Consider the following 144,179-nt stretch of genomic DNA (forward strand, 5'->3'; position numbering starts at 1 on the left):
ATAATATTCTGAAATTACTTTCAAAATAAGGAGCTGAAGGTCTTGAATGAAACATACAATATATGCAATTCTCTAGTCACTTTTGGCATAGCCAAAATGTTTGTTGTCAATTGTAATAGCATGATACTGTTGTATAAGAACAGGCCACCAAAGGTGGATGGTGCCATAAAACAGAAGAAAGAGAGTACATCCAGATTACATAGAGGATAATTTATTTGAGGGAGGACAGATTGTAAACAATAGCATGATAGAAGGTGACCATAAGACAGACATGTGTCCAGGTTAAGAGCCAGGAAAAAAAAAGTTTATAAAATACTTGCCCTTTAGTTGGCTGGATTGAACATGGACATTTCAAGAAATATTACCAATAATAGAAGATATTTCAGTTTTCAGAGAAGAGACAATGCAGTTATCAGACAGGAGTAGAAGGCTATCTTAATAATGTTGTTTATCCACTGGGCTTGGGATATCCCTCATGTTTACTTGAAGAATAATATGGCAGTTCCTTCAAAAAAGGCCACAATCCTGTCAGACTGAATTCTCACATTCCATATCCTTGCAGCTGCTCTTAAAATCCGATGTTCTCCCTGCCCATGATATTGTCTGAGATCGTATGTGGTCTTTAACATGTTGAAATGTCATCAGACGGTTTTTCTGACTTACAGATAGAGCTCATAGCAGCAATAGAAGTGCAAGCTTGAAGACTCAAAAGATGATTATACAGATGACAAAACACGTAAGCTTCATAACTTTGTGCACGAAGGTGATTCCACTTTAGCAAAGACTTACTTCAAAAGAGTCCAAATGAAAGATCGGGAAAAACCTCTTTAGGAAAACCTATGTATGAAAAAATTAATGTTTATTAGTTACTAAAAATGGCAAATCTGCACTGTCCAACAAGACAATACTGGTAACATGCTGCTTATTCCTGCTAAGCCACACTGTCAGAGATGGATAAGGCAAAGACACGGAGGACAGGCTTCCGTGAACATGTCCATGTTTATTCACAAGTATATGCATAATAAAGGAGCAATAAAACAGGTGTAACCAATTCTGGGGAACACTGACCGTAGAGCAGAACGGACACTGGAGCCAATATGACTATCCAATCAGCTTGAGTGTCACATAGCTTCCCAGGTGTGCTTAATGAGCCTGGGTTGCATCCCGGAGTTCTTTACCTGATTAGCAGAAGGTGGGGGTGGGGAGAAATGTGCCTGGGCTCAAGCAACTGCTGAGATTGCCCACAGTAACATATCTGTTAGACATCATGTCAGCAGGAGTGGCTTGGAGCTGTTGTGGTTAGGCATTCTGTACATGTTGGCCAACACAATGAGCCCACCAGTGATTCCTAAACCTAATAGCAAAATGCTGTGTCATACCCAGAGGCTGACTGTAGTGCCCCAAGGTATTTTGTGTAGCTACTCAAGAAATAAGGCATGAATACCAGCTGAGAGTCAAATAAACACAGCAGGGACTAAATTAGGCAGTCCAAGGACTCCTCATACTGTGATAAGAAATAATCTGATCCACCTGGGGACGTGAACCATTTGAGTCCTCTCTGCTGGGCTTGACATTTATGGTGTCCAAGCAGAAACATACACTGTCTGTGTAGCAACTCTGGGAGCACATGACCTGAATGAACAACGTGCACATGATTAGTATTTAGATTTGGAGCCAAATCAAAACCACGATGAAGTGTCACCTTTTCCCAGTTGGCAAGGCACTTATACAGAAATCAGCAAACAATCAATTCTGGCAAGGATGTAGGGAAAGATGTACCCTAATCAACTGTTGGTGGGAATGTAACTGGCGCAACCATTGTGGAAGATAGTATGGAGATGCCTCAGAAATCTGAATATAGACCTACCATATGACCCAACAAACCCACTTCTGAGAATTTACCTCATAGAAAAGAAATCAGCATATGAAAGAGTAATCTGTATTCCCATGGTCAATGAACTCAAGTCATAATAGTAAAGATATGGAATCAACCTAGACATCCATCAACTGATGAATGTATAAAGAAATTCTGATTATATATATATATATATGTATGTATGCATGTGTATACACACACACGCACACTATGAAATAATGTTCGGTGGATATAAGAAATGAAATCCTGTCTTTTGCAACAAAATGGGTGCAACTGGAAATGTTTATACTTAGTTAAATAAGCCAGGTCCTAAAAGAAGATACCATACGTTTTTCCTGATCTTTGGTTACTAATTGAGTATGTAAAATGTGTGTATTGGAGTGAAATTGACATTTTGAGACTTGATGATGATCACTTACAGTCCTTGTCTCTACCATTGAGGAACAGTGGTTTTTTTCTTCATATTACCTGTTGAAGTCTTTACTTAGAGTAGCATTAATCTTAAGAGTAAAGAAAAATGGAAATATATCTTTGTGAAAATTCAGAGTGGGAATAGGAGAGGGAGGAGAAAGAAGGCTGGAAGGATGGGCAGAATAGGGTCAGGTGGGAAGTATCACTATGTTCCTAAATCTGTATATATGAAATACATGAAATTTGTATATCTTAAATAAAATGCTTAGAAATTTGAGTCATGAAGACATAGAAAACCTAAACAGACCAGTGACCAAGGCAGAGACTGAACCAGTAATCAAGACCCTCCTGACAAAGAAAAACCCAGGACTAATGGCCTCACTGTTGAATTCTATCAGACTTTTAAAGAACTAACTCCAATTCTTCTCAAGATATTTAAAACAATAGAAAAGGAGGGCATCCTTCCAAACTCTTTCTGTGAAGGCAGCATCACTTACTTATAAAACCAGAAAATGCTACAATGAAAGAGAACTATAGATCAATATCACTGATGAACATAGATGCAAAATATTAGCTAATAGATTCCAGAAATACATCAGAAAGATTGTTCACCTGGGCCAAGTGAGATTTATCCCTGGTATCCAGAGATGCTTCAATATTTGCAAATAAATAAATGTGATACATCACATTAACAAATTGAGGAATAAAAGCCATTTCATTATTTCAGTAGATGTAAAGAAAGCATTTGATAAAATACAATATCCTTTTATGATAAAAACTTTAAGCAGTGTATCTAGGCACATTTATTAATACAAGGCAATTTATGACAAATCCACAGCCAGCCTCTTAACGAATGGGAAAAATTGGAAGCTTTTCCATTGAGTTCCAGAACTAAACAAGGATGCCCACTCTCACCATTGCTATTCAATATAGTCCTAAGAAGTTTTAGCCAGAGCCATTAGACAAGAAAAAGAAATTACAGGGATACAAATGGGAAAGGAGAAAGTCAAATTATCCATATTCATAAATGTCATGATTCTATATCAGGTGAACCAAAAGACTACACTAAGAGACTATTGGAACTCATAAAAGTGTTTGGTAAAGATGCAGGATATAAAATTACACAGAAAATTCAATATCTTTTAAATACAAAGACAATGCCATGGCTCTATGGTTTAGAAAAAATTTATAAGATCAATCCCATTCACAGTAGTTACAAAAAGTATTAAATACCTTGGTATAAATTTAACCAAGGCCGGCACCGCGGCTCACTAGGCTAATCCTCCGCCTTGCGGCATCAGCACACCGGGTTCTAGTCCCGGTCGGGGCGCTGGATTCTGTGCCGGTTGCCCTTCTTCCAGGCCAGTTCTCTGCTGTGGCCTGGGAGTGCAGTGGAGGATGGCCCAAGTGAAAAAAAAAAAAGAAAAATAAAGCAGGAGGGACCACAATGCCATATTTCAAGACATACTGCAAGGCAACTATAATCAAAGTAGTCTGGCAATCACACAAGAACAGACATGCACATCAATGGAACAGGATGGAAACTCCAGAAATCAATCTACACATCTACAGCCAACTTAATTTTGGCAAAGCAGCTAAAATCAATCCCTGAAGAAAGGCCAGTCTCTTCAACAAATAGTGCTGGGAAAACTGGGTCTCCATATGCAAAATATGAAACAAGACCCCTACCTCACACCTAATACAAACATCAACTCAAAATTAATCAATTTCAAAATCTATCTCCTGATACCATAAATTTACAAACATTTGGAAAACTCTGCAAGACATCAGCATATGCAAATACTTCTTGAAATATCCACAGCAGCACAGGAAATCAAAGCCCAAATTGATAAATGGGATTACATCAAGCTGAGAAGCTTATACACTGCAAAAGAAATACAGCAAACTGAAGAGACAACTGACAGAATGGAAGTAAATATTTTCAAACTATGCAATTGATAAAGAGTTAATATCCAGTTTCTATAAAGAGCTCAAGAAATTCAACAACAAACAATCCAGTTGAGAAATGAGCAAAGAGCTTGAACATGCATTTTTCAAGAGAGGAAACTGATATGGAATCAACCCCAATGTCCTTTAACTGATGACTTCAGGAAAAAATTATGGTATACATTATGGAGTACTACTCAACTGCAAAAAAATGAAATTCAGTCTTTTACAAAAAAAAATGGATGGAACTGGAAATCATTTTTCTTAGTGAAATAAACCAGTCTCCAAAACACAGATATTATGTTTACCTGATCTGAGGTAGGTAAAAAGTACCTAAAAGGTAATGTATTGGAGTGAAATGCCATTTTGAAATTCGATAGTTATTTACAACCCTTTTCTCTTGTTTTCTTTGTACTTTGTATAGGGTTAACCTTATGTTCATTAAGTAAACTAAAAATAGATCTTTGTAAAAATTAAGAGTGGGAATAGGAGAGGGAGGAGAAAGAAGGATTTGAGCATGATAGGAGAGATGGTAGGGTATGGGAAACATCATTATATTCATAAATTTGTACATATGAAATACTTGAAATTTGTATAACTTAAATTAAATAAAAAAGAAAGTTAGTTAGTTGGTAGAGTTTTTGATGTGTTGTCATAGCTTATTTCCCCTCACCTCATAAAGCATGGTGATCATCCAAACACAAAAAATTAACAAATGATAGTGAGGATGTGGAAAAAATGGTACTCTAGGACACTGTTTGTGGGAATGTAAATTAATAAAATAATTATGGAAGACAGTATGGGATTCCTCAGAAATCTGAAAATAGATCTAACATATGACCCAATCATTCCACTCTTGGTAATTTACCCAAAGGAAATGAAATCAATATATGAAGCAGTTATCTGTACACCCATGCTTATTGGAGCTCAATTCACAATAGCTCAGATAAAAGCTCAACCCAGATATCCATCAACTTATGCCTGGACAAAGATACTTTGCTATTTGTACAGAATGGAATACTATTCACCATAAAAAGAATGAAATTCTGTGATTCACAATAAAATGGATTGAATTGGAAACCATTATGCTTACCAAAATAAGCCAGTCCAAAAAAGTCAAGTAGCATATATTTTCCTTGATTTGTGGTAAATACTACACAGAGCACAAAGTGTAATATACTTGATAGAGATTGACATTTTAAAAATTTGATTATTGTTCATAGTTCTTATCTACACTCCTGAGTGGTTTTTTTACTTTCTTATTGAATTCTTTATTTAATGAAGGGTTAAGCTTGTGATTATAAAGTAAATTGAAAGTATTTCATTGTAAAAATTGGAAGAAAAATAAGAATTGGAGGAGGAGGTGGGAAGCTAGGATGGGAAGTATCAAGATGTTCTTAAAAATGTATATACAAGGGGCAGGCACTGTGGCATAGTGGCTTTATCCATGCTGAAATCCCATATGGGTACAGGTTCAAGTCCCAGGGCTGCTCTACTTCCAATCCAGCTCTCTGCTATGGCCTGGGAAAACAGTAGAAGATGGTCTAAGTTCTTATTCCCCTGCACCTGTGTAAGAGGCCTGAAAGAAGCTCCTGGCTAAGGATTGGCCCAGATCCTGCTGTTGCAACAATCTGGGGAGTGAACCAGCGGATGAAAGACCTCTCTGTGTCTGCCTCTGACTCTCTGTAACTCTGCCTTTCAAATAAATAAAATAAACAAACCTTAAAAAATGTTAAATGAAATACATGAAATTTGCTTTTTTATAAACAAATAGATAATAAATAATCTGAAGATGTCAATATTAACATTTATAATATTCTGTCTATATATTAATTACTGCAAAACAGAAAATCTGATATTTCCCTTTTTGGGTCTGGCGTATTTTACTAAGGCTAGTGATCTCCAGATGCATCCATTTGGTTGCACACATCAGAATTTCACTCTTTTTTTATGGCTCATATTTCATCATGAATATATACCATATTTTTATTTAGTTTTCAGTTGACAGATATATAGGTTATTTGTATATCTTAGATACTGTGAATTGAGCTTCTGTAAATATGCGAATACAGGTAACTTTTTCTTTTTCTTTCTTTTTTTTTTTTTTTTTTTGACAGGCAGAGTGGACAGTGAGAGAGACAGAGAGAAAGGTCTTCCTTTGCCGTTGGTTCACCCTCCAATGGCCGCCGCGGCAGGCGCGCTGTGGCCGGTGCACCACGCTGATCCGATGTCAGGAGCCAGGAGCCAGGTGCTTCTCCTGGTCTCCCATGGGGTGCAGGGCCCAAGCACCTGGGCCATCCTCCACTGCACTCCCTGGCCACAGCAGAGGGCTGGCCTGGAAGAGGGGCAACCGGGACAGAATCCGGCGCCCCGACCAGGACTAGAACCCGGTGTGCCGGCGCCGCTAGGCGGAGGATTAGCCTAGTGAGCCGCGGTGCCGGCCCCAGGTAACTTTTTCATATGCTGACTTTTTTTTCTTTGAGTATATTAAGTGGGACAGCTGGGTTATATGGTCGATCTATTTTTCATTTTCTTGGGAATCTTCATACTTTATTCCATAATGGTTGTACCTGTTTACATTCCTTCCAACAGTGGGTGAAGTACTTTTTCTACACATTCTCAACAGTATTTGTTATCATTTGATTTTTGGATGATAGCCATCTGATTGGGATGACGTCATACCTCACTGCACATTTCATTTACATTTCCTGGTTGGCTTGATATCCTGAGCATATTTTCATGTGACTCTGAAAGGGCCTGGATTTAAAGCAAACCCTACCTCTCCCACTTCAGTATTTCTTAAAATTTGATATTGTGTTTTCTATGGCTTTGTTTTTATTTTTTAAGAATACTTTGGCTACTTGGGGTCACTTGCGTTTCCATATGATTTTTAGGATCTTTTTTATATCTCAGAAGAATTTTCTTAGTATTTTTACTGAGACTGCGTTGAATTTGAAATTGGTTTAGCTATTAAGCAGTTTTTGATGATATTAAATCTTCTAATCAATAACCATGGGAGATTTTTTTTACATTTTTTGAGTTATTTCTTTCAATAATGTTTTGTATTTTTCATTGTAGAGAGCTTTCACATCCTTGGCTAAATTTACCTGAAAACACATTTTTATTTATTTATTTATTTTTTGACAGGCAGAGTTAGACAGTGAGAAAGAGAGAGACAGAGAGAAAGGTCTTCCTTTTTCTGTTGGTTCACCACCAAGTGGCTGCTATGGCTGGCGCGTTGCGGCCGGCACGCTGCTCTGCTCTGAAGCCAGGAGCCAGGTGCTTCCTCCTGGTCTCCCGTGCAGGTGCAGGGCCCAAGGACCTGGGCCATCCTCCATTGCACTCCCGGGCCACAGCAGAGAGCTGGACTGGAAGAGGAGCAACCGGGACAGAATCCGGCACCCCAGCTGGGACTAGAACCTGGGGTGCCGGTGCCACAGGCAAAGGATTATATATATTTTTAAAGATTTATTTTATTTATTTGAAAGACAGAGCTACAAAGAGAGGTAGATACAGAGCAAGAGGTCTTCCATCTGCTGGTTTACTCCCCATTTGGCTGTAATGACCGGAGCTGCACCGATCCGAAGCCAGGAGCCAGGAGCCAGGAGCTTCTTCCGGGTCTCCCATGTGGGTGCAGGGGCCCAAGCATTTGACCCATCTTCTACTACTTTCCCAGGCCATAGCAGAGAGCTGGATTGGAAGTGGAGCAAACAGAACTAGAATTGGCGCCCATATGGGATGCCGGCACTGCAGGCAGAGGATTAACCTACAGCACCACAGCACCAGCCCCAACCTGAAAGTATGTATCATTTTTCTAGCTATTGTGAAGACTGATCTTGCAAGTACTTTTTAACCAAGAACAATGTTGATATGCACGAATGATATTGATTTTTGGTGTTGAGTTTATATTGTGCAACTTTGCTCCATTCTTTATGAGTTATAATAATCTCTTAGTTAGTTTTTGGGATACCCTGTTTACAGAATGAAGCCACCTACAGACATAATTTGACTTCCTCCTTTCCAATTTGTATCCCTTTCATTTAGTTTTGTTGTCTAATGGCTCTGGATAAAACTTTCAGAAATATGTTGATCAGCAACGCTTAGAGTGCACATCCTTATCTGGTTCCAGATCTTAATGGAAATGCATCTAATTCTCCCCATTTTGTATGATGCTAGCCATGCATTTGTCATATAGTGCTTTGATTGGGTTGAGGTATGTTCTTTCTAAACCTAATTTGCTTAAGATTTTTTTTAAGGAAAGGATGTTGTATTTTAAGAAATTTGTTTTCTGCATCTATTGAGATAATCATATGCTTTTGTTCAATTAGTTAATGTGATGAATCATGTTTGCTAATTTATATTAAGTGAACCATCCCTGTATCACTGCAATAAATCCCACTTGGTCCAGATGGATGATGTTTATTTATTTATTTATTTATTTATTTTTATTTTTTGACAGGCAGAGTGGACAGTGAGAGAGAGACAGAGAGAAAGGTCTTCCTTTGCCATTGCTTCACCCTCCAATGGCTGCCGCGACCAGCATGCTGCGGCCAGCGCGCCGCGCTGATCCGATGGCAGGAGCCAGGTACTTATCCTGGTCTCCCATGAGGTGCAGGGCCCAAGGACTTGGGCCATCTTCCACTGCACTCCCGGGCCACAGCAGAGAGCTGGCCTGGAAGAGGGGCAACCGGGACAGAATCCAGTGCCCCGACCGGGACTAGAACCCGGTGTGCCGGGGCCGCAAGGTGGAGGATTAGCCTAGTGAGCCGCGGCGCCGGCCGATGGATGATGTTTTTGATGTGCTTTTGAATTTGATCAGCTAGTATTTTATTGAGGATTCATTAGGAATGAATGAACAATATTCATTAGGAATATTGTTCTATAGCTCTCTTTTTAATAAAATCTTTTTCTGTTTTGGAGTAAAGAGGTTTCTAAATGAGCTTTGGGCCAAAAGCTAAAAGTTGTTACTTTCCATTAAGTAAAATCTGTCCTGGATACTAAAGGGCATCTTTGGGTAATCATGGGTAGAAGTACAAAATATCAGGCAATGTCCCTAGATACCCCTGAAATAAATTTATTAAATGATAATACCCCGAATCATGCTTCTTTAATGCCTCTACCTTTACCAAATAAGCTAACTCAGTCTTGTTAAATTGTTTATCAAATTTAAACTAGTAGAGAGGACCTCAAAGACTTCACTTTAGATGATCTTGAGGAAGAACGATTTATGGATGGCAGCAACTGTCAGAGAAGGCCAACAAAGGGCAGGAAATTCAGTAGCAATTTTTTTGTAAAACTGTTGTGGTTGTTCCTCTTCATTCTCAGACATCTGTTCAAAATACTGATTTCATTGGTTTAACACAAACTATAATTTTATTTTTTAATATTAATTTATTTATTTGAAAGTCGGAGTTACACAGAGAGAGGAAAGGCAGAAAGAGAGAGGTCTTCCATCCGTTGGTTTACTCCCCAATTGACCGCAATGGCCCGAGCTGTGCCATTCCAAAGCCAGGAGCCAGGAGCTTCTTCTGGGTTTCTCATGTGGATACAGGGGCCCAAGGACATGGGCCATCTTGTACTGATTTTCCAGACCATAGCAGAGAGCTGGTTAGGAAGTGGAGCAGCAGGGTCTCAAACCAGTGCCCATATGGGATTCCGGCACTTCAGGCCAGGGCATTAACCCACTAAGCCACAGTGCCAGCCCCAACAAACTCTAATTTTAGATACTACATATCTACACAGATTCTAAATATACTATCCCAATACAATAAGTTCATGCATCTGTCTGGAGTGAAAAAGGCATTTTTTAGCCATAAAAATTATACTGTAAGACACAGGCAAGACATTGTGAATGTCTTAGATGCATTATATTTGCCTACACAAATAGCTGTCATACATTTTAGAAGACACCAAAATACAAGTCTCTAAAATATAAAGGAAACAGAAAAGCAGATTAAGAATAACAAAAAATCCATACTGTCCAGTATCTTTATTTTCCCAGTCCCAGAGCTTCCTCCACAGCCCAATTACTTCCTTGATGAATGAATGAATGATGACAACCGAACAGGGAGAAAGGCAACAGGGACTCTGGATTTATACAGAGGACAAATTAGTACTCCTTGAAGATTCTTAATGGAAAGCTATAAAAAAATCCATGATACCTTTGACATGGGTAGAGGTACAGCCCTCAGTATGATAAAAATGATCCTTGTTTTCTGTCTCTGGAAAATAGTCATAGAATACAAATCATAGAATATCATATATTTTTACTTTAAAAATACACTTATTAATTTGAAAAGCAGAATTTTCATTGTAAATACAAGTCTCTAAAATATAAAGGAAACAGAAAAGCAGATTAACAAAAAATGAGAGAGAGAGAAAGAGAGAGAGAGAGACAGAGACAGAGAAAGAGAGAGAAATCTTTCATATATCTTTTCACCCCTCATATTTCTGCAATGGCCAGGGCTGAGCCAGGCTGAAGTCAGGGTCTTTGGATTCCATTTTAGTCTCCTATCGGTGTGGCAGGGTCCTAAAGCAGTCTGACCATTTTCGCTGCCTTCCTAGGCATATTGTCAGGGAACTGGAACAGAAGTGGAGCATCTGAGTCTTGAACTGGCACTCATATTCGATACTGGGATTGCAGGTGTCCGCTTACCCACTGTGTCACATACTGTCACCAGAATGTCAGTTCTAAACATGCCATCTGTTTTGGCACTTCTTTCTGTCTCAATTAATGACTACGGTATTTCTAATAATCACTAGATCATCCCTGCCCTAGATGCTATGAAAAATCTTGCAAACGTTACACAACGATGGCTTTGTCCTTAGCATCACCACATAGAACTGGCCCATCTGGCAAAGTCTTTAGAAGGCAAAATGGACAGACACTTCGGCAGTCTTTGCAAGATTTAGCTTCATGCTATATACATATACAAGTTACACAAATATACCTCTGTACCCTTTAACCCACGTGAAAAGATAACCCCATCAGGTAATAATTACAACTCTCAGCTCTGAAACCATTTTTTTAAAAACTTTTATTTAATGAATATAAATTTCCAAAGTACAGCTTATGGATTACAATGACTTCCCCCCACCATAACTTCCCTCCCACCCGCAACCCTCCCCTTTCCCACTCCCTCTCCCCTTCCATTCACATCAAGATTCATTTTCAATTCTCTTTATATACAGAAGATCAGTTTAGTATACATTAAGTAAAGATTTCAACAGTTTGCTCCCACACAGAAACATAAAGTGAAAAATACTGTTTGAGTACTAGTTATAGCATTAAATCTCAATGTACAGCACACTAAGGACAGAGATCCTACATGAGGAGTAAGTGCACAGTGACTCCTGTTGTTGACTTAACAAATTGACACTCTTGTTTATGGCATCAGTAATCACCCTAGGCTCTTGTCATGAGCTGCCAAGGCTATGGAAGCCCCCTGAGTTCACCGACTCTGATCATTTTTAGACAAGGCCATGGTCATAGTGGAAGTTCTCTCCTCCCTTCAGAGAAAGGTACCTCCTTCTTTGATGACCCGTTCTTTCCACTGGGATCTCACTCGCAGAGATCTTTCATTTAGGTTTTTTTTTTTTTCCCCCAGAGTGTCTTGGCTTTCCATGCCTGAAATACTCTCATGGGCTTTTCAGCCAGATCCGCATGCCTTAAGGGCTGATTCTGAGGCCAGAGTGCTGTTTAGGACATCTGCCATTCTATGAGTCTGCTGTGTATCTCACTTCCCATGTTGGATCGTTCTCTCCTTTTTTTATTCTATCAGTTAGTATTTGCAGACACTATTCTTGTTTATGTGATCCCTTTGGTTCTTAGTCCTATCATTATGATCAATTGTGAACCAGAATTGATCACTGGAACTAGTGAGATGGCATTGGTACATGCCACCTTGATGGGATTGAATTGGAATCCCCTGGTATGTTTCTAACTCTACCGTTTGAGGTAAGTCAGCTTGTCAGCTCTGAAACCATTATAACCACAAAGGCATTTGTTTATCTTACTTAAGTGGGTCAGTACATAGTCAATTTCTTAGTTTTACATCACTGGTTCAACAAAAATATTTCAAATTGGTTTGTGACCACTTGACAAAGGGCCTGGGATTCTTTATAATAAATTCTTTCACTATGTGCAGGAGTTGCAGACTTGCTGCTGATGAGAGTGGAGCAAAATTGGTGAATGAAGCTATGCTAGGTGGGAGCATTTTCCTACTGGAGTCCAGTCTTTATTAAAGTGTCAGTGCAGGAATGGACTCTTCTGGGGGGCTAAGGATAATGTTGCTGTTATCTTAGGTGAAGACTTGCCTGTCTGTCTGTCTTCCCATGTGTGAGGGTGAGTAGCTGAGATAGCCACAGTGGGGTTGGATGATGAAACATGGAACACTGAATTCTTTGCTAAACTGGGAACATAATTTGGAGACTACAAAGCCTAACAAAAAATCTGTTGTATTTTCCCTGAGATGATGTATGCATCTTCTCCAGCAAAATTTTGTTAGGAGGTTCTATGATTGAACATGAACGGAGATAAATATGTGGAGTATTGGAAATTGGAAGACCTGCAGAAGCTTTAAATTCCAACTCTTGTTATAAATTTTTAAGGATTGTGGAATTATCAAAATGCTCATGAATCAAGTTTTCATTCTATGCATATGGTGGGTGGATGTTGTTGTCCACTGAAGCATTTCTTTTGGATTCTCAGGCATGGATTGGCAGTGCAAAGACTATTTAACATTATCACATTCAATAAAAATAAATATGGGAAGAGTATTTGAAAAGTAATAGCTACACACTCCTAGGTACATCTCTGAGAGGACAGAAACAAAGAATATGTTCACTCAAGTCTTCTACATGAATGTTCACGGCCTCATTATTTAGACTAGGCAAAAGGTGCAAACAACACAATCACCCTTTATCTGAGAAATGTATAAAAACAAATGGTATATCCATACAGTAGGGTATTATTTGGCTACCAAATGGATGGGAATTTGGATACAAGCCTCACTATGAATGACCTTTAAAAATATATTCATAATGAAGGAAAATGGTCATTGAAGACTCAAGATTGTGTGATTCCAAATAAGGAAATATAGACAGCCAGAAAGCAGGTGTGTGTGACTCCCAGGAACCAGAGGAGGGAAAATGAAGAATGACCACTAACGGCATGAGGATTATTTTTGTGGTGATGAATATTATTTGGACTTACTGCTGCTGAGGTTGCATAAAGTTGTGAGTAGATCAAACCTCACTGAATTGTGCAATTTAAAGTGGTAATTTTTATGCAAGTGAATTATATGTCAGGATTTAAAAACTAATTGGTGAAATTTATCAAAATTTTGCAGAAGAGCCAAACTTTATGTGGGGAGCAACTGGGAGCAACTCGGACTAGACTAAGTTACTGGACTTAAGACTTATTCTATGCATCTGCTCTCGCACAATATGGCACTGGGAGAGGAGTAAAAACAGCTTCTACACAGCTGCCTCCAGTTCAACCAATAAACTGTAGGACCTGCTCCTGATTGGAGGAGAGCAGCGTACTCGGCGTGTGGGTAGCAGAGTTGGGATTGGTGGAAGAGGACTATAAAGGAGGAAAGAGACAACATGCACCAGGAACATCTGAGGAACATCTGAGCAGCCCCTGAGAGAGCCGGCCGGCGGTGTGCCGCTCCCCGCGGAAGTGGGGAAAGTGGCAGGGGGAACCGCCCTTCCACGGAGGTGGAAGGGACGGTAGCCAACCCGGGAAGAACCAGCAGCAAACCCGGGAAGGGCCGAGCAGGCAAAAGAACAGCGTAGGGTCCTGTGTCGTTCCTCCATGAAGAGGGGGAGCGACACTTTAAAACCCAAATGCTACAGAAGCTCAATCAGAAAACCTTAAAGAAATATAAAGAAAAACACATCATAATTAAACTGAAAATTGAAAACAGACAGAAATCTTCAAAACAGTCAGGGAAAAATGATGCATTAACTTTGGGGGAGTGCATCAGAAGTTATAGTCAACTACGAGACGTGGAAACAAGCCTATACTACTGAAGCTAGAAAAAAAAACTGGCACAATGGTGTTTTGGGTTTTTTTTTTTTTTTTGACAGGCAGAGTGGACAGTGAGAGAGAGAGAGAGAGAGAGGAAGGTCTTCCTTTGCCGTTGGTTCACCCTCCAATGGCTGCTGCGGCCAGCGCGCTGCAGCCAGTGCACCACGCTGATCAGATGGCAGGAGCCAGGTACTTATCCTGGTCTCCCATGAGGTGCAGGGCCCAAGCACTTGGGCCATCCTCCACTGCACTCCCTGGCCACAGCAGAGAGCTGGCCTGGAAGAGGGGCAACCAGGACAGAATTCGGCGCCCCTACTGGGACTAGAACCCGGTGTGCAGGCGTCGCAAAGCGGAGGATTAGCCTAGTGAGCTACGGCGCCTGCCACAATGGTTTTTAAGGGAAAGAGAGGGCTAAAAATTGACAATGTCCAACAATACTCATAATAAAAGCTATCATTAGGTTGCAAATAGAAGGAAATTAATTCAACTTGAAAGAATTTATACACAAAAGAGGCAGATTCCATCATATTTGAGTGAAAATTTCCCACCTGACACCAGCAACAAGGTACAGATATCAGCTGTTTCCACTCTTATTCAACATAGGAATTGTAGATACCATAAGAAGATAGAAGAAGAAACTATGCATGTAGAAAGATGGAAAAGCTCTTCATATTCACAACTGCATGATTACTTAGGTGGATAAAATCAAGAGACACATAACCTTCTAGATTAACTGTGAGTTCAACAAGATCACGGAGTACAAGGTCAACACAAGAAACCTAATCCCACTTCTATAGCAGAAAAACAAACATGTACAAACTGAAATTATATCTGAAACCATTTAATACTGCCCAAAATGAAGTGAAATGCATAGGTGTAAACCTACAAAACATGAATAAAATATGTATTTTGAAAAATAAAAAATTCTGATGGAAGAAGCAAAAGATGTAAATAAAGCAAGAGTTGCACTATGTTCGTGGATTGGAAGATTTCACATAATGAGAATGTCATTATTGATCTATTTACTTAATGTAATTCTTATCAAAAATCATACTGTGGCTTTTAGTAGACATATACACATTTATTCTACATTTTATATGGAAATGCACAAGCCCTAGAACACTTGTTTGGGATTTTGACAAAGAATAATTATGTAATGTGTCTGTGAAACCAACTTTGAGAAAGTCATAATAGTGCCTTGCTTACAATCTAAGAATGAGTACAAGATAGGATAAAAAATTTCAGGGAGCTTGTTCAAGAAGGAAAGTGTATCTGTAACAAAGAAGACAGGAGAGCATGAACCCACAATATTCTTTGAGGACTATATTCCAGGTTTCCATCTCTGTTCTTGTTTCCAATGTTAGAGCAGAAGCAAAGGCATTCTAGAGAACATCAAGTAGTTTCTCTTTTGGGAACAAGGATGTCAAACCCTGCATATTTGAAACTGGGTACATCACTCCACCATTAAAATATGTCTCTATCTGCCTTGATCTTAATCAATGCCAACAACAGGTCACTTAGCCTGAACCAAGGTGGACATCCCAGACTATTTGCTATGGACGACTGACCTCATGCAATTATCATAAGTTACCACTTTGAACTCACTAGTCTTCCCTTAATCCACATCCTGTTCTCATTTACAATTTCCACCACACAGCAACCCACACCTTCATTCTGGGAATGAAGGTTTATGGGATGATTTGTTGGTTTCTGATTTTGTTTCCACTTTGCTTTAAGCAATCTACATAAAACTAACATCTCATTTACTTTCTGCCTCGGATTATGTAATGGTCACACTGCATTCTGCATTGTCTTCTGGAAACAGACTGAGTTACTTGGCACTGAACCCAGAGCAATGACCACCCCTGATCTGTCTCCTGCCTGGCCCCTGCTACTTCACACCCCAAAATTTCCAAAGTAGTTTGTGTTCTGTACTGTGCTGTGCATACACCTCCAATCTTCTCCCAAGACAATTCTCACTCTTGTTAAGACTCAACTTAGGGAAAGAACAGGTCATCAAAGAAGGAGGTACCTTTCTCTGAAGGGAGGAGAGAACTTCCACTATGACCATGGCCTTGTCTAAAAATGATCAGAGTCAGTGAACTCAGGGGGCTTCCATAGCCTTGGCAACTCATGACAAGAGCCTAGGGTGATTACTGATGCCATAAACAAGAGTGTCAATTTGTTAAGTCAACAACAGGAGTCACTGTGCACTTACTCCTCATGTAGGATCTCTGTCCTTAATGTGTGGTACATTGTGATTTAATGCTATAACTAGTACTCAAACAGTATTTTTCACTTTATGTTTCTGTGTGGGAGCAAACTGTTGAAATCTTTACTTAATATATGCTAAACTGATCTGTATATAAAGAGAATTGAAAATGAATCTTGATGTGAATGGAATGAGAGAGGGAGTGGGAAAGGGGAGGGTTGCGGGTGGGAGGGAAGTTATGGTGGGGGAAGCCATTGTAATCCATAAGCTGTACTTTGGAAATTTATATTCATTAAATAAAAGTTAAAAAAAAAGACTCAACTTGGGAAGAAATGCTATCCTCCTGGGCTGCCTGGCTCCCCTCCTGGACTCTCACTGTGCTTTGTGGAAATTTAATATAGCATTTATCCATCTCCTAGAAACTTCAACTGCGTGCACAACTGACGCATACGTTTCTAATCAGAAGCGCTGTGTCTGCACATACTGGTCCCTGGATAAGGGCGCGGAAGCGGATGCATCAGGACTTCCTGAGCTCAGGAACACAGAGGCTGGTTCTCCGCCTCCTTTTCTCCCACGTATTTGCGTGTTCTGTGCCAGCAGCATTATTCATCAGAAGTAGAGGGCACCAGTGGAGATAAGCGCTCTGAAGGGCTCTAAGACTGGAGCGCATAACCTTTCAGTGTCTTCACAGGAGGCCTTCCAGATCCCAGCTGCGAGCTGAGGAAGCTGCTGGAGGTGCAGATCGCTGACGCTGGCACTGTGCTCGGTGCATGGATTTATCCCTGACTCCCTTTGCTCAGGGCTAACCTGAGGCCGCCCCACCACGTGGAGTTCCTCAGTGCTACATTTGGGGCTCCTGAAAGGAGGTGGAGCAGCGCGACGTGCAGTCTTCAGTCTCAGCACGATGGGCTCCCTGCGCTTTCTCAGGTGACAGACTGCCGCCTGTCCATTTGCGTGAGCAGGTCCGCAGCCCAGGGACCCTGGCAGGCGCGGCTATTCCTCCAGTCCCTCCTGGATCTGAATGGTCCCCTGTGCTTTCCTGGGAACCTAACCCTCCCCACGTTCTGCTTGTCAGAGTCAGTCTTAATTGCTTAAGACCCTTGGCAAGTTTCCAGCCCAAGACCCTCCCCACCTCCTTTCCTCAGCTCTGCAGGAGACCTGCTCCCTATCTCCACCGTGAACCTCCCCAGGCAGCTCTTCGGCACACCTTGGCCCTGCAGAGCTGAGAGTCCCACCTCTGTGGAATGGGAGGAAATCCAGGGTCACCTGCCCTTGAACGGTCGTGTTTTGCTCCTAGTCCTTGGGAATGAAATGCTCCTTCTTCTCAAGGATCGCCTTTCCTCCTCCACCAGGCCCCGATCTTTTCCCATTGTGTTTCCTGCTGTTTCCAGGGCCGGGCTCAGTCCCAGTTGGACTGTGAGACGGTGAGGAGCCTTGTGGAGCAGGTGTAGCCAAGTCTCCTTCCCTTAGAGTCTGATAAAACAGGATCTACCTTCAGGGGCTCCATCTGAGGCTCTGGCCTCTGCAAGACCAGCAAACAGCTCTATGGGCCTTTCAGTGAGAGCAAGCAGAGACATTCCTTGTGCTTGTGTGCGTTTCTCCCCATAGCCTACATTTCTCCTGGAGCAGAATCCTCGCCATCTTTTTCCTGCCATTTATCTCATCAGGTCTTGCTTTTCACTCAACACCCAGAGAGAATCTTTCATCCCAAACTGCACAGCCACAAGATGCCAGGTTTGCATGAGGGTGCAGGGAGGGTAGCAATCTCTCTTCTCTTGGAGAAAATAATGCATAGCAAAAGGGGCAGAGCATGTCGGCTCACGGGAGCAGCAGTTTCCCCGAGGGCTCAGCACTCTCCGCTCTCCCCCATCCTCTGTCCCTTTCTGTCCTCCGCCGTCCTGTCCCCTCTCCAGGTACAACTGGTCTTATGTGACCCCTCTCGAGCTGAAGAACCGATCTGTGGGACTTGGCACTGGGAGCACAGTGACGGGTCACGCACACTTCACTCTGAACGGTCACAAGTTCCGGATCTTCGGGGGCTCCATCCACTACTTCCGGGTGCCCAGGGAGTACTGGAGGGACCGCTTGCTGAAACTGAAGGCCTGTGGCTTCAACACTGTCACCACGTGAGTGCAGCCCCCACCCTGTTCACTGGAGACCTCTGGGGAGCCAGCACCTGGTGGCTGCAGCCTGGCTCAGAGCCCAGCCGTTGGTTGGGGTCCAGTGTGAGCACTGCCCTTCTGCAGAGTCTTCTTACACCCACCTGTCCTACTCGGATTATGACTATCACTGAGTTCTCAGCCTTTCATTGCTGTATGCTTGAAGGTTTTTAGAGGAGTGAATAAGGTAAATATAGGGGTGCTTCAGAAGGTTTGTGAAAAGTGAGAATAAAACATCTGTAGTTTTGGGGCAAAAAAATTTTTTTGTCCATGCAGTTCTATCCCAGTGTGCCCTTTCTTTGAAGGGTGTAAGTTCTCTCCTTAGGAATTTCTCTAAGAGTTCCTAGATCCCTTAAGAGCATTCAGTGGTATGACATACTGCATTTCTTTAATGAGTGTCTGGAAAATGGAATTAAAATGCAAGTTTACACTTGAACAAAAATTTTTATAAACTATAGTTAATTTTTCAAAATAGTTATTTTTCATAAACTTGTTGAAGACCCCTTATAGACATGGTTTTCAAATTTCTTTCCATGAACCAGGTTTATATTTTAATTATGTTTTCACTAAATTTGTGAAGTCCCCTGTCTGTTCAGACATGCTTACAAATAAATGCACACTTACAAATACAAGTGAGTTTCTAAAATAATTTTTATTTGTGCATATGGAGATGAACAAGCAGATCAATGACAATGCATCAAAAACTAAGCTAAAAGCAGATGGTGTTGCCACATCACTGATGTTTTATGGCTTAAACTAAGGAGCCATGAACCTAAATGGTTAGCAACTTAGGATATTGAAACTCAATGTGTGAAAGCCCTGACGTCCATACATCCAAGCTCTGCCTCATTGTCACACCCCAGGACCTGGTGTCTTCATCTGCTCTTGGGTAGCGTATCAGTTGTGTCAGAAATTGATGTTGGTGATTAGAGATCAAACCTCTAACTTATTTCTGTAAACTGTCCATCACTATGCCTGGAATTCATACTGCTGTGTAGCCAGTACTGGGGGCCAAAACTAGTAGGAACTAGTCTTGATCAAGAGGATTTAAGTGTGAATGGGCATGGAATCAACATTACTGTGTGATAAAGACAAAGACAGCATGCATTGAGCATGGACTGATGGCCAGGCATGTTCAAACCATATTCAGGAACCAGTTAGTCCTAAAACTACCCTGTGGCATGGGCCATTCAATTTCCATTGTGCAAGGGAAGAAACTGGGCACCCGGAGGTTAATAAGCTTGCTCAGGATGGTATGGTATGTGTGTCCTGCATTGCAGCACAGCTGTGGCTGTGGGTCCCACAGCTCACAATGGAACATGGCCAACTCCACTGTGCATTTGCTCAAGACTGGAAATAACAAGAGGAGCAATGGCTCCCATCTGTGCACAGATGACGAGTAAAATAGGAACCACACGCAATGTGAAAGTCACGTTAGAATTAAGAGCAATGGAGTTCCCTTCCTAACGGACCAATTTCTAGAAAAAAATTAAAACTCTGGGAAGCAGGGTTCCATAAAAGTTGATTCAAGGGTGAACCCTGGAAAACCATCTGTCACGGCTGCATTGTTGAAGGTTTTTGTAGCAGGGTATGTGATTCCCTTCATGGGGATAGTGATTCTTAAGATCATAGGAGGGCAGGTCGCTCACCCTCAGTGCACAGGTTCTGCCATTGCCAGAACTCGGAGTCTAATTCTAACATATTAATCACAATAAAGTAATCAGAGCAATTTTACTTGTTCAGTAATCACTCATCTAATATTTATATACAAACAGGAATGCACTATAGTATGGAAAACATTAATGTGCTTTCTCAAGGACACTTTATATTGCAGGATATGTTTTTATGTTTTATGATGACATTAATATTATCTGCAATAAGAAAGGATTTTACGATCAAGCCATGGGATTTTACTAGTTAACAACAGAAAGAAGCAAAGACAGTGCTGAGATTCTCAAACTTAACATATGGAAAAGAAGTAATAGAAAAGTGTTAGCAAAATAACAAAGGAAATATACCATAAACTTTTACATGAAAATTATATTGATCAACTCACGTCCACTAGGTCCGGAAGAGTTTCCTCTGCAATTTTTTCCTGAGCCTTTTCCTGAGGCTACAGTCGAACCCATATACTTTTTTCTATTTTTGTTTGTTCTACTTAATACTTTTGGTCGAATACTGTAATCAATACACAGTTATTCATAAGTGTTGAAACTTAACTGAAAAGTGATTGCTGTTAAATATAAGAGTGGGAATAAGAGAGGGAAGAGATGTGCAATTCGGGACATGCTCAAGCTGACTTGCCCCAAACAATAGTTAGAAACATACCAGGGGATTCCAATTCAATCCCATCAAGGTGGCATGTACCAATGCCATCTCACTAGTCCCAGTGATCAATTCTGGTTCACAATTGATCACAATGATAGGACTAAGAGCCAAAGGGATCACATAAACAAGAATAGTGTCTGCAAATACTAACTGATAGAATAAAAAAAGGAGAGAACGATCCATGATGGGAAGCGAGATACACAGCAGACTCATAGAATGGCAGATGTCCTAAACAGCACTCTGGCCTCAGAATCAGCCCTTAAGGCATGCGGATCTGGCTGAAAAGCCCATGAGAGTATTTCACGCATGGAGAGCCAAGACGCTCTGGAAAAAAAAATGACCTAAATGAAAGGTCACCGCGAGTAAGATTGCAGTGGAAAGAACAGGTCATCAAAGAAGGAGGTACCTTTCTCTGAAGGGAGGAGAGAACTTCTACTTTGACTACGACCTTGTCTAAATATGATCAGAGTCGGTGAACTCAAAAGGCTTCCATAACCTTGGCAACTCATGACAAGAGCCTAGGGAGATTACTGATGCCATAAACAAGAGTGTCAATTTGTTAAGTCAACAACAGGAGTCACTGTGCACTTACTCCTCATGTAAGATCTCTGTCCTTAATGTGTGGTACATTGTGATTTAATGCTATAACTAGTACTCAAAAGGTATTTTACACTTTGTGTTTCTGTGTGGATGCAAACTGTTGAAATCTTTACTTAATATATGCTAAACTGATCTGTATGTAAAGAGAATTGAAAATGAATCTTGATGTGAATGCAATGAGAGAGGGAGTGGGAAAGGGGAGGGTTGCGGGTGGGAGGGAAGTTATGGAGGGAAAAGCCATTGTAATCCATAAGCTGTACTTTGGAAATTTATATTCATTAAATAAAAGTTAAAAAAAAGAAAATTATATTAATCGTATTAATGCTAAAGTTAATTAATGTGCAGACCGCTTTTTTGTTTGCCAATTTGAATTCCTTTGGGTAAATTCCAAGGAGTGGGATGGCTGGGTCGAACAGTAGGGTTATCTTCAGGTTTCTGAGGAATCTCCAGACTGACTTCCATAGTGGCTTGACCAGTTTGCATTCCCACCAACAGTGGGTTAGTGTCCGTATTTCCCCACATCCTCGCCAGCATCTGTTGTTGGTAGATTTCTGTATGTGAGCCATTCTAACCAGGGTGAGGTGAAATCTCATTGTGGTTTTGATTTGCATTTCTCTGATTGCTAGTGACCTTGAACATTTTTTTCATGTGCCTGTTGGCCCTTTGGATTTCCTCTTTTGAAAAATGTCTATTGAGGTCCTTGGCCCATCTCTTAAGTGGGTTGTTTGTTTTGATGTTGTGGAGTTTCTTGATTTCTTTGTAGATTCTGGTTATCAACCCTTAATCAGTTGCATGGTTTGCAAATATATTTTCCCATTCTGTTGGTTGCCTCTTCACTTTCCTGACTGTTTCTTTTGCAGTACAGAAACTTCTCAATTTAATGCAATCCCAAATGTTAATTTTGGCTTTGACTGCCTGTGCTTCTGGGTGTTTTCCAAGAAGTCATTGCCGGTACCTATATCTTGTAGGGTTTTTCCAATGCTCTGTAATAATCTGATGGTGTCAGGTCGTATATTTAAGTCTTTAATCCATGTTGAGTGAATTTTTGTGTAAGGTGAAAGGTAGGGTTCTTGATTCATGCTTCTACATGTGGAAATCCAGTTTTCCCAGCACCATTTATTGAATAGACTGTCCTTACTCCAGGGATTGGTTTTGGATCCTTGATCAAATATGAGTTGGCTATAGATGTTTGGATTGATTTCTGGTGTTTCAATTCTGTTCCATTGGTCTATCCATCTGTTTCTGTACCAGCACCATGCTGTTTTGATTACAACTGCCCTGTAGTATGTCCTGAAATCTGATATTGTGATGCCTCCAGCTTTGTTTTTGTTGTACAAAATTGCTTTAGCTATTCGAGGTCTCCTGTGTCTTCATATGAATTTCAGCATCATTTTTTCCAGATCTGAGAAGGTCTTCAATATCTTGATTGGTATTGCATTGAATCTATAACTTGCTTTTGGGAGAATGGACATTTTGATTATATTGATTCTTCCAATCCATGAGCATGGAAGATTTTTCCATTTCTTGGTATCCTCTTCTATTTCTTTCTTTAAGGTTTTGTAATTTTCATCATAGAGATCCTTAACGTCCTTGGTTAAGTTTATTACAAGGTATTTGATTGTTTTTGTAGCTATTGTGAATGGGATTGATTTTAGAAGTTCTTCCTCAGCCGTGGCATTGCCTGTGTATACAAAGGCTGTTGATTTTTGTGCACTGATTTTATACCCTGCTACTTTGCCAAACTCTTCTATGAGTTCCAATAGTCTCTTAGTAGAGTTCTTTGGGTCCCCTAAATAAAGAATCATGTCATCTGCAAAGAGGGATAGTTTGAGTTCTTCCTTCCCCATTTGTATCCCTTTAATTTCTTTTTCTTGCCTAATAGCTCTGGCTAGAACTTCCAGAACTATATTGAATAGCAGTGGTGAGAGTGGGCATCCCTGTCTGGTACCAGATCTCAGTGGAAATGCTTCCAACTTTTCCCCATTCAATAGGATGTTGGCCGTGGGTTTTCCATAGATTGCTTTGATTGTATTGAGGAATGTTCCTTCCATACCCAGTTTGCTTAGAGTTTTCATCATGAAAGGGTGTTGTATTTTATCAAATGCTTTCTTGGCATCTATTGAGATAATCATATGGTTTTTCTTCTGCAGTCTGTTAATGTGGTGTATCACATTGATTGTCTTGCGCACATTAAACCATCCCTGCATACCAGGGATAAATCCCACTTGGTCTGGGTTGATCATCTTTCTGATGTGTTGTTGCATTCTATTGGCCAGAATTTTTTTGAGGATTTTTGCATCTCTGTTCATCAGGGATATTGGTCTGTAATTCTCTTTCAATGCTGCATCCTTTTCCGGCTTAGGAATCAAGGTGATGCTGGCTTCATAGAAAGAATTTGGGAGGACTCCCTCTTTTTCGATTGTTCTGAATAGTTTGAGAAGAATTTGAGTTAGTTCTTTAAACGTCTGGTAGAATTCAGCAGTGAATCCATCTGGTCCTGGGCTTTTCTTTGTTGGGAGGGCCTTTATTACTGTTTCAATTTCTGTCTCAGTTATGGGTCTGTTTAGGTTTTCGATGTCTTCCTGGTTCAATTTAGGCAGGTTGCATGTGTCCAGGAATCTATCCATTTCTGATAGGTTTCCCTGTTTGCTGGCATACAAGTCCTTGTAGTAATTTCTGATGATTCTTTTTATTTCTGTGGTGTCTGTTGTTACATTTCCTTTTTCATCTCTGATTTTATTGATTTGGGTCTTTTCACTTCTTTTTTTAGTTAGTTGGGCCAATGGGGTGTCAATTTTGTTTATTTTTTCAAAAACCCAGCTCCTCATTTGGCTGATTTTTTGTAATTTTTTTGGATTCAATCCTGTTGATTTCTTCTCTGATTTCAATTATTTCTCTTCTCCTACTAGATTTGGGTCTGGTTTGCTGTAGATTTTCTAGATCCTTGAGGTGAATTGAAAGCTCATCTATTTGGTGCCTTTCCAATTTCTTGATGTAGGCACCTATTGATATAAACTTTCCTCTTAACACTGCTTTTGCTGTATCCCATAAGTTTTGGTATGTTGTGCTGTTATCCTCATTTACTTCCAGAAAATTTTTGATTTCTCTTTTAATCTCTTCTTTGACCCATTGTTCATTCAGGAGCATGTTGTTCAATCTCCATGCGTTTGCATATGCTCTAGGGACTCCTGAGTTGCTAATTTCCAACTTCATTCCTTTATGGTCTGAGAAGCTGCATGGTATGATTCTAATTCTTTTGAATTTGCTGAGACTTGCTTTATGGCCTAGTATGTGGTCAGTCCTAGAGAAGGGTCCATGTACTGCTGAGAAGAATGTAAAATCTTTAGCTGTAGGATTGAAAGTTCTGTGGATATCTGTTAGATCCATTTGGGCTATAGTGTCGTTTAAATCTACTGTCTCCTTGTTGATCTTCTGTCCTGTTGATCTGTCTATTTCTGAGAGTGGGATATTGAAGTCCCCCAGTACGATTGTACTGGGGTCTAAGTCTCCCTTTAAGTCCCTTAACAAATCTTTTAAATAAACCGGTGCCCTGTAGTTAGGTGCATATACATTGATAATTGTTATATCTTCCTGTTGAATTGATCCCTTAATCATTATATAATGTCCCTCTTTGTCTCTCCTAACAGTTATTGTGGTAAAGTTTATGTTGTCCAATATTAAGATGGCTACGCCCACTCTTTTTTCGTTTCTGTTGGCATGGTATATCTTTTTCCAGCCTTTCACTTTCAGTCTGTATGGATCTTTATTGGAAAGATGTGTTTCTTGTAAGCAGCAAATAGATGGGTTTTGTTCCTTAACCCAATCAGCCAATCGGTGTCTTTTAACTGGACAGTTCAGGCCATTAATGTTCAATGTGACTAATGATAAGTGGTAACTTCGCCCTGCCATTTGCCAAAGATAAGTTCTAATATATGCTTTGAATTCCCTGTGATCTTTTGCTGTGAGCTTTCCTTCCTTGGTTTCCTTCCTTTACCTTCTTTCATATTGATGACCGTGTTTCTTTGTTTCTGTGTGTAACACATCTTTGAGCATCTTTTGCAGGGCTGGACGAGTGGCAACAAATTCTTTCAATTTCTGTTTGCTATGGAAAGTCTTTATTTCACCTTCATTCACAAATGATAGCTTTGCAGGATATAATATTCTGGGCTGGCAGTTTTTCTCTCTTAGTACCTGGGCTATATCTCGCCATTCCCTCCTAGCTTGTAGGGTTTCTGATGAGAAGTCAGCTGTGAGTCTGACTGGAGATCCTCTGAGAGTAATCTGACATTTCTCTCTTGCACATTTTAGGATCTTTTCTTTATGTTTCACTGTGGTGAGTTTAATTACAACGTGTCGTGGTGAGGATCTCTTTTGGTCATGTTTATTAGGGGTTCTATGAGCTTCCTGTACTAGGATTTCTCTGTCCTTCTCCAAACCTGGGAAATTTTCTGCTACTATCTCACTAAAAAGGCCTTCTAATCCTTTCTCCCTCTCCATGCCTTCAGGAACTCCTAGAACCCGAATGTTGGGTTTTTTAATAGTATCCTGAAGATTCCGGACAATATGTTTTAGATTTCTAATTTCCTCTTCTTTTCTTTGGTCTGACTGTATCCTTTCCTGTTCTCTGTCTTCTAAGTCCGATATTCTCTCTTCTGCTTCACCCATTCTGTTTTTAAGGCTCTCTAATGTGTTTGTCATTTGATCTATTGAATTCTTCACTTCATTATGATTTCTCGTCACTATCACAGTTTCCTGTTGTACTAGTTTTTTTGTTTCATTTTGATTCCTCCTTAATATTTCATTTTCACGAGAGAGATTTTCTATCTTGTCCATTAAGGATTTCTGTAGTTCAAGAATTTGTTTTTGAGAACTTCTTAATGTTCTTATCAATTTTTTGAGATCTGCTGCTTGCATTTCTTCTCTCTCTTCATCTTCATAATCTTGAATTGGGGTGTCTTTTTCATTTTGGGGTGTCATAGTGACTTCCTTGCTCTTATTACCTCGGTTTTTGCATTTGTTATTTGGCATATTGGAGATATTTGGTTTCTTCACTGTGGTGCTTTTTCTTGTTATACTATGACTCTAGATTAAGTGGACTGTCTGTTTTTGATGGAGCCTTAGAGGCTTGAGATGGGTGTGGCCTGAGAGCTCTGTTTGGTGTGCCCAGGTTAGGCATGGTAGATCTCTTTCTTTCTTTCTTTTTTTTGATTCAAAAGGGAAGTAATTCTGCACAGCTGAACGAAGTTGGAGGTAGTTAGCAGGCAAATGATATACCCACAGGAGCCAGAGATCGGAAGCTCTTTCCCAAGGACCACACAGGGAATCTGTTCTGCCTTCAGTGTGGGCTCAAATTCTCCTTTAGTCTCCCACTGGGTTTCCAAAGTTATGGCATTGTAGCGTCTCTGGAGAGTACTCACATGAATTCATTGAGTTCTCTCCTCCACCGTCTCTTTTTTCACAGTCTCAGTTCAGTAGCACCACAAATTCACTAAGTCCTAATCTCCTGTTAATTCACCCCCCCTCCCAGAGTCAGGTTTTTCTGCTAGGCTCAGGGCTGGTGCAGACCTGAGGTCACTCTGCTTATGACGTATGTCCAAGATGGCACCTGCTCTTTGTCTTGCTCGCCTTTGAGAGGTGAGCGGAGAGAGAGAAAAATAAAGAGGAGCGGCAAGATGGCAGAATAGGAAGGGAGCACACTGATAATCCAGGGAGAGACAGTTTAATAAAAGTGGAGATACTGCAGGTTCAAGGAAGAGTAGGGGAAGAAATTCTTCTGGAACTAGTGATTAACAGTGGACCTGTGTGGAGAGTGTGGGAGCCCACAGTTCGGGACACCAGCGGCAGACTCAACACACCAGCGCTGGAACGCGAGGTGAGCCGAACCTCAATGGCCCGAGACACCGGCAGGCAAGCAGAAAGAGGAGACTAAAGGGAACGACCCTGGGGGGGAAAGTTCACCAGGCTAACTAGAAGAGAGAGAGAGAGAAAAAAAAAGTGACCGATACGGACACGGGTTTCTAAAATGTTTTTTAACAGATTTATTTGTTTTTATTTGAAAGCCAGTTACACAGAGAGAGAACAGGCAGAGAGAGAGAGATTTTCCATCTGATGGTTCACTCCCCAATTGGCCGCAATGGTCAGCGCAGGAGCCAGGAGCTTCTTCCGGGTCTCCCAAGCGGGTGCAGGTGCCCAAGCACTTGGGCCATCTTCTACTGCTTTCCCAGGCCATATCAGAAAGCTGGATAGAAAGTGGAGCAGCCGGGTCTCAAACCAGCATCCACTTGGGATGCCAGTGCTTCAGGCAAGGGCATTAACCTGCTGTGCCACAGCATGGGCCCCAATGCTAAAATGTTTAAGCATTGGCTTTCTGGATTACTTCCACACTGGTAGTTACAGGTAATCCTTACAGTATTGAAATTTTTAAAATAAATCACCACTGATGTCCCCAGGTATTTACACCACAGACTGGAGGTCCTTCAGGACCCCAGAAATGCGGAACTATCCCATTCTTCCTGAATTGCCTCCACCACCCTCTGGTGGCAATGGTTGACTTCAGGCTCACTACAATAAGTAGCTCATCTACTATGCAAATAATTTAATCAAAATTAATTAGAGTTGTGTTGGGTTGTACCACCACATTCATTGTGTTAATTTTTAAATTTACTGTCAAAAGGTATGCTTTTTTTACTTCACAGATATCTCATACATTTTTATTAGCATGTAGTAATTTTATATCAGTATAAAATACTGTGTGATAATACAGGCATATATGCAGCATGTACCAAACAAACTACAGTAATAACATTTCCACCTCCTCATTATTTCCTTATGTCAAGAATTTTCAAGTTGTTCTTGTATTCTTCACAAAATAAAAATGTTGTTGAGAATGGTAGTCCCCTTCCCGTACTCTGAGAACTAATACGTATCCCTCTACCTGACTGTTATCTGTTAATAAACTTCTCTGTTCCAGACACCTTTCCCCTAAACCAGCCTTCCCAACCTCAAGTCATCACTATTCTACATCCAGATGGGTGGATTTTCTCCTGCTTTCCTTTAAGCTGCCATACAATAAACAAAACGTGACATTAGCTTTAATGTGCCTGACTAATTTCACGTAATATGGTGTCCAATTGTACACACTTTGCTGTAGAGGACAGGATTTCATTCTTGATGGTTTAAAAACATCCAATATTGTATATAAATCATATTTTCTTTAGCCATTCATTCATTGATTGGCACCTAGGTTATCTCATATCTTGGTTATTACATATATTGCAACAATAAACATAGGACTTCAGACATTTCATCGATATGCTTATTTTAGTTCCTTTGTTTATGCACCGACAAGTGAGGTAGTCAGGGGTTATAGTATATACAATGAATTTTGGGGGAAAAGGCTGAGGGAGTGTGAGATAATGGGCAGGAGTGAGGTTAGGATGGCATGTATTACTATGCTCCTATATCTGTATATATGAAATTTGTTCACCTTAAAATAAAAAGAAAATTTCACTCAGTAAATATTGACTAGTCAATAAACAAAACAAAATAAATTAACAAAAAATCTCCAGTGGAGTAATATTGGGAGATTTTGACACTTCATATTCAATAAGGAACATATGAGAGTTAGGTAGACTAGAGCTCAGATGGACCTAAAAGACATTTAAAGAACATTCCATCCGACAGCTGCGGAATTCACACTTTTCTCTGACACATGGATATGTTAATAATGCAATTTTATTCCTCATTTCGTTGATGTGATGTATTATGTTTATAAATTTGCAAAGCTTAAACTATTCCAGGATTCCTAGATTAAATCCACTTGGTCATATTGAATGAATTTTTCATAAGTTGTTGGGTTTAATCTTCTGGTATCATATTGAGAATTTTTCCATCCCTGCTCATAGTTATTCATCTGTAGTGTTCTTTTCTTGTTGTGTCTTTGACTTGTTTTGTGATCAAGGTAATGTTGGCCATGTAGGAAGATTTTGGAAAGATTTCTGTCCCTTCAACTTTGTAGGTTACTTCAAAAGGAATTGCCACTAGTTCTTCCTTTAAATTTGGTAGAATCACAGGTGTTTGGCATCGTGGTTAAGATGTTGCTTGCAAAACACAGATCCCATATCTGACAGCTGAGTTCAAGTCCCTACTGTATTTATCATTCTACTTTCCTGTTAGTGCACAACCTGGAAGACAGCAGATGGTTGCTCAGGTGGTTAGGACCCTGGCATCCATGAAGGAATTTAATATTTGAATTCTGTTTTTTGGCTTGAGCCTGGCCCAATTCTGGCTGTTGTGGGCATTTGGGAAGTGATGCACATGATGGAATTTCTTGTCTGTCTAATTCTTTACTTCTGCCTTTGAAATAAAACAAACAAATAAATATTTTTTTGCCTTTTATTCAGGTTTTATTTTTTTAACTTTTATTTAATGAATATAAATTTCTGAAGTACAGCTTATGGATTACAGTGGCTTTTCCCTCCATAACTTCCCTCTCACCCACATCCCTCCCATCTCCCACTCTCTCTCCCATTCCATTCACATCAAGATTCATTTTCAATTCTCTTTATATACAGAAGATCCATTTAGTATATATTAAGTAAAGATTTCAACAGTTTGCACCCACACAGAAACACAAAGTGTAAAATACTGCTTGAGTACTAGTTATAGCATTAAATCACAATGTACCGCACATTAAGGACAGAGATCCTACATGAGGAGTAAGTGCACAGTGACTCCTTAACAAATTGACACTCTTGTTTATGGCATCAGTAATCACCCTCATAAATAAATATTTTTAAAAAACATTGGTAAAAGTTAGCAGCAAACATATCTAGTCCAAGGATAATCTTTGAGTACCTATTCAATCCCACAACTCCTTCTTCTTTTGCTCCAGTTGTCTATCTTCAGGGCTTAATTATGGAAAATTATATCTATCCCAGAAACTTGCCTACCATCCTAGATATTCAAATTCATTGCCATATAGAGCTGATAACAGCTCCTAGTGATCCTTTGTATTTCTGTGGTATCATTGTAGTGTGTCCTTTTTCATCTCTGACTTTATTTAAGCCCTCTTATCTTTTTAGTTAGTTGATAATGTAAGACATCATTTTATTTGTCACTTAAAAGACTCAAATATTCATTTCATTGAAACTTTGTGTTATTTTTTAATTTATATTTCACTCATTGATATTTTTATTTTTATTGTTTCATTCCCTCTTCTAACTTGAGTTTTTTATTCCTTAAAATAAATTATTAGATTTTTTATTCAGTATCTTTTTATTTTCAAAAAATACATGTATATTGCTATAAATTTCCTTGTTTGTACTCCTTTCCCTGTGTTCTGTAAGTTTTGGTATGTCACATTTCCATTTTCAGTAGTCTCAAGGAATACTTAAATTTCTGCTTTTGATTTCTTTAGTCCTCTAATGTTTATTCCGAAACATGTTGCTCAGTCTCCATATAATTATAAAGTTTCCAGAGAGCTTCTGTGCAGTTGATGTAGTTTTTCCATTGTGGCTATATGTCATAGCTTAATAATATTATAGACTTTGTTGAGACTTGTTCTGTGGTCGAATGTGATCTATCAGAGAAGATATTCCATATGCTGCAAAAAAAGAATGTGTATTCTGAGCTGTTGGATGGCTTATTCTTTAAATGTCTTTTAGGTCCAGCTGTTCTCTGGAGTAGTTTAAATTTCAGATTTCTGTGTGAATGTTCTGTTCCTTGATGAAAATGAGGTGTAAAAATCTCACCATATTACTGTACTGGAAATTTTCTGTTTATTTATTTATTTTTCATTAGTCAGTATTTACTGACTGAAATTATTATTTTTTATTTTCTTAATTTTTAAGGTGAACAGATTTCATATATACAGATGTAGGAGCATAGTAATACATCCCACCCTAACCTCACTCCCACCCATTTTCCCACAATTCCTTACCCTTCCTTTCTCATTCTTTCCTTTAATTTTTACAATGATCTACTTTCAGGCTATTTTATACTCATAACATTAACCTTACACTAAGTAAATTTCAACAAATAGTAAGAAGAAAAAACACTGTTATTCAACAGTAGTACAGGCAGGGTTTTAACAATAATCAAATCTGAAAATATCAATTTCACATATATATTACATTATTTTTATATTCTATTTGTTACCACAGCTCATGGAAAATTTATCATATTTGTCCTTCTGAAACTAGCTTATTTCAATAAGTATAATGGTTTCTAATTGCATGAAGTTTGTTGAAAAAGACAAAATTTCATTCTTTTTTTACAGATGAATAGTATTCCATAGTGTGTATATACCACACTTTCTTTTTTTTTAACTTTTATTTAATGAATATAAATTTCCAAAGTGCAGCTTATGCATTACAATGGCTTTTCCCCCCATAACTTCCCTCCAACCTGCAACTCTCCCATCTCCCGCTCTCTCTCCCATTCCATTCACATAAAGATTCATTTTCAATTATCTTTATATACAGAAGATCAGTTTAGCATATATTAAGTAAAGATTTCAACAGTTTGCACCCACACAGAAACACTTGAGTACTAGTTATAGCATTAAATCACAATGTACCACACATTAAGGACAGAGATCCACATGGGGAGTAAGTACACAGTGACTCCTGTTATTGACTTAACAATTTGACACTCTTGTTTATAGCGTCATTAATCACCCTAGGCTCTTGTCATGAGCTGCCAAGGCTATGGAGGCCTTTTGTGTTTGCTGGCTCTCATCTTTGTTAGACAAGGTCATCAAAGTGGAAGTTCTCTCCTCCCTTCAGAGAAAGGTACCTCCTTCTTTGATGACCTGTTCTTTCCCCTGGGATCTCATTCGCAGATCTTTCATCTAGTTTTTTGTTTTGTTTTGTTTTGTTTTGCTTTGTCTTGGCTTTCCATGCCTAGAATACTCTCATGGGCTCTTCAGCCAGATCTGAATGCCTTAAGGGCTGATTCTGAGGCCAGAGTGCTGTTTAGGGCATCTGCCATTCTATGAGTCTGCTGTGTATCCCACTTCTCATGTTGGATCGTTCTCTCCTTTTTAATTATGAGTTGGTATTAGCAGACACTAGTCTTTTTTATGTGATCCCCTTGACTCTTATTCCTATCATTATGATCAATTGTGAACTGAAATTGATAACTTGGACTAGTGAGATGGCATTGGTACATGCCACCTTGATGGGATTGAATTGGAATCCCCTGGAATGTTTCTAACCCCCATTTGGGGCAAGTCCGATTGAGCATGTCCCAAATTCTACATCTCCTCCCTCTCTTATTCCCACTCTTATATTTAACAGAGATCACTTTTCAGTTAAATTTAAACACATAAGAATAATTGTGTATTAATTACAGAGTTCAACCAATAGTATTAAGTAGAACAAAAATATACTAAAAGGGATAAAGTATTAAATTGTACATCAACAGTCAGGACAAGAGCTGATCTAGTCACTGTTTCTCAAAGTGTCCATTTCACTTCAACAGGTTTCCTTTTTGGTGCTCGGTTAGTTGTCACCGATCAGGGAGAACATATGATATTTATCCCTTTGGGACTGGCTTAATTCACTCAACATGATGTTTTCCAGATTCCTCCATTTTGTTGCAAATGACCAGATTTCATTGTTTTTGACTGCTGTATAGTATTCTATAGAGTACATGTCCCATAATTTCTTTATGCAGTCTACCATTGATGGGCATTTAGGTTGGTTCCAGGTCTTAGCTATTGTGAATTGAGCTGCAATAAACAGTAAGATGCAGACCGCTTTTTTTGTTTGCCAATTTAATTTCCTTTGGGTAAATTCCAAGGAGTGGGATGGCTAGGTTGTATGGTAGGGCTATATTCAGGTTTCTGAGGAATCTCCAGATGGACTTCCATAGTGGCTTAACCAGTTTGCATTCCCGCCAACAGTGGGTTAGTGTCCCTTTTTCCCCACATCCTCGCCAGCATCTGTTGTTGGTAGATTTCTGAATGTGAGCCATTCTAACCGGGGTGAGGTGAAACCTCATTGTGGTTTTGATTTGTATTTCCCTGATTGCTAGTGATCTTTCATGTGTCTGTTGGCCCTTTGGACTTCCTCTTTTGAAAAATGTCTGTTGAGGTCCTTGTCCCATCTCCTAAGTGGATTGTTTATTTTGATGTTGTGGAGTTTCTTGATCTCTTTGTAGATTCTGGTTATTAACCCTTTATCTGTTGCATAGTTCGCAAATATTTTTCCCATTCTATCAGTTGCCTCTTCACTCTCCTGACTGTTTCTTTTGCAGTACAGAAATTTCTCAATTTGATGCAATCCCAATAGTTAATTTTGGCTTTGACTGCCTGTGTATATACCACATTTTCTTTATCCAGTCACCAGTCAATGGGCATCTGGGTTAATTCCATATCTTAGCTATTGTGAGTTGAGCTACAGTAAACATGAAGATACAGATAACACTTTCATGTGCTGATTTCTTTTTGTTTGGGTAAATTCCCAGGGGGTGATATTGCCTAGTCATATGGCATATTTATTGTCAGCTTTCTGAGGTATCTCCCTACTGTCTTCCACAATGGCTGCATTAGTTTATATTCCCACCAAGAGCGGATTAGTATACCTGTTTTCCCACATCCTCACCATCATTTAGTGTTTGTTGATCTCTGTATGAGAGTCATTCTAACAGGGATGAAATTAAACCTCATTGTGGTTTTGATTTGCATTTCCCTAATGGCTAGTGATCCTGAGCATTTTTTTAAAGATTTAATTATCTATTTGAAGGGCAGAATTACATAGAGAGAGAGAGGTCCTCCATCCACTTGATAATTCTGCAAATGGCTGCAATGGCCAGAGCTTTGCTGATCCAAAGCAAGGAGTCTGGAGCTTCTTCCGGTCTACCACTTGGTTCCAGGGGCCCAAGGACTTGAGCCATTCTCTACTGATTTCCTAGGACGTAGCAGAGAGCTACATCAGAAGTGGAGCAGCCAAGATGAGGACTGGTGCCCATATTGGATACTTGCACTGCAGGCTGTGGCTTTTCCCACTATGCCACAGCGCTGGCCCCCTGAGCATTTTTTCATGTGACTGTTGGCCCTTTGAATTTCCTCTGTTGAAAAATGCTCAAGTCCTTTTGTTCATTTCTTAACTGATTTGTTTGTTTTGTTGTTGTTGAGTTTCTTGAGCTCTTTATAGATTTTGGATATTAATCTTCTATCAGTTTCATAGTTGGCAAATATTTTCTCCCATTCTGTTTGTTACCTCTAAACTTTGCTAAGTGTTTCCTTTGCAGGGCAGAATCTTCATAGACTGCTGTAATCCCATTTGTCTATTTTTTCTTTTATTCCCTGTGCTTCTGGGTTCTTTTCAAAGAAGTCTGTACCTATGTCAATGTCTTGCAGAGTTTCTCTAATGTTCTCCACTAGTAATTTCATGATACCAGGTAATAGATTTAGATTCTTTATTCATTTTGAGTTTATTTCTGTATATGAGGTAAGGTAGGGCTCTTGTTTCATACTTCTGCATGTAGAGATCTGATTTTCCCATCACAATTTGTTGAAGAAACTATCCCTTCTCTAGGGATTGATTTTAGCTCTTTGGATAAATAGTCCATAGTGTATATTAGCTCTATTGCTTCTTTGTTGATTTTTCTGTCCACTTGATCTGTCAGTTGATGAAAGTGCAGTGTTGAATTCCCCTTTACTCTTGTATTAGAGTGTATGTCTTCCTTTAGATACATTAACATTTTTTTAATTAGCCAGGCACTGTGGTATTGGATGCATATACATTTAGTATAATTCCATCTTCCTGTTTCATTGAACCCTTATTCATTACATAATGCTCTTCTTTTTCTTTTCTCCATTAGAGTTTATCTCTCACTTAATTCTTTTTCTTTTTTTTTTTTTTTGACAGGTAGAGTTAGATAGTGAGAGAGAGAGAGAGAGAGAAAGGTCTTCCTTCCATTGGTTCACCCCACCCCCGATATGGCCGCTACAGCCGGCACGCTGCACTGATCCGAAGCCAGGAGCCAGGTGCTTCCTCCTGGTCTCCCATGCGGGTGCAGGGCCCAAGGACCTGGGCCATCCTCCACTGCCTTCCCAGGCCACAGCAGAGAGCTGGACTGGAAGAGGAGCAACTGGGACAGAACCGGCACCCAACCGCAACTAGAACCCGGAGTGCCGGTGCCGCATGTAAAGGATTAGCCTAGTGAGCTGCCGCACCGGCCTCTTACTTAATTCTAATGTTTGTTTTGAAAGATGAAGTTCACCAACATTAGGTTCATACACATTCACATTTTTCATGTATTATTGTTGAATTGATCCCTTGATCATCAGGTGAGGACCATCTTTGTGCTTTTTTATGCATTGTGTCTTAATATCTATTTTATCATATAGATAATTGCTTCTACTTGCTTTTTCCTCAATTTTGTGTTATATCTTTCTGCATCCCTTTCTTTTATGTGTGAGTCTTTACTACAGTGAAATAAATTTCATGTTGGCAGCATGTGATTGGGTCTTGCTTTCAATCCATTTTCTATACTTTTTAATTGGTGGATTTAGTCAAATCACGTTTATTATTCATTCATAATCTCTTAATCCTATCATTTTGCTGAACCTTCTTCTGTTTATTTTTAATATTTTGCTTTGTTTCTAGTGTGATTTACCTTCATATGTTTTTATGAAAGTTGATATTTTCTAGTGCTAATGTATGAAAGAATATCTTAAATATTTTATGAAAAGCTGGTGTGGTGGGGATGAATATTTCAGCTGTTGCATGTCTTAGTGTTTAATTTTCCTGTACTTTTGAAGGATAACTTCTCTGGGTAAAGTATTCTTGGATTGCAGTCATGTTCCTTCAGAAGCTAATATAACATTCCATTCTCTCCTGACCTGAAAATTTCTATGAAAATCTGCAGATCATCAAATAGGAATGCTCTACAAAGTGACCTAGGACCTTGCTAATACAAAGTTTAGAATACTCTTTTGAGAGTTTGCTTACAATGCATTATGGTGCGGCTTTTATTGGATCATGTCTATTTGGGGTCCAGTAAGTCTCCTGCAATTGGATGTCTCGAGCTCATGTTCCCACCTCTACCCCACCATGGCCAGAGTCCTGATTGCTGTGGTCGGAAGCTTGGAGGTGGTGGTGATGATAATCATCCCTTGCCTTCTTCGTTAATGAAGGCTGAGGCCATGTCTGATGCTTGGTTTCCCTGTAGCAGGAATGGTGCAGGATTTCAAGGTTATAGTCTGGAGTTTATTGTCTTTTCCTCACCCAGGGAAAGAGTGTCTCTACACTGAATTGCCTGAAGCTGGGAGAGGGATGATGGAACTTCTTCTTTTACTTCCTGTTTTCCATTGTGTCATTTCTTATTAATATACCAAAATTGACGCTGTAGTCTCCTGCATGGCTTCTGTGGCTGTTGTGGCAAAGGCTTGCTGTGTGAGTTGCTATTGTTGCCACTAGGAGAGATGGCCCGATAATCTTACTCAGTCATCAGTTTTCTCTGCCTCCTTGTTAGAGATTTTAGTTTAGTTGGAGGTTCTGTATCATCTGAATTTTGTCTCTTCCAGTAACTAGCTGGATTGCTTTGTTAATCACCTTCGTATTTGGCGTTCTAATTCTCAACTTCTGAGTTCTGTGTAATTTGCATTATTCTGCTTTGTTTGCTTCCTCCTCTTCTTCCTGCAGTGCCTCATCTAATGCAGCCGTCTTCTCTTCATGCTCTTCCTACATGTTTGTTCTCTTCCTATCTGCCCCCTCTTTCTCCTCTAGGCTTCTTATCTTCTAAGTCAAATATTTAGATTAATTTATTTCCTCGTCTTTCTGTTTTCTAATATATGCCTTCAAAGATATGAATGTGCCAGTAATTATTGCTGTGATCATTGTCCCACTGAATTTGCTACATCATGCTTTGAATATCAGTTTCAAACATTTCATCCATGTTGAGATACTTTATTTGGCTATTCTGATAAAGGGGGAATGTTTTGTTTTATGTATCTCAATTTTATTATCACTCTGAAAAAATAATTTATTTGAGAAGGGAAGAGAGAGAGAGAAAGAGAGAGAGAGAGAGAGAATATGAATCTTCCACTTCCATGTTTGTTGCTGAAAACCAAAATCAGCCAGAGGTAGGGCAGCCTGAACTCAGAACTCAACTTGGGTCTCCCATGTTGGGGACAAGAACCCAAGTACTTGAGTCATCAACAGCACTCTCCCTGGGTGCACATTAGCAGGAAGCTGAATTGGAATTGGAGTCCAATATGGGATGCTGGCATCTCAAGCAGCAACTTAGCCTCTGTGTCAGCCACTTACCTGTAAAGCCAGTTGCACATAGAATTTAACATAATTTGTTCATTCTATTCCCTCAATATAGAGTCCAGGTTTTTCTGTGTGTATTTAAACTCTGATGCAAACCAACTCCTCCTTCATTCTTGAAAAATTCTTCAAATCAGTCCTACTATAATGCAACACATGCATCCTCAAAAATCTTTGTGGTGCACAAAATTCCATAATGCTTATTGGAAATATGTTACTAGAGAAATGATCCTCAGAATCTGTTAAGTAAAAAACAGAAAACACTTCCATTTTACTCTATACCCTCAGCCTATGTGGGTGGACATGGGTAATCAGTCTTCTTAAGGTCCAGGATACTGTATTGTATCTCTTTACTTGTTCATATTTTTATTAATTCTGAGCAACAATTGTACACATGTGGACTATTCTAATTGCGTTTTTCCTTGTCCATGTATTTTGAGTAGATGTGATAAAGAATGAGGCAGTGAGCAGGAGAATTCATACAAAAATCCAATAAATCTAGAACCATAGTACTACAATTGGGTAATAGAGGACTAAATTATTGAAGATTTAACTGTTTTTCAGATAGAGGTTTAATTCCATTGGTAATTGCTGCTGATTGCATAGTACTATCCAGTTTTTAGGTTGTGTTTGGGGTTGACCTGCCAATCTATAAAGAAATAAATACATAAAATTCTTAGGCTTCTTTTTTCTTATGTCTTGCAGCTACATTCCCTGGAACCTTCACGAGCCAAAAAGAGGCGAATTTGACTTTTCCGGAAACCTGGACCTGAAGTATGTGGTGCTGATGGCCCTGGGGCTAGAGGAGGAGGCCAAGAGGTGGCTCCATGGGGCAGATGGGGAGCACTAGGCATGCCCTGCCTCTGTGTTGAGAGCCTTGCTCTCAGTACCCAGCATAGGATGCTCCCCTATCTTTACCTGTTCCCCCAGACGTCAGGGTCAATAGCTTCTGGGGTTCCTTCTGCACTGCAGACCAGAGGGGCCAATAACCAAGGGCCAATAAGGTGTGACCAACTGCTGCAATGAGCTCCACTCCCTTGGGAGGGGGCAGTGATGCCCTCTAGATTAGCAAGGCCATTGAGTCAAGATTACTGAAGTAACTCCCCACACTGGGCCTGATGCTCTTCCTCCTCACGACCCCGTGGTGCTATCTAGATATTCCCGAGGCTGGTAAGCAGTGGAAACCTAGCTGTCAGGATCTCGGGGCTCTGTCTTGAGTAAGGACACCCTACTCTGCTAGGGATCGGGCTGAGTTTTCTCTCACTTGTGTCCCTGGAAGAGAGAAAATGGGGAAGAGGCAGGCAGCTGCATCACCTGGCTCCCTCCTGTCCAGGTTCTATGCTCAATCATGGTGCTGAGTAGTTCTACCATCCTAGGGCCTTTGTGCGGATGGCAGAAGTGATTGGCCTATGGGTGATTCTGCGTCCAGGCCCCTACATCTGTGGTGAGATTGACCTTGGAGGCTTACCTAGGTAAGTTTGGTTCTGACACTAGGGTTGTGGATTAGTAAACTATTTTTCTTTCTCAAAAGCAAAATTTCACCCTAATTATAATGAGAACAGACTTCACCGATCAAGTACATGTGTCCAGCACTGGGTCATGGGGTTTAGGTGCAGTCTGTAGCAAGGGGTATGTGCCATTTTCATCCCCATTGCAAAGAAGGGAGTGGAGATGGTTGCCCCAGTTCACGAGTCTCAGGCCTTCCCAGGCTATGAGGGTGGAGGAGGGGCAGGTGATCTTTCATCTTTTCTCCCCACAGGCAGGTTGTACGTCCACCTTTGCTACTCTATTGCAGAGAGAAGAAAAGACCTAGAAGTTTTTAGCTTGCATGGAACAGTGTAATCACTCTGCTTTTTATTCTGTTGTTGCCATCTCCTCCACCCACTGATCCTCAGTCCATTCGCTTCTCACTTTCCTAGACTTGTTTGCTCATCTTTGTTGTTGCTTTTAAGCCCAGACTCCTGAAGATTGGATGAGATTTTGAGAATCCTGCTCTCTGACCTCTGCTATTGATGGGACTCCTGTTTTCACCTATACCTGTGCCTCCAATGAGGAGTTGTTATCCTCAGGCTCACAAAAAGTTTTGCTTTTCTATATGATTGGCAGCTTCTCCCATCCAGCTCAGGAGGAGAGAGCATTGGGGCCCGAGGGAGCTGGGAAGTTTAGGGAAGAGACCATTCCCTGTGCTGGTCAGCTGGGGAGCAGGCACTTCTCCAGTGACCAGGCGGGGAAGGGTTTGTGACTTATAGCACCCACCCAGCACTTTAAACCTTAGGTCTTAGGAGAAACATGACCCTGTCCACAAAGAACAGACACTGTACTCATGAAAATTGTTCTCAACATGCTGAAAAGAGAAGAAAAGAGCACTCAATGTATGAGAGAAAAAGCTTAGGAGACTTGGTTTATGCAGGCTCACGCCCTCAAGACAAATGAATCTCAGAGCTCTTCTGGGGTCATCAGAGGCTTTGTAGCTGCAGGGGATGGTTTCCTGTAAATCCTTCAGGCTGAGAGTAGTTGAAGATCAAGCTGTGTGTCACTGAAGGACCCTGAGTACAGCAGAATTCTGGGTGTGACCTGGATTCAGAGGTGATAGCTGATAAGGGGGCTCTGAGAAGGCACTGGGGGCCATGCTATGTGGCCACATGCACCTGTCTCCTCCTTCCTGTCTCTGCACTGAGCCTGCCCCTCCTACCTCCAGTTGGCTACTGCAGGACCGCAAGTCCCGACTGAGGACAACAGACAAAGGCTTTACTGAAGCAGTGGACAGGTATTTTGATCAGCTGGTTCCCAGAATGGCTCCTCTCCAGGTAAGGCCCAGGAGATGTTTCCTTCTCTCCCTCACTGTAGGGAACTAACTTGTTCTGGCCAAACCAAAAATAGGCCACATCCAGCGCAGGTGCTACATGAAGCTGACATTCCTGAACATTTAGATACTGCACCATCAGCTTTCGGTCAGCAGTTTTGATGTGCCCTCTCCTGTGGGTTTTCCCCAAGGGTGAATAAATGTTCTTGATGATGGAGATCACTCAAATGGAAGGCTCACATCACAGAGGACAGGAACTGCACCTAGTGTTGTCCCGGAGGCTGGCTCGCACTTCATATTCGCAAATGTGGTGAAACACATCAGACCTGGCTTCACTCTAATGTCACCTTTGTTGTTTCACAGTTAGCACAAAACTAACTGTAAGCTAACAGCTAGTAAACACCCTCAGAAGGCAGCAAACACTTGGTGGTGAAAGTCAGGTCTGCCTTCCCACCTGAGTAAAAGCCATGAATTTGTGCAGGACACAAAGAACTTGCTTAGACACTGCTGCACTGTGCAGGAAATTTCTAATACATATAGAATCAAGTTATAGATCTATATGCACAACACTGAGGATGATAATGTCTACAATGGTTCAGACTCTGGCTGTTGCTGGCAGGCAGAAGACAGTTCATGGCTTTCAGCAGACAGGGAGGTCCAGGGAATGTTTTCCCCAGAGGGACCTGAAGGTTCTGAAGGCATTAGCCAGGCCAAGCTGTTGGTCCCGATCCCAGTTGGAGAAGTAACAGACAGGAAGAGATGGAATGAGGTAGAAGCCCAGGACATGCCTGGGGTAGAGTGAAGAGGAAATTGCACTAAATGTGGTTTGAGAAGGGACCTTCCAAACACACTCTTTCTCCCCTGTGCCCCCTCCAGAGCCCAATCCTTTTGCTTGAAATAACCTATTGCTTCTGTGGTTGGCAGATTCTCTGTAAGCATTTATATCTGTGGGACTTTGTATTGAGAATGAAAATATCAGGATTTTGCTCCCAAGAGCTCTCTCTGCTGTCAGTGCCCAGAGGCTCCAAGGAGAAGGCGATGCACTGACAGTGGAAGGACTCTAGATGACTAACTCTGCAAAGTGCTTTAAACTGAGCACAGCTCCTCAATGGTGGCAGATAGGTGGCATGATGGTCTACAAGCTTTGCCAACGTGGCTTGAGGAACGATTACGAGTGGCAAAGAACGGGATGTGCATGAACATACCTGGTGACTTTGTAGGAACAGGACGATTGAGTGAACGAATCATGACTGGTGGGGCACATTCTGCAAATCTCTACCGTTTCACACTCTGATGTGCATGAGGACCCTGACTAAGTGTTCTTGATATTGGAGGCCACTCAAATGGAGAGAGAGATCAAGGACTCAGGTCAGGAGCTGTGCCAAGAGCCACGCTCCTGAGCTGGTGGTGAAAGCATTGGGATTCGGCACGTGACTGCATCACCCTATGTGAGAGCAGAGAGGAGGTGTGCCTCTTTAAATAACACATGGTGTCTCGACCCATTTTCTTTGACTACAAAAAAAATCTCTGAGTTCAAGTAATTCCTAGAGAATGACAGATTATTTGACTCTTAGTTCTAGGAAAGTCTCCAAGTATGGCCCCAGCACCTGCTCAGCATCTGGTTATGGAGCTTCTTAATACTGTGAAACCTGGTGGACGTCAAATTGTGAGACATTAGTGCCACCATTTGGACCATTAGTGGTGGCCACCCCATGAACTCATCCATTCGTAATTCACTCCCAATGCTTGCCCTCCTTCTTCTACTACTATTAGACTTGGAAACGGTTTCTAACACACGAATGTTTGGATGTGAATTAAGCTTTCGCAGGTTGGATCATGGGTAGCGTGGGTAAGGAGATGAGTTGTGGATTTGAGAGCTCTAATTCAAGTGATCGTTGGCGTGAGAAAAAGAGGGAGCCTGTGGCAGCTCTTACCCCCACACCACTAGGGATAGCCTGACTTCTGCATCTTGAGTGCCCAAGAGGATAGAGGCCAGATCTTTAGGGAACATGGCTCCACATGTCCACAACAGCAAACTCAGACACTCCAACTTTCAACCTTAGTAGCTTCATTTATCAATGACCATGTGCTTGTCTCTCAGTACCATCAGGGAGGTCCCGTCATTGCATTCCAAGTGGAGAACGAATATGGTGCATATAATAAGGACAAACACTACATGTCTTATATCCTAGAGGTAAGAACACTTGGTGGGTCTCCACATTTGCATGCTTTCTTCTTTAATCTATTTCCTTCTAGCACTTATTTCTGGTTTCTTCCCTCACTGATAAGAACACTGTGCATGATAAGAATATTTAACCTTAAGTTCAATTTCTCTGTGAATTTACAATATCATTAGGACATTCTGGATGTACTTAATTCTATGATGATAGAAAGAATGGAATGGGCTGGCACTGCGGCTCAATAGGCTAATCCTCTGCCTGTGGTGCCGGCACACTGGGTTCTAGTCCCAGTCAGGGCTCCAGTTCTGTCCTGGTTGCCCCTCTTCCAGGCCAGCTCTCTGCTGTGGCCCGGGAGTGCAGTGGAGGATGGCCCAAGTCCTTGGGTCCTGCACCTGCATGGGAGACCAGGAGAAGCACCTGGCTCATGGCTTCGGATCAGCGCAATGCGCCGGCCTCAGTGCACCGGCCACGGCAGCCATTGGAGGGTGAACCAACGGCAAAAGGAAGACCTTTCTCTCTGTCTCTCTCTCTCTCACTGTCCACTCTGCCTGTCAAAAAAAAAAAAAAAGAATGGAATGAAAATATCATTCCTTTCTGCTGGCTATTGCTATGATCCAGCATTCTCATTGAACTTGGGTATTGGTGAATGTACATTTACGGGATATGGTGATCTCTGACTTGATGATGGTGGTTACTAGCTTGTGGCCTTGAGACTTGTAGTCTCCTTTTGTTCTTCCCTAGATTAACATCTCAGATTTGGCAGTAACTACAGCCCTGTCTGTTGTCCTGTCTGATGTTGCAATCCCCTCCCTGTCCCTAAATTCCCACATTCAAGGGCTGAAAGGTTTCAGTCTCAACTGGATCCCTGATCAGTATAATGAACAGGATGAGGGGCGTCATCTGGTCTGACCCATTGGCCTGCCCTGCCACATTAGCTTTGTACACCAGGAGAACTTGAGTGAAAGACCTGGATAGAGTGGGTGTGGATCTCACTAGCTGGGCACACAAGAGGTGGAAAGCACAGGGTGTGGCTCCATGGAGGTGCTGGCTTCTGCCTGGCAGCTGTCCCTTGTGGAACTGGACAAAGTGTTTCTACTTTGCTTATGGCTGACATAGATCCCTCATGCTTTGAATGCAGGTACCATTATTTTTTCCTCAATTAACATTAAAAATTCTTTAATAAAATTTGTAATTTTTTATTTTTTTACTGATATATAACCATTGTGCATATTCCAGTGATGTTCTGTCATACTTTGATACACACATACAATGTGTCATGCTCAAATCAAGATAAACAAATCTTTCTCCTCAAATATGTGTCATTTCTTTATGGTGAACACACTCAAATGCCTGTCTCCTGGCATTTCATTTTTAATTATTACCTTTGTCTATATTACCTTATAATTACCCTTGTCTATAGTCACCTTATTTCACAATAGAAGATCAGAATTTCTTTATCCCAATCATTACTTGGTGTCCATTAATCAGTCTTCCAATTCCCTCCTACACTACTCTCCTCAGTTTCTGGTAACCACCATTCTATCATCAGCTTCTTTGAGATCAATTATGTTAAATTACATACATGAGGGAAATCATGAGATATTTGACTTCCTGTGCCGGATTTATTTCACTAACATGATGCCCTCAGCCACTTGACTGTCTCTTTTGCTGAGATATGCCTCAAGAAAGAGACCGACAGGAAGGACCCTTGGCTCTCTGGCCATCTTTCCAATGAACTTCCAATTAAATACGCATTTCCTTAAGACATGGCAGGTTTCCTTGTTTCCCTGGTCGGGTCCAGGTAAGTTGCAAACACTGCAATGCTGACCTCTGCTCCACAGCCTCAATCTCCCCTTAAAGCACAAAAGGTTTCCTAGATTTCCTCTCCTTCCCTCTCTTTATCTTATAGCCACATTCAGGTGTTTCCTGAAAAACTCTGCTCTATTTTCCCATGGGGATATTAATTATGTGGTATCACATCCCACATTTATCTGTTTTGGCAGCCAACCCCGTGGAACAACACCAGGATGACACAACAAAGTGAGTCTCTCAGCCTCTTAATTTGAAGCATTCAGACTCTGAATTCACTAAAATTTAACTCATTCGCACCACTTGAATCCAGCTGTGTTCACCTCCCAATTTCCTTACTTGCTTATCTTCCCACGGGTGCAAGGAAAGAGGACTCATTTTATTCTTTTTTTCACTTTTTTCTCAAACAGGGCCTGCTAAAAAGAGGGATTGTGGAGCTTCTATTGACGTCTGATTTTCTGGGTCATTCAACAAAAGGCTACGTTAAAGGAGGTACAAGTTTTGAGCTATTTGAATAGAAAGCCAAGGCTTTTCCAGCTGTTGTAAAGTTTGAACAGCCCAAGTGTCTGTGTTATGTCTTTCTCCCATGCCCACGCTAATGGAGTCCATAGACTTGTATTATGGCAGATGAGCATCAGGGTAGTAACTCAAAGTTCCTGCCCAGATTTTGTGGTTTTTCCTCACTGCTGTTTTATGTAACACAGAAAAATGGAGTTCCTCACCCTCAGCACACCCTTCCATCTTTTACAATTCTTGTAAATTTAGGAATTTTGTTTAATGCTGGGCAGAGTTTAGCAACCTGGCAATCCCAATAATATGGGAACCAGAAGATAGGTGAGAAAGGAATCCAGCCTCGGCTGTGATGCTACAGCCCAAGGCTAAATGTAGACATTTTTGAATGAAGTAACAGGAAAATTCAGGATAGAATTGTAAAGTGGCAGTGGTAGTCATAAGAGAAATGAGCAAGATACGAGTGGGCAGGTGGGGCTTCATCCCATCCATGATGGTATTTGTCACATTGCTTCAGTAGACATATCTTTCTCTACAGCATTGGCCACCGTCAATATAAGAAAACCTGGTAGGAAACTTTCAAAAGAGCTGTCTCAATTACAGGTAAGATATCTTAGAGATAAGTTGTTTCCCTCTTCCACAACTTCCATCACCTGTGAATCTTGTGTCAAGACTGTCCCTGACAGCGTTCCAAGCCATTTTTGGAGCGTGTTTGCCTTTTTTTTTTTTTTTTTTTTTTGAGCCTGAGCAAGAAATCTGCCTAGGGATAAAATTATGGAAATGATTGTGAGCAGAATAAAGGTTCAAAGTTGTAAAAACTTGCTGGAGAATCAGTGACAGAAAATGGTCTCTTTGTGAGGACAGAGCTCAGAAATGGATTCCATGTGTTGTGTAACAAGAATAAAGATGTTTTGGCGATGTTGGCTTTTTTCAGCCAAACTGTGAATCATGAGAATGAGAATTGTTTATTAATATAGTTAACAGAGAGGAATCGAGTAGTTTCTACGTTTCTACTTTCCTCTCAGTGGCTGCCCTCATTCAAAAATTCACAGTGGACTAAGCATGGTCCGTGTCATAGGCAGCATATCCTTTCCTCCTGGATTGCCAGGTGCCACTCGAAAGACCAAATGTTGATCATTGTTTTTCACTCCATCTGTTTTATGTTACACAGAAAAATGGAATTTCTCATCCTCAGCACACCCTTCCATCTTTTATAATTCTTGTAAATTTAGGAATTTTGTTTAATGCTGGGCAGAGTTTAACAAACTGGCAATCCCAATAACATGGGAACCAGAAGATAGGTGAGAAAGGAATCCAGCCTCGGCTGCGATGCTACAGCCCAAGGCTAACATGCCTAACCACGGGCCTGCCATAACATCGGAATCCATTGCTGAGTCTTACTAGGCCTGTGGTGACTGCAACCTTGCCTCCATTTCCAGTCACAGTGCCAATGCCCCTCGCTCCAGGCCAGGAGCCTTCCCTCCATTCCTGCACACGTGTGGCCAGTGCCTCTAACTCCTTTGTTCTCTTTTGAGCTTTTCCCACTCCTTCATAAGTTTTAAGCACAGAGAAAATGAAAATTGCTTCTTTTTCCTATCAAAGTCTGCACATTTTCCAACCTAGCAAAAAGAATTCCCCCCAAATTCTGGTTCTGCCACAGGTTTTTTCATGCCTTCATAAATCTTTGTTTTATTTCTTTTTTTTTTTCCTTGTAACTTACTTTTAAGATCTTCATTGAAACTGAATTTACACACTATTGAATTCACCCACTGTAAGAATACAATTCGATCTACAGAGTCCAATATGAGCATCTTCCCCATGTTCCATTGCAGTAATTCTCTCACTGTTAACTTCAACTGTAGGCAACCATTGATACTCTATAAATGTGATCTCCGGGATATGTCCTGTAAATGGAATCATACACTCTCTAGTATTTTGCATCTGTCTTTTTTCTGAAGGATGAGGTGTTTGAGGTCCATGCGTGCTGTAGCATGAATCACTACTTCATCTTTCTTGACTGCGTTTTGGATCATGCTTTCTACCCCTATAAACAAAGAAAGAGCCACCACACCCGACGTCTTAGATCTTGTCTCATGTTGCTCTTCTTTAGTATGTTTACATAGTTATTATAATATATGAATATTTTAAAATTTACTTTTGATTAAAATGTAATGATATATATATACAGTGTACTATGATATGTTTTAGTACATGCATCCTTTGTGTAATTAGTATATTAAAGTAAATAGCATATTCCCTTAAGTATTTATAGCTATTTTTTGGTAAGAACATGGAAAACATTGCTTCTGGCTATTTATAAATGTAAGATGTATCACTTCACTGTGTGGTGGAACATCAGAACTCCATCCTCCTGAATGTAATAGTCTCCCCCTGGTTTAACCTCTTCCCATCCCCCCTTTCTGTCTTCCCTCCTTTGATAACTGCTCATTCGTTCTTCACTTCTATGACATCAGCTTGTTTAGAGTACAGTATGGTTGAGAACATGCAATATTCGCCTCTCCAGGCCTGGCTTATTTCACCTAAAATAAAGTCCTTTAAGTCTATCTATGTTGTTTCAAATGACAGGATTTCACTCTTCTTTGTGAATAGTATTCTTGTGCCTATACCACAGTTTTTGTAGCTTCATTCAACTCTTGCTGTGAAATTAGGTCGATTCCATATTTTGTCTACAGTGAAGAGTGTTGCATTAAATATGTGAGTGCAGATGTCTTGTATACAAATTGATTGAATTTCTTTGGAAACATATCCAGTAGTGGATTTGCTGACTCACAGGCAGTTCTGTTTTTGATTTTTTAACAATGTTAAATTTTTATACCAAATATTTTGGCAACTTATATGAAATACACTTTTATTTCAAAAACAAATTCAGGAAAATCACATGGAAGGAAAAATAATTTTGAAAAGTCTGTATGTAGTTAGTGAAATAAGTTTTTCTTTAAAATCTATGCCCAGAAGTACTAAATAGTTTGGTAAATATTACTAAACAATTTAAGGAGAAATAATGATATCTTGTTTCAGAAAGTAAGTATCAAATGCATTTCAATTCATTTTAAATGAGCAGAACATAACCCTGATATCAAAACTTAATGAATACAAGCAACAAGGCTACAAAAAAATAACTAATAAAGATTTTAAAAAAATCTCTTAACTAAATATATAGCAAATCTAATCCAGAAAAAAACTAAAAATAAAATATAAATCACTAGATTTCTCTTTCCATATTTTTATTTTTTATTTTTAAAGATTATTTATTTATTTATTTGAGAAGTAGAGTTACAGACAGTGAAAGGTAGAGACAGAGAGAAAGGTCTTCTGTCTGCTGCTTCACTCCCTAAATGGCCTCAACGGCCAGAGCTGCACCGATGTGAAGCCAGGAGCCAGGTGCTTCTTCCCAGATTTCCATGTGGGTGCAGAGGCCCAAGGTCTTGGGCCATCTTCTACTGCTTTCCCAGACCACAGCAGAGAGCTGGATCAGAAGAGGAGCAGCCAGGACAAGAACTGGCGCTCATATGGGATGCTGGCGCTTCAGTCAGAGGATTAATCTACTGTGCCATGGCACCAGCCCTATCTTTCCATTTTTTAAAAGATTTATTTATTTATTTGAAAGGCAGAGTTAGAAAGGGGCAGAGAGAGAGAAAGAGAGAGAGAAAAAGAGAGAGAGAGAGAAAGGTCTTCTATCCACAGGTTCATTCCCCAGACGGCTGCAAATGGCCAGAGCTGTCTCAATCCAAAGCCAGGATCCAAAAGCTTCTTCCGGGTCTCTCATGACGGTGCAGGGGCCCAAGGCCTTGGACCAGCTTCTACCGCTTTCCCAGGCCATAGCAGAGAGTTGGATCGGAAGTGGAGCAGCTGGGACTCGAACCTGTGCCCATATGGGATACTGGCACTGCAGACCAAGGCTTTAACCAGCTGCACTACAGTGCCGGCCCTGTTCTCTTTCCATTTAATGCATTCAATATACAGTTGACATTTTAGATATTTTCATGATGGTAGTTATTATCCCGTTGTTTACAACAGAGAACTTCCTCATGCATTTCTGGTAGGCCTGGTCTAGGGTGATGAGTACCTTCAGGTTTTGCTTGCCATAGAAAGCCTGGTTTTATTCCCTCGACTTTGATGGGTATCATTGCTGGCTATGCTGTTAGATGTCAGTTTTCCTCTTTTAGGATTATGAGCATCAGATCCTTCGCTCGGTCTGTAAATCTGCTGAGAAGTGTTTCAATGATCTAACAAAGATTCCCCCTAATTGACAAGTCACATTGCTCTTACTGTTTTGCAGTTCTCTATTTGCTCTGTATTCTTTGACCGTTTGACTAGAATATGTCTTGAAGAGCACCTTTGGGGCTTGAATTTATAAGTAATCTTTTGACCATCCTATACCTGGAAGCTCATATTTTCCCCCATTCCAGCAATTATGTCATTAAGTAAGCTTTTCCCTTCTCCATTCAGAAACTCCCATAATGAGAATTTTTAGCTCCTTGCTGATACCCTAGGTGGTTTCAAGGCATTCTTCATTTTTAAATTTTAAAAAATCTGGTTGGATGATTTCAAAACACCAGTCTTCAAATTCAGAAGTTTTTCTGATGGCTCACCTCTGCTATTGTGGGTTCGTTTATTTAGTTTTTAGTGCCAATATTTTGGACTAATTCTTTCTTCAATTTCTAATTCTTTCAATCTATTTCCTGGTTAATATTATTAAGATATTTGTCTGAATTCTCTTGGGTGTCCCTGATATCCCATAAAATCCTTCTTAAAAATTATTTGTAAAGTAATTCCTTGTTCTCTGTTTCCTTGTGGTCTTCTGATGGAGTTATCGGGTTCCTTTGTAGAAATCATGTTTCACTTATTTTTATGATGGTTTTTGTGGCAGTTCTGGGCAGAGTGCACTTGGCTATGGGAGTGGAGCAATACTCAGTTTCTGCAGATTGTGTGGGCAAGAGACCACTGCCGTAGGCTCAGGGGTTTGTGACATATTGTGCCTGGTGATGTGACAGTGTGTCTTGTCAGTGTCTGAGTCCCACTGGGGAATGGACGCACCAGGATGCCCTCATGGAGCACCTTGCCATGTTTGAGGGTTGCATGAGTAACATTACGGGGCCTCTAGGGGCATATCTGCTCTAGGAGGCCTTCTGCCAAGCTGCTTCCTGGGGCAAAGGGAGGGTTTGTAGAGCTGACTGCTGTCCAAGACATAGATAGTATTTCTGAGAATGGGCTGCTTGGTTTCTTCTCATAAAATGTTTAAAAAAAATTCATTTTATTTGTGAGGGGAAAAGAGAGAGACAGAGATAGATATGTTTAATCTACAGACTCACACCCCAAATCTCTGCAGCATCCATGGCCTCCCTCTGTATCTCCCACGTGGGCAATGGGAAACCAATTATCAGAGCAACCATCACTACCCACCAGGTGCACCTAGGCTCTCAGTTTGTGCAGGTGATGGTTTCATTATAACTTCACTAGAATACATTGACCCACCCAATAGAAAGCTTTTTTATGTTTTACCTCTAATTTATTTTCAGATTTTAAAAGAGAGACAGAGGTTGCTATTTAGCAGAAGGGTTAAGGTATGTCCCATACCAGAGTGCTGAGTTCAAGCCTCATCTTCATTCCTGACTCCAGTTTACTGAGGATGTGCACCATGGGGGCAAACAGGTGGTGGCACAAGTAGTTGGGCCCTTGCTACCCATCTGGGAGATCTGAATTGAACTCCTGTCTCCCAGTTCTACTTGGCCTAGCCACTGGCATCTGTGGAGTGAGCCAGTGGAAGATATCTCTGTTTGTGTCTGTGTCTGGTTTTTCTCTCCTCCTCTGCCTCTCAAATAAATAAATTAAATGCATACATGAATAACATTTCCAAAACAGACACTTTAATTGCGTTTTAAATCACTTTTATTCTTTTTCATTGTTACTTATCATTGATCTAGGTGAATTTGAGTTGCTTCAAGTATATATGAGATGTTCCTATGACACACAGCATGTGACTACTCTGGAATAATAATAGGTCTTAGTGGCACACAGTTGTATGCAGAGAAAAATTCTTGTCTTTACTCAGTTTTTTTCCCGTTATCCATCCTCCCAGGGTTCCTGGCTCTCAGATCCCTCAACATTCTTAATTCTTGTATGTGCTTCAGTAATTCCTTGCTTCCAAACTTCTGATTCATTGAATTATGCAAAACACATGCCTTTTTATCAACTTGTGTGCGTTATGCAATAATTAGAAAAAGAAATTTTTGGTATTGCACTATGGGGCTATACTTCTTCCTGGGAAGAAATCTATGATGTCACAAAACTCTTCAGCAAAGCGCATCATATATTTATATTTTTGAAGCCATTGTTGGACATTTAATCCATTGGTACCTCTTTGTCTTCATTTTGAAGTTTCAAATACCTCTCAGATTTGGGGGAAATATTATGTGTGTGTACATTTCTCATTCCTCATTTTGGCATGAAGGATTTCCAAGATGAAACTATCAAGCCCACCAATAGCAAACCCTGAATTTAACACCATAAGCCCATCTTGCTATTAAACACAAATGGAAAATCACAGAATTTCATTTGTTTAATAAAATTTCCCCAAAAATATTTAAACTATCAATAAAGGAAAAAAGGAGAGCAGGGAATATTGAGTTAATTCTGGAAACAGAGTATGAAATCCAAAAGACTTATTAATATGTACAGAAATATGAATAAATTTTTTCATGCATGAAACAAGAGTGGAATATTGATAAAAAGATAACCATGGAACCAAAAGATCCTTTGAAACTAAAATACAATATTTGAAATTAAAAATTTAATATAAGAGTTGGAAAAAGGGGCCAGTGCTGTGACCTAGCAAGTTAAGCTGCCATGTACAGTGCAAGCATTCATATGGGTTCTGGTTCAAGTCCTGGCTATTCCACTTCTGATCCAGCTTCCTGCTAATGTGCCTGGGAAAGCAGCAGAAGACAAAAAAACAAGTACTTGGGCCTCTGGACCAAAGTGGTAGACCCAGATGAATATCCTGGTTTCTGGCTTCAGCCAAGCCCAGCCCTGGCTGTTGTGTCCATTTGAGGATTGAACCAGCAGATGGAAGACTCTCTCTCTCTCTCTCAAAGAATCCAGGAGAAAGTAAATTATAAATAATGTAAGAATTCCCTTAATATGTCCATTGATGATATTCCTCCAATGCCAGCACAGGAAATGATAAAAAGTCTTGCAACCCAGAGAGAAAATCACCATCCTTACACAAAGAGCAACAGTAAACAGAATCGTATAGGATCGCAAAACACTGACTTAGTAATAGCAAGCAGTGGAACACAGCCTTGAAATGTGATGGTAAACGCATTCTAACTTAGAATTTTTTAACCAGCCCAAATGTTAATCAAATGTATTGATAGACTAAAGATATTTTCTGACATATATTTTCCATGTGCCTTCCTAATGAAAATGTCTGAAGAATGCAGGAAATGAGAACCTAAATGAAGACTGAAGAAGACCGTGTGTTCAGAAACTCTCGTGTCCAGCCCCGAATATTAGGTGCTCAGGCTTAGAGTGTGACCATTGGGATCATGGAAGACTATGAGAATGCACTCTGTTAATGCCTAACTAGTCTCCTAAGAGTAGCTCAGCTGTAATCTTTCAGGATTAATCCACAGTGACAGCTACCCCTTGGGGAAACGTCACCTGTTACCAAGGAAACCTTCATTATTACACAACCTTGGCCATGCTAGACTAGAAGTGAAATGTACGCATCAGGTGGAAAGCATGTGGCTTCTGATAGTTTTGGTAACCATAGGAGAACCTGAAAATAAGTATCTTTATATTTGGGTAAGAGTCAGTATAGACAATTTGAGAAAAGTTTTACTTTGGTATATTAACTCCTAGTTTTAGATAATAAGATATTTGCAATCCAAATGCAACAGAGTGATAGTTAAGAGGATGGATTCTGCAACCAAACTGGCAAGTTCGAATCCCAATGAATTTGGACAGTTTTCCCCAGTGGAGACTCACAGCATCCACCTGCTGCTACCGTTACATAGAACAAGTTCAATCAGTACCCGGCTTAAAATAAAAGATGAATAATTACCAGGTACTTAATTTTTTTACTAATAAAAATTTCTAATCCATAAAGATGTTATGACATGCATGAAATTTTATATACCATGTTGTTTACTAAAAAAATTACAAATAAGATTATGAAATAAAGAAATGAATAGAAACACAATCTCAAAGGACACTTCAACACACATGAGGTATAAGAAAATTGAAGAAATTTATAGAGAAAATGGACCATATATTGACTGAATAGACCATAGGACTACTAGCTAATCATGATGTGCAGACCTGCATTTGAGTGATGGCACTGTGCTCACCACAGTGATCAATGATGATCTCTGATACTCGCTGTCCACGTAAGGATCTACGGGCAGATTTCTTTGCATCCAGAGCTGATTCTTTCAGTGCTGGTCAGGGATAACAGTAGGTTGGAATCATGGGTGCTGCCTTCCATGTACTGCAAGAGGCACATGAAACTGGAAGGACTTGGGAGACCCTGTGGAGTAAAGGAGCCAAAGCTATTGAAAATGGCTTACAACTAATGGGGTGGGGAGTGGAAAATCATGGATCAGAAAGAAAAATCTTTAATCTGGACAAACGTGGAAAGCATGAGATCCTCATGTTCTCACCTGTTGCAATCGGGACTTATGATGTTTCGGTTCAGTTTTTACAGTTATGTTTGATTTTATTTGTTTCCAGGGAAATAAACCCATTCTGGTTATGGAACTCTGGATTGGCTGGTACGACTACTGGGGTGCAGAGAAACACTTTGTTAGAAACACACGTGGTAAGTGTTGAACAGTGCTGCACACCAAGGAACAGTGGTTCTGCATCATGGAGAATTTGCATGGTTGTCTGCTAATTAGCTCATTCAGATGCAAACATTCACTTAATCCTGTTAGGTCCATGCTTTCCGACAGGCCCTGAAGATGCAAAAGTAAATAAGAATTCTGTCATTTCTATCCTGAAAGCAAGCTCATAATTTAATGGATCTGGCAGACCTTTGAAAAGCAATAGTCACTACTTAATTGCACCTTTGGGGGTTTTCTCTGAAGACAAGCAGGGAGCAGTGACAGTGATGATATGACAGACTTGCATGGAAGAAGTGAGGACACAAAGGTTCTCCGTGAAGCTGAAGTTGAAAAGGAAGACAGTGCCTTTCCTGTGTCTTAATCATCTCGAAGTCATCAAGCCTTTCTATAGAGTTGTGATCGAAGGGTAAAAATGATTAGGAGACAACAGTGATTCGCTGGGAGCCTGGACCCTGGAACCAGAGGGGAGGGTGTCTATCCTTGCTTTCTCTGTTCACTTTTTTTTGATGTTAAAAATATATCTGAATTTTAATTTATTTTTTTTTACAATTCAGGTTTCTTTTTTTCTGTTCTTTTTAAAACTTTTATTTAATAAATATAAATTTCCAAAATACAGCTTATGGATTACAATGGCTTTCCCCCCCATAACTTCCCTCCCACCTGCAACCTCCCCTCTCCTGCTCCCTCTCCCCTTCCATTCACATCAAGATTCATTTTCTATTCTCTTTATATACAGAAGATCAGTTTAGTATATATTAAGTAAAGATTTCAATAGTTTGCACCAACACAGAACCATAAGGTGTAAAATACTGTTTCAGTACTAGTTATAGCATTAATTCACATTGAACAACTCATTAAGGACAGAGATCCTACATGAGGAGTAAGTGCACAGTGACTCCTGTTGTTGACTTAACAAATTGACACTCTTGTTTATGGCATCAGTAATCTCCCTAGGCTCTTGTCATGAGTTGCCAAGGCTATGGAAGCCTTTTGAGTTCACTGACTCCAATCTTATTTAGACAAGGTCATAGTCATAGTGGAGGTTCTCTCCTCCCCTCAGAGAAAGATACCTCCTTATTTGATGGCTCATTCTTTCCACTGGGATCTAACTCACAGAGAACTTTCATTTAGGTTATTGCTATTTAGGTTATTGCTATTACCACCAATAGCAACCATGCCAACTACAATCACACCACCACTGCCACTACCACCAGCGAAAGCAACACAATTCCAACTGCAAGAACATCACTACTGCCAATGATAAGGGCGTCATAATAACAAAGACATCAGATACAAAAACACGAATAAGCCAGCGCCGCGGCTCACTAGGCTAATCCTCCACCTTGCGGCACCAGCACACCGGGTTCTAGTCCCGGTCGGGGTGCTGGATTCTGTCCCGGTTGCTCCTCTTCCAGGCCAGCTCTCTGCTGTGGCCAAGGAGTGCAGTGGAGGATGGCCCAACTACTTGGGCCCTGCACCCCATGGGAGACCAGGAGAAGCACCTGGCTCCTGGCTTCGGATCAGCGCGGTGCGCCGGCCGCAGCGCACTGGCCGCGGCGGCCATTGGAGGGTGAACCAACGGCAAAGGAAGACCTTTCTCTCTGTCTCTCTTTCTCTCACTGTCCACTCTGCCTGTCAAAAAAAAAAAAAAAAACATGAATAACAACTACAGGGACAGCTTCAATATCACCACTATCAGCATCAATAAAAACACCACTAAGAATACTGACGTCCATCTCACCACCTTCATCAACAAAAATGCCAACCACAGCAACACCAACACCAGTAACAATAACAATACTACTAATGTCATCAATAACAATAGCACCAAGACCAAGATCACAATCACCGATGCCACCACCAACAACAACAAATGATATCAGCCTCAATAAAACCACTACCAATGCCAGAAACAATAAATATCAGCACCAACCCGATAATAGTTCACAATCAACACAATAATAACAGCAGCTACAATACCAACATAACAAAGCAATAGTTTTCTGATCATTTCTATGTCAGGCATTGTAATATGTTTTTATATATATAATATATATAACATGTTTATAATATATAATATATACAATATATTATATGTATGTGTAATATACATATGTATATGTAATATGTATACATATTATATATTATATACATATAATATACATATTCTATATATAAGCACACACATATATAGCCTCTTCCATTAATTTTCTCATCATTCCTGTGAGTTAGAAGGAATCAGTCCACACATTTAACAAATTAGGAATCAAAAGCCTTGAGAAAGGAAATAGGTCATTTAATGTCATAGTCATAGAAATAGTAGAGAGTGCAGTTAATATTGAATCTACCTCTGACTGAATTTGACACTTCTGCTATTTTTAGACTTTGGTTTTCTATTCTTCATCTATATTTTTATAATTTTAAGTATTTTTGCTTTTATGTTTAAATGAATAGAACAAATTTCGTGTATTACATATAAACAGTTTTAAGAGCATAGTAATACTGTGACCAGTAGAAAGACTTATTATCTGCTAAAACATAGAGGTGAAAAGAGAGTTTTGTGACTAAAGTTTGACAACAGCAAGGTATGGACATTAGCAGTGATTCAAAGTCATTTTTCCCAGAGACAGTCTCCTAGCAGTTGGCAATGGGTTTGTGCAAGACATTTGTACATTTTTTAAAAACGTTAATGAAAATTAAATATTTCAGAAACGTAAGAATCCTTAGCCTGTCATTTAATAATTATCACTAGGCGTCAAAGAATGTCAATCTATGCACAAAAAAGGTTTGCAAGATTGTTGGTATTGTTAGAATGGTTTCATAGAGCAGTTCTGGCAAATTTCTCATTTTCTAGTTAGAATCTTAATGCAGGTATATTGAAAAACATTAGCTGATTTGGGCATGTGCTTCAAATGACAAGAATTCAAATGAGACTTCTCCTATTAATTCTAGTTCTGTGTTCTCACTTTCTTCTTCCACAGACGTTGAACATACTGTGTCTGAATTTATCCAATACAACATATCCTTCAATGCATATATGTTCCACGGAGGGACCAACTTCGGTTTCATGAACGGGGCTGTATACGACAGTGACATACACAAGAGTGTTGTCACTAGCTATGGCAAGTGTTTCCACACCTCCACAGCTCTACTGGGATTGCAATGGTATTGAAAAAACTCTCTGAAAGTATTCTGGAATCCTTGGGTCAAAGTCTATGCCCTGTGCTGAGTGTTGAGCACATCCTTGTCTACACTCTGTTTTCTGTGATGCTCATAATGTCCCATCTGGCTGTCATCGCACTTGAAGGGTGCCATCGCACCTAGGATTTACAGCTCTGCTTCCCTCATTTGTGCACTGCCCCTGGCGTGGACCTCTAAGAGGACACAAAAGGTGATTTTTGTGAGGCAAAGATAGAGCTGTTCAATTCAGATCAAGGGAAGGAAAACACATCCATTAGAGTTAGATAAAAGGACAACCCCAATGTCCTGGTTACTATAGGGTCCCAGGAACGATTGTGGGGTGTTCCTAGATTGGCACGATTTGCCCATCCTCAGCCTGGAATACAATATTCTGAGAGAAGGGAGGTATGCCTTCCTCTGTGTCCCTCTCAGCGGGCCTGCCCCATCCGTGCCCAAGGCAGACACAGGAACTTGTGCAGAGGCTGCATCACCCTTCACAGGACCCTGTGTGTCTTACAGACTATGATGCTGCGCTGACAGAGGCCGGCGATTACACAGAAAAGTATTTCATACTTCGAAAAATCCTTGGATCCATCTCAGGTACTCAGTAACCGTTTAAGTGGAGGGTGGTCCTCCTTATGTAGTGTCTGCATGCTGTGGAAGACCGAGAAAGACAGGAGCTTACTGCTGTTCTAGAGATCAAGGACAAACTGAAGTGTAAATCCTGGGTTTCTCACTTAAAATGTGTGTGGTTCTGAAGCAGCATTTCTAAGCCCTTGGATCTCAGTTGCTTCAATGAAACATGGAAATAGAAAGACACTTGTCTCTTTGATGTTTGTGTTGGCATAGATTATGTAACCTATTTTTAAAGCTCTCAATGCCATGTGTGACATAGTCACCCCTATGTAAGAGAATAAACCACCCTGCCAATTATTGCTTCTTCAAGCAGTGTTACTTAACCATCTACTACATCTAGGAACTAGGAAAGCCTGACAATGACTAAAAGCTCTCTGAGAGCCCTCACTGTGATGGCCCACATTAGCCCTCTGAGGGGTCTGTGTGTCCAGGTTTGTGCGGGTACAACACAACTCACTCATTACTGTCTGTTGCTCGTCACTCTTGGAGAAGCACATGAGTGTTTTAGGACAAGACTCGTGTCACTTGTGGGCTCTGGGATATGCTCAGACATAGCAGGGGTGAGGAGTTAAAGAAGGCAGTGGTTGCTTCAAGCACTTCTCAAGCTGTGACCTGTTTTCATTGCAGAAATTCCCCTGCCGCCGCTACCTGACCCTACTCCTAAATCCGTGTATCCTGATGTGAGTCTGTTCCACTACTTGCCACTGTGGGAAGTCCTACAGTACCTACATGCAGTGAGTACAACTTGGGAATGGGAGTAGGCGTGGTCACTGAGGAACTAGGCAGAAAGAATTGGATTCATGGAGTAGAGATTCCTTCAAATATCTTTGTTTCAGGAAGTGTGAAAACCAGTCCTCTGAGGCCAGCGTGCTGGTGCAGGCAATTTCATCTCTGCCTGCAATGCCATGTTGGAATGTCAGTTTCAGTCCGGGTGGTTCTGGTTCTGACCCAGGTCTCTGCTTACGTGCCTGGGAAAGCAGTGGAAGATGGCCTAGGTGCTTGAACCCCTGCCATGTATGTGGGAGACCAGGATGGAGTTCTGGGCTCCTGGCTTTTGCTGCGCTCAGCCTTGGCCATTTGAGGCTATTCTGGGTTGTGAATCAGAAAGTGAAGATCTCTTTTTCTCTGTTTCTTCCTCTCTGCCTTTCAAATAAATAAAATTAATCTTTTAAAAAACTCCTCTAAATTTTGTCCAAACTTGGAACAATGTTCAAGAAACATCAGCTACTTCTGTGAGAACTGTGAGGGAACTTGAAGAAAAATGTGTAGGAAGGGGGTATCTGGATAGTGGAGAATCCTGCTTCGTGACCCAGAAGAACCTGTCTGGTGGGTGCTGTTGGCTGTGGCTGTGTAATCTATGTGGGATCCGCATAAGGAAAGCCCTGAAATTGCTATTTTTGAGTCAAAGATCCTGAGCATGTGTGTGTTCATGTACCAACAACTAGGCCAAGTCACTGAACTTCTGTGGGTCTCCACTCACACATTAAAATTACACAATCTGTCTTACTTTGAAGAACATGTGAAATCTCCTAAACCAGCTTCTGAAATCAAAATGGTTTCTGTTCTGCTATGAGTCTTTGGATAACATGCAGCGATGAGCACATTGAGATTACTTTCCTGGTGCATAATTCCTTGTCTCAACCTTATACTGTTTTTAAGCTTTATTTCGTCTCTGCCTGCAATGCCATATTGGAATGTCAGTTTCAGTCCAGGTGGTTCTGGTTCTGATCCAGGTCTCTGCTTATGTGCCTGGGAAAGCAGTGGAAGACGGCCTAGGTGCTTGAACCCCTGCCATGTATGTAGGAGACCTTCAGCTTTGTACTCCCATTCACAATTGCCTTGGCTTTTGTTTAATGGGATTATTCTTCCTACTATGGAAAATGACCTTGGGATTTTGATAGAGATTGCATTGAATATATTTATTACTTTGGATAAATGTACATTCTAAGAATATTCATTCTTTAAATTAATGAAAGTGAGATATATTTCTGTTTTTGTCTTTATTTCCATTTAATTTTAGTGTGCGATTTTTATCGAACAGTTTCTTCTGTTTGATTAAATTAATTTCTATATATTTCATTTTTTATTCTGTATCTATTGTATTGCAGAAAGGATTATTATTTTCATTCATTTTTAGATACTTTGTTTTCACTGTATAGAAATCCTCCTGAATTTTTCATTTGGTTTTCATTTAGTGTTTTATCGTCTAACTTCAGCAAATCTGCTAGAAGCTATAATACTTATTTGGTGACATTTCACATTTTTCATATATGAAGCCTTGTCATGTGAAAACAGAAAATTTCACTCCACCTTTCGCAGGTAGTTGCTCTCTGTTTCTGTCTCTGGTCTTTTGTTATGTCTGAGACTTCCAATGCTATATTGAATAATAATGGTGGAAGTGAACTTCAATGGTTTCTTCTTGATCTCAGAGGAACCACTGTTTTCCTCATTCCATAAGATCTTAGTAGCTGGTATGTGGTAATAGCCTTTAGTGGGTAGAGATACATTCATCTTATATCTATTTTTTCAATTCTTTATCATGAAAAGGTAATGAATTGTATCATTTTCTGCATATATTTAGATGATAATATGGTTTAGGTGCTTCATTCTAATGAGGTTGTATTCTGTTTATTATACCATGTGTATTGAAATATCCTTACACACCTAAGATACTTGCTATTGATAATGTAGTATAATATACGATTGGATCTGATTTTTATATTTTAAAAATATTTTATTTGAGAGGTAGAGTTACAGACAGAGAGAGGGAGAGACAGAGAGAAAGGTCTTCCATTCGCTGGTTCACTCTTCACATGGCTACAATGGTCGGAGCTGAGCCAATCCAAATAAGGAGTTAGGAGCTTATTCTCAGTTTCCCATGCGGGTGCACGGCACAAACACTAGGGTCAACTTAAGCTGATTTCCCAGGCCATGCAGAGAGCTTGATCAGAAGTGGAGCAATTGAGACTCAAACTGGTGCTCATAGGGGATTCTGGTGCTGCAGGCAGAGCTTAGCCCACTATGCCTCGGTGCTGGCCCCTGATTTTCTATTTTTTAAAAAAATATATTTATTTACTTACTTGAGAGAGAAGGATGAGGAGAGAGAAATAAAAAAAAAAAAAAACTTCCCATACACTGGTACACTACTCAGTTGCCTGCAATGTCTGGGACTGGGCCAGCCTGAAGGAAGAACCTGCCGTGTCTCCAACATGGTTGGATTGACCGATTACTTCAGTCATATAATGACACCACCCAGGGTGTGCAATTACCAGGAAGCTAGATTTAATAGTGTAGAACTTGAAAACAGGCGATTCAATACAGGATAAAGATACCTCAACCAGCAACTCAACTGCTAATCCAAAAGCCCACTCCATGAGCATTTTTTCTATCATCTGTTCATTAGAAACTTTTTTCTACAGTTTTCTTGTTTTATTTTTGCCTAGTTTTATAAGATAGTATGCAACGATTATAAATGAAACTTGGAAGAATTTCCATCCTTCCAATCCATTGTAATAGTTTAAGAAGAATTGGACTTTGTTTCTCTTTAAAGTTTCTGTGAAGTTCATCAGTGAAGCCATTCAGTTCCGGGTTTTACTTTTTTGGAAGAATTTGTATTAGTGATTCTTGTTATTCATGGCCTCAAGTTTTCCTAGTCTTGTGTTCAACTTTTGTAGTTTGCACATAGCCATAAACATCCATTTCTTCTAGGTTTTTGACTTCACTGGCAGATAGTTGTTCACAACAGTCTATAATAATCTTTTGGTTTCTGTAGGGTCAGTTGATTTAATTTATTTGAGGCTCTTCTTTTTTCTTAGTCTAATAAAAGCTTTGTTGATTTCACTTAACTTTACAAAAAATTCTTCATTTTATTCTTCGAAATTTTTTAGTCTCTATTTCATTCATTTATGTCTTGAAATTTAGTTTTTTTCTCATAGTAATTTTGGGTTTTGTAACTGACACTATGAGAAGCAATGACTTAATCAGCCCTTGTCTTGACTGTTGAGGAATAGCTTATTATTTTATTCTTTTTAGTATTTTCTTTTCCTACTTAATACTTGAACTCTTAACTTAGGTGTTTTAACTTTATTTAGGTGTATAACTATTTAGGTTTTAACTTTATTTAGGTGTTTTAACTTTATCCACTTAAAAATTTATCCCTATTAAAAATAAGAGTGAGAATAAGAGAGGGAGGAGATATACAGTTTGGCACATGTTCCCTTGGATTTACCCCTAAGGGTAAAGCTAGAAAGACTCCAAATCCCATTAAGTTGGAAGGTACCAATGCCATCTTACTAGTTAGTGTGATCAGTTTAAGTTCACAATTGATCATAAAGATAGGATTAAGTGTCAAAGGGATCACATAAATAAGACCAAGTATCTGCTAATAATAATTGATAGAATTAAAAAGGAGAGAACAATCCAACATGGGAAGCAAGACACACAGCAGACTCATAGAATGACAAATGCCGTAAACAGCACTCTGACCTCAGAACTAACCCTTAATGCATTCAGATCTGGCTAAAAAGCCCATGAGAGCATTTCAGGCATGGAAAGCCAAGACACTGTGGCAAAAATACCTACATGAAAGATCTCTGTGAGTGAGATCCCAGCAGAAAGAACAGGCCATCAAAGAAGGAGGTACCTTGCTCTGAAGGGAGAAGAGAACTTCCACTTTGGTTATGGCCTTGTCTAAATAATGTCAGAGTTTGTGGACTCAAGAGGCTTCCATAGCCTTGGAAGATCATGACAAGGGCTCAGGTGATCACTGACATCATAAATAAGAGTGTCATTGTTAGTCAACAATAGAAGTCACTGTGCACTTGCTTTCCATGTAGGATCTCTGTCCTTAATGTGTTGTACTATAAAAATAACAGTAAATCTAGTCTTCAAACAGTACTTTATACTTTGTGTGTCTGTGTGGGTGCAATCTGTTGAAATCTTTACCTAGTAGATAGTAAGTTGATCTTCTGTATATAAAGATGATTAAAATGAATTTTAATGAAGAATGAGATGGGAGAGAGAATAGGAGGTGGGATGATTGGGGGATGGGAGGGCGGTTATAGGGGGAAGAACCACTATAATCCAAAAGTTGTACTTTGGAAATTTATATTTGTTAAATAAAAGCTTTCTATTAAAAAATGGGTTCCATTTGTTCTTTCTCTTTTAGTTCCTTATGCTATTGTCATTTTGAAATCATTTGTTTATTTATGTGTTTATGGTTTAATATCTCTATGTAATGCTTTTGTTGTATCTCATATGTTCTGGTATATGGTACTTTTGCTTTCATTTGTTTCCATACACTTTTGTAGTTCTTTGATGATTTCTTCATTGCCCCATTAATAGTTCAAGAGTATGTTGCATAATTCTCATATATTTGTATAATTTCTGAAATACCTCTTAATCTTTATTTCTAATTTATTCCATGATAGTCATAAAGATGTATGATATGATTTTGATTTTTTTCACATATTCTGAGAATTGTTTTGCAGCCTAATATATGGTATATCTAGAAAATATTCCATATGCTGCTGAGAAAAATGTGAACGCCATAGCTGTTTATATTATATATTATATTATATTATATTATATTATATTATATATTATATAGCTGTTCTATTTAGTCCATTTTGTCTATATCACAGTTTAATGTTTCTTAGGTGATATCTTGTTAGTGATCCCTTCATTGATGACGGAGGAGTGTAGAAATCCTCCATTGTTACTGCATTGGAATCTAACTCTAGTTTAATATAATAGTTTGATACCTAGGCATTGGGCTCATGTCCATTTACAATTGTTATTTCCTCAATTTATCATTATGTAGTGACCTTCTTTGCTTCTTTTCCCAATTTTTCACATAAATATTAATTTGTCTATTATTAACATGCTTACTTCTACTCTCTCATGGTTTTCATGTATGTTTCACCATCTCTTCACATTCATTCTATGTGTGTCTTTACTGGTGAAGTGAATTTCTTGTAGGCAGCATATTGCTGAATCTTCATTTCTTTATCACCTTGGCCACCTATATCTTTAAATTAATGGATTTAATGCATTTGCAATTCAAGGTTGTTTTTGGTAAGTCTACACGTTTATTTTATTTGCCAGTACCAGGATGTTTTGATTATAACTACCCTGTAGTAGGTCTTAAAATCTGTAGTGAGATGCTTCAAACTTTGTTTTTGTTTTTTAGGATTGCTTTAGCTTTTGGGGGTCTCTTGTGTTTCCATGTGATTTTAGCATATTTTTTCTAGATATAGAGAAGAATGTCATTGGTATTTCGATTGGAATCATTTTGAATCTGTAAATTGCTTTTGGTAGCATGGACAATCTGAAAATATTCATTGTTTCAATACATGAGCATGCATGATTTTTCCATTTTTTGTCTTTTTCTATTTCGTTCTTTAGTGTCTTATAATTTTCATCATAGAGATGTTTTACATACTTGGTTAAATTTATTCCAAGGTATTTAATTGTTTTGTAGCTAATGTGAATAGATTTCAACTTAGAAGATCTTCCTTAGCCATGGTATTATCTGTGTATACAATGGCTTTTGATTTTTGTATATTAATTTTATATCCTCCCACTTTACCAAATTCTTTTATGAGTTTCAATAAGTCTCTGAGTGGAGTCTTGGTTCCCCTGTGCATAGAATCAAGTCATCTGGCTGGTGCCATGGCTCACTAGGCTAATCCTCCACCTGTGGCACTGGCACCCCGGGATCTAGTCCCAGTCGGGGCGCCAGATTCTGTCCCGGTTGCTCCTCTTTCAGTCCAGCTCTCTGCTGTGGTCCAGGAAGGCAGTGGAGGATGGCCCAAGTGCTTGGGCCCTGCACCCACATGGGAGACCAGGAGGAAGCGCCTGGCTCCTGGCTTTGGATCGGCGCAGCACTTGCCATAGCATGCCGGCCTTAGCGGCCATTTGGAGGGTGAACCAATGGAAGGGTTACCTTTCTCTCTGTCTCTCTCTCTCTCACTGTCTAACTCTGCCTGTCAAAAAAACAAAAAAAGAATCAAGTCATCTGAAAATAGGGATTTTTTACTTCCTGTTTCCAATGTGTATACCACTGATTTATTTTTCTTGCCCAACAGCTCTGGCTAAGTCTTCCAGGATTATATTGAATAGTAATGTCTGGTTCCAGATCTTAGTGGGAATGATTCCAACTGTTCGCCATTCAATAAGATGATGACTGTGTATTTGTTGAAAATTGCCTTGATTGTCTTGAGGAATATTCCTTCTACACCCAATTTGTTTAAGGTTTCATTGGGAACAAATGTTCCATTTAATCAACTGCTTTATCTGCATCTATTGAACTAATCATATGGTTTTTGTTCTTCAGTTTGTTAATGTGAGGTATCATATTTATTAATTTGTGAATGTTAAACCATCCCCTGCATACCAGGGATAAATCCCACGTGGCCCAGGTGAATGATCTTTCTTGTGTGTGTTTGGATTTGATTAGCTAGCATGTTGTTGAGGATTTTTGCATTTATATTTGTCAAGGATATTGGTCCACAGTTTTCTGTCTCTGTTGTATCTTTTTCTGGTTTAGGAATTAATGTGATGCTGGCTTCACAGAAGGAGTTTGGGAGGATTCACTCCCTTTCAATTGTTTTGAATAGCTCCAGAATATTTGGGAGTAGTTCTTTGAATGCCTGATAGACTTCTGTAGGAAGCCATCCAATCCTGAGCTTTTCTTTGTTGGAAAGGTCTGTATTACTGATTCAATCTCCTTCTTGGTTATTGGTCTGTTTAAGTTTTCTGTGTCTTCTGTTTTTTATTTTAATCTGTTTTAATTTTTTTTTTGACAGGCAGAGTGAACAGTGAGAGAGAGAGAGACAGAGAGAAAGGTCTTCCTTTTCCGTTTGTTCACCCCCACCAATGGCCGCTGCGGCTGGCGCACTGTGACCGGTGTGCTGCAGCCGGCGCACCACGCTGATCCAAAGCCAGGAGCCAGGTGCTTCTCCTGGTCTCCCATGCGGGTGCAGGGCCCAAGCACTTGGGCCATCTTCCACTGCACTCCCAGGCCACAGCAGGAAGCTGGACTGGAAGAAGGGCAACCAGAACAGAATCCGGCACCCCAACAGGGACTAGAACCTGGGGTGCCGGCGCTGCAGGTGGAGGATTAGCCTAATGAGCCGTGGCTCCGGCCTATCTGTTTTAATTTTAAAATGTGCAATAATCTGCATCAACATTTCAAAACAAGATATATAATTGGCAAATATGTGCATAGAAAAATTTTCAACATGTCATGGAGAAGCAAATCAGAAGATTATGAGATAACTCATCCCAGTTATAATTCTTTTATCAAAAACAAGATACAAAATAGCAAATCAGACAGGATGCAATGAAAGGGTAACTGTCATATACTTTTGAAGGTAATGTATATTAGTACAAGTATGGAAAAGTGTATCGATATTTCTCTAGAACTTGAAACAGAACTATCTTAAGATCCAGCAACTCCACTGCTAGGTATTCAGGGTGCTTCAACAAGTTCTTGGAAAATGGAATTAAAAGATAAATTGATTTTGTTGTAAACAGTTTTGAAATCCATGCATTCTTATATATCCCGAAGGGAAAGTAATTAGTATGCCAAAGACCAATGTTTATTACAACACTATTCATTATAGCTAAGAGAATCAATTACCCTAGATTGCCATTAAAAGATGAATGGATAAAGAAGATATAGTATATACATAATGGAACATTATTTAACAAAAAATGAAATCCTACCACTTACAGCAACATGGATAAGCCTCAAGTACACTAAAACTGTAAAATGTGATAAGCCAGGCACAGAAAGATGAATACTGCTTGTACTCACTTACATATGAACAATACATAACAAACAAAAAGCAGCTGATATCACAGAAGTATAAAAAAGGATAGTGGTTACTTAGAGAAATGTGAAAAAGGCTGAAGGGCTGAAGGGATGATAGATAAGAGGCATAGCAGTGAATTTGGATAGGAAGAATATTTTCTAGTGTTCTTTAGCACAGTAAAGTAATATGGTTGGACATAATTAATTCTTCTTTTTTTGAAAATATTTATCTATTTACTTGAGAGGCAGAGTTACAGACAGAGAAAAGGAGGGACAGAGAGAGATATCTTCCATCCACTGGTTTGCTCCCCAAATGGCCACAATGGACGAAGGTATGTCAATCTGAAGCCAGGAACCAGGAGCTTCTTCCAGGTCTCCCATAAGGATGCAGGGGCCCAAGAACTTGAGCTATCTTTCACTGCTTTCCCAGGCCATTAGCAGGGAGCTAGATAGGAAATGGAACATTCAGGACTTGAACTGGTACCCATATGGAATGCTGGCATTGCAGGAAGAAGCTTAAACTACCATAACTCAGTGTCAACCGCAAAATTAATTCTATAATTCAAAATAGCTGAGAGTAGATTTTCAATGTCCCCACCAAATAGAGAAATACTGAAAGTTTTGAAGTGATGTATATTACAATTATCCTAATCCAATCATTATACATTGTACAAAAGTATTGAAGTCTCAGAGGTGGACATTTGGTACAATGGCAAATTGGCATTCCAGATACCCACAACCCATATGAACAGACGTGAGTTCAGATACAGGCACTATTTCTTATTCCAGCTTCCTGCTAATCCATTTCATGTACATTTTTCATGGTATAAATGTTTTCCCAACTTTTTAGGACCCCTTATTTGCACGGATTTCAAAAATTCTTTTGTGTAAAAAAAAAAACCCGATGTCTTTTGACTGCATTCTTATAAATTTTTTATTTTTGAAGTGCCTTTGTATTTATTTATTTTTTACCTTTTAACCTTTTACTTAATATATACAAACTTCACGCTTTTCATAAATACATATTTAGGAACATAGTGATTCTTTTCACCCTCCCACCCTTCTACCTCCTCCCCTTCCTATTCCATTCTTATTTTTTACTAAGAATTATTTTCAATTAACTTTATACAAGTCAGATTTACCCTATACTAAGTAAAGAGTTCAACAAATAGTATGAAAAAAAATACTCCTCAACAGCTGAGACTAGGTCTGTTCGGAATCATTGCACCTCAAAGTGTCAATTTCATTTCTACAGATTACCTTTTAGGTTCACTATTAGTTACACAGTCAGGGAGAACATATGGTATTTGTCCTTTTGGGACTAGCTTATTTCACTAGGTCTAATGTTTTGCAGTTGCATCTGTTTTATTGCAAAAGAATGGATTTCATTTTTTAGCACTGTGTAGTATTCCATGATGTGTACATATCCCATAATTTCTTTATCCAGTCTTCAGTTGAAGGACATTTAGGTTAATTCCGTATCTTAGCTATTTTGAATTGAGCTGCAATGAACATGAGGGTACAGATCACTCTTTCACATGCTGACTTCATTTCCCTTGAGTAAATTTCCAGGTGTGGGATGGCTGGGTCATGTGTTAGTTACATCTAGAGTCAGATTTCTGAGGTATCTCCATACTGTCTTCCACAGTGGCGACACCAATTTGCATTCCCATCAACCGTGGATTAGTTTTGAATCTTCACTTTACTATCTCCTTAGCAGTGCAGAAGTTACCCAGTTTGATGGAATCTCATTTTTCAATTTTGGCTTTGATTGCCTGTGCTTCTGGGGTCTTTTCCAAGAACTCTTTGCCTATGCCAATGTCTTGCAGGGTTTCTCCAGTGTTCTCTAATAATTTTACTGAATCGGATGTATATTTAGGTCTTTGATCCATTTGAGTGGATTTTTGTGTAAGGTGTAGATAGGTGTCTTGCTTCATGCTTCTGTATGTAGATGTTTGTTTTATGGCCCAGCATATAGTCTATTTTAGAGAAAGTTCCATGCACTGCTGAGAAGAATGTATATTCTCCAACTGTGAGATGAAAAGTTCTATATATATCAATTAGGTCCGGTAGGTCCATAATTTCAATAAGCTCTGTTGTTTCTGTATTTATTTTCTGACTATTTGTTTCCATTGATTAAAGTGGGGTGATGAAATGCCTCATTACTATTGTATAGTAGTCTATGTCTCATTTCAGATCCATTGACATTTCTTTTAAATAGCCTGGTGCCCTAGCATTGGGTTAATATGCATTTATTATAGTCACATTTTCCTATTGGATTCATCACTTAATCCTTACATAGTGCCTTTTTTGTCTCTTTTAACATTTTTGTGTTAAAGCCTATTTTGTCTGATATTAATATGGCTACACCTGCTTATTTTGGTTTAATTTATCATGGAATATCTTTTTCCATTCTTTTACTTTCAGTCTGAATGTATTTTTTTGTTGAGGTATTTTTTTAGGGTCTTGCTTTTTAAACCATTCAGCCTGTCTGTATCTTTTAATTCAAGAATTCTAGATCATTTACATTCAAGATTACTGTTAGTAAGTAATGACTTGGCACTGCCATTTTTCCATAAACATTCCTATTGCTTACTTTGGATTTCCTTTGTACTTGCACTGGGAGATTTTCTGTCTTCACATTCTTTCACAATGATGACTATTTTTGTGGATTTATGTATATAATAAATCCGTAAGCATGTTTTTGATGCTGAATGAGTGGTGACAAATTCTTTCAATTTGTGTGTGTTATGGAAGTCTTTTTTCACCTTCATTCATGAATGAGAGCTTTGCAGGATACAGCATTCTGGGTTGACAGTTCTTTTCTCTTAAGACTTGGAATATATCTCACCATTCTCTCCATGCCTGTAGGGTTTCTGTTGGGAAGTGAACTGTGAGTCTAATTGGAGATCCTCTGAACGTAATCTTCACTCACATTTTAGAATCACTTCTTTATGTTTACTGTGGAAAGTTTTACCACAAGGTGTCATGGTGAAGATCTTTTCTAAGTCATGTTTATTAGGAGTTATATGTGCTTCTTGTACTTAGACATCCTTTTCTTTCTCCTAATTCGAGAAGTTTTCTGTAATGATGTCATGGACTAGGCTTTCTAATCCATTTTATCTTTCTACACCTTCAGGAAATCCTAACACACGTATATTGGGTAATTTGATAGTATCCCATAACTTTCCTATTTTTAATTTTTCTAATTTCTTCTTTTTTAACTGAAAAGTTCTCCAAGATTTGTCTTTGTGTTGGATATTCTTTCCTCTGCCTCACCAAGTCTGTTATTAAAGCTAGCCACTATATTTTTTATTTGGCTTGTTGAATTCTTCATTTCTATTATTTCATTTTGAGTTCTTTAAAATCTCAATTTCATGGGAAAAATTTTTATTCACGTCATGTATGGATTTATTTGATTAGTGAATTTGCTTCTCATTGCTTCTGAGTGATCATATGGTTAACCTTTTGAATTCCATTTCAGGAATTTCATCAGTTTCTTCATTTTTGCAATCTTTTTTAAACTTTTATTTAATGAATATAAATTTCCAAAGTACAGCTTATGGATTACAATGGGTCCCCCCCATTAACTTCCCTCCCACCCGCAACCCTCCCTTCCCCCCGCTCCCTCTCCCATTCCCTTCACATCAAGATTCATTTTCAGTTCTCTTTATATACAGAAGATCCATTTAGTATATATTAAGTAAAGATTTCAACAGTTTGCACCCACACAGAAACACAAGTGTAAAGTACTGCTTGAGTACTAGTTATAGCATTACTTCACATTGGACAACACATTAAGGACAGACATCCTACATGGGGAATAAGTGCACAGTGACCCCTGTTGTTGACTTAACAATTGACACTCTTGTTTATGGCGTTAGTAACCACCCTAGGCTCCTGTCATGAGTTGCCAAGGCTATGGAAGCCTTTTGAGTTTGCCGACTCTGATCTTATTTAGACAAGGTCATAGTCAAAGTGGAAGTTCTCTCCTCCCTTCAGAGAAAGGTACCTCCTTCTTTGATGGGTCATGTTTCTTTGAGGGGGTCATGTTGTCTTCCTTATTCTTTTTTTTTTTAATTTCTGTGTTTATTTTAGGCATTTTTGAAGATACTGTTAGTGTTTCCTCTGATGGAGTCTATCTTTGAACTATGCCTGTATTGCTTAGTGGATTTTCAGCTTTTTTAGTGAATACCCAGACATGTGTGTTGATTGTTGCCAGGAAGCCCTGATCAGTTTGTGTGGTGGGGCAAGTATGCCAGGAGACACACAAGTTGGTTGTGGTAGATCTTTTGTAAACAGAAAGCAGGGAATGTGATCACCTCTTTTGGCATAATTGCACCCTCACCTCCTTTCTTCCAAGGTTATCAATGCCTTAGAGGGCGCAATTCTCATCTGTGTTTCAGCATGAACTATACAAAGTATCTGCAGTCCTCTGTGCTGGACCCTGCGGCAATAGGCACTCCAGGCAATCAGGGAGCTCCGGGCATGTGGAGCCACACTCCGTGATGTTCCAAAGATGCAGTCACAGTGTCCCCACAGTCCCAGCTCACAGGGCTCCCACAGTCACAGAGTGCAGAGGAGCCATTCTGCCCCACTAGCCTATCCTTTCCATGCAGAGGCTGAGACATTCCCTGAGTCAGCTGCCTGTGTGTGCGCCTCCTAGGCTGTTGGAGCCCCAAGGCTGTTGAGAGACTGGGGGTACCTACAATCATATGTGGGTGCCCAGCCCCCTCTCTATCCTCAGCCTTACTCAATGTCAGTGGGAATGCTGATTTTCTCCCTGGTAAGGTCCCTGCATCACACGGATGCACAAGAGGCAGCAGCTGCAGCCCTATTCTCCCAATCCACCTTCTCTCCATCAGTGGCAAGGCCTCTACAAGAGTCTCTGCAGCCAGTACAGATGTTGGAACGGCTCGTCTCCCTGTCCGCAGCTGGGTGTGCACATCCAAGCTGCTGTAAGTGCCTCTGCTGACAATGATGGTGTCTTGTCCCCACCTGTTGCTGGGTGCACACCCAAGAGCTGCCATAGCTGCTACCTACTTATGGCAAAAATGGCACACGACTTCTCTCAGCTGGTTGCTGGGCACTGTTGTGTGGGGAATTGGAAGAGAGAAACCTGACCTTTTCCCTTTGTGTTAGCAGACTACCTGGTTCCCCTCAGTGTTCCATGCCAGACTCAAATGCAGTGTGGTCCCCTGAACTCTCCCTCCAGCTATAGCACTATAGCACAGACAGCTGCTGTATGATCTCACCTTGCTCTCCAAAGCTGTTGCTTTCTCTGGCTCTCGGCTGCTGGCGTCGTGTGTTATGTCTGTGCTCATTGCTGTGCTTCTGCACCTTCCACACAGATCCACAGCGTCACTCCTCCTTCCACCAAATCTCCACTGCAGTTTTCCCTCCAACTCTCCCCTGATCATGTACTTTCTGCATTTTGTTTTTTACTATTTTCCTCTTGACTAGAGAAGTCCATGCTTTCTCTATTCCACCATCTTGGAATCAGTGTGGTTTTGTGTTTTCAATTTGCTGGTAACCATCTGCTTGACTGTAAAGTACAATTTTCTGAAGCTCCTGTGTCAGAGCAGCCTGACAGTGATGAATTCCCTTAGTCTTTGCTTGTATTGGAAAGTCTTCAATTCGCCTTCATTTCTGATAGATAGCTTTACTTCAAATAGAATTCCTGATGCGAAGAGTTGTTTTTTTCTTCCAGGACTTTGACTATATCATCCAATTCTTACCTGGCTTGTAAGGTTTTTATTGAGAATACTATAATTAGTTTAAGGATTCCTTTATCTGTGACAGAATATTTTTCTACTGCTGTTTTTAGAATTTTCTCTGTTTTTACTTTTTTTAAAAAACATTTATTTAATAAATATAAATTTTGAAAGAACAACTTTTGGCTTTTCCCCGCGTAACCTCCCTCCCACCAGCAACCATCCCATCTCCCATTCCCTCTCCCATCCCATTCTTCGACAAGATTCATTTTCAATTATCTTTATATACCGAAGATCAACTTGATATACACTAAGATTTCAACAGTCTGCACAGTATTTTTGGTCACATTTATCAGATGTCGTTTGAGTGTATTCTACCTCAAGTTTAGAAAAAAGTCAGCAATTTTTTAAAAATTTATTTATTTGAAAGGTAAAGTTACAGACAGTGAGAGGAAGAGAGAGAGAAAGGTCTTCCTTCCATTGGTTCACTCCCTAAATGGCTGCAACGGCCGGAGCTTCGCAGATCCAAAGCCAGGACCAGGAGCTTCTTCTGGGTCTCCCATGCCGGTGCAGGGACCCAAGCACTTGGGCCATCTTCTACTGCTTTCCGAGGTCATAGCAGAGAGCTGGATTGGAAGAGGAGCAGCCGGGACTAGAACTGGTGCCCAAGTGGGATGCTGGCGCTGCAGGCAGAGGATTAACCTACTGTGCAACTGCTCTGGCCCCATAAAAGTCTGCAATTGTTTCATTGACTTTGATTTTTATGGCTTTTTCCTTCTCTCATCCTTCTGATAAACCCACATTAATTCTGATTTATGATGCTCCATGTGTTCTGTAGGCTATCTTCATTCTTTCCAATTTTCCCTTTTTGTTTGACTGGGTTATTTAAAATGACCTAACATCAAATTGAGAAAATTTTCCTTCTCTGATCTGCTATTGAGGCTGTCAATTACATTTTATTTTGTATTGTTTTATCTCACTTCATTTATTGAGTTCTGTAGCTCTAAGTTTTCCTTTTTGGTTCTATTTCATGATGTCAAACTCTGATACACTTCTAATTTATATCATGAATTGTCTTCCAAATATTGTTGAATTCTTTCTTACTACTCTCTTGTACATCACTGTTTCCTTAAATTTATTGGTTTGAATCATTTGTTACACAAATTCTTATTTCATTTTCTTGGAGGTTGACTACTATTGTTATTGTGTTCCTTAGGAGGTGGCATGTTTCCTTATTTTTTCATGTTTCTGTGGTCTGGGATTGATTTTGTTTGTTTGTTAGTTGAGGTAGTTGTACCAGTTTTACAGAGCAGATTGATAGTGCCCTAACTCTTTTAGTGATGTGTTTGTTGTACGGACTATGTAGGCTATTGTTCTGGGTAGGCTCCTTAGTGCAGTGCCTATAAACTTTTGCACTTGTACTCAAATTTTGGTGATGTGTGCAAATGTGTCAGTGGCCTACACTGCATATGTTGTGCAATTGTCCCAACAGTCACCACATAGTTATTTTAGGAAGAGCAGTTTTATTGTCACTCTAGCACAGTGCACCAAAATGTGGTGATGGGTACTCACCAGTTTCTGCAGACTCATAGAAGCAAAGCCTGTCTTGTTGGTTTATATAGGATACCTCCATGTTAGAGGTCTGAACAGGTGAACTCTTGTGGCCTCCAATGATAATCTACCCCAGACAGAATGTCCAACATATTCACAGTGACAAGTGTGTTGGGGTAGGGCCATTTGTCTACTTCTAAGGGCATTGGCAGGAGAAATTTTGAGAACTGGTTTTATGGTTGTTTGCTGGGTCACAGGAGAATGCATAGGGATCTTTAGGTACTTCCTGGGATCCCGGCTGGGTACGTGGTACATATGGGCTGATTCCTAGCTCCTCTGGGTTTTTAACTACACAAGCTGGCTGCAAGTTACTTCAGGGTAAAGGGACCTTCAGTTATTTTAGAATAAAATTTATTTACATTGTTGACTAATTCTTGTGATTATAGCAAGTGCTGCCTCTTCTCTGTATCCCCACCATTACCAGAATCCCCTAGTAATAGAAGCACAACAACATTATCACATAGCATCTGTCCTATTATCTCCCGAAAAAATCTTGGGGACCATTATGTGGTACAATAAAATGTGACAAGGATCTTGGGAAGAAGCCTCCCAGTTTGACTTCCTTTTCCTGTCATGTCTCTCTCACAGCCAATAAAGATGAGTATTCCAGTCAGCATGGAAAATCTTCCTATAAACAATGGAAGTGGACAGTCCTTTGGATTCATCCTCTATGAGACTCCCATCTGTTCTGGAGGCCATCTCCATGGTCATGCTGAAGATATGGCACAGGTAGGTGTGTGCAAGCTTTCCTTGTGGGCAAGCAAAAGTGTAGCTTACCCAGCCATTATAGAAAGTATTTAGTGACCAATCAACATCAACATCTTCAATAGTATTAACTGCATCTCTGATTTGGGGTGGATTGGAAATACAAAGCTAAGACAAATAGACTTCCTTCTTTAACACAATGAAATTCTATTGCAACCTGATACTCAGTTTCCTGCCATCGATGAGCACCAGGGGTAATCCTCTCATAAGGACCACTTTCTGCCTACATCACATCTTATCTTTGTTTCTGCAGGTGAGCCTGTTATTCTGACACTGGTTGCCTTTCTGTGCAGGTTTTTGTAAATGACACAATGATAGGAATTCTAAGTGAGAACTCACGGAACATGGACATTCCTACATTCACGGTATGTAATTCCAAAGTCCAGGTGATGCCCCAGATCCCCTTGTCAAATGCAAACATAGCCTAGTCCTCACATAGACTTCCTCCTATCTTACCAACTACCATCTGGTGTTTCTGCTCCCTTGAGGACTCAGCAGGATGTGGGAAGGGCCATAGGCATGATGCATCTGCCAGGCCATCGTCCATCAGGACACACAATGTGCAGTTACAGCATGCGTTGAATTTCCTCATTAGGAATCAATCCTGAGTCTTTGTATGGATCTCTGCTTAAAAGAATAGTGAGTCTCTTTGCCCCTTCTAATAGGATCAGCAGTGGAGAGTGTGTGAGATTATGAATGGAAAAGTAACACAAAGGGGTTATTATGAGATAGGCAATGCTGCTGCCTATGGGGCCTCTTTCCCCCATTTGCATGTCTTTCCCTCTGAGATTCCTAAGAAAGCATGGCTACTAGGGTAAAAAAAACCCAGCCTGGTTATACAGCTTCCATGAACTGCTCTGTTCCAAGCAGGGTTGTCAACTTCTGAGGATCCTCGTGGAGAATCAAGGACGATTGGCTTTTACATCAAGAATTCAACATGAGCAGAAAGGTGGGCTGTGGACCTGAGACGCAGACACCAACTTCTCTTCACTTTTGGAACCTGAGATCTGGTTATGTTGGGAATGGGAGGCTAGGAACAAATCCCTCAGAAGTGGAATACTGGGATCCTAAGACCCAAGATGTAGAACTTCACGTCTCCTTTCTTCTGCTTTTCCAGTTCTCCAAGACATGAAAGTTGAACAGTTGTGTTGGGTTCTTTCTTTCTTTCTTTCTTTCTTTCTTTCTTTCTTTCTTTCTTTCTTTCTTTCTTTCTTTCTTTCTTTCTTTTTTTTTTGATAGGCAGAGTTAGTGAGAGAGAGAGAGAGAGAGAGACAGAGAGAAAGGTCTTCTTTCCGTTGGTTCACCCCTCAAATGGCCTCTATGGCCAGTGTGCCGTGCCGATCTGAAGCCAGGAGCCAGGTGCTTCTCCTGGTCTCCCATGCAGGTGCAGGGCCCAAGCACTTGGGCCATCCTCCACTGCCTTCCCGGGTCACAGCAGAGAGCTGGACTGGAAGAGAGGCAACCGGGACAGAATCCAGCACCCCAACCAGGACTAGAACCTGGGGTGCCAGTGCCGCAGGAGAAAGATTAGCCTAGTGAGCCGTGGTACCGGCCAGTGTTGGGTGCTTTCTTGTCCTTGACTGGGACACAGACTTCTTTCCACAGTTTTAGGGAGTTTGAATATCATGTGAGCAACATGCTTGAGTGTGGAAAAATAAACAAATATTTCTCACAGCACGTCAGACAAGTGTTTGCCATCCTAGCTGCATATACCTGCCTTGTTTCTTTGTCCTAGACACTGGCGACTGTCCAATCTTTCCTATTCATATTCCCTCTGCAGGGTTAACTGACTCCGTTAGCCTCAATAAGGTGACCCTGAAGGGCTATACCATCTACTCCCTGGACATGAAAATGGACTTCTTTGACAGGTATGTTCCTGCCTATCCCCAGTGGACACTTCCAGTGATCGGGTAACTCTGGGTTTTCACCCTGCTCTCTTTGCAGAGAAAGAGCCCACGACTCAGAGAACTGAACAAACTGGGTGTATGTTTTCAACTGCTTTGACCACAGAGCACGTCTCCTAATTCCAAGTCTAATGCATCCACCTCATCCATCTCCCTGAGACAGGACCCTAGTTCCTCTGAGGCAGTCTAACCTCAGATTGCAGACTAGAGCTGGGGTAAGTTTTCCTCCCCCTCATGTGTTGCTGTTCTTGCAGGCTGCGCTCTGCCACCTGGAGGCCCATCACAGGGAGTTATGAGGGCCCTGCCTTCTACAGGGGAACCTTGAGAGCTGGCCCTTCTCCCAAAGACACCTTCCTGAGCCTACCGGTGAGTAGGCCCCTCCATTTTCCCTAGCATTCAAACACTTGCTTTGATTTTTTTGAAAAGTCTCGAACCAAGGCCATAGTGTCCACGGTGGGAATATTTCCTTTTCCAGCCCTCGTCCTCTTCCTCACTGCCAAGCAAACCACTCTCTTTGTCATAAACTTCCAATTTGGTATTGTTAAGGAAAATAATGCATCATCAAAACTCTTGGAAAAATCGAGATGACAAAATGTAGAAGGAAAATGGTTGAAATTCTCCTTCAAAGTCACACTTTCTTCCTCTCTGAGATCAATGCCACCAACAGTCCCGTGTTTATGTAATTTTGTTGAAACACACATACAATTGTATTATGCTAATTGCATCATCCATTAATTATACCATATGATTTGATTTTTGTGGAGGAGACAGTCTCATTTCTATCAGGTATATTTTTATATTTATATACACACCGCAGTAACACAAATAGTCACAATGGCTGAGGCTGGGCCAGGTCAAGCCAGGAGTCAGGAGCTTCTTCTGATCTTCTGATGTGCTTTCAACTATCTATATACAGATCCCCAAATTTTCACATAGTTGATATATCATAATTATCACTGAGATACAAAGTATATATTTAAGATTCTTTGCAACTACTGGTTCCTTCTCCCCAAATTTAACAACCACTTCTTGTTCAGTGTTTCCTATCTTGAACTGAATCATAAGACATTCAACCTTTTTATTATGATGTCTTGTATTCATCACTATTTATGAAATTCAACTATTTATTGCAGGGATTCATAGACTTTCAATGTTGTATAGGATCTCTTTTACAAATACACCACACTTATCTAAGTAACTATCTACTACTGATGGACTTTTGGATGATATCCATGATTGGCTATTTTAAAAATATAGGACCCCTTAATTTTTATATTTTGCACCAATATATATTTCTCAGGTTTTGCTTGCAATGTTTAAGTTCTAATAAATGATTTGGGAATGGGACTTAGAGTTTTAGGTGTACTGCTTCATCTCTCTTTGATAGATTTCATAAGTAAATCCATCTAGAGCTAGCATTTTCTTCGTGGAGTCATTTGAAACTGTGGATGTGATTCTCTGAAGATTACAGTAGTAACATAATTTGGGCTTATTTTCAAGTGTGTTGAAGAAAATATATTTTTTCTAGGATATTTCCCATTCATCTAAATTTTCAAATATGTTGCCTCAAATTTTTCATTTTTAATCGATAGATCACCAGTAGACTCCTCTTTTTCATTTCTATGTGTTTTATGTACATTCCTTCATTTTGGCCAGTCTTTTTTTAAAATTTATGAGTTTATCAATATTTAAAGGAACTAATATTTTGGTGTCTCATTATATAATTAATTTATCTATAACTTATAACATTAGCTTTATTATAATCTCCATGTTACTCCTTTTTTAGGAACAATTTGTTTTGTTTTTAAAGACTTCTGATAAATTCTAGTTAACCAATATGTATTCTTAATTCTTTTTATATACATGAATTAAGCCTTTTATCTTGGCAGTGTGGATTCTGTGGTGTCCAATAACTTTAATAACTTGAGGTAAAATTTTAAGTTTTAACTTGAGGTAAAATTCACACACCATGAAAGTAACCCTTTTATGGTGAACAATTCAGTGGTTTTTTTTTTTTTTACTTTCAGTGTTATTGCAACCAATATGTGTTCTCCAAAACATTTTCATCACAAAACTAATCCCTGTACTCACCACAAAAATCATTTCTCTGTTTTCATCTGCACCCAGCCACAGCAATTCCAATCTTTTTTCTTTCTTTTTTAATTTTTTTGATTTTTATTAATATGAAGAAAGCAGATTTTATGTACTTCCTCTATAAAATTCTAAGAAGATAACCACATTTCCCTTGCTCTAAAACTTCTTCCACAATCCCCTTCCTTCCTCTCTTTTTTCTTCAGCTTTTGCAAAACATAATTTCTATCCACTCAATAATCATAGATTTAGTGCACTACTAACTAAAATATTCAAATAGTAAAAAGTAGAAAAACCACAGTCCCACAGGAGTATAAACAAGTGCTAAAAACAACAATCAAATTATAGCATGTCTTTTTATCCTTATACATATTATTTATTCTATATTAACTGCAATGTATCACAGAAAACATAATATTGGAATGTTTGTGACTGGCTTATTTCACTAAGCATAATGGTCATCCATTTGTTGTGAAGACAGGATTTCATTATTTTTGTGACTAAAGTCTTCAATGGTGTTGTATGCCACATTTTCTTTATCCAGTCATCAGTTGATGCTTATCTGGTTTGATTCCATATCTTAGGTATTGTGGATTGAGCTAAAAAAAAAAAAAAAAAGAAAGAAAAAAGAAAAAAAAAGAAAACCACAGGGGGAACAAATAAGTAACCCTTTATATGCTGACTTCATTTCGTTTTAGTAAATTCCCAAGAGTGGGATGGTGGGTAGTATGGTAGGTCTATTTTAAGATTTCTGAGTAATCTCCATACTCTGTTCCATAATGGTTGTACTAATTTGCATTCCCTCCATTTGTACATTAGGTTACCTTTCCCCACACCCTCACCCACATTTATTGTTTTTATAGAAAGATACCTTTTATTTATTTGAAAGGCAGACTTACAGAGAAAAATGGAGAAAAAGCAAGATAGAAAGACCCTGGTTCACTCTAAAATGGTCACAATGGCTGAGGCTGGGCCAGGCTAGAGCCTGGAGCCAGGAGCTTCTTCCGATCTCCCATGTGGTTTCAGGTGCCCAAGGACCTTGGCTATCTTCCGCTACTTTCCAAAGTGAACTGGATCAGAGGTGGAGTTGCCAGGACACAGACTGGCTTCCCTATGGGATGCCAATTTTGCAGGGGTCAGTCTAACCCATTATGCCACATGCCAGCCCCATGCGTTGTTTTTTGATTTTTGTATGATAGGCATTCTAACTGGCCTGAGGTGACACTTCATTGTGGTTTTTACTTGAATTTCCCTGATGGCCAGTGATCCGGATGATTTTTCATGTGTCTTTGAGAAATACAGGTTCACATTCTTGGCCCATTTCTTAACTGGATTGTTTATCTTGTTGTTGAGTTTCTTGAGCTCTCTAGGGATCCTGGAGATTACTCCTTTATCAGTTGCATAATTTGCAAATATTTTTTCCCATTCTGTAGGTTAACTCTTCACTTTGTTGGGTGTTTCCATTGTAGTGCAGAAATTTCTTAGCTTGATGTACACCCAGCTGTCAATTTTTCCTTTAATTGCCTGTGCTTCAGGGGTCTTATTCAAGAAGTCTTTGCCTAGGCCAATGTTTCGCAGATGCTCCACAATGTTTTCCTCTAGTAATTTGATGGTATTAGTTTGTAGGTTTAGATCTTTGACATTGTAGGTTGATTTTGTTAACAAGGCGTAAGGTACGGGTCTTGGTCCATACTACCGCAGGTGTAGATCCAATTTTCCCAACAACATTTGTTGAAGAGAATGTTGTTGCTCCAGGTGTTGATTTTAGCTCATTTGTCAAAGATTACTTGGTTATAGATTCACAGATTAGTTTTTGGGGTTTCTATCCTATCCCATTTGTCTACATGTGAATTTTTGTGCCAGTACCAATCTCTTTTGATTATAACCGTACTGTGGTATGACGAAATCTGATGTTGTGATGCTTCTGGCTTGTTGTTGTTGTTTAAGATTGCTTTTGCTATTTGAAGATCTCTTGTGCTCCCAAATGAAATTTAGCAGTATTTTTTCTATATATAAAAAGAATGCCCTTTGTATTATGATTGGATTGCATTTAATCTGTAAATTGCTTTAGGTATGACAGACATTTGCATGATTTAAATTTTTCCAATCAGGAATATAGGAGATTTTCGTGTTTTCTATTTCTTTATTTGATGTTTTATAATTTACATTGTGGAGATCTTTTACATCCTTGGTTAAATGTATCCAAAGACACTTAAATTCACTGTGGCTGCTGTAAATGGTACTAACCTTGTGAGCACTTTCTCAGCCAAGGCAGTGTTTCTGCATACAAAGGCTGTTGATTTTTGCATGCTGATTTTATAAACAGCTATTTTACCAAGCTCTGTTAAGAATTCAAATAGTATCTCAGTAATGTCTTTTGGTTCTCCTATGTATAGAATTATGTCATCTATGAACAGTGATAATTTGACTTCCATGTTCCAATTTATATCTGTTTGATTTTTTCTTTGTCCTCATTTGCTGCATTATTATACCCATTTTGTATATGAGTTTGGACTCAGTTTGTTCCCAAACTGTACTCTATATGTTGTGTGTGTGTGCGTGGGTGCAAATTGTTGAAATGTGTACTTAACATGGAGTTGGTCCTCTGTATATAAAATCAACTAAAAATGAACCAAAATGAAGAAGGAGATGGGAGAGGGAGAGGGAGGTGGGATGGGAGTTGGTGGTGGAGGATGGGTATGGGGGAAAGAACCACTGTATTCCTAAAGTTGTATCTATGAAAAAATGCATTCATTAAATAAAAACTTAAAGAAAGAAAACCAAGCTGCTCCCAGAAACTAGTCCACGTTTTCCCCATTAATGACAGGGCCTCAACTCTGGAGCAATCACTACTGTCTCCCAGGGTCTGCAATGTCAGGAAGCTGGAGTTCAGAACCTGATCTAGGAATTGTACCCAGGCACTGTAGAAGGGATATGGGTATCTTAACCCAAGTCTTAACCACCATGTCAAATGCCCATCCTCTGTTTCATTTTTAGGCTCAGTTTTAGTGAGTTTTGTATTCCTGGTTGTCTGCTTTTACATTCAGCATTTTGAACAAAACAGTCAACGTCAGAAACTTCTGGTTTCTGATGCACAATTGGTTGATAATTTTATGTCTCACAAATTTTCATATATTTTACTTTCATCAATAAGTTGAATAAAAAATAACTGTTTTATTATTTGATTCATGGATTACTTGGAAATATTTTTCTTAATTTCAAAGAGTTTGAGTATTAAATTAATTATTTTATTTTATTAATTTCATGTTTAATTACAGTGTGGTCTGAGAATTTTAAAATATGTAAAGACATTTTTACTTCAATTTTGGGTAATATTTTTAAATATTCTTATATACACTTCAAAAATATGTGAATTATGTACATGTTAGATCAATGTTCCATATATGTCAACTAGTAGAAATCCATTAATCTTGTTTTAAATGTTTGCATCTTGATTGATTTTTATTGTTTGTCTATTAACTATTGAATGATTGTGTGAACATTTTCTACTATGATTATAAAATTATTTATTTCTCCCTTGTTTGTTCCACTTTGCTTTTGTATTATGAATCTAAACTTTTAGCTTCCCTTAACATAGCGCATACATTTTTGCTAAATTAAGAATTTTATCATCATGAGATATCTCACTTTTTCTCTAGTACTATTTGTTACATCACAACTTCTTTCTTTTGATTGAGGGGATCTATTAAAACTATCTGTTTGTTAGTCTTTACTTGTCTTCCTCCATGATTTCTTTTTTGTTCTTATCAACTCCCTTATGTTTTCTGGTGATTCTCCTATACATGGCAGCTAGATGAACATCCATCACTAGAGGTGACTATGGTCACTAGGAAGCACCTTATTACCATTACAAGGACTGAAATGACTTGAAGCAAAAAAAAAAAAATCCAATGACTCGACTAATTCTAGTTTACTCTTTCAGGGTATAGCTCCATAAAACCCCAACTACAAGTGCATATTATTTATTAAGTCTCCATGACATCAAATTTTGTCCCCTTAAACTAGTGAGATTATGATTATCTCTGCTCAGCCTCTCAAAAAAAATCTCCCTGAAAGAACAGATGTTTCCCATGAAACCAACCAGGCTGTTGATCTTTGCTTTTCCCTTCTGCTTCTAGATGCCGTCACTTTTCACTGTATTACAAGCTACTGAAAAAGACTGCAGCTTTTATAGCTGTTGTCAGCATCGGCATTTATCTCTTTTGCCTAGTACATATTTGGGCGCAGAAACATGCTCTGAAAAAGCATAGTTTACCAAATGGCAGGAATAATAGTATATTTTCCTTACTTTGTTTCTATTCTTTGTTCCCTTTTCTTTCCTAGACAGCTGGGTAGAAGTTCTATAACAGTACTGATTCTAAATCCACCTCCACTCCCCTTGCTATGAGCATCTAAATCATTTAATACCTCCTTAAGTAACTCACGTTTACCTTGCCAGTACACATCTGGTCCTATCTCTCAAATCTCCATCTTTTCAGGACTGGAATTACGGATTTGTATTCATCAACGGCAGGAATCTTGGGAGATACTGGAAGATTGGGCCTCAGAAAACACTTTATCTTCCTGGGGTCTGGCTTCACCCAGAAGACAATGAGGTGAGTCACCCCAGTCCCTGCTATGAGGACTAACAAGACTTGCGATTGACTTTCATCCCCATAATCTGAATTGCAGCATTCATCTCATTGTATGATACATTCACATTTCTTAATCTTTGTTACTGTTGAACTATCATTTCTTTTCAGATCATTGTGTTTGAGAAAGTGATGAATGGTTTATTCATCCGGTTTACTGATGAGCCCAAGCTGTAAGACTGTGTTTTAAAACATTCTTAGGAGGCTGGCTCTGGGGCGTTGTAGGTTAAACCTCTGCCTGCAGAGTCAGCATCCCATATGGATGCCTCTTCGAGTCGTGGCTGCACCTTGTCCAGTCCACCTCCCTGATAATGGCCTGGGAAACAGTTGAAGATTGCTCAAGTGGTTGGGCCCCTGCCGCATTATGGGAGACCCAGAAGAAGCTCCTGGCTCCTGGCTTCTGATCTGCCCAGCTATATCCATTACGGCCATTTGTGGAGTGAACCAGTGGATGGAAGATCCCTCTTTTTCTCTCTTTCTCTCTCTCTCTTTTTCTCTCCCCCCCCCCGTATCTCAAATAAATAAATAAATCTAAAAAAAGCTATTTCTTGCATTGTTGAACTTCAACAATCAGTACTTTTTCAGAAAGAAGATTGGTATTAAGAATATCCAGGGGCCAGCGCTGTGGTGCAGTGGGTTAAAGCCCTGGCCTGAAGCGCTGGCATCCCATTCGGGCACCAGTTCGAGACCTGGCTGCTCCACTTTAGATCCAGCTCTCTGCTATGGCCTGAAAAGCAGTGGAGGATGGCCCAAGTCCTTGGGCCCCTGCACCCACGTGGGAGACCCAAAAGAATCTCCTGGATCCTGGCTTTGTATTGGCGCAGCTCTGGCCATTGCAGCCAATTGAGGAGTGAACCAGCAGTTGGAGGACCTCTCTCTGTCTGCCTGTCCTTCTCTCTCTGTGTAACTCTTTCAAGTAAAATAAATAAATCTTTTAAAAAAAGAAAGAATATCCAAAACAGTGTTGCATATAACAGCAATAATGTAAAGTAACCTAAAAAATCAATGTGATTTTAAATGTATTTCATGCTGCCTCCCTATTTTTAGATTTTAGTTTTTAAAGCATCTTCAAAATTTCAATGACTGATTTTTCTAGTTAAGCACCTACTGCTTAGTGTATGCTTATTGTCTAATCAAATGTGTCCTCAGATAGGTATGAATAAAGGTAGATCAGGTTTTTTCTTTGGCCTCCTGATACTCAACTGTGAAAATAGGAAGGGTCTTTAGATCATTGGAGAGTAAGGATACTGCTCTTCTCATGCCAGAGAAAGTATTACATTTTACGACTGAAGGTAAGAGGGTCAGATTATCTGCTCTCCCCTCTGGGCTAGATGAACGTATCACTGAGTGAGAATTCTGTCATGTCCCATTCAGTTATTTCATACATCTTTATTTCCTGTGGCTCTAGCATCTAACATACGAGCTCTTGCAAACTGTAGAGTAAGAGAAGAAAACAGAACTGTACTCCTGCTGATAATGACTGAATGTTACAGTTCAAATGTAAGATTTACATCAGCTGCCCTCCCTGACAAGTCGTGATGGATCCAAGGTCTCTGCGTCCTCATCAGCATTTTTTATCTCTCCTTTTGCTTACAACCATGGTAGTTGATGTGACCTGCTATTTCTTTGTGACCTGCTATTTACTTCACATTCCCTTAAAATGTGTTTAATTAATTGTAGACTACAAAGATGTATCAGTGGAGAGATATAATTGTATTGGAAGATTACATAAATTATTTCTGAAAAGTGAAAGTAATTGAGCTCTCAGCTTTTGATTCCACGGAAGAGGAACCATGTCCTTCAGCAGGTGTCAAGGAAAGTATTTGGCCCCTAAAAGCACATCAGTGCACTTACTTCTCAGCAGATTGAAGCAAATAAAGCATTACTTGATTATAAGTCATCTATGTTGCTATTATTGCCTATAAATTATGGTATTTAGATCTTTGAATGATACTTTTTTAAATTTTTTTATTTTTTATTTTTTTAACTTTTATTTAATGAATATAAATTTCCAAAGTACAGAATATGGATTACAATGGCTTCCCCCCATAACGTCCCTCCAACCCACAATCCTCCCCTTATCCACTCCCTCTCCCCTTCCATTCACATCAAGATTCATTTTCGATTCTCTTTATATACAGAAGATCAGTTTAGCATACATTAAGTAAAGATTTCAACAGTTTGCTCCCACACAGAAACATAAAGTGAAAAATACTGTTTGAGTACTAGTTATAGCATTAAATCTCAATGTACAGCACACTAAGGACAGTTATCCTACATGAGGAGTAAGTGCACAGTGAATGATACTTTTAAAAATAGCATTTATTAGTATCAAACTTTCCTAACATTTCACATAAAATAAAGGGACAAAATAGTCCTAAATATCTTTTGTATCCTAGAATTTATTTTCATTTTTAACAGGGTACTTGATCTTATAGAGATTTTGTCTATGTGTCTGGAATTCAGTTACACACAGAGAGGAAGAGACAGAGAGAGTGGAGTTTTTCATCTGCTGGTTCACTCCTGAGATGGCGTCAATGAACATGGCTTAACCAGGCCAAAGCCAAGTGCCAAGACCTTCATCTGGGTCTCCTCCAAGGTTGCAGGAGCCCAAGCACATAGGCCATCTTACAGTGCTTTTACAAGGCTATTGGCAGGGAGTCATACCAGAATAGAAGCAGTCTGGACACACTGTGGTGCTCACATGAGATGCTGGCATCACAGGCAGCACCTTAACCTGCTGCTCCACAGTGTTGGCCCTTGCAGACACCTTTTCTTATACCATGCTGAAATTACTTTAAAATAAAGAGCTGAAGTTCTTCAACAAAGCATACAATATGTAAAATTCCCAAATCATTTTTGGCAGAGACAAAAGATTCACTGTCAATGTTAATAGCATGGCATGTTTATTTCTTCATGTAATTTTCTAAGTATGTATTTTCCTTTTTTGTTTTTACAATTAAAGTGCATTTAGTTCATGTCCTAAAAGTTTTCCCATATGTTTTTGAAAGATAAAAGATGTGCAGAAGGTTTCCGTTCAACAATGGAAAAGTGACAGTTCCTCACATGGCCTAACTGGCACAGTCTGGATCTTATAAGAAACAGATATCCTTGCTATTTCTAAAACTGAACAACCAGGAATTCTACTAACATTTTTAAAAATTGTCTTTTTCTCTTGAAATTGGTAATAAAATCTCAACTTCAGATTATGTTCAAAACTGGGAACTAAAATTTGTGAAATTATAAATATCTTGGTATTAGTATTAATATTCTAGAAAAATGCAAGAAGGTTGATATAAAAATACTAAACTGGTTTCCTCATCTACCAGTTTCCAAAGACAAGTAAAACTTAGAGTCTGCAATTTAGCACCTCCATTGAAATGTATCCAGTCTTCAATCCACAGATGTTTTGTCCTGAAGTTCTACCACAAGTGGAAATTCAATTGTACATCCACAAAATAATAGCATATTAATGGAGATAAAGGCTTCCAGGTGGTTCAACAACAGCAACAATGAGACTTTTCAACAGATAGTCTTTGTTTGATTTCAATAAGGTTATAATAAGGTTTTATAATACCTCTGTCAGCAAAGGTAAGTGATACATTCCAGTACTTATGAGGCACCCTATCATCAGGGATAACATTTACATAGCAGACACGTACACTACCAAATCTCAAACAAGTTGGTCATTATGAAAAATAGGAAAACCAAGTTAGGACAATATCTCACACGCAGAAAAGGCCACCACCTTAGGTGATGTCTGGGTGACATTATGCTACAGTGTTAATGTAGATCTTCCTCATGGAGAGGAATCACTGAATCTCAGGGATCTTTAAGTGGATGGTGCAGGGGACCTGTTGTCTTGCCCCCTGATTCCTGATGTGCATTGGCACCAGGTAGACCAGCTTGGTTATGCATCAAGGAGGAGCTCTGCATACCTTGTTTCTGATTCCCTTTTCATCCCTCCCCTTCTCTTCAGCTATCATCCAGCTCCTTAAAGATGGAAGAAAACGAAGAGTTTCAGCTCTTCTCACTTGGACTAAGATAACAAGTGCCTGCTTCAGATACAAGATAGTGTGGGCTTTGCTTCAACATATAATTTAATCTATTTAATTTAATGATAGAGGTCAGCTCTATCATTCTTCTGGGGAGAAGTGTATCAGTCATCTGGAAATGGGCAGGGGAAAGGAAGGCTAAGAACTGGGTCCACAATGCATGGAAAGGTAAAGAGGTAAAACTGAAGGTGACCTTTTGCTTTGTGTCTACCTAGTGATCTCACATAAGTGTATGAACACACAGGCAGGAGATAATTGGGCTGACTCTTTAAATTGAAATTAAAAGCATTTCTTCTTCATGTTAGAAACTATGATTTATGGATCCTTGTGCTTTTACAACATATAAACAGCATAGAAACTGGCTTGAACTTCTGAAAGGAGCTTCTCCATTCTGAGAAAAGAAAGGTGCAACACTAGTGGGCAGAAGCAGAAGGCTTGTTCCTGTTTCTTTAGCAACAGTGTTGCTCTTGAAAAAATATTCAAGCCATTTCATAAGAAGTTGACTTACTTGTAGTCTCTTTGCAAAAACCCAGGGCCTTCATACATTATCCAGCTCCCCTGGGCTGCCCAGGTCCTCAAAGCTCTGTGGCTCGAAACTAGCCCATCCTCTTCTTTGACATGTCTGTCACTTACTTTCTCTCAGACAGTACAGGTGCAGCTGTCCTTATTAGGAGCATTTCTCTTGCTTTTGAAAGGACAATTTTGATGCAGGTTAATATTCCATTATTTGGAAATGCCATATTTTACTTCATGGTACTCCTGCGAATGAACAGTTGAGAAAGTTCTTTTTTCTATAATAATCGATAGTTCAATAAGAAAGTTGAACATAAATTTTTTGTTTATTACTTTCTTAAGGTAATTTCCCATAGAAATTACGGAAGCAAAGACAGTGAATATAAGAAAAGATGACTTGTGGGCATCCTTCAGAATATATCTCCATCTTTGTCTTTGATTATTTCACCTTGAAAACATTTTATCACTTTAAAGTAGTCTTAAAATGTATGTAGTGTTGTAGAAGTCTAAATATATTTCTGAAAAATTCTACATTTTCAGAAAATATACAAGTACATATAATTAAAGTAGGTAGAAAATCTAGAGAAATAATAGTTAATGTACTGTACCAATAATCGCATAGTAGATGTCCATCTTGGAATTCACCATGTTGAGAGATAGAGCTTAAAATTCAATTTACTTTCTTAGCTGGCAAAGCTTCATGGAATATAATAATAAAGCTAAAGTAAATCTGACTGTATAGGCATATAGGGAGATGGAAATAACTTTTCAGGTAGCTCATGTGGAGTTGTATTCAGCTCTTTGGGGACATTTTTGCTTTCCATAACTTTCTCCATAACCTAGAGATTTTCTTAAAACACTCATCATTGTGGAAATCCCTATCGACTCACCCAAACAAGAGAGAAGAGTTTTTGGAATGTGTTAGATATAATATCAGAGAAATCAGCACACCAGTGCGCAGCACCACAAATAGAAAACTTAATTTAAATTTAATAATGGTACATTACTGCTCATAATAATATACAGTAAATTATCTTATATAAATAAGCAATAAAATCTCATGAAAAACTGAACATTGGAGCTTTATAATACTTTTCAGCAAGTGTAATACAATAAAACAGTAGCTGTTGGCTAAGCTCCATCAACTGAAAACAGGTCCCATCTGTGTTTTATCCTGGTCCTCTTATCATTTCTGCATGCCATTTCCTTTATTTTCCTGGTTTGCCATGTGCATTAGTCCTGACTCTGCATATGAATATTTCCATGAGTTGTACCCAAAGAATCATGGGGAATATTTTTGTTTGTTGACTTGAGAAATTTGGCCTATTTGGAGATAATTTGTGAAGGTCATCTTGATGTGGTCATGAACATATTAATCTAACAGGTTTTTTTCCTCTCACAGAGATAAAAATTATGTGTGAAAACATTTATATAGTTGCACAAATAGGAGCTGGATTTATTTAAGTGAGTAAAAATGGGTTTCCCAACACTGATACTTGTCAAGAGTGGGACAGGGAGTTTTTCCAGGAAGGTAGGAGAAGAAAAGAGAGAGAGAGAAAGAGAGATATCTTGAGTAGCACATCAACTGTTGTCTCTGGGAGGAAGAGGGCTCTCCCTCATTTCCAGTCTCTTTTATGAGATAGAAGGTGGTGCTTTAGCATGTGTTATGCCATTTGGTAAGTTTATAACACTTCCATAAACTTCCCAAGAAACTTTATATATATATATATCTCCTCACGGTGACTCCCCTCTGTGGTCCTGGATGAGACACAAAAGCTTCCTGGGAATGAGAATGCCATTGATTAGTGCATAAAAAAGATAACATACAGGACTGTGGGGATTCCAGCCAACTCAGACTTATATAGCTGCCTGCCTATCTATACCACATCAATCTGATGTTTAGGAAAACTGTTGTACAAAACTGGCCACCAAAGGTGGATTGACACAAAAGAAAGGAGACACATCCAAGTTTACACAGAAGTTGATGAGTCTATGAGGGGGCAGATTATAGACAATAGCATGTTATTAGATGGCCATAGCACATGCTTCTCTCCATGTTATGAGCCAGAAAAATGGTTTTATACACATAGATGGTCCCTAACTACAGTGAAAACACCTGGAATTTTTCAAGAAATATTAATATTTATAAAAGATATTCCAGGTGTCAGAGAATAGATATTATATGCATCAGATAAGAGTAGAAGGCTGTTTTAACAACATTGTTTATCCACTGGGCTTGGGATGTCCCTCAGGTTGACTTCAAGGCTAAGATGTCAGTTCCCTCAAAAATGGCCACAGTCCTATCAGGCTGAAACCCCACATGCCAGCCCTTGTAACTGGCTCTTAGACTCTGACATTCTCTCATCTCTACAATATTCTCTGAGCCTATAAGGGGTTTTTAGCATGGTCATGGTGACATGTCATGAGACACTTTCTATGACTTACAGGTAGAATCCATAGCAGCAATAGAAGCCCATGCATGAAAAGAGACAAAGGCTAATTATGCAAATGACAACACGCAGAAACATTATAATTTTGTGCAGTAAAGTGAGCCCACAATTTGCAAAGAATGATTTCAACAGCAGAGTCCAGCTGAAAGATCAGCAAAAAACATCTTCAGATACACCAATGGATAAAAAATAAATATTTGTTGGGTACCTTTAATGTGAAATCTGCACTGAATAGGAAGACAATGCTGGTAGCATCATGTCTATTAGATATTGTGGTGGCAGCAGCAGCTGATGGTTGGGTATGCCATATACATTGGCCAACAGAATGGACCCATCAGTTATTCCTAAAGCTAAAAACGACCAATGGCTTTCTGTAGTGCCCTAAGGTATTTCATTTAGTTCACTCAGGAAATAAGGCATGACAACAGACTGAGAGCCCGATCTACACAACTGGGACCAATTTAGGCAAACAACTCCTCACACCCTCAGGAAACAAATCATCTGAGTTCTTTCTGCTGGGCTTGATATTTATGGTGTCCAAACCTCAATATTCCCTGTCTGTGTATCAGCTCTGGCAATACATTGTCTGGATGGACAATGTGGACATGGATAGTATTTAGTTTTTGAGCCAGGCCCACCAGCTTTGTGTATCTAAACTTATTTACATTTCCCAAGGACATAAGTCCAGTTAGTCAAAGTCATTTATGTAACAGGGTTTAAATCTATTGCTTTAACAGGCTGGAGTTAAAACTTTGGTGAAACATTGGTGCCTGAGCATTATCTGGAATCTGAGACAAGTCATGGACAGCATGTCCCGTACAGTGGGAGCATCATTCCACTATCAACACACCAGAGGAAACTTTACCCCGTTCTAAACATTTTGAGACCTTCAACTGTGGCAATCTGATTAGGTATATGGCTTGCTTAAGGCAAGTAACTTTATAGACACATAAGACATATTTGTGTACTTGCTGTTTGGCAATGTACTTGATCTGTCAATATTGTACCGACTAAATGACTTAATGTATTTGTCCCTGTATAAGGATCAAGCACCAAGGCTGTAGGAGCAAGCCTTATACCTTACACTGGATTGTAACTGCCACTAAGTCACAATCCCCCTTAGTTATGTTCCAGCCTCCTTTAGTACATTTATATCCATTCTAAAACCTTTGCCTTTTTGATGGCTTCTTGCTTGGGGATAGCAAGGCTCATGTGACCCCCTTTCTTTTAGCTGACATGGTGGGTGTAGGCAATGAGCTAAATGTGGGATGAAAGACCAGCAATAACCCATGAGCCCCCACAAAAGCCTGTATATAATTTACTGTATACAATCCAGGGGATTTTTATATTTTATCATGCACTATTTCATTTATTAAATGGGTCTCACCCAATCATATCACCCCAGAAACTTCATGGATGGATCCCTAGAAGCTTGAATTCCATTGCCATTGGTACCCCATCCTCTCATCTGGAAATGGGTGCAAAGGCAATCTGCTCCATCCTGTTGGAGATCATCATCTCTACCAGTTAGGATGATATCACCAGTGTCATGAATCCAACCAACATCAATAGGGAATGGAAAAAACATAGGGTGCCACAGTTGGTTTCATAGGCAATGTGACTATGTAGGTATCCTTGGGTAGCACATCAAAGCCTTGGTTCACCCACCTGCATGAAGGTGACTGATTTTGAGTATGATATTGAGAAAGGTATTAGCTAGTTGTAAAACAACACACGCATATTTTACTGGTCAGCCTCAACTATTAAAGGCGCTGTGTAGGGATGGATATTTTGCTAATTGTTCATACACTGGGTAAGACATCTGTGTCCCACAGTGAATAATCTGGATTTGATACCCATCTCTGGCTCTTGACTTCAGTTTCCTTGTCATGTAGACTCCGGGAGAAGGTCGTGATGGCTTAAATAGTTGGGCTCCTGCACCTATGTGGAAGACCCAAAATGTAGCCTCCTGGCTGTTGTGGGCACTGAGGGAGTGAACCAGAATATGGGAACTCTCTCCACTTCTGTTCCTCTATTTGTCAAAAAATAAAGAAAAAAATAGAAGAGCCTTTTGGATGGATTATAGCATTTAAATTATTTCAATTTCTTAAAGATGGGGGGCCCACATTGTGGCTGCCTGTGAAGCTGGCATCCCATATGGGCACTGGTTCTAGGCCCAGCTGCCCCACTTCTGATGCAGTTCCCTGCTAATGCATCTGGGAAAGCAACTGAAGGTGGTCCAAGTCCTTGGGCCCCTGCACCCACATGGGCAACCTGGAAGAAGATCCTGACTCCAAGCTTTGGACCGACACAGCTCCAGCCATTGTGGCCATTTGGGGAGTGAACCAGCCAATGGAAGATCTCTTCCTTTCTCTTCCTCTTTCTCTCTGTAAACTATGCCTTTCAGACAAATTAAGAAAAAAAACTGTAAAAAAGTTTCTTAATGATATCACCAATTTCAGAAATATTCTCATCTTTACCATTGTGTATGCACCACCCACCCAGAGCAGCAAAATTGAAAAGATCCCACTTTGCATTCCCCCTCACACAAACTTCATCTCCTGACTCTAATTCAAAATTCTACTGGTAGCTTTGCAGTGTCTTCCTCAGCAATATATCCATTTATAGGGTGTTTTCTGGAACTGGAGAAATGAAGCACAGGAATGGTGCAAAAAGTCCTAAATCAATAAGAAATAAAGTCTTGCTTGCCTACCCATCTATGATTGCCCATGACTCCAGACAACATTCTGGGTTGTCATGGATTATAGTATATTTGGTGCTCATGTCTACTAGGGTGATGCCACTACTGGTGGTGGAACCAGTAGACAGTGAGTCCTATATGAGATGTCTGTTTGTCCCCCAAACCCTTCAACTTAATGCAACCTTGATCCCACTGCTAGTCTTGGGGAGTGAGTGGGAAACTGCCTGTGTTATTTGTAATTCCTTGACAGAAAAGGCTTATCATCTTCAGCTGGACAGACAGGAAATCTCAGAAGTGCTGGTTGGCCTTGAACTCTTTCCCAAGGCTACCCAATATGGCATTTGATTCTTTATATCTCACTGAGAAACACAAGCACCAAGAAGATAATGCCAACGTTGTTTTCCAGATACCTGGATTGATACCTTATTTTGCTCCTCCAAGCTCAGTGTGTTTTTTTCTCTTCTGCATTTTTTAATCATTTATTTATTTATTTGAAAGACATAGTTACAGAGACAGCAAAGGAGAAAGGGAGAGAGAGAATCTTACATCTGCTGGTTCATTTCCCAGGTGTCTGCAATGGCCACGGCTGGGCCAAGTCAAAGCCAGGAGCCAAAAGCTTCCTCCAGATCTCCCATTCTGGTAGCTAAGGAGAGAAAGAAGGATATAAAATAATTTCTGGGGGTACTTTGAAATGACTTATTTTCCACATGCACAGTAAATGAATAAACAAACCCTTTTATTGAACCCTTAAATAGCCTGGGCATAAATATTTTTGTTTCATTCCCAATCATGATAGGATTCGCTGTGCTTTCTCTAAGCTTTTCTCACACTAACTTCCTACTGGATAAATAATTGTATTTCCTCAATGCTCCTTCATTTTCGTTATGATACAGTCCATGAGAAAACAAATTTCTGTTCTTGGAGTGCATAATGGAAACACTGCCTGTGTTTCAGTTGTGATAGTACTCATTTCTCCTGCTTCCTTTACTGCCAAAGAAACACTATCATCTTCCATATCCCAATGATTCCAGGTTTTACATCCCACTCAGATCTTGGTACAGTGGCCCTCCCTTGGCTTTACATCTCTCTTACTCAGACAAAATGGTAGGGTATGTAAGCTAACTTAGCATACTACCGCTCCACCTTTTCTGCCATATTGGAGGCCAAAGAAAGGTGGGAAGACACATTACCCTTTCTAACTGGAACTTCTTCTCAACTCCTTTTACCTTCTAGGCAGCTTGTCATGTGTGACAGACAGCATAACAGTCTATAATAGCCAGCCCATTGCAGTAGTAAGGTGTCCATTCTTCCTTAAAGCAGTAGGCTTGTTACATTCAGTACACAGTTGCTAGTAGATGATAACAGTAGAAAAGCAGAGGAAGTGCATTCCCAGGCTAGAGTTGGAGATAAGCTTGCAATGAAATTCTACTGAAAGAAGAGACACCGTGGAGCACCATGGAAGGTGCACACACATGCAGCAGCTTGTGGGGACACCACCCACCACGCCTGCAGCTGGGGCCTGGGGTATGTATATGCCAGCTTCTTAGAGAGATGTGAGAGCAGACTACGGCAGCCCATGCCACCGTTGAAACTGCCTGAGGGAGAACCTTGTGGACCACACTGATTTGAGTCTGCCTGGAGCCCTACCAGGGGGCAAGGTACCCGTGTAATCCAGTGGAGGAAAACCACATTTATTTCTCCCCATCCCCGACAAGGGTGCCCAGCAATAAACAAGGAGAAAGTGCCATCTTCATGCCAGAAGAGGCTGCAGCAGAACTCACTTATGCATTACCAGGGGATTTCACAAGAGGGCAAATTCTGTGTTTCCCACTGACTTTGAGTCAGGCTGGGAGGGTTGGCCTGGGGCTGGACACACATTAAGGCTTATGAAGTGCTCCCATTCCCTTGACCTGTCACAGATTCCAGTGCTCAAATTGCCAAGCTGACTCTGAGAAGTCTCTTCTCTCTCAGTTGATAGGGCAGGCTCATGGGGCTGAGATTGGATCCTCTGTGCCCTATGACTGGGGAATTCTGTGACTGCACAATAGGATGTGGGGTGTATCTAGGTCTCTGGGAAATCCTATGTCTGGTGTCGGAGTCTTAGAGCTCCCTGACTGCCTGAAGTTGGTCATTGAAAGGGACTGGTGCTCACACTGAGGACCACACAGATCTTTCCTGTGGCTCATGCACCTTCATGGGTGGGGGTTGTACTCACTGTGGGCTAAGCTCCAGGCACGGAACATCTTGGAAGGGAGGAGGTGAACATGAACAAGTGTTATGATACTCTCCTCCCTGCTGACAATAGAGGAGATTTAGCATGCCCAACATGGGTGTCACCCTGGATTCTCACTCTAAATTTCAGCACTGACAAAAGCTCCCTGACCCCACCGAGCACACACCACTGAAGGAGCAGACAGTCCACTAAGCCTCAGAGACATAGTTCAAAGATAAAAGATACCAGAGGAGAAAACCAACAAACATTTCCACAAATGCCTAAAACTAAATGCAGAAATACAAGAAAGAAGAACAAAGAAGACAACATGACTCCTCGAAAGGAACACATCAGTGTGAAGAATTAGAATGAGAAGATGAAGAGACTGATGACATGCCAGAAGAAATGATCATGAAATTATTCAGAAACATAGAGGAACGTTCACAAGAAAGAAATCCTTGCACAATATGGATGAGAAATTTTTCCAAGAGATCGAGATAGTAGAAAAAACTCATTTTAGGGTATTGTTAACTGGATAGTACCTGCCTGAGGGTTACCATGTCAATTCTTTATTTTTGTCCCGGCCACAAATTTCAAGGAAAATAATAAAGGCTTAATAAGGAGAATCTAATCCTAAAGATACGCATTTTACACACAGGTGCTTCTTTCCAGAGACCAGGTTGACTTCAGTAGTGGCATTTTAAAACATTCTAAAGGTAATTTGGTGAGGAAATGGCTGACAAACGGACCCCAGAGAGAAGACCTGTAAATGTTCCCGCAGTCTCTGAGTCTGCTGGAATTAGCACATGCCTATTCTTGCTCTTTTGCTTCTGAATTTTGAGATTGAAGTCCACTTTTCTTATGATGTCAAGGTTGGAGGTGACACAGGTTGCACATAGACTTGCACATGGTACTAAGTTCATTTTCTTGGGGGCATTGAGAGCCTCCTGGACACAGAGGCTATCTGGGAGCTGTGCTTTCTCTCCATAGAAAGGAAGATGGTGTGGCCTGAAGATATTCTTGGGCATACTGTCCTCAACTCATGGCAGTGCATACAGAAGAGTACAGTCCACTCTGGGGCCTGTGCTGTTCCTTGGGAACAGCCTTGATGGTTTTTTAGAATAACTTTTATAGTCAGTGTGCTTTCTATATGATGCTTAACTTACTTACCTCAAGTTGAAGGACCTGCTTCAGCACTTTTTATTTTTTTAATTTGGTATGTTTGGGAGGTAGAATGTGATAATTTGATATGTATGTACATACCATGTTTAATAGCCAAATCAAAGTAATTTGAGTTTACACATCTTTAAATATTTGTTATTTCCTTGATTGAAAATTTTAGGAATCCTACAGTTTGGTTCTTTTTTTTTTTCAAAAACCTTTTTTTATTACCGAATAGTTTTAATTTACAGAACAGGAATTGTCTAGTCCTGTAAAGAATTTCCTCAATGGCTGGTACTGCTGTGGCAGAGTCAATTAATCCTCCACCTGTGGCGCCAGCATCCCATATGGGCTCCAGTTCAAGTCCCAGCTGCTCCCCTTTCGATCCAGCTCTCTGCTATCACCTGGGAAAGCATGGGAAGATGGCTCAAGTGCTTGGGCCCCTGCGCCCTTGTGGGAGACCTGGAAAAAGCTCCTGGCTCCTGGCTTCAGATTGGCTCAGCACCAGCCATTGTGGCTATTTTGGGAGTGAACCAGTGGATGGAAGACCCTTTCTCTGCCTCTCCCTCTCACTGCCTATAACTCCACCTCTCAAATAAGTGAATAAAATCTTTTTAAAAATAGGCTTAAAAAGTAATTTCCATATACCCCACACCCAGCTTCCCTGGTTGTAAACAGTTCATATTAGTTTGAAATATTTGTCACAATCTATAAATTACACAGAGCTTCCCCTATTATTAACATCTCAGATTAGTATAATATACTTTCCAGAACTAAAGTATATAATAAATTGTTGTAAACTATAGTCACCCAAGTGTGCTATAAGGACATATTCGTCCTGTCTAACTGAATTTTGTTACTCATTATCCAACCTCCTTGTAAGCCTACAGAGATCACCGTTCTACTCTCTACTACTATGAAATCAATTTTTAGCATCCATATATGCGAACATGTAATATATATTTTTATTATTTAAGTGGAAGGGAGAGACATAGAGAGGATACTTCCTTTCACCAATTCGCTTCCCAAATGCTTTCAGTGGTCAGTCCCAAGCTGGGCGATTAGGACTCAGTGCAAATCTTCTACAAGGATGGCTGGGATATAGCCATTTGAGCCATCACTGCTGCTTCCCAAGATCTGATTAGTAGGAAGCTATAATCAGGAGCAAAGCAGCGCTCACACCCAGGTACTCTGATATGGGATACAAGCTTCCTAACTGGTGTCTCAACAACAAGGCCAAACACCTGCTCCTGGTATATGTGGGGCTGTGGATGTGTGTACCTGGCTAACTTCACTGAATTATGTCCCTCCACTTTCAATTATGTTGCCTCAAATGACAAAATTTCCACCTTTTTATGGCTGAATAATATTCTGCTTTTTATATGCTCTTTATTCACTCATTGCCCAGTGGGCCTCTTGGTTGATTCCACATCTTGGCTATTTTGAAAAATGTTAAATCAGTCCGAAAAGTTCAGGTAAACCTTTGATGTACTGATTTCAACTCCTTTGGCTCTATATCCAGACACAGGATAGCAGTATCAAATGATAGCTGTATTTTTAGTGATACAAAGGGTCTCCAGATTGCTTTCCAAATTGATTGTTATACAGATCTACGTTCTCAACAATAGTATTTAAATGTTTGCCTTTTTCTGAATCTTTGCCAGTATTTACTATTTTTTTTTGATGAAAGGAATTCTGACTCAGGTGAGATGATATCTCAGTATGATTTTGAGTTCCATTTCTCTGATGGTTACTGATGTTGATCATTAGTATATATACTTGTTGGATATTTGTATATCTCCATTTCATAAATTTCTATTCAAATCATTGGACTATTTTTATTGGACTGTTAGTACTATTATTGTTGAATTGTCTGAGTTCCTTACATGTTCTTGGCATTAATCTGTTACTGGATGAATAGTTTACAATATTTTCACCATTGTGCAATTTATTTATTCTGTTGATTGTTTTCAATTCTATGCTGAAAATCCTTAGTTTCATCTTCTCATTTGTCTTTTTTTTTGCTTTTGTTGTATGTGCCTTTGGTAGTTTATCCAAAATCTATACCCTATACTAACATCATGAAACTAGTAGAAGAAAACATAAGGAAAGCATTAACATCATGACATGCTTGCCTTATGTTTTCTCCTGGTTTCGTAGTTCGAGGTCTTATGCTGATCCTTGTATATTGTTAGAATACACTTTTTCCATATATGGGTACCTAGTTTTCCTAGCACCATTAATTAAAGAGATTTTCCTTTCTCCAAAGTATATTTTAGCATCTTTGTCAGAATTCAATATGTTAATGACACATGGACTTACTTCTTGGTTCTGGGTTCTGTTCCATTGTTCTGTTTGTATGCCAGTGCATTCTGTCTAGGTTATCATAGCTTTGTAGCATGTTTCAATTCACATATTCTGAGGTTTCTAACTTTTTTCCATTGCTCGGAAATGATTTGATTATTTGGGCTCTTTTGTGCTTCTATATGAATTTGAGAAGTGTATTCTCTGTAAGAATGCCACTCTCGGAGCCAGCATGGTATAGCCACCACCTGTAATGCCAACATCAAATAAGGACATCGGTTAGAAGTGTGGTTGCACCACCTCTGATCCAACTCCCTGCTAATTTTCCTGGGAAAGCAGCAGAAGACGGCCCAAGTGGTTGGGCCTGGGCTCCCATAAGGGAGATCCAGAAGAAGCTCTTGGTTCCTGGCTTCAGCTTGCCCCAGCCTTGACTGTTGTGACCATCTGAGGAGTGAACATGTGGATGGAAGATTTCTCTTTATTTCTTAATCTCTCTCTGTATCTCTGTCTTTCAAATAAATAAATGTTTTTCTAAAAAAAGAATGTCATTGTATTTTTAGAGGATTGTACTGAATCTATAGATTTCTCTGAGAACTACGTACATTTTAACTATATTATATCTTCCAATCTATGAACATGGATTTCTTTCAATTTTTGCATGTAGTTTTTGATTTATTTCATTGTAGTTTTATAATTTTTATTCTAGTGTTCATTCGTTTCCTTGATCCAATTTATTCTTACGCAAATGAAAGAAAAAAATTATTGTGGCTGGTATATTGGAATTACTTTCTCTTTATTTATTTATTTATTTGACAGATAGAGTTAGACAGTGAGAGAGAGACAGAGAGAAAGGTCCTCCCTCCGTTGGTTCACCCCCCAAATGGCCACTATGGCCGGAAATACTCTGATCCAAAGCCAGGAGCCAGGTACTTACTTCCTCTGGTCTCCCATGAGGGTGCAGGGGACCAAGCACTTGGGCCGTCCTCCACTGCCTTTCCGAGCCATAGCAGAGAGCTGGACTGGAAGAGGTGCAACTGGGACTAGAACCCGGAGCCCATATAGGATGCTGGCACTGCAGGTGGAGGATTAACCAAGTGAGCCACGGTGCCAGCCCGGAATTACTTTCTTGATATATTTTCTACAAGCTTATTATTTTGTATAAAAGTGGTATTGACTTTTGCATGTTGATTTTGCATTCTGCAGTTTTGCTAAATTCATTTATGGGTAATAAAACCTATTGATGGATTCTTTATTTTTTCTGTATGTAAAATCATGTAATTTGCAGAAAAGAATAATTTGGCTTATCAAAGCCTCTCTTTATTGGGTTACTTTTTTAAAAGATTTACTTATTTATTTTGAAAGTCAGAGTTACACGGAGAGAGAAGGAGAGGTAAAGAGAACTAGAAAGAGAAAGAGAGAGAAAGAGAGGTCTTCCATCGCAGGTTCACTCCCCAATTGGCAGCAACAGCCAGAGTTGCACCGATACGAAGCCAGGAGCCAGCAGCTTCTTCAGGGACTCCCACGCAGGTGCAGGGGCCCAAGGACTTCGGCCATCTTCCACTGCTTTCCCACACCATAGCAGAGAGCTGGGTCAGAAGTAGAGTAGTTGAGACTAGAACCAGTGCCCATAAGGGATGCTGGTGTTGCAGATGACAGCTTTACCAGCTATGCCACAGCGCCGTTCCCATTGGGTTACTTTTTATTAAAACTCCGTCTCATTTTTTCATTATTGGTTTTTTTCAAGTCTTGTTTGTCTTTGTGGTTCAATTTACATAGGTTATCTATGCCATGAAATTTATCCATTTCTTCAGGGTTTTCTGATTTGTTGAAAATGATGTTGTGAATATACTTGCTTATAATGGTATCTAAAGTTTTTTTTTTTTATTTCTGTGGTGTAAGCATTCTTTGATTTATTTCATTGTAGTTTTTTCATTAGTATTTACCTCTGACTTTATGTGTGTCTTCTCCATTTTTTATTTGTTAATCTAGCTGAAGTTTTGCCAATTTCATATTTTCAAAAAGCCAACACTTCAATTCACTTATCTTTTTTGTTTTTAATTATATTTTTGCTGTGATCTATATTGCTTGTCTCCTACTAATTTTTTCACTGTTTTGCATTTCTGGTTCATTCCATTCTGTTATTTTTTATGTTTAAAATCTTTCAGTGTAGGTATCTACTACTATAAACTTCCTGCTAGGTACTAATTTTGATATATTCCATAAACTTGATATGTTGTGTTTCTAGTCATCTTTTTTTAAAAAAATTTTTATTTTATTTCTTTGAAAGACAGAGTTACAGAAAGGCAGAGGCAGAGAGACAGAGGTCTTCCAACCCTGGTTGACTCGCTAAATGGCTGCAACAACTGAAACTGGGCTGATCTGAAGCCAAGAGCCAGGAGCTTCTTCCAGCTCTCCATGAGGGTGCCGGGGCCCAGGCACTTGGGCCATCTTCTTCTGCTTTCCCAGGCCATAGCAGAGAGCTGGATCTGAAGAGGAGTATTTGGAACTTGAACTGACACCATACGGGATGTCAGCACTGCAGGTGGCATCTTTACCTGCTATGCCATAGCACCTGCCCCATCTAGTCTCATCTTTTAAGAATGTTTTAGCCTGCGCCGCGGCTCACTAGGCTAATCCTCCGCCTAGCGGCGCCAGCACACCAGGTTCTAGTCCCGGTCGGGGTGCCGGATTCTGTCCCGGTTGCCCCTCTTCCAGGCCAGCCCTCTGCTGTGGCCAGGGAGTGCAGTGGAGGATGGCCCAGGTGCTTGGGCCCTGCACCCCATGGGAGACCAGGAAAAGCACCAGGCTCCTGGCTCCTGCCATCGGTTCAGCGCGGTGCGCCGGCCGCAGCGCGCCGGCCGCGGCGGCCATTGGAGGGTGAACCAACGGCAAAGGAAGACCTTTCTCTCTGTCTCTCTCTCTCACTGTCCACTCTGCCTGTCAAAAAAAAAAAAAAAAAAGAATGTTTTAAAATTTTTCTCATTGATTTCTTAACTGACTTGAAGGTTGTTCAAATATGTGTTGTTTAACTGCCATATATTGTTCATTTTTTAAAGTTCCTCTTTTTGATGTCCAATTTACATCATAGTGATGTAAGATACATGCTGTGATTTCAATTTACCTTACTTTATTGAAATTTATCTATTGTATTCTATTGTAGAGAATGTTTCATGTGGTAATGAGAAGAATGTATATTATTCTGAGCTTGATGAATGAAATGTTTGTAAATTTGTTATTTCATTGAGTAATATAGTTTACCTACTTTGCTATTTTGTCGTTTGTGTGGATGATCCGTTGATTAAAACAGTGTACAGAAACCATGAACTACTACTGTATTAGAGTCCTCTCTCCCTTTTCATTTCATAATGTTTATTTTACAAAATTCAGTGTTGAATTGATCTTTTATGGTATAGTTACAGTTTTCTCTTTCTGCACTTTTAACTTAAAATTTGCTTTGTAGAATGCTAGGATAGATAATCCTGCTCCTACTTGGGATATGTTTACATGGAATATCTTGTTTTCCCATCTTTTCACCTTCACACTATGTGGTTCTTTACTGAGAAAGTGATTTTCTTGTAGGTGTATATTTTTTACTTTGAAAATTAATTCATCCAGTCTAACTATGTATTGTTTTTAATGATTTTTATTTATAATACTTCATTTTTATTTTTCTTTACAATTTCAATTTCATGGGAAAAGTTTACATTCATGTAACGTATGGTTAACATGCTGCGCCACAGCACCGGCCAGAGATTTGATCATTGTTTGCAGTGCTTGTCTCCTCCACTGAGGAACAGTGTTTTTTTTTTTTTTTTTTTCCTCTTCTTACTATTTGTTGAACTCTTTTGCTTAGTGTGCAGTTAAATGTATAATCATTAAGTAAACTGAAAATAGATCTTCATAAAAATTAAGAGTGGCAATGGGAGAGGGAGGAGGAGGAAGAGTTGGAGTGTGGGTAGGAGGGAGGGCGCAGAGGAAATTGTCACTATGTTCCTAAATCTGTATATATGAAATACATGAAACTTGTATAACTTAAATAAGACTTTAAAAAACAGGATTTTTTTATTTATTTGAAAAAGATCAATAGATAATGGGGAGAGAGGGAAGGGGGAAAAGAGAGAGAGAGAGAGGGAGAGAGACAGGAAGAGAGAGAGGGAGAGAGAGAGAGAGTATCTTCCATGTGCTGTTTACAATTCCCCAAAGGCCTCAACAGCCAGGTCTAGGCCAGACCACAACCGGGAGCAAGAATTTCCATCCTGGTCTCAAGCATGGACAGCAGGGGCTTAAGTAGTTGGGCCTTCATCCTGCCCTATCCCAGGTGTCCTAGTAGGAAGCTGGATGGGAAGCAGTGCAGCTGGGACTCAAATCAGCACTTCAATATGAGATGTCGCTGTCATGCACAACGGCATAACCTACTGTGCTGAGTCCCTCTGCTGTTATTTCTTGGAAATTTTTTAATGTATGTGGAACAGCCAATTTTCTTCTGTCCTAAAAGTGTTCTTATATTGGTGATAGTTTAATGAAGATTGCTTTATATATGACAAGATGCCCGTATCTTACTGATTTTAGAAATTTCACTTTGGGCTTTGATGCTTTGCCCATAATATGCATTAAAGAGTATCTTATTTTAGTTGATTTTGATTGGCATTCTTCGAGCTTCCAGGACTAGTATAGCCATATCTTTTCCTATAATAAGAGAGTCACTAGCAATTTTTTTTGACAGGCAGAGTGGACAGTGAGAGAGAGAGAGACAGAGGGAAAGGTCTTCCTTTGCCGTTGGTTCACCCTCCAATGGCCGCCGCGACCGGCACACCGCGCTGATCTGATGGCAGGAGCCAGGTGCTTATCCTGTTCTCCCATGCGGGTGCAGGGCCCAAGCACTTGGGCCATCTTCCACTGCACTCCCTGGCCACAGCAGAGAGCTGGCCTGGAAGAGGGGCAACCGGGACAGAATCTGGTGCCCCGACTGGGACTAGAACCTGGTGTGCCGGCGCTGCAAGGCGGAGGATTAGCCTAGTGAGCCGTGGCGCCGGCCTAGCAATTATTTTGTTACAGAGATGTTCTATAACTTTCACCATTTCTTCTTTTTCTAAAATTCAAAGACTTCTTGGATTAATTGTATCAATAATAATATGTGTCAATAATAAATTACATCAACAATAATGTGGTATGCTTTTAATTCACTTTTGTTGTGGCTTTTTCCTGATTGGGTTATTTCAAAAGATCTTTCTTCAATTGCAGAAATTCCTTCTGCTTGATCTAGTCTGTAGTTGAGGCTCTCACTGGCGTTTCTTATTTTATTCATTGAGTTCTGCAGCTCAATCATTCCTTCTTTGTTTAAAAACTTACTATTCATTTGCTAAACTTATCATTCAGAACATGAATTATTTTCCTAATTTTATTGCATTGCATATTTTCTGTAATATATTTGGAGGCACTTAAATTTCTTATTTGTTTAATTGTATTAAAAACTCAAATAGAGAAAAGGGGAGAAAGAGAGAGAGATTTTCTTCCATTTGCTAGTTCACGCCCCAGTGCCTTCAGTGGCTTCTGCTGGTTCATGCTGAAGGCAGGAAACCTGGAACTCAGCATGGGTGTGCCATGTGGATGACAGGGACCCAAGCACTTGAGTCATCAGCTGCTGCCTCCTAGGATGTGCATTATCAGGAAGATGAATGGGAAGCATAGATCGCCCTTGAACCCAGAGACGCAAATATGTGATGTAGGCTTCCCAATCAGCGTCTGAACCACTGCACCAAATACCTGTCCCTTCTTATCCCTTCTGTGAATTAAGAAGATAATCATTTGAGTTATTTTTCAAGTAACTAGTCAGTTTTTTGTTTTGGGATCTGTGGCTTGAGGGTTATTTTTTTCTTTTTTTTTCTTTTCTTTTTTTACAGGCAGAGTGGACAGAGAGAGACAGAAAGAAAGGTCTTCCTTTGCTGTTGGTTCACCCTCCAATGGCTGCCGCGGCCGGCGTGCTGCAGCCGGCGCACCGCACTGATCCGAAGGCAGGAGCCAGGTACTTTTCCTGGTCTCCCATGGGGTGCAGGGCCCAAGTACTTGGGCCATCCTCCACTGCACTCCCTGGCCACAGCAGAGAGCTGGCCTGGAAGAAGGGCAACCGGGACAGAATCCAGCGCCCCAACCGGGACTAGAACCCGGTGTGCCGGCGCCGCAAGGCGGAGGATTAGCCTAGTGAGCCGCAGCGCCGGCCTGAGGGTTATTTTTTTCAAGTGTCATGTTATTGTGTTTTTTCATATGTCCCTGTGTTGATATTTGTGAACACAGCAGGTGATTTGCCTCTATCAGTTTTATTGGATTGATTTTGTGTTAAGAAATTTTCTCCTGAAGATGTGCTATGAAGCATTGTTTCACCTATAGGAATTCTTGTAAGGCACCTCTACTGGCAAACAACTGTTCTAATTTTAATACTTTTGGGAAAATCTTTATACCTCTTACATTTTAAAAATTTATTTGATAGCTGAGCGACAGAGATGGACACAAAGAGACAAATAAAGAGCTTTCCCACCTGCTTATTCACTCCCAGACAGCCCCAGTGACAAGGAAAGGGGGTACTTAAAAACTGGGAACCAGGAACTCAGTCTAGATCTTCCCTGTGAGTGGCAGGACCTCACCTACTTGATCCATCAACTGTCGTCACCAGGAGTCTGTGTTGGCAGGAAGCTGGAATTGACCCCAGGCACAGTAAGAAGACACATGGGGGTCTGAGCTTGGTCTTAACCACTAGGTCTCTTTCATTTTTGAAGCTCATTTTTGGTGAGTGTAGTACTTCTGGTTGCCTGGTTTATTGTTTTCGCTTTCTGAATAAAGTAGTCATTTCTGGCCTATAAGGTTACTGCTACACGCTTTGCTGATAATTTTATGCCCCCCAAATTTTTATATATTTTACTTTTATCAACAAATTATACCTCAATTAAATATTTTCTAATTTATGCTGTGATTTATTATTTGATTTATGGGTTCCTTGGAAGAATTTTGCTTAATTTCCAAATATCTGCATCTTTTAAGTTATCTTGTTATTAATGTTATTGTCTGAGAATTTTAAAATATGTAAAGACTTGTTTACTGCAACATGTGTATATTTGTAAATATTCTTATGTATACTTCAAAAATATATGAGATATTTGTTAGATCAATGTTTCATATATGTTGGTAGAAATTCATGAATCTTCTTGTTTTAAATATTTATACTTTCATTGATATTTATTTTTGTCTACTAACCATTGAATGGTTGTGTGAACATTTTCTACTATGATTGTGGAGTTGTTTACTCTCCGTTTGCTCTTTCCATTTTGCTTGTATACTTTGAATCTATTCTTTCAGCGTCCCTTTACATAACATGCACATTTATTCTAAATTAAGAATTTTATCATCGTGAAATAATCAACTTTATCTCTCATAATGTTTTTGTCACAACGCTTTATTATTGATTGCAGCAGAGCTATCACAACCTTGTACTGTTAGTCTTTACATGCCATACCTCTGCAATTTCTCTTTTGTTCTTATCATTCTCCTGTGTTTATGATGATTCTTCTATACATGGCAAAGGGATAAATATTCATAACTCAATATGACTAGGATCACTAGGAAGCACCTTACTACCATTAAGGACTGGAATGATTTTATGCAAGGTCTACACCCAATGACTGGACAGTTTATGGTAAATTCCTTCAAGGTATAGCTCCATAAAGCCTCAAACACTAGGCACATTACTTATTAAGGCTCACTGGTATAAAATTTTGTCCTCCTACACTTATGAGGTTATAAAAAAATCTCTGCTCAGCCTCTCAAAAAATTCTCCCTGAAAGAATCGATGCCTCTCATGGAAACCAACCTGGTTCCTTGTCTTTCTTTCTGTTTCCTCCTATTCCTTGCACCTGTAACTTTGCACTGTATTACAAGCAAGATAAAAAGACTATAGCTTTTAAAGCTGTTATTAGCATTAGTGTTCATCTCTGTGCCTAATACATATTTTTTGGAAGCAGAAACATGCTATTAAAAACATTATATATCATATGGCAAGAATAATAGTAGCATTGCCCTTGAAATTTTGTTCCATTCTTGTTTTTCCTTTTCTTTCCTTGACAGCAGGGTAGAAGTTCTACAACATTTCCAATTTTAAACTCATTTCCACTTTCCCTGGTGTGAAGCATTTAAATCTTGCACTGTCTACACAAGTGCCTTAGGTTTCCTTGACAGTGTGCTTCAGGAGTCTCTGTCTTTCCAGGGCTAGACGTATGGGTTTGTGTTCATCAATGGAAGGAACCTTGAGAGATACAGTAATATTGTGCCTCAGAGAACACTTTAACTTCCTGTCATCTGGCTTCATCCAGAAGACAATGAGGTGAGTTGTCCAAATCCTGCTTTGAGATCTCATAGCTTTGAGAATGATCTTCATCCCAGAATCTGAACTGCAGCATCTATTTCATCGTGTGATACCTTCACCTTTCTTTTTTTTTTCAACTTTAATTTAATAAATATGAATTTCCAAAGTTAAACTTTAGCAGCTTTTCCACCAATAACCTCCCTCCCACCCGCAACCATCCCATCTTCCACTCCCTGTCCCATCCCATTCTTCATCAAGATTCATTTTCAATTATTTTTATATACAGACATCAACTTACTATATACTTAGTAAAGATTTCAACAGATTGCACCCACACAGACACACAAAGTTTAAAGTACTATTTGAAGACTAGATTTACAGTTATGTCACATAGTGCAACACATTAAGGACAATGATCCTACATGGGGAACAGGTGAACGGTGACACCCGATGTTGATTAACAATTGACACTCTTATTTATGACATCAGTAATCACCTGAGGCTCTGGTCATGAGCTGCCAAGGCTATGGAAGACTCTTGAGTTCACAAACTCCGATCTTATTTAGACAAGGCCATAATCAAAGTGGAAGTTCTCTCTTCCCTTCAGAGAAAGGTACCTCCTTCTTTGATGGCCCATTCTTTCCACAGGGATCTCACTCACAGAGATCTTTCATTTAGGTCATTTTTCTTGCCACAGTGTCATGGCTTTCTATACCTGTGAAAATCTCATGGGCTTTTTAGATGGATCCAAATGCCTTAAGGGCTGATTCTGAGGCCAGAGTGCTATTTGGGACATCTGCCATTCTACAAGTCTGCTGTGTATCCCGCTTTCCATGTTAGATTGTTCTATCCTTTTTAATTCTATCAGTTAGTATTAGCAGACACTAGTCTTATTTATAAGATCCCTTTGACACTTAATCTTATCATTATGATCAATTATGAACTGAAACTGATCACTTTGACTAGTAGATGGCATTGGTACATGCCACCTTGATGGGATTGGATTGGAATCCCCTGGCACATATCTAGCTCTACCATTAAGGGTAAGTCCAAGTGAGCATGTGCCAAACTGTACATCTCCTCCCTCTCTTATTCCCACTCGTACATTTAACAGGGATCACTTTTCAGTTAAATCTAAATACCTAAGAATAATTGTGTGTTAATTAAAGAGTTCGTTCAACCAATGGTATCAAGTAGAACAAAAAATACTAAAAGGAATAAAATAGTAATCTATCATGTCTTTCCAAGTCTTTGTGTATGAGAAAATAAAGAATGATTTATTCATCTAATCTATTGAAAATGCCAAGCTGTAAGATTGTGCATTGTTGAACTTCAGGACGTTTTTCAAGAAGATTGATGTAAATAAACCTGAAACCAATAAAACAGTATGAAACATTGGGGCCGGTGCTGTGGCGTAGTGGGTTAAAGCCCTGGCCTGAAGTGCTGGCATCTCATATGGGTGCTGGCTCAAGTCCCAGATGCTCCACTTCCGATCCAGCTCTCTGCTATGGCCTGGGAAGGCAGCGTAAAATGGCCCAAGTTCTTCTACCCCTACACCCATGTGCGATTCCCAGAAGAAGGTCCTGGTTCCTGGCTTTGGATCGGCACAGCTCCTGCCATTGTGGCCATCTGGGGAGTGAACCATCAGATGGAAGACCTCTCTCTCTGTCTCTATCTCTCTCTGTAACTCTGTCTTTCAAATAAATAAAATAAATCTTTAAAAAAATGTGAAACATCAAAAAAGCGAAGAGCTGTTTTTTTTTTAAAAAAATAAACAAAATTGAAACACCATTGGTCCAACTAAACAAAAAAGGAGGTAGAACACTCAAATTAATAAAATTAAAGATGAAAAGGAAATGTAACAACAGACTCACAGAAATAAAACAAAATTAGCAGAAATTACTATAAAAAGCTCTATGCCAACAAAGTGGGAAATCTAAAAAAAATAAGGATAGATTCCTAGACACACATGACATTGATAAAATGAGTCTTGAAGACATAAAAAAACCTAAACAGACCAATAACCAAGTCAGAAATGGAATCAGTAATCAAGATTCTCCAAACAAAGAAAAGACAAGGACTGGATGGCTTCACTGTTGAATTCTACCAAACATTTAAAAAACTCCAATTCTTCTCAACCTATTTAAAACAATTGAAAGGGAGGGAATTCTCCCAAATTCTTTCTATGAAATAATTAATTCCTAAACCTGAAAATATAGAACAGAGAAAGAGAACTACAGACCAATTTCCCAAATGAACATAGGTGTAAAAATCCTCAACAAAATATTAGCCAATCAAATCCAATAACATATCAGAAAGATTATTCACCTGGACAATCTAGGATTTATACCTGGTATGCAGGGATGGTTCAACATTCACAAATTGATCCATGTGATACATCACATCAACAATTTGAAGAACAAAAACTATATGATTATCTCAATAGATGCAGAAAAAGCATCACAAAAATACAACACCATTTCATGATGAAAACTCTAAGCAAATTGGGAATAGAAGGAACATTTCTCAACAAAATCAAGGCAATTTATGACAAACCCATGGTCAGCATCATAATTGAATGGAGAAAAGTTGGAAGCATTCCCACTGAGATTTAGAACCAGACAAGGATGCCCACTCTCACCACTTCTATTAAACATAGTACACGAAGTTTTAGCCAGAGCCATTAAACAAGAGAAAGAAATCAAAGAGATACAAATTGGAAAGGAGTAACTGAAACTATCCCTATTTGCAGATGACATTATTCTATATATAGGAGATCCAAAAGATGCCACTAAGAGACTATTGGAACTCATAGAAGAGTTTGGAAAAGTAGCAGGATATAAAATCAAAACATAAAAATCAACTGCCTTTGTATACACAAAGCCATGACTGAGAAAGAGCTTGTAATATCAATCCCATAAACAATACCTACCAAAAAAATCAAATACCTTGAAATAAATTTAACCTAGTATGTCAAAGTTCTCTACAATAATAATTGTAAAACATTGAAGAAAGAAATAGAAGACACAAAAAATGGAAAAGTCTTCCATGTTCATGGATTGAAAAAAATTAATATAATCAATATGTCCATACTACCAAAAGCAATTTACAGATTCAGTGTGATACAAATCAAAATACTAAATACACTCTTCTCAAATATATAAAAAATGCTGAAATTCATATGGAAACAGAGGAGACCCTGAATAGCTAACACAAAAGCTGGAGGCATCACAATACCAGGAAGTTATAATCAAAACAGCTTGGTATTGGTATAAAAGCAGATGGATTGACCAACGGAACTGAATAGAAATGCCAGAAATCACCCAAGCATCTACAACCAACTTTTCTTTGACAAAGGAGCTAAAATCAATCCCTTGAGCAAGGACAGTCTCTTCAACAAATAGTTCTGGGAAAACTGGATTGCCACATGCAGAAGCATGAAACAAGACCTCTACCTTACACCTTTCACTAAAATCCACTGAAAATAGACTATATGACCTGATACCATCAAAGTATTAGACAACATTGGGGAAACCCTACAGGACATTGGCATAGACAAAGAGTTTTTAGAAAAGATCCCAGAGGCACAGGCAATCAAAGCCAAAGTTGACAAATGAGATCACCTCAAATTGAGATGCTGCTGCACTGACAAATAAACAATCAGCAAAGTGAAGAGGCAACCAACAGAATGGGAGAAAATATTTGCAAACTCTACAACTGATAAAGGCTTAAAAACCTGAACATTTAAGAGAGCAAGAAACTCAGCAACAGCAAAACAAACAACCCAGTTAAGAAGTGAGCAAAGGACTCAAACAGACATTTTTCAAAAGAGGAAATCCAAATGGTCAATAGGTACATGAAAAAGATAATCAGGATCACTAACCATCAGGGAAATTTAAATCAAAACCACAATGAGGTTTCACCTCATCCCTATTAGAATGGCTTTCATACAGAAATCAACCAACAACAAGTGCTGGTGAGCATGTGGGGGAATAGGTACCCTTACCTGCTGTTAACGGGAATGTAACCTGGTAAACCCACTATGGAGGACACCTCAGAAACCTGAATGTAGATCTACCATATGACCTAGACAACCCACTCCTGGGAATCTACCCAAAGGAAATGAAATCAGCATATGAAAGAGCTATCTGTACACCCATGTTTATCACAGCTCAATTCAAATAGCAAAGACATGGAATCAGCCCAAATGCCTATCAACTGAATGCCATGGAATACTACACAGCAGCAAAAAAATAAAATTCAGTCATTTGCAACAAAATGGATGAAGCTATAAAACATCATACTTAGTTAAATAAGACTCTCCCTAAGGGACAAATACTATATGTTCTCCCTGAACTGTGATAACTAATAGAGCACCTAAAAGGCAGCATGTAGAAATGAAATTGACACTTTGAGAAGCAATGACATTGAACAGCCCATGCGTTGACTTTTGTGGAGCACTTCTTTTACATTTTAATTTTTTTCCTTTCTTTTCTTTTATCTTATTTTACTTACCCTTTTTTTTTTCTTGACAGGCAGAGTGGACAGTGAGAGAGAGAGAGAGAAAGGTCTTCCTTTGCCGTTGGTTCACCCTCCAATGGCCGCCGCGGCCGGCACACTGCGGCCGGCACACTGCGCCTATCCAAAGGTAGGAGCCAGGTGCTTCTCCTGGTCTCCCATGGGGTGCAGGGCCCAACCACCTGGGCCATCCTCCACTGCACTCCCGGGCCACAGCAGAGAGCTGGCCTGGAAGAGGGGCAACAGGGACAGAATCCGGCAGCCGGACTGGGACTAGAACCTGGTGTGCCGGCACTGCAAGGCAGAGGATTAGCCTACTGAGCCACGGCGCCGGCCATACTTACCCTTTTTTTCTTTCATACTAATCATTGAGCTCTTAACATAGAGTTAACTATATTTGTATAAAGTAAATTAAAAATAGATTTTAGTTAAAAATAAGAGTGAGAATAAGAGAGGGAAGAGGAAGGGGGGTGGGAGTGTGAGTGGGAGGGTGGGCATGGAGGGAAGAATCACCATGACCCTAAAGTTATAATTGTGAAATGTATGAAGTTTGTTAACTGTAAAGCAGTATAGTTCTGCATACATTCCTGCTGGACCATCCCCATGGATCACAGGGTTCCTTTGCGCTCAGGGTGTCCCACCAGCAGGTTCTGCAGGAGGAATGACAACTTGACCTTGAGCTTTTGCACCTGTTGCTGCATGGCCCACATCAGCACAGAGAAGCTGTCCACATGGAGGAACTGCAACAGCCCAGCCTCCTGCTCCTGGAGATGGTGAAGAGACCCTTGACGCGCACCATGAAACAAGAGTCCCAGTCGAGCAGCCATAGCAGTTTGCCCAAGGGCCAGCAAGGACACCAAGGACCAGCACCTGCTCCTGGATGGCCGTCATGTTCTGGCAGCAAGTAGCAATGAGCTGCCCCATGCACAACCGCAGCCCTGGTGCCCTGCCTCCAGGTACTGGCCCGCCAGCAGGTGCATACCAGACAGCTGGCAGAAGTCTTCGACATTGTCCATATTCTCACACAGCTCGAAAAGCAGTTCCAGGGCCCCCTCAGCCTCCTATTGGTCAGTGGCCAGTTCTACCTCGAGGGCTGCAGGAGGCAGGTGGTGAAGGAGGGCAAGAGCCACTGGAGGAATCAACCTGCTGTCACTTGCATAAGTTGGACAGCAAAGTGAGAGAGAGAGAGAGAGGTCTTCCATCCACTGGTTCACTCCCCAGTTGGTTGCAATGCATGGAGCTGCACTGATCTGAAGTCAGGAGCCAGGAGCTTTCTTCCATGTTTCCCATGTGGGTGCAGGAGCCCAAGGACTTGGATCATCTTCTACTGCTTTCCCAGGCCATAGATGAAAGCTGGATTGGAAGTGAAGCATCTGGGACTCAAACTGGCACCCATTTGGGATGCCGGCACTACAGGCGACAGCTTTACGTGGTATGCAACAGCGCCAGCCCACAATCCACAGTTTTAATCAAAGAAAGTGGTGTTCAGTTGCTGCTCACAATAGTTGATACCCCAGGATTTGGAGATGCAGTGGATAACAGTAATTGCTGGCAGCCCACAATCAACTACATTGATAGTAAATTTGAGGACTACCTAAATGCAGAATCTTGAGAGAGAACAAAGGCCTGATGCCTGATAACAGGGTGCGGTGCTGCTTATACTTCATTGCTCCTTCAGGACACGGACTGAGGCCGTTGGATATTGAGATTATGAAACGAAAAAATAAACATCATCCCACTTACTGCCAAAGCACACTCACACCAGAGCAATGTCAACAGAACATAACATTAAACATAACAGAACATAAAATTGAAACATATGAATTTCCAGAAACAGATAATGAAGAAGAAAGTAAACTTATTAAAAAGATAAAGGACTGGGGCCGGCGCTGTGGCACAGCGGGTTAAAGCCCTGGCCTAAAGCGCCGGCATCCCATATGGACGCCGGTTCTAGTCCCGGCTGCTCCTCTTCCAATCCAGCTCTCTACTAAGGCCTGGGATAGCAGTAGAAGGGGGCCCAATTTGGGCCCCTACACCCAAGTGGGAGACCTGGAAGAAGCTCCTGGCTGGCTTCGGATTGGCGCAGCTCCTGCCATTGCGGCCATCTGGGGAGTGAACCAGCAGATGGAAGACCTCTCTCTCTGTCTCTACCTCTCTCTGATACTCTGTCTTTCAAATAAATAAAATAAATCTTTAAAAAAATGATAAAGGACTGTTTACCTCTTGCTGTGATCCATAGCAATACTATCATTGAAGTTAAAGGCAGGGAGAGAACTTCCACTTTGACCATGGCCTTGTCTAAATATGATCAGAGTCGGTGAACTCAGGGAGCTTCCATAGCCTTGGCAGCTCATGACAAGAGCCTAAGGTGATTACTGATGCCATAAACAAGAGTGTCAATTTGTTAAGTCAACAACAGGAGTCACTGTGCACTTACTCCTCATGTAGGATCTTTGTCCTTAGTGTGCTGTACATTGAGATTTAATGCTATAACTAGTACTCAAACAGTATTTTTCACTTTATGTTTCTGTGTGGGAGCAAACTGTTGAAATCTTTACTTAATGTATGCTAAACTGATCTTCTGTATATAAAGAGAATCGAAAATGAATCTTGATGTGAATGGAAGGGGAGAGGGAGTGGGAAAGGGGAGGGTTGAGGGTGGGAGGGATGTTATGGGGGAGAAGCCATTGTAATCCATAAGCTGTACTTTGGAAATTTATATTCATTAAATAAAAGTTAAAAAAAAGAGTCAGAGAAGGTACTATCTTTGGGGTGTTGTTGAAATTGAAAATGGATGGCCGGCGCCGCGGCTCACTAGGCTAATCCTCCGCCTTGCGGCCCCGGCACACCGGGTTCTAGTCCCGGTCGGGGCGCCGGATTCTGTCCCGGTTGCCCCTCTTCCAGGCCAGCTCTCTGCTGTGGCCCGGGAGTGCAGTGGAGGATGGCCCAAGTCCATGGGCCCTGCACCTGCATGGGAGACCAAGAGAAGCACCTGGCTCCTGCCTTCGGATTAGCACAGTGCGCTGGTCGCAGGGTGCCGGCCGCGGTGGCCATTGGAGGGTGAACCAGTGGCAAAAAGGAAGACCTTTCTCTCTGTCTCTCTCTCACTGTCCACTCTGCCTGTCAAAAAATAAAAAAAAAAATAAAAAAAAGAAATTGAAAATGGTGAATACTGTGATTTTACTATTCTAAGAAATATGTTGATAAGAATATGCATGCAAGACTTGAAAGATGTTACTAATTATATTCACTATGGGAACTACAGAAGCAAAAAGTGGCAGCTGTGACTTATAGTGGGGTTGATAACAAGAAAAAAGGGCAGCTTACTAAGAGCCCTCTGGCACAAGTGGAAAAAGAAGGAGGGGAGCTGGTAGCTAAGGTGAAGAAAGTGGAGATGGAGATGGAGCAAGAATTTGAAAATGAAGGTCAAAGAAAAAGTTGAAAACATGGAAGACTCTGATGCTGAGCTCATTCAGAGCCATGAACAAATGAAAAAGCATTTGGAAGCACAGCACAAAGAATGAGAGGAAAAACGTCTTCAGTCTGAGGAAGAGAAAGCAAACTGGGAAGCTCAACAATGTGTTTTAGAACAATAGGACTCTTTGAGAACCTTGGAAAAGAACAAGAAGAAATGTAAGATCTTTTTTTTAAAGATGTATTTATTTACTTGAAAGAGTTACACAGAGAGAGAAGGAGAAGCAAAGACAGAGAGAGGTCTTCCATCCGCTGGTTCACTCCACAGTTGACAACAATAGCTGGAGCTGCACCAATCCAAAGCCAGGAGCCAGGAGTTTCTTCCGGGTCTCCCATGTGGGTTCAGGGGCCCAAGGACTTGGGCCAGCTTCTACTGCTTTCCCAGGGCATAGCAGAGAGTGGGATCGGAAGTGGAGCAGCTGGGACTCAAACATGCGCCCATATGGGATGCTGCCACTGCAGGTGGTGGCTTTACCTGCTACTCCACAGCTCTGGCCCCAAAAGGTAAGATTAAAAAAATATTTATTTTTTTTTTTGGAAGTCAGAGTTACAGAGAGAGAGAAGGAGAGGCAGAGAAACGGCGGGGGTGGGTGGGTGGGCGGGGTCTTCCGTCCGCTGGTTCACTCCCCAGTTGGCCACACGGCCAGAGCTGTGCCGATCTGAAGCCAGGAGCTTGAGCTTCTTCTGGGTCTCCCATGCAGGTACAGGGGCCCAAGGACTTGAGCCATATTCTACTGCTTTCCCAGGCCATAGCAGAGCTAGATCAGAAGTGGAGCAGCTGGGACTTGAATAGGCACCCACATGGGATGCCAGCACTGCAAGTGGTGGCTTTACCTGCCATGCCACAGTGCCAGCCCTGAAAGTTAAGATCTTTTAAACTCTCTATTGAGAGTATTAGTTGCCAATGTGCCAGCTTGGACATCAGTGTTTGTTGGATCCGTTTGACCAATTTGCCCCAGTTTTATCCATAATGATGGATTTAACAGCATGACAAAAATTATTTTTGTGTGTGGGATTTTTTTTTTTTTACAAGCAGAGTGGACAGTGAGAGAAAGAGAGACAGAGAGAAAGGTCTTCCTTTTGCCGTTGGTTCACCCTCCAATGGCCACCGCGGCCAGCGCGCTGCAGCTGGCGCACGGCGCTGATCCGTAGCCAGGAGCCAGGTGCTTCTCCTGGTCTCCCATGGGGTGCAGGGCCCAAGCACTTGGGTCATCCTCCACTGCACTCCCTGACCACAGCAGAGAGCTGGCCTGGAAGAGGGGCAACCAGGACAGAATCCGGCGCCCCGACCGGGACTAGAACCCGGTGTGCTGGTGCCGCTAGGTGGAGGATTAGCCTATTGAGCCGGGCGCCGGCCTATTTTTGTGTTTTTGATCTTGATGGAGATTAAGACACCCTGTACTGTCTAGGGTGTTATATACTATATACTTAGAAAATATTGGCTCTAAGTACCTTTTCTTTGTTTTTTTCTTTTTTTAAATTAAACAAATGTCTTCAGTTTAATGCAAAAGAATATTTTATTGTTCTACAATTGTGTTCTGGTGATTTGATTGTTTATAGGGTATTCCAAAATAAAAGGACACTGGAAAGTTTTCGTTGAGGATAAATTTCCATAATATAGGCTTCTCTATAGCAATTATAATATAGGTTATATTATATTATATTATAACAATTATATAGGTTCCATTCAGTGTAACATACACAATAACATAATTTAGTCCAACACAGTGGTCTCTGTTTTTTGTCACTTCCATTGTTTAAAATACACATGGAGAAGAAAAGATATGCTTTCAGTACACCTACAGCGTTTTTATAACAATCTTTCTTGTTTGCATTCTTTAAATATATATTATTTTCCTTTAGTGCCCTCTTTAGCCAGAATCTCATTACCATTTGATTTCTGAAATGACATTTAATTTAGATATTTTCCATGTATTGGCCCTGGTAAAATAGAAAGTAACATCTTTCTTATGGTAGGAACCAACAGGGAAACTTACCTTTTGCTCCCTTTTTTATGGTAAGTAGCAGGAGGAAAATGCATTTATAGATCATTTCTCTAAAAAAAAAAAGATTTATTTATTTATTTGAAAGGCAGAGTTACAGAGAGGCAGAGAGAGAGAGAGAGAAAGAGGGAGGGAGGTCTTCCATCCACTGGTTCACTCCCCTATTGGCAGCAACAGCCGGAGCTGCACCAATCCGAAGCCAGGAGCCAAGAGTGTCTTCTGGGTCTCCCACGCGGGTGCAGGGGCCTAAGCACTTGGGCCATCTTCCACCACCTTCCCAGGCTATGGCAGAGAGCTGGATCGGACGTGGAACACCAGAGACTCAAGCTGGCTCCCATATGGGATGCAGGCGGTGGCCCCACCTGCTACGCCACAGTGCCGGCCCCTTTATAGATAATTTCTAGTTAAAATTGTGAAGCTAACGACCAACCTGCTTCTAACTACATACAGTCTCTTTATGTGACTAGAAATGGGGAAATGACCTCTTGAAGAGAAAAAAAAGCCACCATTCTGTATTTAGCTATATTTATATATTGTATTTCTGTATTTTTTGTTTGTATTATAAAAAATTCACTTAATAAACAAGGTTATGAAATAACAGGAAAAAGAGTTGGGTCAAATCCAGTCAGAGAAGGAAGAGAAATGTGGTTCTTTTTTTCAGATGCAGCAAAGGCCAGCATGGAGCCCTCTGTGACTTGACTCCTTGGCTATCAGGGTATAGCCAAGGCTGTTACTAATCATTGGCAGATATTTATGATATTAGCCACATGTGCAGCAGTGACCCAACCATTCTCAAATGGCACCACTGGAGACCAGTAACATAACCAAAACCTAGTATTTGATCTACAAAAAAATCCTTTACATGGTAACAAAGTCTTGTCATCTTGTTTAATATGATTCCTCGTGGCATCAAGTAATTTAGCAAATAATTTGGTGCCCAAAGGGAAGAAGGAGCCTCCTGTTTGGAATGAAGACAAAGGGGTCAGATTATTTTTTATTCCTGCCTGAGCTGCATGACTGTGTCACTGAGTGAGAATTCTGTAATGTAGATTCTTTCATAAATCTTTATTCTCTAGAGCTCTAGCCTCTAATTTATGAATGCTTAGAAATTAAAGAGTAAGGAGCCTGCGCTGTGGCGTAGTGGGTTAAGCAGCCGCCTGCAGTGCCAGCATCCCATGGGCGCCAGTTTGAGTCCCGGCTGCTCCACTTTCGATCTAGCTCTCTGCTATGGCTTGGGAAAGCAGTAGAAGATGGCCCAAGTCCTTGGGCCCCTGCACCCTTGTGAGAGACCCGGAGGAAGCTCCTGGCTCCTGGCTTCAGATCAGCGCAGCTCCAGCTGTTGTGGTCAACTGGGGAGTGAACCAGCAGATGGAAGACCTCTCTCTCTCTCTTTCTCTCTCTCTCTCTGCCTCTCCTTCTCTCTGTGTGTAACTCTGACTTTCAAATAAATAAACCTTTTTTTTAAAAAAAAAGAAATTATAGAGTAAGAGAGGAATTATAGACTGAGTAGTTTTGTTGAGGATGACTACATGTTACAGTTCAGATTGAATGATTGCATCATCTGTAGTCTCTGACAAGACATGATTTAGGCAAGGTCTCTGTACCCTCACCAGCACTTGTATTTTTATATATTTTTGGTTACAGCCATTGTAGTGGAGGCGAGCTGCAATCCCTTTATAGTTTCAATCTGCATTCATTTAAAATGTGTTCTCTTAATCATATACTCTAAAGATACAGCAATAGAGTAATAGAATGGACCTGAAGAGAATAAAAATTGTCTCTGAAAAGCCATGGGCTCTCGACTTTTATGTGCATGAAAGGATGTCCATGTCGTTAAGTGGGTGTCATGGAAAGTACCCTATCCTCTGAAGGCACATCAATGTGTTTACTTGCTCAGCAGATTGAAGCAAATAAACCATTAATTCCTTGCAAGGCCTCTATGTTGCTATTGTCTACAAACTAAAGTGTTAAAATGCTCTTTACTGATGCTTTTTAAAAAGGAATGTATTAATTGCCATCCAAGCTTTCTGAACTTCTTACATAAAGAGACAGAGAGTTTCAAACTCTGTTATATGTTGTGAAATTTGTTTTTTCTTAAAGAGTTCTTGCTTACACTGGTGCTGCTACCACTTTAAGGATACAGAACTGGGCCCTGAATGAAGCACTCCACATGTATAATTCCACAGCCGGTTTTGCATGGCACCTTTATATGCTAATTGCCATTTAATGATTTTTTTTCTTTTTTTAAGGTTTCATTTATTTATACGAAAGGGAAGGATGGAGGGAGGGAAGAAGAGAGAAAGCAAGGAGAGAGAAAGAGAGAGAGAGAGAGAGATAGAGAGGTTGACTCCTCAAAAGGCCATAACTTCCTGGGTTGAGCCATGCTGAACCCAGCAACTCTGTCTGGGTCTTCCACATAGATGTCATGGACGAAAGGGCTTGGGCCATCTTTGAGTGCTTTCTCAGGTGCAGGGAGCTGGATTAGAAGCATAGCAGCTGGGACTCAAACTGGCACTCCAATATGGGATGCCAGCATCACAAACAACAGCTTCAGTGCCACAGTGCTGGACCCTATAAATATTAGTTTGTCATGCTAGACTTGATATTTTTGGGAACAAAATAAGGAAGAAGAGGCTTAGTGAAATTAATTACTAGCCCACCAGGTTGTCAAACTTTAAGACAATTTCTATTTGTATCTGATACTCAAAATATAGATATTGAATAATATCATTAAGAGCACAGCAAAATATAATTCAAAATGGACTTTAATAACATGTTTTGCAGAAGGTAATTTGCAGCTGGGACTCATAACTTAGGAAGATCTTAAATGTCCTCAGCAGTTTATTTCACTTCTGAAAACAGCAGGATGTAGCAGTGGTTCTCAGAAGTTTTTCTTTAACTGTCATATACCAAAAGTTACAAGAAATTTTCTTCTTAGTCTGTTATTGTAGATCTGTTCTTTGATGTTTCATTAATGAAACAAAGTGTGCCTATTTTTTGTGCAATACTTTGATCTCTCTTCATTTGTTATCCTTTATTCTATCTAGACTCAGATGGTTTTCATAGAGGAAGCTGCATATAGTTTTATAGATTTTCTTTTTCCTGAAATTTTAGATGGGAAGAATTCCAAAAGAAAACTTTTTCTTCAAAGAGTAAAGAAAATTAAATAATAAAGTTAAGTTCAATTTATAAATGGTGTCTTGTTTATTGTTATGAATGGTCTACATCAAAATGATATTTGGTATATTTCCAAAGTGATAAAAATTGTGACATAACATAATCTTTACTAATGTGTCTAGTTATTTCTATTTTAAAATGCATATACTGAATAATATATGTTTATATAACTAATATCATATATATTGTGTTTAAAATTATGTATTTGTTGGCTCACATATTCTTTCTAGACTTATAAAACTATTGAACTCTTAATATTTAGACATAGGTGAGAATCTATTTTGTTATGTGCTTAGACATTTGAAAGTTCTTAGTAATTGTTTTTGGACATTAATAATTTTATTCATTAGCATTAATTATTGCTTTATTTTACCATCAATACTATCAGTCGAATTTCGATATTCACTTCATGTCTCATCTCCCATGGGTACTTAAATTAAAAGTGAATATTCATATATTAGCAAAACCTTTCAGTGACCACCACAGGACTGAAAATCCAATGATGCCTCAAACAATCCCGTAAGCCTCTCCGTAACGTGTAGCTTTCAGGGGTGAGCAGTTCCCTTCCACGTCACTACTCGAGGGTCTAGCTCCAGAAATCCTCCACTGATTCTCCTGCCTCACTAATTTTCCCTCTTTACTGATCAAGACTATCAGCCCACACTGATGCTGTAGTTCCTTCATCTAAGTAGGAAGAATAGAGAACCACTGCTTTAGACCACATTTCCTCTTGTCTCAGCTACCACCCCACACACGTGTTCTCCTTTCTCACATGTGTCCTTGAATGACTTACCTATATGCCATGCCTTAGATTCCTCTGCAGTATTTCTTGCTAAACCTGTTCCAGTCAGATTTCCCAGCTCCATGACCCCACTGTCACCAAAACTGCCTGAGTCTGGTTCACTGATACCCGTCACACACCAAATCCATTGGTGATTTCTCAGTCTCTCTTTAACTTGATGTGGCAGCAACAACACTTGACACAGCTAATCAGTGCCTCCTCCACAGTCACTGTGCAGACACCCCAGTTTCAGAGTCCCCCCTCCACTGCTGCTCCTTCTTGTCCAACTAGACAGCTAGTTCCTCTTTTCAGTGTTAGCTACACTAACGCTTATCCTTGCTCCTCTTTCTCTGTGCTTAGTTAATTGGTGATTCATATAGGTTCCTGCACTGAAATACAATAGCCGCAACCCCCCCCCCCATCTGCAGGGGCTATGATCCAAGACACCCAGAGGATCCTACTGAACCATATACGTATCATGACTTTTTCTATACATACATACATATGTATATAAAGATTAATTTATAATTTAGACACAGGAAGCAGTTAACAATATACTGCAATAAAAGTTATGTGATTGTGGTCTCTTTCTCTCCCTCACAATATTTGTTCTATTGTGTGCTAGACAAAGGGGATGACAGAGACAGTGTAAGATTTCATTATGCTACTCAGAATGGCACACAGTTTAAAACTCAGGAGGGTTGGGCATTTGGCCTGGTGGTTGTGATGCCACTGGGATGCTCACATCCCATATCAGAGTGCTTGAGTTTGAGCTCTCACTCCACCCTTGATTCTGGATTCCTGCTGATGCAGATCCTAGGAGGCAATGACTCAAGTATTTAGGTCCCTGCTGCCCAGGCAGGAAACCCAGATTAAATTGCTGGCATCTGTCTCATGCACAGCCCCAGATGTTGCAGACACTTACAGAGTGAACTAGTGGATGAGAGCTCTCTCTCTCTCTCTCTCTCTTTTCTCTCTCATCTCTCTCCCCCTCCCCCTCCTTCATGCTATCTTGAGAAAAGCTAAAACATTTAAAATGAAACCTATGAATTATTTATTTCCAAAATGGTCCATTTAATATTTTCAGACTATAGTTGTCTGGGGATAACTGAAACCACATAAAGAGAAATTGTGAATACAGAGAGAGGACTACTGTCCCAACTACCTGTCAACTTCTAAATTTATATCCCCATTCTAGACCTTTTTCCTAACTATCACATCTCTGTATTCAACAGCCTGTGTTTGGATGTCTCTAGATATTCCAAACTCAACAAGCCAACCCAAGTCCCTAATACTCTTCTACAAATCCATTGCTCCTCACAGCCTTTCCCATCTTAGCTAATGGCAACTCCACTTATTCCACTTATCGGCTCCTATGTGTTGGAGACAGTCTTGAATCCTCTTTATTTCTTTCACCCCACCAACAATAGTCCTCTTGTGTCTATGTTCCAAATAGGAGGATACTTCAAAAAAATCCAGGAAAGATGGAACTAAAAGATAATGTACATTTTTTTTTTTTGAAAGGCAGAGTGGACAGTGAGAGAGAGAGACAGAGGGAAAGGTCTTCCTTTGCCGTTGGTTCACCCTCCAATGGCCGCCGCGGCCAGCGCCGCGCTGATGCGATGGCAAGAGCCAGGTGCTTCTCCTGGTCTCCCATGGGGTGCAGGGCCCAAGCACTTGGGCCATCCTCCACTGCACTCCCTGGCCACAGCAGAGAGCTGGCCTGGAAGAGAGGCAACCGGGACAGAATCCGGCGCCCCGACCGGGACTAGAACCTGGTGTGCTGGCGCCGCAGGTGGAGGATTAGTCTATTGAGCCACGGCGCCAGCCATGATAATGTACATTTAACTTGGGCCTTGTGAAGTCTCCTTGTCATTCCAGAAACCCAACACTTCTCATGATCCGCGTTGCTGGCCTCCCTGTCTGAGACCACATCATCTCTCCTGTGATTACTGAAATGGCCTCTTACCTGGCCTCCATTCTTCCACTCCTGGAGGCTCTCAACACAGCAGATAGAGCGAGCCTTCTAATCAATGCTATGTGCAAACCCTGAAGGGGCGCCCATTTCACTCAGAGTCAAAGCTTCCCTCTTCCAGGCTTCCACGACCAGAACCTGGGTCTCTCAGACCTCATCTGCCTTCTCACCATGACCCTTCTCCTCCCACACTGATCTTTGCCTTTCCTGCTATGCTCAGTCATATTGCTGCCTGAGTGCCTTAGTACTAACTGTCCTGTCTGCTCGGGTAACTCTCCAGATGAGAGCATGCACAACTAACTCCCACCTTTCAGATCTTCAGTCAAACGAACATCTTCCCACAGAGACCTCAACCACCTCAGTCCTCCTTCCTGAACCTCCTTTTACATTTTGCTATGAAGTTTATTGCCTTTGAACAAGCTGTACACTTCATTGATTCATTGTGTTAATTTTTCTTGTCTTTCTTCCCCTGCTAGGATATGTTTCAAATGGAAGGGATCTTGGCCTGTTTTGTCCACTAAGAGTGTTCTGCATATAGTACACAGTCTCTAAAAATTATTTTTAATGATTTAGACCTTTGAGTAGTGTGTCTTCCACATACTAAGGCTGAAAAGTGATGTTTTTGGAATATCAAATCTGCTGTCTCTCTAGATGCGTTAGCAGGAAGCTGGATCCCAAGTAGAGGAGCTAAGAAATGTCCCAAAAGCAGAGGCTTAACCTGATGCCACCACACTTACCTCCACCTTTTTGTTCTTATTCCAAGGCTAAAATCTCCATCCTGGGACTTTCTATTTTCTTTTTTGTCTGGGGTTGAACATACCCTCAGCTGGTCTTAATTGCTGTTCTTAAGTTGACATCATAACTGGACTTCACTCAAGCTGTCCATGCATGTGTGTCTGTAAGGAAAGGTGGTAGGGAAGGTGCTACATCTCAGGTCAGGGGCCTAGGTAGCTGTGCTGCTTAGAAACCAAAGTTTCCATCTTATTTTCACGATGTTAAGAGATTTTTGCCAAATATTTTCCTAAAACTCAGATATAGCTGTATTTCACTGAAAAGATATTAATACAATGACCTCAAAAATAAGTTGGAATGAATGAATAAGTAATCCAGGAACTTGTATCTGTTAAAAAAAAATAAGAGAGTAAACAGCAAATGACATCAGTTTGATATGATTATTTTACTTGTATGGTGCCACCATACAGATTCAGAACGATTGCAGCTCTCAGCCTCCTGTGAACTGTCTGTGGACACATAGACAATGTGGAACATAAGAATTCTCAAAGAAGGAACTAAGCAGTGGACTGAAGATACCAGTACAAATCTATTTTGTTTCTAAAGAATGTCTTACATCTTCTGAACCCTTGCCACCAGGAACACGGCCTGAAAAGATTATGATTCCAGAGTACTGAGGATGATTCCAGAGTACTGAGGATTCGGTACCAACTCTGGCACCTTGCTGGGCCACTTGTTTACACTGCACTCATGCCAGTTAATAACCGCAGCTTTGGTTCCCAGAGATTTAAACATTTTCATTTTCTACTTCAAAATCATGAAACATTTTGGAAAAGAGACATTGAAAGAAGGAGTAACTTGCTAATATTTTTATTAACAGGAGTCTCAGACCCTCAGGAAAACCCATCTCAGCAGTCTGGTGAAATTGTCCTGAAACTGACAGCAGGGCCTGTCCACAGTTCAGGGCTCCCCAGGAAGGTAAGGGTGATGTTTTGTCAGCAATGAGTTAGGGACACACTTCTCACATGAATGAAGACAAGGGAACAGGGGCAGGCTAAGGAGTTAAGGGTTTGTATGACCTGTTAATGAATTTTTATCAATGTCTGGAAAAAAAACAGAGATGCAGGTATTGTTGAAACAACTTGAGAACAACCTGATGTCTAGGAGAATCTGCTACTTCTCAGCAAAATGGCAAGAACCAAAGGGCAAAAGATTCCATGGATGTCTGTGGCACATGGTCCTCCACATAGCAAAGTGGCTGGGTTTTGACATTTTTTTCCCCATGGCTTACAGAATCCCAATCAAGACAAAGTGATTTTATCACAGTCTTAACCACTGAGCAATTATGTGCTTTTGTTTTGTTTTGTTTTGTTTTGTTTTTGTTTTTGACAGGCAGAGTGGACAGTGAGAGAGAGAGACAGAGAGAAAGGTCTTCCTTTTGCCGTTGGTTCACCCTCCAATGGCTGCCGCGGCCGGCGCGCTGCGCTGATCCGAAGGCAGGAGTCAGGTGCTTCTCCTGGTCTCCCATGGGGTGCAGGGCCCAAGGACCTGGGCCATCCTCCACTGCACTCCCGGGCCATAGCAGAGAGCTGGCCTGGAAGAGGGGCAACCGGGACAGAATCCGGCACCCCGACCGGGACTAGAACCCGGTGTGCCGGCGCCACCAGGCGGAGGATTAGCCTAGTGAGCTGCGTCGCCGGCCAGCAATTATGTGCTTTTAAAAAAATGGAGGAAGAAGTACTGAATTTGAGGAGGGTGTTCTGGGGAAACTGCTGTTCTCTCCACCTGCTCCTAGGGACTCCTCTGGCCCTGTTCTCAGAACTCCTTGATTGTCTAATTCTGTTTTTGTGTTTGTCTTGCCTCTGTTCACCTTTTGCTACTTAACTAAATTTGCTTGATGTTAGAAAAAGGGCCCTTCATGGGAGTCTTGGTTCTAAAATCTAAAATATCATTCCATTTCTGTCAGGCTTACAAGTTAAAACTATGCACCTTGGGGCTGGTGCTGTGGTGTGGCAGGTAAAGCGACCACCTGCAGTGCTGGCATCCTATATGGGTGAGGGTTCCAGACTGGCTGCTCCACTTCTGATCCAGCTCTCTGCTGTGGCCCAAGTCCTTGGGCTCCTGAGAAGAAGCCCCTGGCTCCAGATAGGTGCAGCTCAGGCCATTGTGGCCATTTGGGGAGTGGGCCAGTAGATGGAATCTTTTTTTGTAAAGATTTATTTTATTTAGTTGAAAGTCAGAGTTACAGGGAGAGGTAGAGACAGAGAGAGAGAGGTCTTCCATCCTCTGGTTCACTCCTCAATTGGCCACAACGGCCGGAGCTGTGCTGATCTGAAGCCAGGAGCCAGAAGCTTCTTCCAGGTCTCCCATATAGGTATAGGGGCCCAAGCACTTGGGCCATCTTCTACTGCTTTCCCAGGCCATAGCAGAGAGCTGGATCAGAAGAGGAGCAGCCAGGACCAGAACTGGCGCCCATATCGTACGCCGGCGCTTTAGGCCAGGGCTTTAACCCACTGTGCCACAGCGCTGGCCCCGATAAATAAATCTTAAAAAAAAAAAAAAAAAAAAAAAAAAACTACGCACCTTGTAGGGAATGGATTTAAAACATGCAATGGAGAAGATATTCTGAAAACCTGATGCTCTGAAAAAATATTTGCCTCCCTTGAAGTTTCGTTCAGTAAAATCTGCATTTTGTTCTTGGGAGGAAATGTATTTGTGGTGACTAGAAACCCTAAGTTGCCTAAAGTCCTGTGGGACTTGCTCCTAATGGCAGAATCAGCCACCCCTTCTTGAAAGGTTATGCTTTCATCCGGATCTTTTTAACAGAAAAAGTTGACATGACTGTCAGGACCAGCGTGAAACCTGTGGAACGCCTAGGCAGAAAATGTACTTTTCTCTCCCCTTAACTCCTCCCCCCCAATTTTTCACAAAACCCTACTACGCTCTAAATATGTCTAACAGAAATTCTGCAGCGTACTGCGCTTCACATCATCATGAATTATTACTTCAAGCTTTTTGTTATTCTTCTTTTAGAGTCTTTTTTAAAAAGATTTTGCCCTTGGCTTCTGCAAGCCAGCGCCTTTAATACAGGCTTCCTGAGGCAGCGCTGTGGGGGTGACTCTACTCCACAGCTCATTTCACACCTGCCCGCACCTCACCCTCGCCGGCAGGAAAGCACCCCTGCGCACCGCTGTGAGACTCGCAGGTAGGCAGGCCCGGGAGACCGCCGCCTGCTCCCGAGCTCACACCCTCCGCCCCGCCCAGAGACGCGGCCCCGCCCCGACTGCGCGGGACCTGCGCCGCGGGGGGCGTGGCCGCGAGCCGCAGCCAATGGGTCTCAGCGGGCCGGCGGCCGGCGGCTCGGTTGCCGTGGTTACCGCCGCGCGGCCCCGCCCCCGCGCCGCCACTCGAGCGCGCGGCGGAGCGCTGACTGGAGTGGGAATCCGTGTCTGTGCTGGCCGCGAACGCGCGATGACCACGTGGAGCCTCCGGCGGAAGCCGGGACGCACACTTGGACTTCTGCTGCTGGTCATCCTGAGCTTCTTGGTGCTGCGCAGGTGAGAAAGAGCCCCGCCCAGCGCCTGAGGGACTCCGCGCACCCCGGCACTCACACCTCAGGTCTCGCCTCCCGCCATCGGCGAGTCTCGAGTTCCCACGGGAACAGCGCCGGTCTCCCGGCGCCCTGGAATCCCTCTGTGCCTCCGGGCGCTCTGCTCCTGTCTCGGCAGCCGGCCTCCCGGTGGCACCACGGACCGCCCTCCGAGCCCCTCAGATTCCCGGTCCTTGCCCGCACCTGTGATGCCGCGCTCTGCGCCTCCTGGGCGCCCCAGGAGTGACCTGGCCGAACCCTGACATCCTCACTGACGCCCCGCCGGCCCTTTCTGCTCTTGTCCTGAGCCCGGTGGCCAGCGCTCCAGCGCTCAGGGCTGTGGTGGCTTTGGCCCGTCCCGCGTGGCCACACGCACGCTGCTCCATGGGCCTCCGAGACCTCATTTGTTTGCAGCGCCCCATGGGCCCTCTCGGCTTCCCCGCTTTCACCGTCCTGCGCTCCCGTTTGACAGAATGTTTATGGCAAGTGGCTGGGTTCAGTGAAAGAGTTACCCTGTCTGTGTAAAAGTTTCCTGGGTGCGCTACCCCAGGATTTCTCTGAACTGTGTCTATTTATAGGAATGCCCAGCCCTGACCGTCAGTCCGGCCCATGCCTGGCAGTTTCCATATTCAAAACCTCTGGTGGCGCTGGAGCAGCTGCACGGTGCCCCACGGTTTGGCTCTGAACAGGGCTGAGGGGCGGAAGGCTGAGCCCTTGGAGTTGGTGTCAGGCGCACCACCCCTCAGCTTTGGCCTTCTCTTGCTCCCTCCATGCTCTCCCTGAGTGTCTCTGGACTGCCCCCGGGAGCAGGTTGTTTTTGTTGTTGGTTGTTTTTTTTTTTTTTTTTCTGCCAGGAAAACACATATTTACATTTACACCTTCTCAAGACTCACATCCTGACTTTGTTTCTGCAGTGGTGAGGATAGCATAACATTGATTTGGGAGAAGAAAATTGTTTTCTTACCACTCTGAGGTCCAAAATAACTTGCTCCCAAGATTTTCCCCACCTTGTCCCGTAACCTCGAACCCATTGTTCTTTGAAGATTGGTCCTGGTTCTCATGGGACGCTCAGCTTTCTTCCCGGTACCAGGCTGATGCAACCCCCAGCAGAGGCAGCAGACGCCTCCTGCATACCGCAGAGTAGCAGGGAGCCTGGGCTCCAGAGAGCAAGGCAAGCAGTTGGTGGGCAGAAACATAGCAGCCTGTGCAGGAGATCAGACTGGTCACTAGAAGGGGTGGGACCCCGGGCGTGTAGCTGGACCAGGGAGTACTCCCTCATAGTCTCCAGGAAAAGGTGACAGAGGCCAAGTGTTTGTTATCTGTTGGTGGGGACGAGGATCAGGCAGCTAACGTAACTGAAGAGGCTTTGCCTCTCACAGAGGAGTTAACTATGTACCCATGCAGGTGGATGACCCCAGGAGTCAGCCTGGGGTCAGTGGAGTGTCTACCAATGACGACAGAGAAAAAATAATTGTGACCCAAGACTATGGAAATAGTTTAAATGCTTGGGAAAGTCATTGTTTTCCTGCTACACTTTCTTTCTTGGCAAGTAAGAGATAGGCCAAAGAACTCTGAACCAAGTTCAGGGCCTTCTCTTAGGATTTACATATATATATTAATATCCTTTTGATTGCATCACCCTTATGGCTGCTTTTTGCCAAGTTTCTTCTGGCCCACTGGGGTGGGACACCAATGATGGTGAGTTGTTTTAACGACTCTGGAGGCTGGAGGGAGAACATGCTCTTTTGTCTCTCCACTTCTACTTTACTCCAGCTTTGAGTGGGTCATTAACTAAGTGGGACTTAAGGCCTTCCCCAGCTGTTGGTTGGGGAATGTTGATGTGACAAGTGAAATACAGGTCCCATGCAACCTGGCCGCTCAGCTCCCAGCTTTGTGGAGCCAAGCTGTCATGATCTGCCCTATCCCTGCACCCCAGGAGATAGTGTATGGAGGATAGCTAGAGGGGAAAGTGTTTGCCAGTAGCTTTTCTTTTTTTCTGTGAAATATTTCTTGGGCTTGTTCATTTTCAATTATAGTTCTATGATGGCATCCTCCCTAAGAAATTGGAGGACCAGGTTGATTTGGGGTAGGGTTTCAAACTATTTTGTATTCCTTTGTCACCCCTCCTTCCATTCCCCCCTCCAACTTTGCTCCCCCAGTCCCAAGCAACCAAGGATCTGTTACTGTCTGCCTCCCTCTACTGGTTTTCATGTTCTGGAGTTTTATAGAAATGTGACCTAATGTGCTGTACTTTTCTGCTTGGGTTCTTTATTTTATTTTATTTTATTTTTTTGACAGGCAGAGTGGACAGTGAGAGAGAGACAGAGAGAAAGGTCTTCCTTTTTCCGTTGGTTTACCCCCCAATGGCCGCTGCAGCCGGCACACCGCGCTGATCTGTAGCCAGGAGCCAGGTGCTTCTCCTGGTCTCCCTTGCAGGTGCAGGGCCCAAGGACTTGGGCCATCCTCCACTGCACTCCCGGGCCATAGCAGAGAGCTGGACAGGAAGAGGAGCAACCGGGACAGAATCCGGTGCCCCGACCAGGACTAGAACCTGGTGTGCCGGTGCCGCAGGCGGAGGATTAGCCTATTGAGCCACGGCGCCGGCCTTGGGTTCTTTCAATGAGCATGTATTCTGAGATCTGTAATGGGTGTATCAATATGACCCCTGCCTTTGAGCCAGTTGCCTTTCCTCCTGTTTCCTCCTTTCTCTCTGTGAACAGAAGAATGCCTGCTTGATATTTCTGTACAAATTTTTTCTTCTCTCCTTTTTATTTATATAAATAAAACAGATTTCATTATTTCATATATGTAATTTTAAGAACATTATAGTACTTCCCTTCCTCCCTTCTATGCTTCCTTCTCCTTTCTTTCTTGCCTGCTTGATACTATCAAGGCATGGTTTCCACTATGATTATTTTTCTTTAACACTTACATTAATAAATTATAATTACATCTTAATCAGTAAATTACAATCCAATCAGCTTGCATCTTTCATTCCTGGAATTTTAGCTGGCAAAGGTTGGGAAAGAGGAAAACCATCTTGGGCATCGAGCATTATTCTCCTAAAAGATAAGTCCATTTCTTTTTCATCTCTGCCTCCCTCACTATTCCTGCACTACAACTCCTGGATTCCAAATTCTAAGTTCTTCCTGTAGGAAAGAAGAGGAGAACCCATGAAAGGTGGATAATTTAGCAATGCAGGCCACTTGCTTTGATCTTAGTCATGATTAGTTCTGTCCTCCAAGTGTACATGGACAAATTGTTTCTTCCTGAGCTTCTGTGAGGTCATTGATTTTATGAGCTTTGTCTGTTCTACTCTGCTTGAGGCCACATCCCCTGGAATGTTCAAACTCTTTGAATGCTCTCTTTCATCTCCTCCTAGAGAAGTTTTCAGCATCCAGGAAGTGTCTCATTCAGCAGGTAATCATCTGTATAAGCCACCTGGACAGTGGCTTATAGTCAGGAACAGGTGGTATGTCTGAGCCACCTTGCCCTAGGGAGGCAGTTGGCACTGGATTCTTACAGGGGACCAAGCTAGCCAACAACTAGACGAGGTCAGAGTTGTCTTGCGGCCTTGACATTATTGGTGTATTTGTGGTTTAAGGGACTGAGACACCCAGAAGACTGGAGGGCAAGAGCTATGTAGACTTAAAAGCAGAAATATCAGCAGGTTATCCAAAGGGTTCTTCCCACCTTGAGTCAAGGAAGTAGCAGGTGAAATAAAAGCACTTAGTTGTTAATGAAATGATGCAGTTTCACTATGTCTCCACAGATGCTCTGTACTGGAGCTTGGAGAGAGTTTTCAGAACACTTAGTATTTGGAAAAGACTCTGGAGTGCAGGCGTCCCCTCTGCTCTCTTGTCTCCCAACCCCCTGCAGAAACAGGATTCTTTAGGTGTAGGGGAGCTGGCTGCTTTCTCTCCACTTAGTTTCAGCTTTTGTTTAATCTGTCACCCTGAATGTTAATGGCCCTGCTGAAAAAGAGCTCTCTTTATGTGGGACTCCTGGGACAGAAGGACAGCTATGGTTTTTTTGAGACTAATGGTAACCAACCAAATATTTCTTAAGAGACTCTTAGCTATTCTCACTGCTTCTGGGCTCAGACACTAGTGAAACACTTGGAGCGGAGGTCTATTTTCAAGAACAAAGTGTGGTTTTCCTTACAGGTTTGTTTTTTGTTTTTGAGTAGGTAAAATATGAAAATGTGAAGTATTCCAAGTATAAGGAGAAATACAGTTAAAAAGACTCCACCTCTAGCCCTTAAGCACTCCCACCAACCAGAGGTCATTGCTTTAATGCCTTCTTTTAGAGGCTTTCTATGCGTTCCAAGGAGATAGCCATATATATTTTCCCATTTGTCCATTATCCACATCATTTATTTATACAGCCCTCTCTTGATGAGCATTGATTGTTGGCAATTATTTTAGCTACTGTAAACAAAATTACAGTGAATATCTCGGATCTTTGAGAGTTCTTCAAACAGTTTTTGGAAGATGAGATTAAAAGATAAGTTTATTTTGATACAAAAAATTCTGAAATTCAAGAATATGGGAGCTTTTGAACAAGTTCATGGAAAATGTGTATTATGAAAAAACTATCAGTAGACTTCAAATATTTTTTCCATCAAAATAAACTTATCTTTAATTATTTTATTAATTTATTTCTATGTATTTATTTGAGAGGGAGAGAAATAGACACAAAGAGAGACAAAGGGGGATCTTCCATCATCTGGCTCATACCCCAAATGCCTGCCATGGTTGGGGCTGGACTACATCAAAGCCAGGAGCCAGGAACTCATTTCAGGTCTCCAGTGACTTGAGTTGTCACCACGGCTTCCAGGAAGCTGAAGTCAGAAATTGGAGCTGGGATAGAACTCAGTTACCTCAATTTGGGATGTGACATCTTAACTGCATCTTAACTTGTAGGCTAAATATCCACCCCCTAAAATTATTTTTTAATTTCATTTTTCCATGAGCTCTGTGAAATACCCTTGAATTTCTATAAGTAAATTGTTGACCATAAGAAATATCCATTTTAGGAGCCGGTGTTGTGGTATAGTGAGCTAAGCTATTGCCTGCAATGCCAGCCTCCCATATTGGAGCACCGTTTGATTCTGGATGCTTTGTTTCCATCCTAGTTCCCTGCAATGCACCTGGGAAGGCAGTAGAATTATGCCCAAGCACTTGGGCCCCTGACACCCACATAGGAGACCAGGATAGAATTCCTAGCTCCTGGCTTTGTCTGGGACCAGCTCCCACTGTTTTGGCCTTTTGGGGAGTAAATCAGCAGATGGAAGATGTATATCTCTTTGTCTCTTTCTCTCCTTCTCTCCATAGCTCTGCCTTAAAATAAATAAATAAATCTTTAAAAACAAAATAAACATTCATTTTAGATCTTGATAGACTTTTCCAAAGTGGCACATACTATTTCTGCTGAACCTGTTAAGAAGGACCTGAGCTTAACTGTACTGTCTGAAGTCAGAAATTGTGCTTGTGTCAGTAGTAAAATATGCTCGTTGTGTCTTGTAAGATTAATCCCATCTTTTATATATTTTTCTAGATATGTCCTGTGTGATGGATTATTAAAGTTATATTTCCCCTGTTTCATGAGACCAATTCATTTAGACTGTAAGTTCTCCCAAGATCAGAAGCGTATTATTGAGTAGAGTCCTTCTGAGTTATCTAATGGAGTTTTCACTTCTCTCTAGCTGAGACCATGCTTTTTTGATTAGTGAAGTTATCAATGGAAAATTTTCTCAAGAGCACAGTGTCATATAACATGAAGGCTCTTTTGTTGTTGTTTTGTGGTTGAGTACTAGTGAGGAGCCTCAATGTATTGATATAGTAAACTCTACTTCTTTTACATACTTCCAACATCGTTTAGGAAATGTGTCCCTCAGAGCCCCCATTGTTGACCCTGGCTCACGTCGGCAGCTATCTGGCTTTACTTGCAGGAGCCTGAGTGTTGTGCCAGTTCCTGGCTCATCTGGGAGCCTTCAGAGGGAGATGAGAGATGCAAAGACCATTGGAGTGCTGTGAGACCTTTTGCTGTGGCCTCTGCAAAATCACAGTGATTGCTTTGTGAATGGATGGCTCAAATCCTCTGGGACTGTTTTATGCTTCTCCTGGTAAAACATGAGCCCAAAGCACTGGGCACAGACCAGAGTGCATATCTAGGTAGCTGGGCCAGAGACTGAATTCCATTTCCATAGGGTTGAACTTTTTGGGGACCAGAGATTGGTCCAAGGGCATTGGCTGTCGCCAAAGAGTAAATATTTCCCTAGGCCCTCAGATTCTTCTGCTGAGGGGAAGAGAGAACAGAACTGAAGACTGGCAGAACAGAAATAGTCCCAAATAATTAGGGGAGCAGGATGTCCAGGAAGTTGGACCTCATGGGAGCCAATAGAAACTATCATTTCAATCCATGTGAAGAAATGTGTGGTTGTGTCTTTTAGGAAGTTTGACACACCCACCATCTAAATCATGGTCTCTGGCATGGCCACTTGGGTGAGTGAAGAGATGACTGTTTTCTTGCTTGGCATCTTAATATGATGCTCTGGACCAGGATTCAGCTGATACACCTCTGCTGAGATCTTAGTGGGATCACTGTACACCTGAGAAATTGAATTTGGAGCCCTCATTTAAGCACGTACATGTTATATATAGAACCAAATTAGGCAACTCTTAGGGCCAACAAGGACTTATGTTCTGGCCATTGAATGACTGTTGGTACAGATTCCTGTCCCAGGCACCCAACTTGTCCATATTCTTGGCCAACCTCGGATCGTGAACTGTTGCCTGGTCTATGCTGAATGTCATCAGACTCCACAAGCTCTTGACACTGTTTCTGCTGTGTCCTGGTCAGACCCAGAGTGGGAGCCTAGATGACTGTAGGAGGGGACTGTGACCCAGGTGAGGCCTCCCAGCCTTGTTGAGGGTTACAGGATCAATACCGACATAGGGAGGGATGCTCTCTGGTATTCAAAGAGGTGACTAGATCTAATTTTCCTCTCACCCCAGTCATTCTGCAAGACTCTGTCTGAGACTTGTGAGTCAATGTGTTGGCCCATTCCTAGTGAAAAAGTTTGTAACCTGTCATGCTTATTCACCTGTTTCAATTCACACACATCCACCAGCATTTCTACCATGCCCAGGACCATCCTGCCTGCTGGAGCCTGTCCTGTACTCTTTGTCCTCATGAAGTACCTCAGAGACCAAGAATAAAGTATAAAAAGCCTTCCTCCTCCCCCTGCTCCCTCACCGGCACAATCTGATGGGAGTTCCACACCAGAGGATATGGTAGAACTCAGGACCTATGTCCTCTGCATCATATTTCCATGATAAGCTATTTTTGTGTCATAGCTTTTGCAGCCCACAACATAAAGAGTGCATAGTCATTTCCATTTGCCAAAACCAGGTTGGCAGGGACGGGGTATAGAGGGTATGTTATGACATAAGAGGTATGTTATGACAAACAGAGGGTATCTTTCTGACATGAGGGCCTGTCAGAAATCCTGACACAGGAGCCTTCTAGAAATCTCACCTTAGGCTATGAACATGTCCCCCACCCCCCTTCCAAGTGGATCAACAGAGCATGACTGAGCAGACTGACCTGAGCACAGATGGGCAGTGGCCGTGGCCCACTGTCCAGTTTTTCCTAGGACTAAAAAGTCACTTGGCCTAAAATGAAGCCAGGATGCAAAAGCAACAGAAATTCCAGAAGAAAATGTTGAGATGTGTCCCAGCTTGAAAGAAGGCAGGTGCCCTGGTTTCATCATGAAAGAGTAGTTCAGTGGAAAAAGCAAAGACATACTGGGCTTCCTCAGAGTTTGCTTAGCTGCTTGCAACAAGCTCATATTAGGACTCACGTCTCTCTTTGAACCAACCACATTGCTTTTCTTTTATGATTACTGAGTTAATTACTCAGGAAATTAGTATTAATGATAATTATTAGTGTTAATAAGCATTTGCGTGGTACATTGTCATTTATGAAGCTCTGACTTGTATCATCTCATTTTCTCACAGTGAATTCCTTGCAGAAACCTAGTATTTATCATCCTCATTTTCCCAGGGAATTCATCCCTTTCATTAATATATTGACAACTTGTCAAGTACCCTCCCAGAACATTTTCAGGAAGGAAACAGTTGAGTCCTCCAGAATTTGGTAACAGCTAGCTTTGTTGTGCTGTTTATTTCATGTTTCTTGATAAACACTGAGAAGGATTTTTTTTTTATGAGGGAGAGAGAGAGAGATAGAGACTCCCATTAGCTACTTTACTTCCCACAGCTTGCCTGCTTGCCACAGCTGAGACTGGGCTAAACTGAAGCTTGGTAGCTGGGAACTTAATCTAGGTTTCCCACGTGGGTAGCAGGGGCCAACTGCTTGAATCATCTCTGCTGCTTCCCAGGATCTGCATGGGCAGGAAGCTGGAGTCAGGAGCTGAAGTGGGGAATCAAACCCAAGGACACAGGCATCTTAACTGCTAGGCTAAATGCCTGCTTCTGAGAAGAATTTATTTTTTCAAATCTAGAAAACTGTAGCATAAAAAGACACAAAGAGAAGCTCTAAGCAGGGGGAGACTACATGTACATAATTTACATGTATCAGAGGAAAAGGTATAGCTTGTTGCCTCTCAAACCAGGATCTGGTTAAAATAACAGGTTCTGATTCAGTAGGTCTTAGGTAAGGCCTAGTTCCTGCATTTCTAGCAAGTTGCTGAGGAAGATACTCTGATTCTGCAGACACGCCTGGAGAGGTCAGCCTAGACGGAGGTTTCCTGATGATTAGTCATGAAAAGGGGGCAGATTAAGGGGTTCTGTTACTAGCAGGGACTGTGTTGGAGTGAGAGACAGAGAGCACCTCCCTATCCTGCCAGTGTCTCTGTTCTTCGCAGGGTGAGCCCAGGAGGCCTTTACACCCACAGGCAGACATTAGCATTAGTGGTGTGTGCCTTGCTAAAGAATTGGAGATTGTGCTATTGAATTTCTGTTTTTTTTTTTTCATTTGACATGTAGAGTTAGACAGTGAGAGAGAGAGACAGAGAGGAAGGCCTTCCTTCCATTGGTTCACTCCCCAAATGGCCGTTACCACTGGCATGCTGCGCTGATCCGAAGCCAGGAGCCAAGTGCTTCTTCCTGGTCTCCCATGTGGGTGTAGGGCCCAAGCACTTGGGCCATCCTCCACTGCCTTCCTGGGCTACAACAAAGAGCTGGACTGGAAGAGGAGCAACTGGGACTAGAACCCGGCATCCATATGGGATGCTGGCACTGCAGGCAGAGGATTAACCAAGTGAGCCACGGTGCCAGCCCCAAAATAAATTTATCTTTTAAAAATTATTTCAAAGGCAGAGAGAGAAACAGAGAACTACCCTCCTCTGGGTCACTCCCCAGAAGCCTGCCAGGAACTGGCAGCTCAATCCAGATCCCCCAAATGAGTAGCAGGGATCTGACTACTTGAGCTATTGCTATCTCCTCCCAGGGTCTGCACTGGCAGGAGGCTGGAATCAGGAACCAGAGCCAGGAATCGAACCCATACACTCCAATTTAGGACATAGGCGTCTGACTGTGAGGCCAAATGCCTGCCCCAAACTTACTTTTTTTTTGACAGGCAGAGTTAGTGAGAGAGAGAGAGAGAAAGGGTCTTCCCTCCGTTGGTTCACCCCCACAATGGCCACTGCAGCCAGCGCACTGTGCCGATCCGAAGCCAGGAGCCAGGTGCTTCCTCCTAGTCTCCCGTGCGGGTGCAGGGCCCAAGCACTTTGGCCATCCTCCACTGCCTTCCTGGACCACAGCAGAGAGCTGGACTGGAAGAGGAGCATCCGGGACAGAACTGATGCCCCAACCGGGACTAGAACCCAGAGTACTGGTGCTGCAGGCGGAGGATTAGTCTAGTGAATTGCGGCGCCGGCCTACTTTTTTTTTTTTTTTTTTTTTTTAACATTTTACTTATTTATTTGAGAGAGTTACAGACACAGAAAGGGAGAGACAGAAAAGTCTTCCATCTACTGGTTCACTCTTCAAATTGCCCCTACAGCTAGAGCTGTGCCAATTCAAAGCCAAGGAGCCAAGAGCTTCTTCCTGGTCTCCCACACAGGTGCAGGGGCCCAAGCACTTGGGCCATATTCCACTGCTTTCCCAGGCCATAGCAGAGAGCTGGATCATAAATGGAACAGCCAGGACTCAAACTGGCGCCCATATGGGATGCCAGCACTGCGGGCTGAGGATTAACCTACTGTGCCACAGTGCCGACACCCCCCCCCCCCCACCAAACTTACCTTGTAAATCTGTTTTCCATGGACTTTGTGAAGCACCCTCCTATACTAAAAAGGGAAAAAGGGGGGATGTTTGGATTATGCCACACTGAGACATGAAACCTATTGAGGCTCTTCTCTCTAAAGTGTTTGGCCAAGTACTCACCTATGAGAATTTAAAAAATAAATAAATCTAGAAAATGGTGGATAAAAAGATACCAACAAAGAAAGGCTCTGTCTGGGGAGAGACCGTATATACATGTGTCAGAGGGAAAGATACGGATCCATGTCTTTCAAGCTTTAACCTGGGGTTCTAGTTAAAATGCAGATTCTCTCTACTATGCAAATGCATGGCAAAAGAAGTGTATTTCGAGTAGGCTCCTTCATCACACATCAGAGAGTGTGTCAGCTCTTCCTCATTCTCACAGCAGCCTTTCTGAGTAGTTGGGAAAGGCTTCAGCCCTGTTTCACAGAGGAACAAACCAATGTCCATGGAACTGGTGTCCCTGGCCTTAGGTGCCAGCATGGCCAAGGGTGGAGCCTGGAGTCTCACCTAGATTTTCCTCTTCTAGATGTTGTTTCTGACCCCCTGCCCCACAGAGCAATCCTTTGGAAAACCTGTGTCCTAACGTGTCATTTGCAAGTGTCTCATTGGAACACAGGACTTTCTCTTAAGACAGAGAGAAACAATTGCTGTATTGTCCCAGCGTACCTGCAGAGGACTGTTTCAACTGGGGCGTAGCAGATCTTCAGACCGTAGCCTCAGTGTGAATTTTGAGGCCAAGGACAGTACAAAGTAGGGGAGAGTAGGCAGTAATAGGCTCTTGCGTGGCCCTAGTCAAAATCCCCAGGAAGTCAGTGGTGTCAGTGCCCTGCACCTCCTTGGCATCCTGCTCCCCTGCCTCTGGCCGTCAGGGCTTTCAAGTCTGCTCCAGCTCCTCTTGCATAAGCCCAGGGAGCTTCTCCATGCACAACAGTCCTGCCTGGCTCTGTGCCCTCCGAGAGCAGGAACTACAGTGGAAAACAACTAGATGATGAAAAAGGCACAGGCTAAATTTTGCTTTTGCCCTAGACTTTGACTTTCCTGAACATCCTGGCTGGAAACTTGCTGGCCCTCTCTCTCATGGCCTTCAAGAGGAAGTAAATAAGGTAGCATTTCTAGGTGCACAGAGTCACACAGATCTGTTAGAAGGGCTTCCCTTGGCCCTTGGCCAACCAGAGAGATGACAGGAGGTGCATTTTCACTGACCAGAACTTCCCCAGGGCATCCCAGAGGGGCCTCTCTGTTGGTCTGGATTATTTCTCTGTGTGCTTGGTCTTCAGTAGCCATTCAGGTTTTGGGAGTCTGGTTGATGAACAGTGCTGTTTAATCCAGGTGCTTCTTTGCAGGTATCTACGCCTTGAGTCCAGCAGCTGTGGCCAGGAGGGGGCTCGCAGGTACCGTCAGAAGTAGTTGCTGCTTTAATGTTTAGTCAGATGGCCTTGGCAGTTCCTGCAAGCTGCACCTCCTCCCGAGTCATCTGAACTAGAGAGACCCCCTCCACAGCGTGACCCCACCTCACCCTCTCTCCTTCGAGCCCCCAAGTCTTCATGTTGAATGTTGTGTTTGCCTTGTTCCTGACTGCAGCGTCAGTTTGGGACCCAGCCCAGTGAGTGGCATGGGAGAAAGATGCCTTCCAAGGTTCAGCCTCATAGGAGGGTGTGGGGCTTTGCCTGACTGCATTGGAACAGGCCCTCTTTACAAAGAGATGCTGAGGGCCTGTGAGGTGGCAAGGAAGCCAGTCTCCTCTCTGTTTCCACTGCTGACTGCTGCCAGGGAGCCTCCAGGCTGCAGGAAGGCCATTTCTCCTTCCAGGTTTAACTGGAGTACTCTGATCCCTCTGTGGCTGCGACATCGCCAGTTAGGACTGCAAGCCAAAGGCCAGAACTTCATGCTGGAGGACTCCACCTTCTGGATCTTTGGAGGCTCCATGCACTATTTCCGGGTGCCCAAGGAATACTGGAGGGATCGTTTGCTCAAGATGAAAGCCTGTGGCCTGAATACCCTCACCACGTGAGTGTGTGCCCTTGCCCCCACCAAGCCTGGTTGCCAAGTTGGGACCCTGACTGTCTGCTGGAGGAATACTCCAAGAAGCTGAGAACTAGCCAAGCCTTCTGCTTAGGCTTGAAGCACGCAGTCTCTCTCTGGTCCCCACACATCGCTCCCAGCTAACGGTTGTAAAAAGATGTAAGTGGAGATAAGGCCCAGAGGAGCCAAAGTAGCAGGGATGCACGAATGAATATGAGGTGGGGCTTGCCTTGTGATGTAGCAGGTTAAGCTGCTGCCTGCAACTCCGGCATCTCCTATCAGAGATCTGGTTTGAGTTCTGGGTGCTCCCACTGCTGATCCAGCTCACTGCTAATGCACTTGATAAAGCAGCAGAAGAAATAACCCAGCTACTTGGGCCCCTATTGCCCACAGGGGAAACTCATATGGAGTTCCTGGTTCTTAACTTCATCCTAGCCCAGCCCTGGCTGTTGCAGTCATTTGGGGAGTGAACCAGTGGGTGAAAGATCTCTCTCTCTCTCTCTCTCTCTCTTTCTGTCACTCTGCCTTTCAAATAAATAAAATAAGATCTTAAAAAAATAATATAAGGGGTCTTAAAAATCTATGATTCTGTGTATACTACAGAAAAACTGTGCATGGATTTCAAAATGTCTTTGCACCAAAACAAACTTAGCATTTAATTCAAATTTCCATGAATTTTTAAAGGCCACTCAGAGAGTAAGGAGTGTTGAGTGTGAATGTAGGAGGCAATTCAATGACTGAGAATTTTTTTTTTGTGGGCCCTACCCAACAGTCATTTTTTTTTTTTATTTGACAGGTAAAGTTAAAGACAGTGAGAGAGAGAGACAGAGAGAGGTCTTCCTTCCATTGGTTCACTCCCCAAATGGCCGCCACGGCTGGCGCTGCGCCAATCCAAAGCAAGGAGCCAGGTGCTTCTTCCTGGTCTCCCATGTGGGTGCAGGGGCCCAAGCACTTGGGCCATCCTTCACTGCCCTCCCGGGCCACAGCAGAGAGCTGGACTGGAAGAGGAGCAACCTTGACTAGAACCCGGCGCCCATATGGGATGCCAGCACCGCAGGTGGAGGATTAACTAAGTGAGCCACGGCGCCGGCCCCTGAGAATATTTTTTTAAGATTTATTTATGGGGCTAGCACTGTGGCATAGCAGGTAAAGCTGCCGCTTGCAGTGCCAGCATCCCATATCGGTGCCAGATCAAGTCCCAGCTGCTCCACTTCTGATCCAGCTCTCTGCTATGGCTTGGGAAAGCACTAGAAGATAGCCCTAGTGCTTGGGCCCCTGCACCTGCATGGGAGACCTGGAAGAAGCTCCTGGCTCCTGGCTTCAGATTGGTGCAGCTCTTGCCCTTGTGGCCATCTGAGGAGTGAACCAGTGGATTGAGGACCTCTCTCTCTCTCTCTCTGCCTCTGCCTCTCTAACTCTGCCTTTCAAGTAAATAAATAAATCTTTAACAAATAAAAGAGATTAATTAATTTATTTATTTGAGAGGCAGAGTTACAGACAGAGAGATGGAGAGGCACATACAAAGGTCTTCCATCCACTGGTTTACTCCTCAACTGGCTGCAACTGCCAGAGCTGGGCTGATCCGAAGCCAAGAGCCCCGAGCTTCTTCCAGGTCCCCCATGTTGGTGCAGGGATCTAAGCACTTGGGCCATATTGCACTGCTTTCCCAGGCGTAAGCAGAGAGCTGGATCATAAGTAGAACAGCCAGGACATGAGCTGGCACCCATATGGGATGCTAGCACTATCGGCAGAGTCTTAACCACAGTGCCAGCCCCGAAAGTATTTTTTCTGACAGCCAGCGTCCCATCCCAGTGTGCAAAGGACACTACTATGATCTTCAGGATAGCTACCTGAGAAGCGGTTCGTCACTTTCAGCACCTTCTTTTGTAATGGTTTTTGGAATTCAATACTCCTAGAATGATAATTAACAAATGATAGGCACACAATAAATTCCTAAGTGTTCTATCTTTTTAAAAAAATGCCCAGGTATAATCTTGATTTTTTTCATGAGATTTTATTTAATTGCTAACTTTGCTCTAAACTACAAAAAAAAAAATGAGCTATCAGGCTGGATTATCTGTTTTTCAGTTTTTCGGGCAAAAATTAGGTGATGACAAATGCAGTAAATGGATTTTCTTGAGTGGTTTATGAGCTGATTTTGAAGAGGATCCCTAATGGAATTGGAAAGGGCTGAGTCATGGTGGCATTATTGAAGCAAATGCGAGTGACTTCCCAGGAAGGCCTCCTGGAGCTCTGCGGATATTTCAGGGAATGCATGCTGCTCCTCAAAAGCAGGCACTGCCTGAACTTGGAACTCATGAGTCTGACTTGGAAGCCAGAAGCTGCCTCCCTCATTTGAGTATCCTGTGTGGTTGGGGATGCCCAGCAGGAACCCCAAATGGGGTGGGGATTGGGAGAAGACCAGCTGTCTCCTCCACGTCACACAGGAATCCTGTTTCTGCCTTCTGAGTGGGCCCCCCGAGAGCTTGTCCCATCTTTGCTTTAGAGCTAAAACCTCCATTCTGTGTCCAGGTTTTGAAATTCTGGATGCTTTAGTAAAATTGGGGTTGGTCACTACCTTACCTGTTTTTCTGATGAAGTTGCTTCTTCCTCTCTCGGGGTTGGGAGCTGACCCAGTCATAGAAACTGACTTTTACATAGCCTATCTGTGTTTCCCCAAATCTTACTGACCTCTTTCCCTTCTCCTAAGGAAGTGAGCCTACCCCAGATTCTCTAACGTCCCTAGTGTTGATAGTTCTTGGTTTCAGTCCTGAAGCCACTGAGAAACACGTCTTCATCAGGGGTTTGGGGAATGAGGAGAGTCATCGGTGAGGCGGAGTAGAATAACAGGCAGTCCTCACTCATCCTTCCTATGTTTTTATTGTAGCTATGTTCCCTGGAACCTGCACGAGCCAGAAAGAGGCAAATTTGACTTCTCTGGGAACCTGGATCTGGAGTATGTGGTGCTGATGCCTCTGGGGATGAAGAGGGGGCTGAGAGGTGGCTCTACAGGGCAGATTAGGACCCCTAGCAGTGCCCTGCCTGTGTGTTGAGAGCCGTGTTGTCAGCATCGGACAAGATGCTCTCCAGCCGTGACCTGTCTCCCTAGATGTGCTGGGCCTGCAGCCTCTCGGGCCCCTCTACACTGCAGCCAGAGGGGCTGGTGACCCTAAGTACAGTGGGGTCCATTCACCTAGAATGGGGGAGGGCTGCCCTCTAGGTTAGCTAGGCTGTCGGGGTCAAGCTCATTGCCCTGCCCCGCTGCACCCTGTCTGATGCTGTTCCCCCTCAGTACTGCAGGTGGGCTCTGCAGATGTTCCTGAGGCTGGGAGCCAGCGAGAACCCAGCTGTCAAGATGTCAGATCTCCAGCCTGGCATAGGGATGCCCCATTCTGGGAGTGGGGACTGAACCCTCCCTCCCCCCAGTTTCCCTGGTAGAGAGAGGATTGGAAAGAGGTGTGCAGCTGCTCCACTCTGTGGTATGTGCAGGCTCCCTCACACCTGGCCTCTGCCCTGGACTCATGCCCAGTACTGAGGGGGTTTTACCTCCCCAGGGCCTTTGTGCTGATGGCTGCAGAGATCGGGCTGTGGGTGATTCTGCGTCCAGGCCCCTACATCTGCAGCGAGATTGACCTCGGAGGCTTGCCCAGGTAAGCAGGACCCTGAGGGTCTCCAGTGCAGCTGGAAGTGTCTGTGTGCTGATGTGAACCTGTCGCAGACGAGGTATAGTTTTGCTTTTAAAGTGGAGCTTCCATTGTATATACTGAATCTCATTTTTGGAGTGAATAGCACCCCTGGGGTCATTTTGAGTGAGGTCGCAGTTGTTGCCCTGGCACAGTCCCCTGTGCATGGCTTAATGAGGCTGGCAGCAGCAGAGGGTGGGCCCGCCCCACCCCCACCCCCACCCCCACCCCCACCCCCACTGTGTCATCCTCAGGGCTCCTGTGGAGCTGCCAGCCCAGGCAAGACCTTTTTCTGTTCTGGACGGAGCTCACTTTCCCTGCCTACAACATGGAAAAACCCAAATCGGCCCTGTTTATAACGTTGTTCCTGAGTGTTATTTGAGAAGTCCAAGTATTTTGATGAAGTGTAAGAGAAGCAGCTTGTTTTCAGACCTTAGGTCCTGATGTATTGTACTCCTAGTGTGTGGTCTCAGCTGTCAGGAGAGCGTCCTTCTGCCGGCATAGAGATCACCTAGGGCCGCAGTCAGTCTTCAACATTACTGCCGTCGTTTTTCCAGCAAAACAGCTTTCTTGTTCATGTGCATCATCTTTCCCAGCCACACACTGTGCTGGTGCTGAGGCCCAGGCACCCTTCCCCAGAGGAAAGAAAGCCGAAGCTGTGCACCTGCCGTGTCCTGGGGGAACTGCCTCTCCCCGCAACGCGGGCACCAAGCCCCAGCCTTGCTTTCTCTCCCTGGTTTCCAGCACAACCTGCCCTTCCCACTGGGCCACACCTCTGCCTCCATCTCCTGC

General features: G+C 41.2%; 2 protein-coding genes and 1 pseudogene across 8 annotated transcripts in view; all 3 read left to right on the forward strand.

The window, feature by feature from the left end:
- The first annotated feature begins 16,853 nt into the window (after positions 1-16,853).
- LOC138843701 (beta-galactosidase-1-like protein 3) lies at positions 16,854-84,185 on the forward strand. Of its 2 annotated transcripts, XM_070048412.2 has the most exons (20): positions 16,860-17,409; positions 18,091-18,216; positions 18,396-18,608; positions 38,558-38,626; positions 39,229-39,324; positions 40,551-40,659; positions 42,757-42,849; positions 45,055-45,136; positions 45,693-45,757; positions 53,909-53,996; positions 57,003-57,143; positions 57,721-57,801; positions 58,465-58,571; positions 74,569-74,709; positions 75,039-75,110; positions 75,616-75,694; positions 76,526-76,613; positions 76,904-77,015; positions 83,240-83,356; positions 83,504-84,185. In XM_070048412.2, the coding sequence occupies exons 1-20, from the start codon at positions 17,387-17,389 to the stop codon at positions 83,567-83,569; spliced, it is 1,968 nt and encodes a 655-aa protein (XP_069904513.2). In that variant the 5' UTR covers positions 16,860-17,386; the 3' UTR covers positions 83,570-84,185. The 2 variants fall into 2 exon arrangements, with proteins under 2 accessions (XP_089170704.1, XP_069904513.2); XM_089314578.1 differs by lacking the exons at positions 76,904-77,015; positions 83,240-83,356; positions 83,504-84,185 and adding an exon at positions 76,690-76,828 and having other exon boundaries at positions 16,854-17,409.
- A 28,360-nt stretch (positions 84,186-112,545) lies between these two features.
- Positions 112,546-115,327, forward strand: LOC100345718 (septin-7-like; annotated as a pseudogene).
- Positions 115,328-127,184: 11,857 nt separating this feature from the next.
- LOC100345461 (beta-galactosidase-1-like protein 2) overlaps positions 127,185-144,179 on the forward strand; it is a 44,180-nt gene continuing 27,185 nt past the window's right edge. For 4 of the 6 annotated variants that reach the window (XM_089314586.1, XM_051834498.3, XM_051834500.3 and 1 more), the window contains exons 1-5: positions 127,185-127,355; positions 139,026-139,073; positions 139,492-139,689; positions 142,592-142,660; positions 143,259-143,354. In XM_089314586.1, the coding sequence (XP_089170712.1) occupies positions 127,270-127,355; positions 139,026-139,073; positions 139,492-139,689; positions 142,592-142,660; positions 143,259-143,354 (497 nt within the window). In that variant the 5' untranslated portion in view covers positions 127,185-127,269. The remainder of the gene's footprint in view (positions 127,356-139,025; positions 139,074-139,491; positions 139,690-142,591; positions 142,661-143,258; positions 143,355-144,179) is intronic. The other 2 variants (XM_089314591.1, XM_070048418.2) reach the window with 1 other exon arrangement.

The sequence above is a fragment of the Oryctolagus cuniculus genome, chromosome 1 (genome assembly GCF_051225735.1).
Source record: "Oryctolagus cuniculus isolate XC-2025 breed Fujian yellow rabbit chromosome 1, ASM5122573v1, whole genome shotgun sequence".
Classification (NCBI taxonomy): domain Eukaryota; kingdom Metazoa; phylum Chordata; class Mammalia; order Lagomorpha; family Leporidae; genus Oryctolagus; species Oryctolagus cuniculus.

Bases quoted from the DNA above. Each gene is read 5' to 3' on its own strand.
- LOC138843701 (XM_070048412.2), top strand. From the start codon at position 17,387: ATGGGCTCCCTGCGCTTTCTCAG. The intron at 39,325-40,550 runs GTAAGTTTGGTT...TCCTACCTCCAG, and splicing joins GACCTTGGAGGCTTACCTAG to TTGGCTACTGCAGGACCGCA. The intron at 77,016-83,239 runs GTGAGTAGGCCC...CCATCTTTTCAG, and splicing joins ACACCTTCCTGAGCCTACCG to GACTGGAATTACGGATTTGT.